General features: G+C 44.5%; 1 protein-coding gene across 1 annotated transcript; it reads left to right on the forward strand.

Annotated features, from left to right (window-relative positions):
• The first annotated feature begins 41,898 nt into the window (after window positions 1-41,898).
• Window positions 41,899-105,936, forward strand: TMEM86A (transmembrane protein 86A). Its single transcript, XM_082269993.1, has 3 exons — window positions 41,899-42,019; window positions 85,604-85,868; window positions 104,912-105,936. The coding sequence occupies exons 1-3, from the start codon at window positions 41,999-42,001 to the stop codon at window positions 105,337-105,339; spliced, it is 714 nt and encodes a 237-aa protein (XP_082126119.1). The 5' UTR covers window positions 41,899-41,998; the 3' UTR covers window positions 105,340-105,936.
• The last annotated feature ends 38,243 nt before the right edge of the window (window positions 105,937-144,179 follow it).

Here is a 144,179-nt window from a genome sequence, read left to right on the forward strand (position 1 = left end):
ATAGGAGATGCTAATCCAAAAGGACAGGGCAACCAACAAAAAGGGGGCACAGGGCATCGGAATACAGGAAGGGGGGGGGGGACCAGAGGTAGGAGGAAACAGCCAGAGGGAGGAATAATAGGGGACTAGAGAAGGGGAAGGGCAGGAGAGCCAGACCAGAGTGGGGGGGGGGGAGAGAAAAAGAGAAAAGGAGCAGCGGTGCAAGGAGAGGGAAGAGAGAATCCAGGTGTCGGTGACCTATTTGCTCACGCAACCGCCTGAGAGCCCGACCAGAGGCCCCAGGCCTTGTCAAATTTCTGAGGGCATCCTCTGCTCATGTACGTGAGTCTATACAGGGGAAAAATTGAATCAACCAGCTTCTTCCAGGTTGACACCAGGGGTGGGTCAGGCAACTTCCACTTAAGCAAGATAACCTTCCTGGCGTAAAAGAGGAGGTAGAACACGAACGACTGCATGTGGACCCTAGGGGAGACCATCTCACAAAGGCCCAGCAACAGGGCCTGGGGATCCCGGACCATCGTGGAGATGCCCAGAGACTGAATTTCGGCTACCACCTCCCCCCAAATGGTCTGGACCACAGGGCAGGGCCACACCATATGTATAAAGGTGCCGACCTGTCCGCAGCCCCTAGGACTGACCTCCGAGATACCCGGGTAAATCCTAGCCACCCTCTGAGGGGTATAAGAAGCCCTGTGGAGGAATTTTAGTTGAATAAACCTGTCCTGAGCAGAGATCATCCTAGACACGTAAAAACCCAGCACCTCCTCCCAGTCCTCCCCCTCCAATGCGGGTACATCCTCCTTCCAGAGAGCCAGGAGCCTATCACTACCACCCCCTACCCTACTAGCTATCCTAAGGTAAATGGAGGAGAGAATACGGTCAGCATTTCTGGTGATCAGGAAGCGTTCCACAGTGTGAGGAGCCAGGGAAACCACCCGAGGGAATTGGGAACGAAGGGTGTGCTGTAACTGCAAATATCTGAAAAACATAAAAGATGGAAGACCGAACTTAGAGCGTAATTCCGGGAAAGAGGGCAAGCGAACGTCGGGCAGAACGTGCTGGAGTTTATCAATACCATATCGGTGCCACAGTCCCAGATCCGGAAGGAACCAGAGGTAAGGCAGCCGAGGGTTGCCCCAGAGAGGGGTGTGAGGGGAAATGGTGTCAGAGTCCGCCACAGGTTTACTAATCTTTAGCTTGAGTTTTAGGAAAAAATGCACAAACAGTACCAATAGAGCAATTAAGACAGAAACATTAATGACAAAGTAGATCCTGAATCCCCAACCTATAACTGAATAGGGTTCAGCACTCAGGATCAGAGAACAATTCTAATATGTATATATGAATATATATACTAAAGGATTAAATGTTTTGTAATCCTGTCAATACACTATTTCTCAAGTGTAATAACTCTACCCTTAATAACTTCTTAGCAGTTCTAATAGGTCTGCACCAAGCTAACTATCAGAGTGCACTCTGTATACTATCGGGAGCCCCCTTTACACTGGATTGCAAGAGTCTCCTGGATGAGTGAAGCCTCACTAGTCTTCTCCGGCAAGGGTGTCCTCAGCCAATCCAAAGAAAGTATTTGTAATCCACAGTAAAGGTGATTGATTAACTGTAATCCCTACAGTAATAAGCAGTAATTGTAATCCAAACAGGAAGGGAGAAAATAGGTTCTGGTACTCCACAGTTGGCAGTCAATCTAGCACTGGGAGGGAGGGGCAAGGCCTTCTGATCCACCACGCACTATGCGGAACTACAGTGTCCTGTGGCGACCGTTAGAATTAATATGGCCTTCTGCTAAAACAGCTCTGCAGTCCCGCCCTGGCTCAGTCTAGAAGCACAGCAGATATTTAAACTGGATTTCTCTCATCCAATGTGATGAACTCTGCTACACAGTCCACTCCAGCAGTGTCCCGCTCTCCTTAGCGACACTCACGGCCTCTCAGGGCATTCTTCCGCTCGGTCGCGCTACCGAGATCCTTCCTCACACCGATCACTTAGACTCCAGTGTCCTCCGCAAGGCCTCCAGCCTACTCTTCTGCATTCTGCAGCAGCTCTATCCCTCCTCACAGCGCGCTGTCCTCGAGGCAAGAGAACGGGAATTGGCCCCACCCCCTTTATATAGACACTTCCAGCAGGCTTTGTGAGTCACATTGCTCCCTGGGAGAAGAGTCCAATCACATAAGCAGTCTATGATCCTTACTCCTCGCAGAACTACATCTCCCATAATTCACAAGTCCATCCTTGGGAAAACTTTAATGACTGAGCAACAGTCTGAACAACACTAGCCTTGCGACCAGGCTACATCGATAAAGGTTTCAAGCAACACATTTTAGACAAAAAAGAGAAAGCATATTTATTGCCACTTGCCCCTAGAATTCCAACAATGTACTACCTACCGAAAGTCCATAAGGACCCAATACATCCACCTGGACGTCCTATCATCAGTGGGATTGACTCCATTACTTCGTGGATAGGACGCTACATGGATTTTTACTTACAACCTTCAGTTAAACGGAATCCCTCTTTCCTCCAAGACACTAAAGATACCATCAAAATGTTAGAAAATGTCAATATTCAAGGTGATTATATACTAGCAATGGCTGATGTGGCCTCCCTTTACACCTGCATTCCTCATAATTTGGGGATTTGAGGCGGTACAACATTTTTTGTCAAGAGAGAATTCAATATCCTATGCTCAATGTAAATTCATCATTTTGAATTGTTGGAGTTTGCCACAGGACATAATTATTTTTGGTTCAGTGACAAATTATAATTACAACAGAAAGGCGTGGCAATGGGGGCAAAATTTGCCCCCAGCCTCGCCAATCTGTTTATGGCTAAGTGGGAGGAGGATGTCGTCTATTCCCAGAACAGATCCCCATGTAGTTCTGTGGGCCCGTTATATAGACGACATCCTCCTCCTATAGGACGGTGACCAAGAATCACTTGATGAATTTTTCAAATTTTTGAATATGAATGATAGAGGTATAGGGTTGAGCGGACACCTAGATGTCCGTGTTCGACGGGTTCGGCCGAACTTTAAAAAAAAGTCCGGGTCCGTGTCCCGGACTTTTACCGAACTTTTCCCGGACACCGAACCCCATTGAAGTCAATGGGGACCCGAACTTTAAGGCACTAAAATGGCTCTAAAACACCAAAGGAAAGGGCTAGAGTGCTGCAAATGGCAGCAAAACGTAATTAAGAGCATGGCAAGTGCTCTGCAAACAAATGTGGATAGGGAAATAACTTAAAACAACAAAAAAAAACAGAAAAATAAAACAATGTTCTTCTTCATCTCTGAAGGACGAGGCCCATATGGAGTAGGAGGGAGGTTGAGGTGGTGGTGGATGTGGCGGTGACATAGGCGTGCGCACAGGGTGTGCTGGGTGTGCCTGGGCACACCCTAATCACCTAGGGCACATAGCATTGCCAGTGAGGAGATGGGAAAGATCTCCCTGGGACCTGCTCTGCTCTATTTCTCCTTGCCTACAGGTACATGGCCCCGATACATTACTCTCCCTGCTGGCAAACACATGCATGTGTATTTCAACTTTGGGGTGCACACCTTAATGCAATAGGCTGCGCACACCTATGGGCGGTGTAGGTGGAAGCGGCGGTGGAGGAGGACCAGGGCCGGATTAACAGCATCATGGGCTTGGTGCTGAGGATTTTGAAGGGCCTTAAGGGCCGTGCCTTGCCATGCACCCAGAGGAGGAAGGGTGCAGCCATGCATGCCTAATTCAACATGGGATGCTGTCTCTGAAGCCCATAAACACATCCATGCATCGCCAACTGTCCCTCCTTGTCCGGCCTTCACGCTGTGTGGGGAGGTTCTGAGGGTGCTGCCTGGGGAAGCGAGCATAGAAGCCAGACTTCTGTGTTTACAAGTGACAGAAGAGCGGTAACAGTGAATATGGCCAACCCGGGGCCTATATAAAAGTTAGGGGCCTGGAGCTGCAGCTCCAATAGCCCCTACATTAATCTGGCCCTGAGGAGGAGGACGAGGTAGCCAACACTGCTTCTTTTCAAAAATTTTAAATGAGGGTACACCCCAAAAGAGTGAGAAAGAGCAAAAATGGAACAATGGGTGGGTAAGGTCGGTATCCATTGCTATTCTGCATAAGGTACGGAAAAGTCCCGTGGGATCCATGCCTGGTTCATTTTAATGAACGTGAGCTTGTCCACATTGTCTCTGGACAGGCGGCTGCGCTTGTCTGTTATAACGCCCCCAGCCGTGCTAAATACCCGTTCAGATAATACACTGGCTGCAGGGCACGCCAGCACCTCCAAGGCGTAAAGGGCAAGCTCAGGCCATGTGCCCAATTTGGAGACCCAGAAGTTGAAGGGGGCAGACCCGTCATTCACTACATGTAGGCGTGTGCACACATACTGCTCCACCATGTTGGTAAAATGCTGCCTCCTGCTAAGACGTTCCATCTGAGCTGCTGGTGCTGCTGTTTGTTGTGGCGTGCTGACAAAGCTTTTCCACATTTCGGCCATGCTAACCCTGCCTTCTGAGGTGCTGGCGGTGCCCTGGTTGCGTTGGCGACCTCCTCCTCCTCCTCCTCTGCCTTGTGCTTCCACTGTGGCCCCGCTGTCAGATGGGAATGCCAGCAGCATGGCGTCTACCAGCGTGCGCTTGTACTCGCGCATCTTGCGATCGCGCTCCAGTGAGTGAATTAAGGACGGTACGTTGTCCTTGTAACGGGGATCCAGCAGCGTGGCCACCCAGTAATCAGCACAAGTTAGAATGTGGGCAACTCGGCGGTCGTTGTGGAGACACTGCAGCATGTAATCGCTCATGTGTGCCAGGCTGCCCAGAGGCGACGAAAGGCTGTCCTCTGTGGGAGGTGTATCGTCCGTGTCCTCTGTATCCCCCCAGCCACGCACCAGTGATGGCCATGAGCTGGCCTGGGTGCCACCCTGCTGTGAACATGGTTCCATCTCCTCCTCCAGCTCCTCCTCATCCTCCTCATCCTCCAGAACTGTGCCCCTGCTGGACAATTGCGTCCCTGGCGTTTGCGTGTGCAGGAACCCACCCTCGGAGCCCCTTGCGAATGACTGCCCTGAAAGCCTTGGAAATGTTACCTCTTCATCCTCCTCCTCCTCCTCATCCTGTGCCACATCCTCTTCCATCATCGCCCGAATTGTTTTTTCAAGGAGGCATAGAAGTGGGATAGTTAAGCTGAGAACGGCGTCATTGCCACTGGCCATGTTGGTGGAGTACTCAAAACAGCGCAACAAGGCACACAGGTCTCGCATGGAGGCCCAGTTATTGGTGGTGAAGTGGTGCTGTTCCGCAGAGCGACTCACGCGTGCGTGCTGCAGCTGAAACTCCACTATGGCCTGCTGCTGCTCGCACAGTCTTTCCAGCATGTGCAAGGTGGAGTTCCACCTTGTGGGCACGTCACATATGAGGCGGTGAGCGGGAAGGCCGAAGTTACGCTGCAGCGCTGCCAGGCGAGCAGCAGCAGGGTGAGAACGCCGAAAGTGCGCACAAACGGCCCGCACTTTCTGCAGCAGCTCTGACATATCGGGGTAGTTTTTAAGGAACCTCTGCACCACCAAATTCAGCACATGCGCCAGGCAAGGGATGTGCGTCAAACCGGCTAGGCCCAGAGCTGCTATGAGATTTCGCCCGTTATCGCACACCACCAGGCCGGGCTTGAGGCTCGCTGGCAGCAACCACTCATTTGTCTGCTGTTCCATGCTCCTCCACAACTCCTGCGCGGTGTGTGGTTTGTCCCCCAAACAGGCAAGTTGTAAAACTGCCTGCTGTCGTTTACCCCTGGCCGTGCTGAAGTTGGTGGTGAAGGTGTTACGCTGTCCGGATGAGGAGGCGGTAGAGGATGAGGAAGCGGAGTAGGAGGAGTTAGGAACAGGAGGCAAACTGAAGCGCCCTGCAATCCTCGGTGGTGGAAGGACATGCGCCAAATTGCTATCCGCCTCAGGCCCATCCGCCACTGCATTTACCCAGTGTGCCGTTAGGGAGATATAACGCCCCTGACCGTGCTTACTGGTCCACGTATCCGTAGTTAGGTGGACCTTGGCACAGATGGCGTTGCGCAGTGCACACCTGATATTTTCCCCCACTTGGTTGTGCAGGGAAGGGATGGCTTGCCTGGAAAAGTAGTGGCGGCTGGGCACGACGTACTGTGGGACAGCCACCGACATAAGGTTTTTAAAACTGTGCGTCTCCACCAGACGGAATGACAGCATTTCAAAGGCCAATAATTTTGAAATGCTGGCATTCAGGGCCAGGGATCGCGGGTGGGTAGGGGGGTACTTCCTCTTCCTCTCAAGTGTTTGGGAGATGGAAAGCTGAACGCTTCCACGGGACATTGTGGAGATGGTTGTTGGTGACCCAGGTGGTGGTGTTGCTGACAGATCGTCTGTTTGCGGGGTGGCAGGTGCCGGTATCACTACAGATGTGGCTGGAGCGGCCGAGACTGCAGCAGAAGAGGAAGCAGGATGAGCCAGAGACGTTTCTTGGTTTTGAAGGTGTGTACTCCACTGCAGCTCGTGCTTTGCACTTAGATGCCTGATCATGCAGGTTGTGCTCAGGTTGAGAAGGTTTATGCCTCGCTTCAAGCTCTGATTGCACAGGGTGCAAACCACTCGTGTCCTGTCATCAGCACATTTTCTAAAGAACTTCCACGCTAGAGAACTCCTTTGAGCTGACTTTGGTGCGCTCGTTCCCTTGCTGCGTTGGGCAGTAGCGGGCGTAGTGTCTAGGGCACGGCCGCTCCGCTTCTGCACCCTGCTCCCTCTTCTGCTGTGCTGGTGGCTCTGTGCGACCACCGCCTCTTCCTCCAAACTACTCAGGTCACCTGCATGACGTTCATTCCATGTGGGGTCGAGGACCTCATCGTCCTCCACATCATCTTCCACCCAGTCTTCACCCCTGCCCTCCTTGTCGGTCTCCACAATGCTGAACGCCGCAGCAGTTGGCACCTGCGTTTCGTCATCATCGGAGACGTGCTGCGATGATCCTTGCATGTACTCATCTTGAGAAATAAGTGGTTGGGCATCGCTGCACTCAATCTCTTCCACTTCTGGGGCAGGGCTAGGTGGATGGCCCTGGGAAACCCTGCTGACAGAGTCCTCAAAAAGAATAAGAGACTGCTGTATGGCTTGGGGCTCAGACTGCTGGCCTGATTTGCAAGGGGGTGAGGTGAAAGACGGTTGGACATTGGCTGCAGGTGCCAACTCTGACCTTTCTGCAGTAGACTGGGTGGGAGACAATGTGAAGGAACTGGAGGCACTGTCAGCAGCAAACCAATCTACTATCGCCTCAACTTGTTCTGGCCTCATCACTTCTAGGGGCGTTTGATGCCCTACCAAATACTGATGCAGGTTCTGTCGCCTACTCACACTTGAGGAAGGTGTTTCACTTGTGCGTGTAGCTGGCACAGATCGACCACGTCCTCTCCTTGCAACAGGAGCTCTACCAGCAGCACCACGACCCAGGCCACGGCCCTTATTTGACGGTCTCCTCATATTTCTGTAATTTAAGATCTTGCCCTAGAAAGGTTTTTATTGAATAGCGGAATAGGAAATATGATCCAAAAAAGTGTATGTATCTCGCACGTACAAAACCACACTAGGCCCCAATTACTATTGTTTCTACCCCTAAAAGGATGGATGAGGAGTAGGAGGAGTATGGAACAGACAGCACCCTCAAATCTTCAGAAGTATGAGATGAACCCCAAAAACTTGGAAAGGTGGATCTCACACGTACCGACACAGACTATCCCGCAATTCAATTGATCCTCAAAGGTTTTTATTGAATAGCGGAATAGGAAATATGATCAAAAAAAGTGTATGTATCTCGCACGTACACAACCACACTAGGCCCCAATTACTATTGTTTGTACCCCTAAAAGGATGGATGAGGAGTAGGAGGAGGAGTATGGAACAGGCAGCACCCTCAAATCTTCAGAAGTATGAGATGAACCCCAAAAACTTGGAAAGGTGGATCTCACACGTACCGACACAGACTATCCCGCAATTCAATTGATCCTCAAAGGTTTTTATTGAATAGCGGAATAGGAAATATGATCAAAAAAAGTGTATGTATCTCGCACGTACACAACCACACTAGGCCCCAATTACTATTGTTTGTACCCCTAAAAGGATGGTTGAGCAGTAGGAGCAGGAGTATGGAACAGGCAGCACCCTCAAATCTTCAGAAGTATGAGATGAACCCCAACAACTTGGAAAGGTGGATCTCACACGTACCGACACAGACTATCTCGCAATTGAATTGATCCCCAAAGGTTTTAATTGAATAGCGGAATAGAAAATATGATCAAAAAGAAAGTGTATGTATCTCGCACGTACACCACCACACTAGGCCCCAACTACTATTGTTTGTACCCCTAAAAGGATGGTTGAGCAGTAGGAGGAGGAGTATGGAACAGGCAGCACCCTCAAATCTTCAGAAGTATGAGATGAACCCCAAAAACTTGGAAAGGTGGATCTCTCTCACACGTACCAACACAGACTATCCCCCAATTTAACTGATCCCCAAAGGTTTTTGATTAAATAGCGGAATAGAAAATATGATCCAAAAAAAGTGTATGTATATCACACGTACACAACCACACTAGGCCCCAATTACTATTGTTTGTACCCCTAAAAGGCTAGATGAGGAGTAGGGGGGGTATGGAACAGGCAGCACCCTCAAACCTTCAGAAGTATGAGATGAACCCCAACAACTTGGAAAGGTGGATCTCTCTCACACGTACCAACACAGACTATCCCCCAATTTAACTGATCCCCAAAGGTTTTTGATTAAATAGCGGAATAGAAAATATGATCCAAAAAAAGTGTATGTATATCACACGTACACAACCACACTGGGCCCCAATTACTATTGTTTGTACCCCTAAAAGGCTAGATGAGGAGTAGGGGGAGTATGGAACAGGCAGCACCCTCAAACCTTCAGAAGTATGAGATGAACCCCAACAACTTGGAAAGGTGGATCTCTCTCACACGTACCAACACAGACTATCCCCCAATTTAACTGATCCCCAAAGGTTTTTGATCAAATAGCGGAATAGAAAATATGATCCAAAAAAAGTGTATGTATATCACACGTACACAACCACACTAGGCCCCAATTACTATTGTTTGTACCCCTAAAAGGCTAGATGAGGAGTAGGGGGGTATGGAACAGGCAGCACCCTCAAACCTTCAGAAGTATGAGATGAACCCCAACAACTTGGAAAGGTGGATCTCTCTCACACGTACCAACACAGACTATCCCCCAATTTAACTGATCCCCAAAGGTTTTTGATTAAATAGCGGAATAGAAAATATGATCCAAAAAAAGTGTATGTATATCCCACGTACACAACCACACTAGGCCCCAATTACTATTGTTTGTACCCCTAAAAGGCTAGGAGTAGGGGGAGTATGGAACAGGCAGCACCCTCAAACCTTCAGAAGTATGAGATGAACCCCAACAACTTGGAAAGGTGGATCTCTCTCACACGTACCAACACAGACTATCCCCCAATTTAACTGATCCCCAAAGGTTTTTGATTAAATAGCGGAATAGAAAATATGATCCAAAAAAAGTGTATGTATATCACACGTACACAACCACACTAGGCCCCAATTACTATTGTTTGTACCCCTAAAAGGCTAGATGAGGAGTAGGGGGAGTATGGAACAGGCAGCACCCTCAAACCTTCAGAAGTATGAGATGAACCCCAACAACTTGGAAAGGTGGATCTCTCTCACACGTACCAACACAGACTATCCCCCAATTTAACTGATCCCCAAAGGTTTTTGATTAAATAGCGGAATAGAAAATATGATCCAAAAAAAGTGTATGTATATCACACGTACACAACCACACTAGGCCCCAATTACTATTGTTTGTACCCCTAAAAGGCTAGATGAGGAGTAGGGGGGGTATGGAACAGGCAGCACCCTCAAATCTTCAGAAGTATGAGATGAACCCCAAAAACTTGGAAAGGTGGATCTCTCTCACACGTACCAACACAGACTATCCCCCAATTTAACTGATCCCCAAAGGTTTTTGATTAAATAGCGGAATAGAAAATATGATCCAAAAAAAGTGTATGTATATCACACGTACACAACCACACTAGGCCCCAATTACTATTGTTTGTACCCCTAAAAGGCTAGATGAGGAGTAGGGGGAGTATGGAACAGGCAGCACCCTCAAACCTTCAGAAGTATGAGATGAACCCCAACAACTTGGAAAGGTGGATCTCTCTCACACGTACCAACACAGACTATCCCCCAATTTAACTGATCCCCAAAGGTTTTTGATTAAATAGCGGAATAGAAAATATGATCCAAAAAAAGTGTATGTATATCACACGTACACAACCACACTAGGCCCCAATTACTATTGTTTGTACCCCTAAAAGGCTAGATGAGGAGTAGGGGGAGTATGGAACAGGCAGCACCCTCAAACCTTCAGAAGTATGAGATGAACCCCAACAACTTGGAAAGGTGGATCTCTCTCACACGTACCAACACAGACTATCCCCCAATTTAACTGATCCCCAAAGGTTTTTGATTAAATAGCGGAATAGAAAATATGATCCAAAAAAAGTGTATGTATATCACACGTACACAACCACACTGGGCCCCAATTACTATTGTTTGTACCCCTAAAAGGCTAGATGAGGAGTAGGGGGAGTATGGAACAGGCAGCACCCTCAAACCTTCAGAAGTATGAGATGAACCCCAACAACTTGGAAAGGTGGATCTCTCTCACACGTACCAACACAGACTATCCCCCAATTTAACTGATCCCCAAAGGTTTTTGATTAAATAGCGGAATAGAAAATATGATCCAAAAAAAGTGTATGTATATCACACGTACACAACCACACTAGGCCCCAATTACTATTGTTTGTACCCCTAAAAGGCTAGATGAGGAGTAGGGGGAGTATGGAACAGGCAGCACCCTCAAACCTTCAGAAGTATGAGATGAACCCCAACAACTTGGAAAGGTGGATCTCTCTCACACGTACCAACACAGACTATCCCCCAATTTAACTGATCCCCAAAGGTTTTTGATTAAATAGCGGAATAGAAAATATGATCCAAAAAAAGTGTATGTATATCACACGTACACAACCACACTAGGCCCCAATTACTATTGTTTGTACCCCTAAAAGGCTAGATGAGGAGTAGGGGGGGGTATGGAACAGGCAGCACCCTCAAACCTTCAGAAGTATGAGATGAACCCCAACAACTTGGAAAGGTGGATCTCTCTCACACGTACCAACACAGACTATCCCCCAATTTAACTGATCCCCAAAGGTTTTTGATTAAATAGCGGAATAGAAAATATGATCCAAAAAAAGTGTATGTATATCACACGTACACAACCACACTAGGCCCCAATTACTATTGTTTGTACCCCTAAAAGGCTAGGAGTAGGGGGAGTATGGAACAGGCAGCACCCTCAAACCTTCAGAAGTATGAGATGAACCCCAACAACTTGGAAAGGTGGATCTCTCTCACACGTACCAACACAGACTATCCCCCAATTTAACTGATCCCCAAAGGTTTTTGATTAAATAGCGGAATAGAAAATATGATCCAAAAAAAGTGTATGTATATCACACGTACACAACCACACTAGGCCCCAATTACTATTGTTTGTACCCCTAAAAGGCTAGGAGTAGGGGGAGTATGGAACAGGCAGCACCCTCAAACCTTCAGAAGTATGAGATGAACCCCAACAACTTGGAAAGGTGGATCTCTCTCACACGTACCAACACAGACTATCCCCCAATTTAACTGATCCCCAAAGGTTTTTGATTAAATAGCGGAATAGAAAATATGATCCAAAAAAAGTGTATGTATATCACACGTACACAACCACACTAGGCCCCAATTACTATTGTTTGTACCCCTAAAAGGCTAGATGAGGAGTAGGGGGGGTATGGAACAGGCAGCACCCTCAAACCTTCAGAAGTATGAGATGAACCCCAACAACTTGGAAAGGTGGATCTCTCTCACACGTACCAACACAGACTATCCCCCAATTTAACTGATCCCCAAAGGTTTTTGATTAAATAGCGGAATAGAAAATATGATCCAAAAAAAGTGTATGTATATCACACGTACACAACCACACTAGGCCCCAATTACTATTGTTTGTACCCCTAAAAGGCTAGGAGTAGGGGGAGTATGGAACAGGCAGCACCCTCAAACCTTCAGAAGTATGAGATGAACCCCAACAACTTGGAAAGGTGGATCTCTCTCACACGTACCAACACAGACTATCCCCCAATTTAACTGATCCCCAAAGGTTTTTGATTAAATAGCGGAATAGAAAATATGATCCAAAAAAAGTGTATGTATATCACACGTACACAACCACACTAGGCCCCAATTACTATTGTTTGTACCCCTAAAAGGCTAGATGAGGAGTAGGGGGAGTATGGAACAGGCAGCACCCTCAAATCTTCAGAAGTATGAGATGAACCCCAACAACTTGGAAAGGTGGATCTCTCTCACACGTACCAACACAGACTATCCCCCAATTTAACTGATCCCCAAAGGTTTTTGATTAAATAGCGGAATAGAAAATATGATCCAAAAAAAGTGTATGTATATCACACGTACACAACCACACTAGGCCCCAATTACTATTGTTTGTACCCCTAAAAGGCTAGATGAGGAGTAGGGGGAGTATGGAACAGGCAGCACCCTCAAACCTTCAGAAGTATGAGATGAACCCCAACAACTTGGAAAGGTGGATCTCTCTCACACGTACCAACACAGACTATCCCCCAATTTAACTGATCCCCAAAGGTTTTTGATTAAATAGCGGAATAGAAAATATGATCCAAAAAAAGTGTATGTATATCACACGTACACAACCACACTAGGCCCCAATTACTATTGTTTGTACCCCTAAAAGGCTAGATGAGGAGTAGGGGGAGTATGGAACAGGCAGCACCCTCAAATCTTCAGAAGTATGAGATGAACCCCAACAACTTGGAAAGGTGGATCTCTCTCACACGTACCAACACAGACTATCCCCCAATTTAACTGATCCCCAAAGGTTTTTGATTAAATAGCGGAATAGAAAATATGATCCAAAAAAAGTGTATGTATATCACACGTACACAACCACACTAGGCCCCAATTACTATTGTTTGTACCCCTAAAAGGCTAGATGAGGAGTAGGGGGAGTATGGAACAGGCAGCACCCTCAAACCTTCAGAAGTATGAGATGAACCCCAACAACTTGGAAAGGTGGATCTCTCTCACACGTACCAACACAGACTATCCCCCAATTTAACTGATCCCCAAAGGTTTTTGATTAAATAGCGGAATAGAAAATATGATCCAAAAAAAGTGTATGTATATCACACGTACACAACCACACTAGGCCCCAATTACTATTGTTTGTACCCCTAAAAGGCTAGATGAGGAGTAGGGGGGGTATGGAACAGGCAGCACCCTCAAACCTTCAGAAGTATGAGATGAACCCCAACAACTTGGAAAGGTGGATCTCTCTCACACGTACCAACACAGACTATCCCCCAATTTAACTGATCCCCAAAGGTTTTTGATTAAATAGCGGAATAGAAAATATGATCCAAAAAAAGTGTATGTATATCACACGTACACAACCACACTAGGCCCCAATTACTATTGTTTGTACCCCTAAAAGGCTAGATGAGGAGTAGGGGGGGTATGGAACAGGCAGCACCCTCAAACCTTCAGAAGTATGAGATGAACCCCAACAACTTGGAAAGGTGGATCTCTCTCACACGTACCAACACAGACTATCCCCCAATTTAACTGATCCCCAAAGGTTTTTGATTAAATAGCGGAATAGAAAATATGATCCAAAAAAAGTGTATGTATATCACACGTACACAACCACACTAGGCCCCAATTACTATTGTTTGTACCCCTAAAAGGCTAGGAGTAGGGGGAGTATGGAACAGGCAGCACCCTCAAACCTTCAGAAGTATGAGATGAACCCCAACAACTTGGAAAGGTGGATCTCTCTCACACGTACCAACACAGACTATCCCCCAATTTAACTGATCCCCAAAGGTTTTTGATTAAATAGCGGAATAGAAAATATGATCCAAAAAAAGTGTATGTATATCACACGTACACAACCACACTAGGCCCCAATTACTATTGTTTGTACCCCTAAAAGGCTAGATGAGGAGTAGGGGGGGTATGGAACAGGCAGCACCCTCAAACCTTCAGAAGTATGAGATGAACCCCAACAACTTGGAAAGGTGGATCTCTCTCACACGTACCAACACAGACTATCCCCCAATTTAACTGATCCCCAAAGGTTTTTGATTAAATAGCGGAATAGAAAATATGATCCAAAAAAAGTGTATGTATATCACACGTACACAACCACACTAGGCCCCAATTACTATTGTTTGTACCCCTAAAAGGCTAGGAGTAGGGGGAGTATGGAACAGGCAGCACCCTCAAACCTTCAGAAGTATGAGATGAACCCCAACAACTTGGAAAGGTGGATCTCTCTCACACGTACCAACACAGACTATCCCCCAATTTAACTGATCCCCAAAGGTTTTTGATTAAATAGCGGAATAGAAAATATGATCCAAAAAAAGTGTATGTATATCACACGTACACAACCACACTAGGCCCCAATTACTATTGTTTGTACCCCTAAAAGGCTAGATGAGGAGTAGGGGGAGTATGGAACAGGCAGCACCCTCAAATCTTCAGAAGTATGAGATTGTGTTCACTGTACCCCACAAAGATTGAGTTCACTGCACCCCACAATGATTGTGTTCACTGCACCCCACAAAGATTGTGTTCACTGCACCTCACAAAGATTGTGTTCACTGTACCCCCCAAAGATTGTGTTCACTGCACCCCACAAAGATTCTGTTCACTGTACCCCACAAAGATTGTGTTCACTGCACCCTAAAAGGATGTTGTTCACTGCACCCCACAAAGATTGTGTTCACTGCACCCTAAAAGGATGTTGTTCACTGCACCCCAAAAAGATTGTGTTCACTGTACCCCCCCAAAGATTGTGTTCACTGCACCCCACAAAGATTGTGTTCACTGCACCCCAAAAAGATTATGTTCACTGTACCCCCCAAAGATTGTGTTCACTGCACCCCAAAAAGATTGTGTTCACTGTACCCCCCAAAGATTGTGTTCACTGCACCCCACAAAGATTCTGTTCACTGTACCCCACAAAGATTGTGTTCACTGCACCCCAAAAAGATTGTGTTCACTGTACCCCCCCAAAGATTGTGTTCACTGCACCCCACAAAGATTCTGTTCACTGCACCCCACAAAGGATTTTGTTCACTGCACCCCAAAAAGATTGTGTTCACTGCACCCCAAAAAGGATTTTGATCACTGCACCCCAAAAAGGATGTTGTTCACTGCACCCCAAAAATGATTTTGTTCACTCCACCCCAAAAAGATTGTGTTCACTGCACCCCACAAAGATTGTGTTCACTGCACCCCAAAAAGATTGTGTTCACTGTACCCCCCAAAGATTGTGTTCACTGCACCCCACAAAGATTCTGTTCACTGTACCCCACAAAGATTGTGTTCACTGCACCCCAAAAAGATTGTGTTCACTGCACCCCAAAAAGGATGTTGTTCACTGCACCCCAAAAAGGATGTTGTTCACTCCACCCCAAAAAGATTGTGTTCACTGCACCCCACAAAGATTGTGTTCACTGCACCCCAAAAAGATTGTGTTCACTGCACCCCAAAAATGATTTTGTTCACTGCACCCCAAAAAGGATTTTGTTCACTGCACCCCAAAAAGGATGTTGTTCACTCCACCCCAAAAAGATTGTGTTCACTGCACCCCAAAAAGATTGTGTTCACTGCACCCCACAAAGGATTTTGTTCACTGCACCCCAAAAAGATTGTGTTCACTGCACCCCACAAAGGATTTTGTTCACTGCACCCCACAAAGATTGTGTTCACTGCACATCAAAAAGGATTGTGTTCACTGCACCCCAAAAAGATTTTGTTCACTGCACCCCAAAAAGATTGTGTTCACTGCAGCCCAAAAAGATTGTGTTCACTGCAGCCCAAAAAGATTGTGTTCACTGCAGCCCAAAAAGATTGTGTTCACTGCAGCCCAAAAAGATTGTGTTCACTGCAGCCCAAAAAGATTGTGTTCACTGCAGCTCACACACAGAAAAATGGATGTGGATCACTGACACCTGCCTATCTCCAATCCCACACCACACAGCAATATCGATTGTAGTTTGTAGAACACAGTTTCCCTAAAATTCAGCAGACTCTGTCCCTAACAGGATTGAGAAGAGATCGTAGATCAGGATTGAGTGCAGATTCACCCCACCCCCCACACAGCAATATCGATTGTAGTTTGTAGAAGACACTGACCCTATAATTCAGCAGACTCTATCCCTAAAATGCCTACAACTCGCCCTGCCTAAACACTCCGACCTGTCCCTCAATTCTATCCGGACACAAATGGTTTTTTCCTGCCTATCTTTCCCTAATCAGCAGCCAGCACATTGATGTGTGCTCTGTCCCTTAGCTAAGCAGCAGAATGACGCTGCTGCGGCGGCTGCCTCGAACTTATAAAGACTTGGTCACATGCTTCAGACGGCCAATCACAGCTACTAAGACATTTGCAGGCATGGCTGGGATGGCTTAAGGCACACCAGTTAAACGATTGTTGATTGGCTGTTGAAAGCCCGCCATGAAAAGAGCGCCAAAGCATGCAAAACCCGGAAATAAAACGACCGAACACGGATTTTTACCCGAACATACAGTAAAGTGTCCGTGTCCGTGTTCGGGTAAAAAAAATCCAATTATTCGGTACGAACACGAATAATACAGTCCGTGTTCGCTCAACACTATAGAGGTATCGTATTGACATACAAATCCAGCAGAGAGAGGATTAATTTCCTTGATCTTGAGATAGAGATATCTAACCGTCGGTTTAAGTTTAAAACACATTTTAAACCCACAGATCGGAATGGTTTTATTCCCACCGATAGTTGTCATCATAAGCATGGTTATAATCCATCCTTCGCAGTCAGTTTTTAAATCTGTGGCGGAACTGTACTGATATACATTACTTTCAACAACAAGCATTGGCTCTAAACCAGAGGTTTTTAGATAAAGGCTATAAACCAAATAGATTGGACAAGGAAATTCAAAAAATGATGGAAGTAGATAGGAATACTTACTTAGTCGATAGATCTAATCCACATAAAGATGACACCTTTAGATGGTCTTTTTTTAAATCTTTCTCTGTTCAGCATAAATCAGTTCATCATTTTTAAAAAAATACTAACCGGTTTTGAAGAATGATCATTTGCTGGGCCCTTTCTTACCAGAGAAAGAAAAAATCATATACAGGGGTGTTCCATCTTTACAGAGTAAAATTGCCCCAAACATTATTAATCCTCCTGTTAAACCTTCTTTCTTTCATAACATGATTGGTTACTACCCATGTAAAAAGTGTAATGTATGCCAACATAACGTTCATGGAAAAGTGAAAACAAAACAATTTAAATCAACTACTACCAACCTCATTTAGAGTATAAAATAATTTTATACTTGTGCCACAAAAAACATAGTTTACTTGTTGACTTGCCCCTGCGGGAAACAATATGTAGGTAGGACCATTCGCCCCTTTTCGGTTCGTATGAAAGAACACATAGCAAACATCAAAAAAAGGCGTTACCAACCATAGTGTACCCAAACATTACCGAAAACATCATAATTGGGATCCGTCAGGTAAAGATTTTACCATTATTGACCAATATGTTGCATCTTGGAGGGGGGGGGGGCATTATAAGGGGAGTCTCACGTCTTAAGAATTTCTGGATATATGAGCCCTGTACCTACTTTCCCTACGGTATGACTGTCGAGTGGGATATCAATGCATTTATCAACAGAGCGTAGATTTATATTTTATAGATATTATAATTCGATTTTATTTGTTGTACTTTATATTTGTTGCCAAGTCCTCGTTGGGACATTTTGCTTGTTGCCAAGTCCTCGTTGGGACATTTCGCTTTTGACACCTATATTTAGCTCTTTATTTACTGGGGGGGCACATTGCAGGGTATCTTTCTTTAAGGTTTCTTTCTCTAAGTAATTCTTTCTACAAGTGATATGCACTTCAAATTCTGCTTCATCTGAACATCTCTTCTCTGTCCCTCCATAGGTATGTGTAAGCTGCTGAAAGATATCCACTCTTCTTAACTGCAACTGGAACCTGTTTACTCTCTCTGTCTATCTGTGCTTTTTGGTATGTGGCCTTTTCCATCTGTTGCCCTGTGTGCATTACCATGATGTTTTTGTTGTTCTGAAGTGTCTTACCATGCTTTATGAGTAGGCCTTACCTTTATAGTCATTCTTGCCTCTTACTAGTCTGAATTTAGAAGTGAAAGGTCCACTCTGTTAGGTATCCTTATACACACTCATGATTAATTAACAAATTCCCACCTTCACCCTTATACCAGTATAAAGTTTGTGCACCCTTAAGGGGTCAGCACGTTGCTAGGGGAGCACGTTGCAGGGCATCTTTACTTAAGGCTTCTTTCTCTAAGTGATTCTTTCTACAAGTTATATGCACTTTAACCACTTTACCACCGGAGGATTTTGCTGTCTTACGTCCAGGCCACTTTTTGCGATTCGGCGCTGTGCGACCTTAACTGACAATTGCGCGGTCGTGCGACGCCGTACCCAAACGAAATTTACGTCCTTTTTATCCCAGAAACAGAGCTTTCTTTTGGTGGTATTTGATCACCTGTGCAATTTTTACTTTTTGCGCTATAAACAAAAAAATAGCGTTTATTTTGAAAAAATAACAATATTTTTAACATTTTTTATATGAAATTCTCCCCCAAAAAAATGTAAAAATCAAAATTTTTTAAATTTTTGGCCAATTTGTTTTCTGCTACCTATGTTTGGTAAAAAAAATCACAATAAGCGTATTTTGATTGGTTTGCGCAAAAGTTATTGCGTTTACTAACTAAGGGAAAGATTTCTGTCATTTTTGGTGTTTTTTTTTTTAACGAGTAATGGCGGCGATCAGCGATTTTTTTTACGGGACTGCGACATTGCGGCGGACAGAACGGACCCTTGACTGACATTTTTGACACTTTTGGGGGTACCAGTGACATTACTACAGTAATCAGTGCTATAAATATGCACTGTTACTGTAAAAAATGACACTGGCAGGGAAGGGGTTAATTTTATTGGAGAGGGAGGGGTTAATGTATGCCTGGTGCTTACTGACATGTGTGGGGGGAGGTGACTGAGTGACACAGGGACAGATCGCATGTTCAGCTATGCTGAACCCTGCAATCTGACCCTGCCTGTCACTTGGGAGATCCGCCCGCTTTGTTTACACAAGCGGGCGGATCTCCAAACTCGATTCCCCGACGATCGGGGAAGAGCAGCGGTGATCGCCGCCGCTCCTCCCCTGGCCCGACTCCCTCTGTGACTGAAAACAGCGGGAGCGCATCTCCAGCGGTGCGCGAGTGCCGCCTACAGGGGGAGGAGTCCAGCGACGTAGGTGTACGTCGCTGGACGGGATCGTGCCACATTGCCGCAGTAGTGTCAATGTGGGCGGTCGTAAAGAGGTTAAGCTCGGCACTTCAGCTATTGCACGCAGCGAGCACACACAGCAAACTACACCAACAAGCACCAAACAGGCTGCAGGTGACCCTGTCTCTCTATTCAGCTCTTTTCCTGCTCTGTACCATGCACTCTCTATCAATCCTGCTGACAGTTGTGTCATCTCTTCTCAAACTCACTCACCTTCACCCTTCTTCTCCACCACACATCTTATTTATATCACCCTGTCTTCTGTCCTCTCCCTATTACTGCTCCTACAAACTCTTGCTAATTTTCCATCCACATATTGAGAAAACCTTCAGGACTCTGGGGCATATCCCTTCATATAAATCACACTTCCACATTATCTCCCTCACCCTTCACCTTCTCCTTGCCTCTAGTGACATATCCCCAAACCCAGGGCCTCCATTTGGCTTTTCACCATGCTCCCACCACCCTACACCCTCTGCCAGCAGCTGCAACCCACAGAACCTAGTCCCCATTCTTCTTCTTCTTCCCAATACCAGCCTCCCCTTCTCCTGTGCCCTCTGGAACGCCCACTCTGTCTGTAACAAACTCACCTCCCTCCACGACCTCTTCATCACAAACTCCATTAACCTACTCGCCATCACCGAAACCTGGCTTTATAATTCCGATACGACTTCTCCTGCTTCCCTCTCCCATGGCGACCTTCTCTGGACTTACTCCCCTAGACCAAGTGGACAGAAGGGAGGTGGAATGGGAATCCTTCTAGCCCCATGTAGCACCTATCAGGTACTTCACCCACCTGCCTCTCTGACATTCTCCTCTTTTGAGGTGCATTGCTTTCCTCTATTTTCTTCTGTTTTTTTTAAGATTCGCTGTCATCTACCGGCCCCCTGGACCAGTATCAGCCTTCCTTGATGAATTCTCTGCCTGGTTACCCTACTTTCTCTCTTCTGAAATCCCCTGAAATCCTCTGAGCTCACTCCATCAGTCTCCTCACGCATCACTAACTTACTAACGGACATATCAGCCTAGATGTCACATCACTTCCTCAAACTCAACCTATCCAAAACCGAGCTCATGATATTACCTCCGCCATGTTCCTCTTCCCCTGATTTCTCTGTCAAAATCAACAGCTCAACTATTAACCCGTCCCCCCATGCCAAGGTCCTAGGTGTAATCCTGGACTCTGAACTATCCTTTCGGCCACACATTCAGTCACTGTCCAAAGCTTGCTGCCTCTACCTCTGCAACATCTCCAAGATACGCCCCTTCCTAACCAACAACACCACACATCTTCTAATCCACTCCCTGGTTATCTCTCATCTCGATTACGGCAACTTCCTTCTCATTGGCTTACCTTTAAAAAGACTATCCCCCCTTCAGTCCATCAAGAACGCTGCTGCCAGGCTCATCCACCTTGCAAACTGCTCTGTGTCTGCTACCCCTCTTTGCCAATCCCTCCATTGGCTGCCACTCAACCAACAATTTAAATTCAAGTTACTAACCATAACTTACAAAGCCATCCATAACTTGGCGCCCAGCTACATCACTAACCTGGTCTCAAAATACCAACCAACTCGTTCTCTTCCTTCCTCCAAGGATCTCCTGCTCTCTAGCTCCCTTGTAACCTCTTCCCATGCTCACCTCCAGGACTTCTCCAGAGTTTCTCCCATCCTCTGGAATGCTCTACCCCCAATCTGTTCGACTATATCCTACTTTGTCCACTTTCAGACGATCCCTGAAAACACATCTCTTCAGGGAAACCTATCTGGCAACCACCTAAAAACTGTACATTCATTTCTCCATCAGCTCATCCCCCACAGTTATTACCTCTTGTATCTCTTGACCCTCCCTCTTAGATTGTAAGCTCTAACAAGCAGGGCCCTCTGATTCCTACTGTATTAAAGTGTATTGTATTTGTACTGTCTACCCTCAAGTTGTAAAGCATTGCGTAAACTGTCGGCGCTATATAAATCCTATATAATAATAATAATAATTTATGCGAGGTGTATATAATATAATATATATATTTAATATATATATATATATATATATATTTATTTAATATAATACGGCCCCAGGGCAGTATTCCAACATAATAACGACTCCAAACACACCTCCAAGACAACCACTGCCTTGCTAAAGAATCACCAGGTAAAGGTGATGGACTGGCCAATCATGTCTCCAGACCTAAACCCTATTGAGCATCTGTGGGGCATCCTCAAATGGAAGGTGGAGGAGCGCAAGGACTCTAACATCCACCAGCTCTGTGATGTCATCATGGAGGAGTGGAAGAGGACTCCAGTGACAACCTGTGAAGCTCTGGTGAACTCCATGCCCAAGAGGGTTAAGGCAGTGCTGGAAAATAATGGTGGCCACACAAAATATTAACACTTTGGGCCCAATTTAGACATTGTCACTTAGGGGTGTACTCAATTTTGTTGCCAGAGTTTAGACATTAATTGCTGTGTGTTGAGTCATTTTGAGAGGACAGCAAATTTACACTTATACAAGCTGTACACTCACTACTTTACATTGTAGCAAAGTGTCATTTCTTCAGTGTTGTCACATGGAAAAATATAATAAAATATTTACAAAAATGTGAGGGGTGTACTCACTTTTGTGAGATACTGTACATATATGTACACCTTTTTGATCATTTGATCAGTCTAGATACTTTCCCCCCTTTTTAGTCTATCATTGTATTTCCTTGGGCTTTATTTTCCATTTAGGCTCATATATTATTTAATTGTTATTCCACTCTAGTTCCTGAATGTTTCCGCTATGTATCTAAACTGAAAGTGAGTCTTGACACTCAGATTCACTATACGGTAGTGAAAATTGCGACGCTGGTCTCGTTCTCATAGCGAGGCTTGACATCCGCTTGTTGATTTCTTTTAGGACGCGAGCCTCGCTTTCATAACGAGCCTTGGCATCCAATTACTCATTGCACTGTGGGAAGCATTGCGATGCAGGCCTCGTTTTTAAAGCAAAGCTTAGCATCCGCCAATTTAATTCTACACTCTAGGTGAAAGCCTCGTTTTCATAACGAGGCTTGACACTCACTGACGTACGCCATCCTGCCTATCATTATGGCGGATACACAGTGTGCTTTCTTTATGCAAATACGATGTCACAGGTTGATTACTGTAATTGAACATACTTTTCTATAAATACGCAATAGTAGAGAGTGGCTGTAAACCCCAGATGATGTCTCATTAGACGAAACGTGTCGGGTCCAGCTCCATCTATGCCATTGCGTTCCATAATGATTTCTATAGGATTTCTATTGTTGAAGGCCTGAATTTATCTGCTACATTGTAAGTGTTTTTAATCCTTTACTAAACACTTTTTGCTTACGGTTTTACACTATGTGGAGGCTCTTTTTGTTTTCTCTCTGGGTTTCCAACAATTGAGATAACTGGAGAAAATATACTCATTGCCTAAATGTGATTTTTGGATCACCTATACTTTTTGATGGTGGAATACTTCATGGTATTTCGAGTACAGCGGAAAGTGAAGTTATACATTGGAATAGCCTTTTCCTTATTATACTAGGTGTGGATACACCACTGCCTGCATTGACCCATTAGGCATGAGCCAAGCTGGGTCCACCATTTCTGGTAAGCCCCCGGAATGTCGGTGGTGGCTGACTTATTCACGTTTTCCTTATACTACTAACAATTATCACCTGGATTTGCACCTTTGAAGAATCACATTTCTTCATTCACTATGGACTTTTCATTCATTATCACCTTTGCTATATTAATTTTAGTTTTTATCATGTATCATGTTTAATATCATGTGTTTCTAATTTCATTCAGACTTTCATAGCGCTGCACTTTTTGGTATTTACGTGTTTTGACTTGTGATGCAAATTTATGTGTGGCTAGTGGCATGATAAGCTGGAGTTTGCATGTTCTCCCTGTGCCTGCGTGGGTTTCCTCCCACACTCCAAAGACATGCTGGTAAGTTAATTGGATCCTGTTCAAAATTGGCCCTACTGTGTATGTATGTGAGTTAGGGACCTTAGATTGTAAGCTCCTTGAGGGCAGGGACTGATGTGACTGTGCAATGTATATGTAAAGCGCTGCGTAATTTGACAGCACTATATAAGTACCTGAAATAATAATAATAATAATAATAATAATAATAATAATGTTGCAGCAGTGTGAACCAGGGCTGATGAAGGTCCTGCAATGGGAGCAAAGGGCTCTGGGATTAGTGGGGTCCAAGCTCTGGAGGGAAGGGCCCCAGGCTCTAAAGGAAGGGCCCAGGGACTGGCGGAAAGGGACTCAAGACCAATAGAAAGGGCCCCCGGCTGTCAGGGGGGCCATTCAGGGGCGTACGTACAGGGGTCTCAACTCACCCCAATGCTCCAGGGGGCCAGTACGCCCCCCCTGTAAACCTGGATAGGAGGGCGGAGGGGATTGCGGCATGTAGAGGAACCGATCCCTCAATGTAGCTGCTGAATGCTGCTTCTCCTCCTCTCCTTCCCTGCAAGAAGGAAATGGAGGGCATCGGTTCCTTCAGATGCTGCCTACCTATCCCTGTCCAGCTGTCCCAGGCTTCTGTGTGCTTTCTACTGGCCCCCCTTGCCCCTCTGCTGGGTTTTCCCCATATCTCGCTGACTGCTGTGGGGGATCTGTCAGGCTGGAGAGTGGGGAAGGGGCCGGTAAATGTGTAATTTACCGTCCCCTTCCTTGTCTTAATGAATAGAGTCAGTAATTCGTACACATCACTGACTCTGTTTTTTTTTTTATTCATTCATAGCTGGTGCATAGTACATGGTGTTTACTATGCTTCAGTTTATGAATGAACGGGAAGCTCTGTACAGCGCTATTCCTGTCCATTCATTCTGTGCAGCTGAGGCTGCAGACAAAGGAACTGTCAAATCTCTCCTCAGTCTCAAAAGTGAGACATCAGGGGTCTGTTTTAGACCGCTGATATTTCACCAAAGCCTCCAACTTGGGTCCTAAAAAACATTAAAAATGTATATAAAATAAAATTAATTTAAATAGAATGGTAAAATATAATAAAAAATGAAAATAACAAAAATAACGACTGGCACGAATGCACCTGTATAAAGAAACTGGTAGACCAGTCACATGGCCGTCAAAATGGGATTGCCCCACGATCTAAGGATTGTTGGAACCTGTGGAGGAGCTCAGTAAACGGACCCTTTTCCCTGGAATTGGGCGCCCCATCCCTAGGATACTCCAGCGCGGAGTAAGACCCACTTTATCTATATCTTGGTAATATACCTGTGTGGGGTTGTTCTTTCTGGTGTATACCATATATATAATATATATATAATATATACCATATATATATATATATACACATATACATATACATATATATATAAATATATATATATATATATATATACACACACACATACTGTATATATATATATATATATACACACACACATATATATATATATATATATATATATATATATATATATATATATATATATATATATAGATACACTTGGTTTTCATATACTTACTTATTTGCACATATCCAAGGACTTTTTAAATTAAATTGGAACACCTTGATGATTCACTATTGTTTTTATTTATTTATTCATCCAATTATGTATCTATTTATTCATTTGTGATTTATTTCATCACTTTATGCACTTGGTCACTTTACCATTGCACTTTAGTGCGTTGTGATATTTTTACTCACCAAATTTAATTTCTTTAATTATTTATCTATTTATTTATTTATTTATCTATTGATGATTGTAATTCACATGACTCAGTCACATGTGATTGCACCTTCATTGATTCACTTAGGCTACGTTCACATGTGGGCGTAGCGGATCAAGGGCAGAATCACCATGATTCTGCCCGCGATCCGGAATCATTGCAAATCGCGGGACGCCTGTGCGATGCCCGTGATTTGCAATGGCACACCAAACGATGTGCGATGTTGCCGCGATTTCCAACTGCCGAATTGCAGTAATATCGCGCAAACAGAATCGTGGGACGCATGACGCACAAAGGAAGCTCTTGTACCTTTTTTGGGCATCATGCGTCCCGTGATTCTGTTTGCTCGATGTTACCGCGATTTAGCAGGCGGAAATCGCGGCAACATCGCACAGCGTTTGGGGTGCCATTGCAAATCGCAGGCGTCCCGCGATTTGCAATGATTCCGTGATCCGCTACGCCCACATGTTAACGTAGCCTTATATTCCATTATTATTTTGATATTCACTGGCTTTTGCTGGCCAATCTACTGATGTGATATTCATATGTATTCGTTTTTGTACTTTTTGGAATATTTATTTAAATTCCAGACACTTTATTTAATTTTTGCTCTATCACAATTTAAAGACTTCCTTTTTATTTTTATCAGTTCATATCTCCCTAGGCAGCGCCACTATCACTCCCATTTTTTTCAAAAACGCACCTGTGTTGCATTTTTGGTGTGTTTCTTGAGTCACATGTCCAAGCTTCACAGGAGAGTACTGAGAATACTGAGAATAAGGTACCCAGAAAATGCACTGGAAATGCATTAATAATGCGCTTTTACTGTGGTTTTTTTTCAACAGAGCAGCGCGAAAGCCGCCTTAAGGTGACACAACTCTGGAAATTCTTTGATAACGCCCAAGTGGGAGGGCGAAACGCGTCGACGTACTTCTGGTGCGGCCTCTTCTGACGTCACTTCCTGGTTCTCCGTGGAATGCACGCGGCCGCGGCGTTCCCGGAACCATCTTTGATACGTTTTATCTGCTTCTTACAAGTACTATTTACTGTGAGTATGCTTCTTTTTGGCGAAAAATAAAGTTTTAAAACGGGCTTCACTATTTTGGATTCCTTAATGTTTTGGAGCTGCCTAGGGCCACTACATTGAAAGGATACTTTCCAGTACACTGCACCTTCCATCAAGGAGAGGATTCGCCATGTTATGGTTTCCAACCAACTAGGGAAACAGTTGGGAGGATCTCTCTGACCACAAGAGTTTTTGACCCCTGACAAGGGTCCATCCATTCTGGTGAGTGGGGCTTCTGAAGGGGATCAAGTCACCTGGCACCAGTGATTATCCTAGGAGCACCTTAGCACTTACACAGGAGCACCTTTATTATTATATTTTGCATAATTATCCAGCACTACCAGCACTTTATTTTATATATGGTCACACCTTGCACTTTGTGCACATGAAATTTGAACTTTCTTAATTTTGAGGACTTTATTATGAATTTGGTTATTTTAGGCACTTTATTATTTTTTTGCAAGCACTGTGTTTTTCTGTTTTACAACTCTGGGAACGCACGGCCGGCCTTCGCTGTGTTGGCCGCAGTTGTGTATCTGCACATCAGAGGGAAAACAGAGTGTTGGGTTTCTGCTGCACTGGGAGGTGAGAGCGACATCTGAACACATAATGGGATCTTGTTCTGCAGTCAGTGCACTTTGATATCACAGCCAAGTCCTATAATCTAGAAGCCCATCCCCCCCTCCAGGGCACATCGGATCATTCGCAGATCTTTTACATTTCCACACCATTCAGAAAAAAAAAAAAATATTAAAAATGATGCATTTAACCAGTTCTGGACCGGAAGGATTTGCCCCCTTAATGACCTGCCCATTTTTTGCGATTCGGCACTGCGTTACTTTAATGGAAAATTGCGCAGTCGTGCGACGCTGTACCCAAATAAAATCAATGTCCTTTTCCTCCCACAAATAGAGCTTTCTTTTGGTGGCATTAGATCACCTGAGCGATTTTTTATTTTTTGCGCATAAACAAAAAAATTGGCTTACAAGGCTTACCTATAGGTACTGTAAATATCTGCTAACCTTGCACCTTTTAGGAGCCATTTACATTGTATGCAGCCGATGACATCATCGGTGCTTGCGCTCTGAAGGATTGGCCGCCCGTGCCGTTTCTTCAGAGTCCTGTGCAGTGACCGGCAGCTCTCACGTGCATGCGCGGGAGTGACATCACGCGGCTCCGCTCAGTAGCACAGCCGGAGTCCGCAGAACCGGAAGGAAGATGCAGCCTCCAGCAGGGACGACGCGGGCTTCATTTGCAGGTAAGTGTCACATAATGTGCTTGTATGCATTGCATGCTAGAATATTATGCATTTACTTGTGGGCGGCACAGTGGTGTAGTGGTTAGCACTTTCACCTAGCAGCAAGAGGGTTGCTGGTTCAAATCCCAACCACGACACTACCTGCCTGGAGTTTGCATGTTCTCCCTGTGCCTGCGTGGGTTTCCTCCGGGCACTCCGGTTTCCTTCCACACTCCAAAGACATGCTGGTAGGTTAAGGATCCTGTATAAGAAAATTGGCCCTACTGTGTATGTATGTGAGTTAGGGGTCTTAGATTGTGAGCTCCTTGAGGGCAGGGACTGATGTGAATGTGCAATGTATATGTAAAATGCTGCGTAAATTGACATAGCTATATAAGTACCTGAAAATAAATAAATAAAATAAATTTACTTTGCAGGTAACCAAAAATATATACAGGTATTTTTTTTTTTTACAAGCTTTACTTCCTCTTTAAGTGGCTAATGGAGTGTACTACCAATTTTGTGTCAGTTAGGGAATAAGAGTAGTTGTTGAATGTACGTTCTTTTCTTGATGTATTTGTACCGAGCCCAGGTATACCCATTAGGGCTCTTTCACATTTCTGTCATCTGCTCCGTGTGCCCGCATATCATCCCATCCGTTTGCGGTTGATATGCGGACATAATGTAAGTCTATTGGCATTGCGGATGACACCGCTGACATCCGATTTTCCTTCCTTTCCGTTTTTTGAACGGATGAAAAAATAGGGTTCTGTTCCGTTCCAAAAAACGGAACAGAACTGAAAGGAAGAAAATCGGATGTCAGCGGATGGTATTCCGCTGACATCCGCAGTGCCATTGACTTACATTATGTCCGTATATCATCCGCAAAAAAATAGGATGATTTGCGGACAAGCGGAGCGCCCGTGTGAAAGAGCCCTTAAGCTCTTTTTTGTATCAAACTTTTTCTTTTCTCAAAATAAAAAAGAATAAAAAAAAAAAAATTGTTACTATTCCAATTTGCGAAAAACAAAAAATTTGTCCGAATATCAATTCGAATTGAAACGAACTGCACATGTCTACTTTGAGAAGGGAATTGTGTACTCGACTGAATTCAACTACAAAATATTTGGTATTTGAACTGGACAGATTCTGGAGTACCAAGTATGTCAGCAGCCGATATAATCTTCCATATCTTTGTTGTCACAAGTCTTCATTAAAAGCTGGTCTTAGCACTTGCCTTTTGTCTCTCCAGGGTCATGTCCTGATGTCTTTGCGGTGACAGAGTGCTGGTGCAACTCTTCCTGAATCGATTAATGCAGCGTGCCATGACCTTCTAAAAAATAGAGGAGCTTGTACATTGCAGGGAGTGTGTCGGGCCATTGACTTTGATCAGACAGTCAACCTCTGCATAGAAAGTCTGGAGGGCTCAGGAGAAGACCCTAGATCAGGGATCCTCAAACCATGGCACTCCAGCTGTTGTGGAACTACACATCCCATGAGGCATTGTAAAACTCTGACATTCACCGACAGAACTAGACATAATGGGAATTGTAGTTCCTGAACAACTGGAGGGCCATAGTTTGAAGACCCCTGCCCTAGATAATCAAATGGTACATTCGTTGGCCAAATGTTGGTGAACACCAGTCAATCACACCTACTATATGGTCAGAATGTAGACACCCCTCTAAAATGATTGAGTTCAGATGTTTCCAGTGAATATCACTGTTAATACTACAACATACAAAGACATTTTAGACAATTTAAGGCAACCTTGTTGTAACGGTTTGGTTAATTCCCTTTTCTTTTCCACCATGACCATGCCCCTGTGCAAAAAGCCAGCTCTCTAAAGACATGGTTTGATGGCAGAACAGTTAAGTCTGACACACAACAGTGATCCTGGCAGAGCAGGGAATGGTACAGCAGGGGTTAAGCCCAGCACCCAGGGCACAGCAGGGTATGGCACAACAGGGGTTAAGTCTACCACCTAGGACAGAGCAGAGTATGGCACAGCAAGGGGTTAAGTCCTGCAACCAGGACAGAGCAGGGTATGGCACAGCAGGGGTTAAGTGCAGCATCCAGGGCACAGCAGAGTATGGCACAGAAGGGGTTACGTGCAGCATCCAAGGCAGAGTAGGGTATTGCACAGCAGGGGTTAGGTCCAGCACCCAGGGCAGAGAAGGGTATGGCACAGCAGGGGTTAAGTGTAGCACTCAGAGCAGAGCAGGGTATGGCACAGCAGGGGTTAGATCCAACACCCAGGGCAGAGCAGGGTATGGCACAGCAGGGGTTAGGTCCAGCTCCCAGAACAGTGATCAGAGCAGAGCAGGGTATGGCACAGCAGGGGTTAGGTCCAGCACCCAGAACAGTGATCGGGGCAGAGCAGGGTATGGCACAGCAGGGGTTAAGTCCAGCACACAACAGTGATTTCAGCAGATCAGGGTATGGCACAGCAGGGGTTAAGTCCAGCACTAAGGGCAGAGCAAGGTATGGCACAGCAGGGGGTTAAGTCCTGCAACCAGGACAGAGCAGGGTATGGCACAGCAGGGGTCAAGTGCAGCATCCAGGGCACAGCAGAGTATGGCACAGAAGGGGTTAAGTGCAGCATCCAAGGCAGAGTAGGGTATTGCACAGCAGGGGTTAGGTCCAGCACCCAGGGCAGAGCAGGGTATGGCACAGCAGGGGTTAAGTGTAGCACTCAGAGCAGAGCAGGGTATGGCACAGCAGGGGTTAGATCCAACACCCCGGGCAGAGCAGGGTATGGCACAGCAGGGGTTAGGTCCAGCTCCCAGAACAGTGATCAGAGCAGAGCAGGGTATGGCACAGCAGGGGTTAGGTCCAGCACCCAGAACAGTGATCGGGGCAGAGTAGGGTATGGCACAGCAGGGGTTAAGTCCAGCACACAACAGTGATTTCAGCAGATCAGGGTATGGCACAGCAGGGGTTAAGTCAAGCACTAAGGGCAGAGCAAGGTATAGCACAGCAGGGGTTAGGTCCAACACCCAGGGCAGAACAAGGTATGGCAAAGCAGGGATCAGGTCCAGCACCCATGACAGAACAGGGTATGGCACACCCGGGGATAGGTCCAGCAACCAGGGCAGAGCAAGGAATGTCACAGCAGGGGTTAGGTCCAGCACCCAGAGCAGAGCAAGGTATGGCAAAGCTGGGGTTAGGTCCAGCACCCTGGACAGAGCAAGGTATGGTAAAGCAGGGATTGTGATACAGGCAGAGCAGGGTATGGAACAGCATGGGGTAATGGACTCACACCAGCCTACAATGGAGGAGGAGGTCCAGAGGGCATAGGGCAGGGGTCCTTCCCAGTCTGATCACTGGTCCTCAGTGGGCTTTGTGCTGTGGCCGCAGCTTCAGGACCACACAGGCAGCAGTTGTGGGGAAAGTGGAGAAAGAGTCCGAGACCCCGCTCCAGTATCCTTCATGTCCAGGCAAACTGGAGGTTGGCATCAGGTTGCCATGGAAACAGGCTCTGCCCCTTTTACACACAGGAGCGCAGCCTTTGTCTCAGGCAAGCTCCTACACAGTAACATGCTGAACATGCATGGTGCTCCACACACGTGGTCCAGCACATCCACAGTTGTGAACCAAGCCTTGGTTCACCATTTCACAAAAACCAAAAAGGTGAACAAACTTCCATTCTTCCGGCCAGCCCTCCAAACTCGCAGCACATAGCACCCGTGATGCCCATGCTGCCGCTGTAGCGGTTTGTACATCATATAATGCAATATCCAATGTGACTGTGCTGACCAATGAGAAGCACATGCTCAGGTAAAAGAAGAAGAAAGAAGCATTTTTCATAGGTCCACCACAGGGTCATGCTGATCAATGAACGCTTGCCATTGTGAGCATTATGATGGATACTCACTTTGGGGCTGTGTAAATCCAGGCCGGTATGTACAGCAGGGTCCGTGGTGGGGTTTTCAGGATGTTTGGAGCTAGTTCACCTTTTTATTTTTCATGAAAAGGTGAGCTTAGCCTTGACGGCTACGTAACTATGTATCTACTGCAGGGCTCAAAATTTCAAGTCCTGAGCTATTAGCCAGGCCTTCAGGGTTACTCACCACTAGTTGCCCCACCCAACCTCTACCCTGCCCTGCCCCTAATTCTGCACCTAAACACGCCCTCATAAATTATCTCATAAAATGACACGGCTAAATGTTTTTGCATGAATGCAAATGTTTCAAAAATAAATATTAATAACAACTTTATCAGTGCCCAACAATGCAGTCTATCAGTGCAGCATCATCAGTGAAGCTTATCAGTCCCGCCTCATCAGTGCCCATTAGTGAAACTTCACCAGTGCCCATCAGTGCAGCCTCATCAGTGCCCATGAATGCACCCTCCCCAGTGCCCTTCAATGCAGCCTCACCTGTGCCCGTCAATGCAGCCTCGTCAGTGCCCATCAATGCCCCTCACCAGTGTTCATGAATGCAGCCTCACCAGTGCCCATCAATGCAACCTCACCTGTGCCCATCAATGCAGCCTCATCTGAGCCCATCAATGCAGACTCCCCTTTGCCCATCAATGCAGCCTCACCTGTGCCCATCAATGCAGCCTCATCTGTGTCCATTAAGCAGCCCTACCAGTGTCCATCAATGCAACCTCACCTGTTCCCAATAATGCAACCTGATCAGTGCCAATCAATGCCCATCAATTCAGCCTAATTTGTGCCCATCAATGCAGCCTCACCTGCGTCCATCAATGCAGCCTCATCTGTGTCCATCGATGCCCCCTCTCCAGTGCCTATGAATGCAGCCTCACCAGTGTCCATCAATGCAACCTCATCTGAGCCCATCAATGTAGGCTGATCAGTGTCCATCAATGCTGCCTCACCTGTGCCAATAAATACAGCCTCACCTGTGCCCGTTAATGCAGCCTAAAGTGTGCCCCTCAATGCAGCCTCACCTGTGCCAATCAATGCAACCTCACCTGTGCCCATCAATGCAGCCTCACCTGTGCCTGTCATTGCAGCCTCACCTGTGCCCATCAATGCAGCCTCACCTGTGCCCATCAATGCAACCTCACCTGTGCCCGTCAATGCAGCCTCACCTGTGCCCATCAATGCAGCCTCACCTGTGCCCATCAATGCAACCTCACTTGTGCCCGACAATGCAGCCTCACCTGTGCCCATCAATGTAGCCTCATCTGTGTCCATCAATGCAGCCTCACCTGTGCCCACCAATGCAGCTTCATCCGTGCCGCCAATGCAGCCTCACCTGTGCCCATGAATACAGCCTGAGTAGTGCAGAGGAAGAGTGAGGAGAGGAAGAGGAAAGCTGGCCAGATAATCACAATCGCCCGCTGTAACAGCTTTCATTTGAATTGCCGGGCGCTCGACATCACACACAGTCCAGCCCCCTGGATCGGCTCCTATGATAGACATTACACATCCTGGCATTGGACCGGTGTTCTGTCTATCAAAGGAGCCGGGCCAGGAGGCGGTGCTCTGTGTGATGGAGAGTGCCCGGCAATTCAAATGATAACTGTTACAGCGGGGCGATCCCTGCTCTGATTATCCGGCCGGCTTTCCTCTTCCTCTTCTCTCTCTTCCCCTGGGCAGTCGCTGGGAGAACGGCTCCTGAGGAAGCCCCACACTCGCCCGCAATCATTTTCCACTCGCAAAATGCCAGCAGGCGAGTGGAAAATTTAAGGGCTGATCTACTGTATTCATTTTTATACCCTCCACAAAAGAACGCTGCATCTGCAGTATGCACAGCCTCAGCAAGGTCACAGCTCTGTGTTCTCCTTCACATACATTGCACTGAACACAGATCTCTGCAGTGGCAGTAAATGTCATGGATTTGATCTATGTACACCATAGCAGCACCGAGATAAAGTGCTGAATCGGAGACTGCAGAATTGTTTACTGATACACTTAAAGGCATTGGTTGCCTGTGCCCCCCTGAGATATGATGGTCCCGGGGTCAGATCGCTGGGAGATGGGCACCGGCAGTTTTTTAATAGGATGGTGTGGGATATGGTAAGAATTAAATGAATACAGCTTTTTAGTTGTTAAATACAAGAAGTGTAAGTACCTGAATGTGACCTAGTATCTGACTCATGCAGTCCCTGTACAGCCGAGCTCACACTGGGAGAGGAAAAAGCAGTACAAGGAGCCAATCTGTCCACGTACTGACAAGAAGCATACTGATAGGAGGAGAGAGCATAGCAACAGACAGATGAGCTCATCACTGTGCTGCTTCTCTTTTCTAAGTCCAGCTACAGGTTGGGGGTGCGTCCGGGATTACCTGGGTTCAGTGGAAGTTGGTTAAATGATGCTGGCCATCACACTGAGGACATCAATTAATACAGCTCTGTATTTGTTAAAAACAAGCAGTGTAAGTCTCTGAATGTGACCTAGTATCTGACTCTTGCATTCCCCGTACAGCCGAGCTCTGACTGGGAGAGGAAGAAGCAGTACAAATCCATCCATATGCTGCCAAGTATCCTGCTGATAGGAGGAGAGAGCATAGCAACGGAGAGATAAGCTCATCACTGTGCTGCTTCTCTTTCCAAAGATGTCCAGTCACAGGTTGGGGGTGCGTCCGGGATGACCAGGGTTCAGAAGAATTGGGTTAAATGATGCTGGCCATCACACTGAGGACATCTGGCAGCAGAAAATATTGCAGTAAAAGCTGGTTTTATCTTTAACTTTATTACTTTTTCTATTTTTAGTAATAGATTATTCTATTAAATATTTATTAGAGTGCACTCATCTGCTATATACAGTCCCCTGCTATATACACTCCTCTGCTGTATACAATTCTCTGCTGTATACACTCCTCTGCTATATACACTCCTCTGCTATATATAGTCATCTGCTATATACACTCCTCTGCTATATACACTCCTCTGCTATATACACTCCTCTGCTATATACACTCCTCTGCTGTATACACTCCTCTGCTATATACACTCCTCTGCTGTATACACTCCTCTGCTATATACACTTCTCTGCTATATACACTCCTCTGCTGTATACACTCCTCTGCTGTATACACTCATCTGCTATATACAGTCCCCTGCTGTATACACTCATCTGCTGTATACACTCCTCTGCTGTATACACTCCTCTGCTATATACACTCCTCTGCTGTATACACTCCTCTGCTATATACACTTCTCTGCTATATACACTCCTCTGCTATATACACTTCTCTGCTATATACACTCCTCTGCTATATACACTCCTCTGCTGTATACACTCCTCTGCTGTATACACTCCTCTGCTATATACACTCCTCTGCTATATACACTCCTCTGCTGTATACACTCCTCTGCTGTATACACTTCTCTGCTATATACACTCCTCTGCTATATACACTCCTCTGCTGTATACACTCCTCTGCTGTATACACTCCTCTGCTATATACACTCCTCTGCTATATACACTCCTCTGCTGTATACACTCCTCTGCTGTATACACTCCTCTGCTATATACACTCCTCTGCTATATACACTCCTCTGCTGTATACACTCCTCTGCTATATACACTTCTCTGCTATATACACTCCTCTGCTGTATACACTCCTCTGCTATATACACTTCTCTGCTATATACACTCCTCTGCTGTATACACTCCTCTGCTGTATACACTCCTCTGCTGTATACACTCCTCTGCTGTATACACTCCTCTGCTGTATACACTCATCTGCTGTATACACTCCTCTGCTATATACACTCCTCTGCTATATACACTTCTCTGCTATATACACTCCTCTGCTATATACACTCCTCTGCTATATACACTCCTCTGCTGTATACACTCCTCTGCTATATACACTCCTCTGCTATAGACACTCCTCTGCTGTATACACTCCTCTGCTATATACACTCCTCTGCTGTATACACTCCTCTGCTATATACTCTCCTCTGCTATATACACTCATCTGCTGTATACACTCATCTGCTGTATACACTCATCTGCTATATACACTCCTCTGCTGTATACACTCTTCTGCTGTATACACTCCTCTATATACACTCCTCTGCTGTATACACTCCTCTGCTATATACACTCATCTGCTATATACACTCCCCTGCTGTATACACTCCTCTGCTATATACTCTCCTCTGCTGCATACACTCCTCTATATACACTCCTCTGCTATATACACTCCTCTATATACACTCCTCTGCTGTATACACTGCTCTGCTATATACACTCCTCTGCTATATACACTCCTCTGCTATATACACTCCTCTGCTGTATACACTCCTCTGCTATAGACACTCCTCTGCTGTATACACTCCTCTGCTGTATACACTCCTCTGCTTTATACACTCCTCTGCTTTATACACTCCTCTGCTATATACAGTCATCTGCTATATACACTCCTCTGCTATATACACTCCTCTGCTATATACACTCCTCTGCTGTATACACTCCTCTGCTATATACACTCCTCTGCTATAGACACTCCTCTGCTGTATACACTCCTCTGCTGTATACACTCCTCTGCTGTATACACTCCTCTGCTTTATACACTCCTCTGCTATATACACTCCTCTGCTATATACAGTCATCTGCTATATACACTCCTCTGCTATATACAGTCATCTGCTATATACACTCCTCTGATGTATACACTCCTCTGCTATATGCAGTCCTCTGCTGTATACACTCCTCTGCTATATACACTCCTCTGCTATATACTCTCCTCTGCTATATACACTCCTCTGCTGTATACACTCCTCTGCTATATAAAGTCATCTGCTATATACACTCCTCTGCTGTATACACTCCTCTGCTATATACAGTCATCTGCTATATACACTCCTCTGCTGTATACACTCCTCTGCTGTATACACTCCTCTGCTATATACACTCCTCTGCTGTATACACTCCTCTGCTGTATACACTCCTCTGCTATATACACTCCTCTGCTATATACACTCCTCTGCTATATACACTCCTCTGCTATATACAGTCATATGCTATATACACTCCTCTGCTGTATACACTCCTCTGCTGTATACACTCCTCTGCTATATAAAGTCATCTGCTATATACTCTCCTCTGCTATATACACTCCTCTGCTGTATACACTCCTCTGCTATATGCAGTCCTCTGCTATATACTCTCCTCTGCTATATACACTCATCTGCTGTATACACTCCTCTGCTATATACACTCCTCTGCTGTATACACTCCTCTGCTATATACTCTCCTCTGCTATATACACTCATCTGCTGTATACACTCATCTGCTGTATACACTCATCTGCTATATACACTCCTCTGCTGTATACACTCTTCTGCTGTATACACTCCTCTATATACACTCCTCTGCTGTATACACTCCTCTGCTATATACACTCATCTGCTATATACACTCCCCTGCTGTATACACTCCTCTGCTATATACTCTCCTCTGCTGCATACACTCCTCTATATACACTCCTCTGCTATATACACTCCTCTATATACACTCCTCTGCTGTATACACTGCTCTGCTATATACACTCCTCTGCTACATACTCTCCTCTGCTATATACACTCCTCTGCTATATACACTCCTCTGCTATATACATCCTCCTCTGTATACACCCCTCTCCTATATACACCTGTCTCCCGAAGGGGGGGGGGGTGCGGGCGGTGTTGGTCTACCGCCCCCCTCAAAATATTGAGCACCAGCTGCCACTGCTATCATGGTTTCTGCAATAAATACATTCTGTATATCAGTATATCTAATAACAGTGATATTAAATAAAAACATTATAGAATCCTCCAAAGAGGCCGATAATTAAACATTTATGTAACTCACATCCAATATTGAACACACAAAAAGCCACGAGGCCTAAATGAGGCTGAATGTCTCCAGGGGGTTCTCCTCTAAGGGTCCCCAAAAAGCACAAGGGATAAAGAAAAGCCTTCAGGGGATGCAATATATCTCTGAAAAAAGTAATATTTGGGCACGGATGGAATTCTTAAAAATAAAAAATGTGGGCTTGGCGTCAAGAAAAAAAAAAAAATTAACAACTTTAACCACTTTAAGACCGGAAGGATTTGCCCCCTTAAGGCCACTTTTTTCAACTTGGCACTGCATGACTTAAACTGAAAATTGCGCGGTCGTGCGACGCTGTACCCAATCAAAAGTTACGTCCTTTTTTTTCCCACAAACAGAGCTTTCTTTTGGTGGTATTTGATCACCTGTGCGATTTTTTTTTTTTTTTTTGCGCTATAAACAAAAAAAGATCAACAATTCTGAAAAAAATCAATATTTATCACATTCTGCTTTATAAAATTCCCAATAAAAAAAAAAAAAAAATCAATCTTTTTTAACATTTTAGGGCAATTTGTTTTCTGCTACATATTTTTGTTAAAAAAAGAAAAAAATCGCAATAAGTGTATTTTGATTGATTTGTGCAAAAGTTATCGCGTTTACTAACTACGGGAAAGATTTATGTCATTTTTATTGTTTTTTTTTTACTAGTAATGGCGGCGATCTGCGATTTTTTGCAGAACTGCGACATTGCGGCGGACAGATCGGACCCCTAAGTGACATTTTTGACACTTTTGGGAGTACCAGTGACATTACTACAGTAATCAGTGCTACAAATATGCACTGTTACTGTAATAAGGACACTGGCAGGGAAGGGGTTAACAGTATAGGTGATCAAGGGGTTAAATGTGAGCCTAGGGGAGTGTCTAACTGTATGTGGGCATGGCTTGTGGAATGACCATAGAGACCATTAATCTTATATAGAAGGATCACAGGAGCTCTGGTAGGTACCCTGATGTTAGGGGGACTCTGGTAGGGACCCTGATGTAAGGGGGGGGGCTCTGGTAGGGACCCTGATGTAAGGGGGGGGGCTCTGGTAGGGACCCTGATGTAAGAGGGGGGGGCTCTGGTAGGGAGCCCGATGTAAGAGGGGCTCTGGTAGGGACCCTGATGTAAGGGGGGGAGGGGGCTCTGATAAGGACCCTGATGTAGGGGGGCTCTGGTAGGGACCCTGATGTAAGGGGAGGGGGCTCTGGTAGGGACCCTGATGTAAGGGGGAGGCTCTGGTAGGGACCCTGATGTAAGGGGGGGGGGCTCTGGTAGGGACCCTGATGTAAGGCAGGGGGCTCTGGTAGGGACCTTGCTGTAAAGGGGAGGGACCCTGATGTAAGGGGGGGGGGGGCTCTGATAGGGACCCTGATGTAAGGGGGGGGGGCTCTGGTAGGGATCCTGATGTATTGGGGGGGGGGGGAGGCTCTGATAGGGACCCTAATGTAAGGGAGTGGGGCTCTGGTAGGGACCCTAATGTAAAGGGGGGGCTCTGGTAGGGACCCAGATGTAAAGAGGGGGCTCGGTAGGGACCCTGATGTAAGGGGGGGGTGGCTCTGGTAGGGACCCTAATGTATTGGGCGGGGGCTCTGGTAGGGACATTGATGCAGGGGGGGGGGGCTCTGATAGGGATCCTGATGTAAGGGGGGGACTCTGGTAGGGACCCAGATGTAAAGAGGGGTCTCGGGTAGGGACACTGATGTAAGGGGGAGGGGGGGGGGCTCTGGTAGGGACCCTGATGTAAGGGGGGGGGGGCTCTGGTAGGGACCCTGATGTAAGGGGGGGGGGCTCTGGTAGGGACCCTGATGTAAGGGGGGGGGCTCTGGTAGGGACCCTAATGTAAAGGGGGGGCTCTGGTAGGGACCCTGATGTAAGGGGGGGGGCTCTGGTAGGGACCCTGATGTAAGGGGGGGGGCTCTGGTAGGGACCCTGATGTAAGGGGGGGGGGCTCTGGTAGGGACCCTGATGTAAGGGGGGGGGGCTCTGGTAGGGACCCTGATGTAAGGGGGGGGGCTCTGGTAGGGACCCTGATGTAAGGGGGGGGGGCTCTGGTAGGGACCCTGATGTAAGGGGGGGGCTCTGGTAGGGACCCTGATGTTAGGGGGGGGGGGCTCTGGTAGGGACCCTGATGTAAGGGGGGGCTCTGGTAGGGACCCTGATGTAAGGGGGGGGGCTCTGGTAGGGACCCTGATGTAAGAGGGGGGGGGCTCTGGTAGGGACCCTGATGTAAGGGGGGGGGGGGGCTCTGGTAGGGACCCTGATGTAAGGGGGGGGGCTCTGGTAGGGACCCTGATGTAAGGGGGGGGGGCTCTGGTAGGGACCCTGATGTAAGGGGGGGGGCTCTGGTAGGGACCCTGATGTAAGGGGGGGGGGCTCTGGTAGGGACCCTGATGTAAGGGGGGGGGGCTCTGGTAGGGACCCTGATGTAAGAGGGGGGGGCTCTGGTAGGGACCCTGATGTAAGGGGGGGAGGGGGCTCTGATAAGGACCCTGATGTAGGGGGGCTCTGGTAGGGACCCTGATGTAAGGGGAGGGGGCTCTGGTAGGGACCCTGATGTAAGGGGAGGGGGCTCTGGTAGGGACCCTGATGTGGGGGGGGGCTCTGGTAGGGACCCTGATGTAAGGGGGAGGCTCTGGTAGGGACCCTGATGTAAGGGGGGGGGGGGGGCTCTGGTAGGGACCCTGATGTAAGGCAGGGGGCTCTGGTAGGGACCTTGCTGTAAAGGGGAGGGACCCTGATGTAAGGGGGGGGGGGGGGCTCTGATAGGGACCCTGATGTAAGGGGGGGGGCTCTGGTAGGGATCCTGATGTATTGGGGGGGGGGAGGCTCTGATAGGGACCCTAATGTAAGGGAGTGGGGCTCTGGTAGGGACCCTAATGTAAAGGGGGGGCTCTGGTAGGGACCCAGATGTAAAGAGGGGGCTCGGTAGGGACCCTGATGTAAGGGGGGGGTGGCTCTGGTAGGGACCCTAATGTATTGGGCGGGGGCTCTGGTAGGGACATTGATGCAGGGGGGGGGGCTCTGATAGGGATCCTGATGTAAGGGGGGGACTCTGGTAGGGACCCAGATGTAAAGAGGGGTCTCGGGTAGGGACACTGATGTAAGGGGGAGGGGGGGGGGGCTCTGGTAGGGACCCTGATGTAAGGGGGGGGGGGCTCTGGTAGGGACCCTGATGTAAGGGGGGGGGGGCTCTGGTAGGGACCCTGATGTAAGGGGGGGGGCTCTGGTAGGGGCCCTAATGTAAAGGGGGGGCTCTGGTAGGGACCCTGATGTAAGGGGGGGGGGCTCTGGTAGGGACCCTGATGTAAGGGGGGGGGGCTCTGGTAGGGACCCTGATGTAAGGGGGGGGGGGCTCTGGTAGGGACCCTGATGTAAGGGGGGGGGGCTCTGATAGGGACCCTGATGTAAGGGGGGGGGGGCTCTGGTAGGGACCCTGATGTAAGGGGGGGGGCTCTGGTAGGGACCCTGATGTAAGGGGGGGGGGCTCTGGTAGGGACCCTGATGTAAGGGGGGGGGGGCTCTGGTAGGGACCCTGATGTAAGGGGGGGCTCTGGTAGGGACCCTGATGTAAGGGGGGGGGGCTCTGGTAGGGACCCTGATGTAAGAGGGGGGGGGCTCTGGTAGGGACCCTGATGTAAGGGGGGGGGGGCTCTGGTAGGGACCCTGATGTAAGGGGGGGGGGCTCTGGTAGGGACCCTGATGTAAGGGGGGGGGCTCTGGTAGGGACCCTGATGTAAGGGGGGGGGGGCTCTGGTAGGGACCCTGATGTAAGAGGGGGGGGGCTCTGGTAGGGACCCTGATGTAAGGGGGGGGGGGCTCTGGTAGGGACCCTGATGTAAGGGGGGGGGGGCTCTGGTAGGGACCCTGATGTAAGAGGGGGGGGGCTCTGGTAGGGACCCTGATGTAAGGGGGGGGGGGCTCTGGTAGGGACCCTGATGTAAGAGGGGGGGGGGCTCTGGTAGGGACCCTGATGTAAGGGGGGGGGCTCTGGTAGGGACCCTGATGTAAGGGGGGGCTCTGGTAGGGACCCTGATGTAAGGGGGGGGGCTCTGGTAGGGACCCTGATGTAAGGGGGGGGGGGGGCTCTGGTAGGGACCCTGATGTAGGATAGGGATTTTTTCACCCTGCAGGTGTCAGTAGAACACACCCTGAGCTCCTCCTACCAGCAGTCTGCAGAGTCCTGGTTGTGACATTTGTTGAGGTCACCCATCAGCAGCAGCTGGGCCAGCACAGGGATGGAAGTCATTGTATCCATATTGTTTCTCCTGAGTGATTGCAGCAATTCCTGGTGTCACTGGTGATCCTCGCTCCTGATTGGTCAGTGAATCCTGTGTGGAGTCCCCCCCCCCCTCTGCACACACAGCTGTGCCAGCTGCCAGCACTGAGCTCCGGTCCCGCAGGAGTTAACTGGCCTGCAGCTGGGGACCGGAGACACAGAACAGGCCCCGCCCACTCACTGACATCTAGCCCCGCCCCGGCCCGACGTCAGAGCATTCTGCAAGAGAAGACAATAACAGACAGCAGTGATCGGACCGTGCACTGACCGGAGGGATCCCAGGCTGGGATCGCATAGGAGGGGATCCCACACCGCAGACATGGTGTCACCCGTCACTGTGGTGAGTGACCCCAGGAGGAAGAGGATGGGGGCAGGGGGACCCAGACAAAGGAGGGGGAGGGGGGATATCAGGTGCCAGGCAGGAGATCCCCCTTCTTCTGATACATTGTAGATAAAATGTGCAAACAGCCAATCCTGTGCTGAAATCATCTGCTGTATATATCAGGATGCTTCATTATACCCTGTATACAGAGAGGAGAGTCAGTGTGATACATTGTATATAGAGAGGAGAGTGCTGGGTACAGTGTGATACATTGTATACAGAGAGGAGAGTCAGTGTGATACATTGTATATAGAGAGGAGAGCGCTGGGTACAGTGTGATACATTGTATATAGAGAGGAGAGCGCTGGGTACAGTGTGATACATTGTATACAGAGAGGAGAGTGCTGGGTACAGTGTGATACATTGTATATAGGGAGGAGAGTGCTGGGTACAGTGTGATACATTGTATACAGAGAGGAGAGCGCTGGATACAGTGTGATACATTGTATACAGAGAGGAGAGCGCTGGGTACAGTGTGATACATTGTATACAGAGAGGAGAGTGCTGGGTACAGTGTGATACATTGTATATAGAGAGGAGAGCGCTGGGTACAGTGTGATACATTGTATATAGAGAGGAGAGTGCTGGGTACAGTGTGATACATTGTATATAGAGAGGAGAGTGCTGGGTACAGTGTGATACATTGTATACAGAGAGGAGAGCGCTGGGTACAGTGTGATACATTGTATACAGAGAGGAGAGCGCTGGGTACAGTGTGATACATTGTATATAGAGAGGAGAGTGCTGGGTACAGTGTGATACATTGTATACAGAGAGGAGAGTGTTGGGTACAGTGTGATACATTGTATACAGAGAGGAGAGTCAGTGTGATACATTGTATATAGAGAGGAGAGTGCTGGGTACAGTGTGATACATTGTATACAGAGAGGAGAGTGCTGGGTACAGTGTGATACATTGTATATAGAGAGGAGAGTGCTGAGTACAGTGTGATACATTGTATATAGAGAGGAGAGCGCTGGGTACAGTGTGATACATTGTATACAGAGAGGAGAGTGCTGGGTACAGTGTGATACATTGTATATAGTGAGGAGAGCGCTGGGTACAGTGTGATACATTGTATATAGAGAGGAGAGCGCTGGGTACAGTGTGATACATTGTATATAGAGAGGAGAGTGCTGGGTACAGTGTGATACATTGTATACAGAGAGGAGAGCGCTGGGTACAGTGTGATACATTGTATACAGAGAGGAGAGCGCTGGGTACAGTGTGATACATTGTATACAGAGAGGAGAGCGCTGGGTACAGTGTGATACATTGTATATAGAGAGGAGAGTGCTGGGTACAGTGTGATACATTGTATACAGAGAGGAGAGTGCTGTATACAGTGTGATACATTGTATACAGAGAGGAGAGCGCTGGGTACAGTGTGATACATTGTATATAGAGAGGAGAGCGCTGGGTACAGTGTGATGCATTGTATATAGAGAGGAGAGTGCTGGGTACAGTGTGATACATTGTATATAGAGAGGAGAGTGCTGGGTACAGTGTGATACATTGTATACAGAGAGGAGAGCGCTGGGTACAGTGTGATACATTGTATACAGAGAGGAGAGCGCTGGGTACAGTGTGATACATTGTATACAGAGAGGAGTGTGCTGGGTACAGTGTGATACATTGTATACAGAGAGGAGAGTGCTGGGTACAGTGTGATACATTGTATACAGAGAGGAGAGTGCTGGGTACAGTGTGATACATTGTATATAGAGAGGAGAGCGCTGGGTACAGTGTGATACATTGTATATAGAGAGGAGAGTGCTGGGTACAGTGTGATACATTGTATACAGAGAGGAGAGTGCTGGGTACAGTGTGATACATTGTATACAGAGAGGAGTGTGCTGGGTACAGTGTGATACATTGTATACAGAGAGGAGAGTGCTGGGTACAGTGTGATACATTGTATACACAGAGGAGAGCGCTGGGTACAGTGTGATACATTGTATACAGAGAGGAGAGTGCTGGGTACAGTGTGATACATTGTATACAGAGAGGAGAGTGCTGGGTACAGTGTGATACATTGTATACAGAGAGGAGAGTGCTGGGTACAGTGTGATACATTGTATATACAGTATTTCACAGAAGTAAGTACACCCCTCACATATTTGTAAATATTTTATTCTATCTTTTCATGTGACAACACTGAAGAAATGACACTTTGCTACAATGTAAAGTAGTGAGTGTACAGCTTGTATAACAGTGTAAATTTGCTGTCCCCTCAAAATAACTCAACACACAGCCATTAATGTCTAAACTGCTGGCAACAAAAGTGAGTACACCCCTAAGTGACAATGTCCAAATTGGACCCAATTAGCCATTTTCCCTCCCCGGTGTCATGTGACTCGTTAGTATTACAAGGTCTCAGGTGTGAATGGGAAGCAGGTGTGTTAAATTTGGTGTTATCGCTCTCACTCTCTCATATTGGTCACTGGAAGCACAACATGGCACAAGAACTCTCTGAGGATCTGAAAAAAGAATTGTTGCTCTACATAAAGTTTGCCTAGGCTATAAGAAGATTGTCAAGACCCTGAAACTGAGCTGCAGCACGGTGGCCAAGACCATACAGAGGTTTAACAGGACAGGTTCCACTCAGAACAGGCCTCACCATGGTCAACCAAAGAAGTTGAGTGCACGGCTCAGCGTCATATCCAGAGGTTGTCTTTGGGAAATAGAGGTATGAGTGCTGCCAGCATTGCTGCAGAGGTTGAAGGGGTGGGGGGTCAGCCTGTCAGTGCTCAGACCATATGCCGCACACTGCATCAAATTGGTCTGCATGGCTGTCATCCCAGAAGGAAGCCTCTTCTAAAGATGATGCACAGGAAAGCCCGCAAACAGTTTGCTGAAGACAAGCAGACTAAGGACATGGATTACTGGAACCATCTCCTGTGGTCTGATGAGACCAAGATAAACTTATTTGGTTCAGATGGTGTCAGGCGTGTGTGGCGGCAACCAGGTGAGGAGTACAAAGACAAGTGTGTATTGCCTACAGTCAACCATGGTGGTGGGAGTGTCATGGTCTGGGGCTGCATGAGTGCTGCCGGCACTGAGGAGCTACAGTTCATTGAGGAACCATGAATGCCAACATGTACTGTGACATACTGAAGCAGAGCATGATCCCCTCCCTTCAGAGACTGGGCAGCAGGGCAGAATTCCAACATGATAACGACCCCAAACACCTCCAAGATGACCACTGCCTTGCTAAAGAAGCTGAGGGTAAAGGTGATGGACTGGCCAATCATGTCTCCAGACCTAAACCCTATTGAGCATCTGTGAAGCATCCTCAAACAGAAGGTGGAGGAGTGCAAGGTCTCTAACATCCACCAGCTCTGTGATGTCATCATGGAGGAGTGGAAGAGGACTCCAGTGACAACCTGTGAAGCTCTGGTGAACTCCATGCCCAAGAGGGTTAAGGCAGTGCTGGAAAATAATGGTGGCCACACAAAATATTGACACTTCGGGCCCAATTTGGACATTTTCACTTAGGGTGTACTCACTTTTGTTGCCAGCGGTTTAGACATTAATGGCTGCGTGTTGAGTTATTTTGAGGGGACAGCAAATTTACACTGTTATACAAGCTGTACACTCACTACTTTACATTGTAGCAAAGTGTCATTTCTTCAGTGTTGTCACATGAAAAGATAGAATAAAATATTTACAAATATGTGAGGGGTGTACTCACTTTTGTGAGATACTGTATATTTATTTTAATGTGGGTTGTATTTGTTATATATTTGATCTCTATGTATGGCGGTAGAATGATACATTGTATGTGTTATGTAAATATATCATTCTGTGTGCTGAACTTCTCATGGATCCATCACTGTGCATAACATTCACCTGTAACTCTATCTATCTATCTATCTATCTATCTATCTATCTATCTATCTATCTATCTATCTATCTATCTATCTATCTATCTATCTATCTATCTATCTATCTATCTATCTATCCTTATTTCCCCCTCCTATGCTTCTAGAAGTCAGCAGAACATAATAGTCACTAATTTAAGCCCCCAACACCTTCTTACTTTCTATGAACTGATTTCTTTCTTTCTTTCCTCCTCCCATCCTTTCTTTCTTTCTTTCTTTCTTTCTTTCTTTCTTTCTTTCTTTCTTTCTTTCTTTCTTTCTTTCTTTCTTTCTTTCTTTCTTTCTTTCTTTCTTTCTTTCTTTCTTTCTTTCTTTCTTTCTTTCTTTCTTTCTTTCTTTCTCTTTCTTTCTTTCTTTCTTTCTTTCTTTCTTTCTTTCTTTCTTTCTTTCTTTCTTTCTTTCTTTCTTTCTTTCTTTCTCCCCCTCCCATCCTTCTTTCTTTCTTTCTTTCTTTCTTTCTTTCTTTCTTTCTTTCTTTCTTTCTTTCTTTCTTTCTTTCTTTCTTTCTTTCTTTCTCCCCCTCCCATCCTTCTTTCTTTCTTTCTTTCTTTCTTTCTCCCCCTCCCATCCTTCTTTCTTTCTTTCTTTCTTTCTCCCCCTCCCATCCTTCTTTCTTTCTTTCTTTCTTTCTTTCTTTCTTTCTTTCTTTCTTTCTTTCTTTCTTTCTTTCTCCCCCTCCCATCCTTCTTTCTTTCTTTCTTTCTTTCTTTTCCCCTCCTTTCTTTCTTTCTTTCTTTCTTTCTTTCTTTCTTTCTTTCTTTCTTTCTTTCTTTCTTTTCCCCTCCTTTCTTTCTTTCTTTCTTTCTTTCTTTCTTTCTTTCTTTCTTTCTTTCCTCCTCCCATCCTTTCTTTCTTTCTTTCTTTCTTTCTTTCTTTCTTTCTTTCTTTCTTTCTTTCTTTCTTTCTTTCTTTCTTTCTTTCTTTCTTTCTTTCTTTCTTTCTTTCTTTCTTTCCCCCTCCCATCTTTCTTTCTTTCTCTTTCTTCCTTCCCCCCACCCATCCTTCTTTCTTTCTTTCTTTCTTTCTTTCTTTCTTTCTTTCTTTCTTTCTTTCTTTCTTTCTTTCTTTCTTTCTTTCTTTCTTTCTTTCTTTCTTTCTTTCTTTCTTTCTTTCTTTCTTTCTTCTGTCTATGTTTATTAGTACCCCATTATTGGTGTGTGTAGTCGCTCTCCCTCCTCCATTCTCTATAATGCTCTCCCATACGGATGACCTGCAGAATTTGGATCAGGATTATCTATAAAAACCGGCCCATTCTAACCTTTTCAATGTATGGAGGAATCTCATTGGCTGTCACGTTTAACCCTTTCTCCGTTCCTCGTTCTCCGGACCCATAGTGGATCTGCGATGCAAATCCCTGTATCTGTTTTTTCTCTTCATCAGCAGTTTTTCCTTCATTGTATTGAACTTCTATAGAATGCACTGTGTGATGTTCTTTGCCGTGTCCATAATGGAAATGTGTCCATCTATCCCCTGGGGGGCTGGGGGGCTGTGGGTTCAATGGATTGGATCTGGATCCTCAAACTACGGCCCTCCAGCTGTTGCGGAACTACACCTCCCATGAGGCATTGTAAAACTCTGAGAGTCACAGACATGACTAGGCATGATGGGAATTGTAGTTGCTGAACAACTGGAGGGCCATAGTTTGAAGACCCCTGGATTGGATTGGGCTGGACCCACTGGAATGGTTCACACTGACGCAGAGTGCTGCAATCATTCCAGCCAATCAAGGTTGAATATTTTAAATTAATTATTATTATTTTTTTTTTCAATAGTGGCTTATTAGTTACTAACTGCCTGTATAATGTTCCTTTTTATATTGGATTCTAAACTGATGGCCCTGGGGCCAATGGCGGCCCACCAAGCCTGCTTCCGCAGCCCTCCAGGGCAGGAGTAAATGGGTTGCTGATGGTGCGGCTCGTGCCATCCTCTTGCTTGGCGTTACATCTTATCCTCATTCATTATTGAGGGGCCTTGGCGCTGAGGATGTATTAATGAGCATTAATGACACCGCCGTTCACCTTCATTTCTGATTCTGCTATTATTATTTACGCCCTTTGGAGGATTTGAGATGGAATTTAAGTCCGCAAAAACCTTTTTATTGCCCGCTGATATAAAATGTATGATTTTAGCAAAAATGACTTTACAGCAAAATTACTAAAAGCGGAAACTCTCAACTTCACTTTTTTCTATATTAGGCAGTTTTTTTCTGGGGGGAGGGACTTGAATTTTTTTGGCATTTTGCTTTTTTTTTGTGTGTATTTGTCATTAGTTTTGCTCTAAATTTTTTTTTTCCTTTTTTTTTTTTTTTTTAAAGAACAAAATAAACAAAGAAATCATTTTATTCAATATTTATTTTGTTCATCTATGTACTGTGATTATTTATGTATTTATCATTATCTGCATTGAGCATTTATCCACTTATTTAGTCTTTTTATTTGTAGAAACTTTCAACTTCACTTTTTTCTTTATTAGGCAGTTTTTCTGGGGGGAGGGACTTGTATTTTTTTTTTTTTTTTTGGGCATTTTGCATTTGTTTTGGTGTGTATTTTTCAATCGTTTTGCTCTAAAAAATGTTTTCCCTTTTTTTTTTTTTTTTTGATGAACAAAATAAATAAATAAAAAAATTATTTTATTCAATATTTATTTATTTTGTTCATCTATGCACTGTGATTATTTATTTTTTTATCATGGTCTGCATTCAGAATTTATCCACTTATATATTCTTTTTATTTGTCAATTTAAAATTGATTTTACAGCAAACTGACTACAAGCAGAAACTCTCAACTTCACTTTCTTCTTTATTAGGCATTTTTTCTGGGGGGAGGGACTTGTATTTTTTTGGCATTTTGCTTTTTTTTTTTGGTGTGTATTTGTCATTAGTTTTGCTCTAAATTTTTTTTTTCCTTTTTTTTTTTTTTTTAAAGAACAAAATAAATAAAGAAATCATTTTATTCAATATTTATTTTGTTCATCTATGCACTGTGATTATTTATGTATTTATCATTATCTGCATTGAACATTTATCCACTTATTTAGTCTTTTTATTTGTAGAAACTTTCAACTTCACTTTTTTCTTTATTAGGCAGTTTTTCTGGGGGGAAGGACTTGTATTTTTTTTTTTTTTTGGCATTTTGCATTTGTTTTGGTGTGTATTTGTCAATCGTTTTGCTCTAAAAAATGTTTTCCCTTTTTTTTTTTGATGAACAAAATAAATAAATAAAATTATTTTATTCAATATTTATTTATTTATTTATTTTGTTCATCTATGCACTGTGATAATTTATTTATTTATCATGATCTGCATTGAGCATTTATCCACTTATATATTCTTTTTATTTGTCAATTTAAAATTGATTTTACAGCAAAATGACTACAAGCAAAAACTCTCAACTCCACTTTTTTCTTTATTAGGCAGTTTTTCTGGGGGGAGGGACTTGTATTTTTTTGGTATTTTGCATTTTTTTTGGTGTGTATTTGTCATTAGTTTTGCACTAATTTTTTTTTCCCCTCTTCTTCTTTTTTTTTTTTTTTTTTTTTGATGAACAAAATAAATAAATAAATAATTGTATTCAATATGTATTTATTTATTTTGTTCATCTACGCATTGTGATTATTTATTTATGTATCATTATCTGCATTGAGCATTTATCCACTTATATATTATTTTTATTTGTCAATTTAAAATAGATTTTACAGCAAACTGACTACAAGCAGAAACTCTCAACTTCACTTTTTTCTTTATTAGGCAGTTTTTCTGGGGGGAGGGACTTGTATTTTTTTGGCATTTTGCTTTTTTTTTTGGTGTGTATTTGTCATTAGTTTTGCACTAAATTTTTTTTCCCCTCCTTTTTTTTTTTTTTGATGAACAAAATAAATAAATAATTATATTCAATATTTATTTATTTATTTTGTTCATCTACGCACTGTGATAATTTATTTATTTATCATGATCTGCATTGAGCATTTATCCACTTATATATTATTTTTATTTGTCAATTTAAAATTGATTTTACAGCAAACTGACTACAAGCAGAAACTCTCAACTTCATTTTTTTCTTTATTAGACATTTTTTCTGGGGGGTATGGACTTTTTTTTTTTTTTTGCCATTTTGCATTTTTTTTGGTGTGTGTGTATTTGTCATTAGTTTTGCTCTAAATTTTTTATTTTACTTTAAAAAAAAAAAACTTAAACGATGAAGCCAATGAGGGTCCAGTTTTTTCAAATTAAAAAAAATAGTAATTCTAGCACATACAATTGCCGGGTGCTGCCGCCGCTATTCATTGTAAGTAAATCCAGTGGTGAAAGCCTTTTGGCTTCCCTACTGCGCATGCGTGAAGCAGGCTGCGCTTTCTAATTGACACGGCGGCAGAGGAAAGAGGAGGGGCTGAACTTCCGAGAGATGGCTCAGTGGCGCTGTCTCATGGAGGTGGGGAAGGGTACCTGTCAAAAACAGGTACCCCTTCCCCCCTGAAAGGTGCCAAATGTGTCACCGGAGGGGGGGAGGAAGCAAATTAGCGGAAGTTCCACTTTTAGTTGGAACTCCGCTTTAATTCATAACATGCGTTTTTATGTGTTTTTGATGCCTTCTGGTGCACTTCTACCCTCTTTTTTTCCTTATCTTAATACATTTAATGTGCGTCTTTTATGTGTTTGTTTCTTAACTCAGGACGTCAGGGCCGTGCAGAGACCTTTGGAGGGGCAGGCCAGGTGCTCAAAGTATAAAAGGGGCGCATGGAACAGGGCTGTGCTCAAAATATCGGCAATGTATGGTGACGCATTCCTTCCTGATACGCGTATCGATACGGATGATTTTGTATTCATAGGGAAGAAAAAATGCTGAGATACAGAAACAGAAAAAACATAACAGAAAAGACTATTTTAGGTTTAAAAGGTAAAACATATTTTGTGTCTTAAGTTGTGCCAACCTGAAGACTTTTTCTTCTCTGGTATACAGAATAATAAAGAAGGTACTGCTGGTTGGTACTGCTGGTGGGTACTCTTGGGTGGTACTGCTGGCGGGAAATGCTGGCTTCTCTGACACACATCAACACCGGAGTGTGAAGAGTGGCGCTGGAGGAAGTATGCAGACCTTATGGTTGGTACTGCTGGCGGGTACTGCTGATGGGTACTGCTGCCTGGTACTGCTGTGGGTACTGCTGGCTGGTACTGCTGGTGGGTACTCCTGCCTGGTACTGCTGTGGGTACTGCTGGCTGGTACTGCTGGTGGATACTGCTGTGGGTACTGCTGGCTAGTACTGCTGGTACTGCTGGTGGGTACTGCTGGCGGTACTGCTGGTGGGTACTGCTGGTTGGTACTGATGCCTGGTACTGCTGGCGGTACTGTTGTGGGTACTGCTGCCGGGTACTGCTGTGAGTACTGCTGGCTGGTACTGCTGATGAGTACTGCGGGTGGGTACTGCTGCCTGGTACTGCTGTGGGTACTGCTGTGGGTACTGCTGATGAGTACTGGTGGTGGGTACTGCTGGCTGGTACTGCTGGCTGAAAATGCTGGCTCCTCTGAGACACATCAATGCCGGAGTGTGAAGAGTGGCGCTGGAGGAAGCATGCAGAGCTGATGCTTCCTGTATCTCTCCTCTCACAGGTGGAGTACATTTGATATCAGGATGGAGCCAGAACTATACAGGAAGCATCGGCTCTGTTCTGACTCGTGGATACGCCGACAGCCGGGCAGCCAGGACATTGCGCAGCACTTGTGGGTGTCAGGGAGCTACAACCCGAATGTGGGTGTCAGGGAGCTACAACCCGAATGTGGGTGTCAGGGAGCTACAACCCGAATGCAGGAGACTCCCGCACCTCGTGGAAGACTTGGGATGTCTGTTTGGCAAAAGGGCACTTTGGGCATCAAGAGGCAAAGGGGCAGGGGCAGGTACTCAAGCACCCTTTTTTTGGGGAGGGGGGGGTGGGGGGATGTTATATAGCAGAAAGTGAGAAATATTGTTTTTTTTTCAGAATTGTCGCTCTTTTTTTGTTTATAGCACAAAAAATAAAATAAAAATCGCACAGGTGATCAAATACCACCAAAAGAAAGCAAAAGAAAAAGGACATTCATTTTATTTGGGTACAGCGTCGCACGACTGCGCAACTGTCAGTTAAAGTAACGCAGTGCCAAATCGCAAAAAACGGGCTGGTCATTAAGGGGGGAAATCCTTCTGGTCCAGAACTGGTTAATGAATACCGTTTTCGTATGAGAAAAATCAGGAATGAAAGACTACGCATAATCAGAAACAATAAGCGACAAAAAAAAAAAAAAAATTAATTTTCTTTCATCCGTTCCGATTTGCTGTGAAACAAGGAAAATTGGACGATCGTTCACCCGATTTTCTTATTGTGTGTACCCCACTTTAAACCTAAGATTGTTTTTATTTTTTCTATGGATACTCGCTCTTCCATCTGCATTGTATGATTCATCTCCACTACCCACTCCCGTATTGTTGGAGATTTCCAATAGTTTGGAATTAAAGTTCTACCTGCCTTCAGCAAAAATCTAAATATAACCTTTTTAAAAGATTTAATAGATCCCAGGATTTTATGAATTTTAATGCAAAAAAAAAAAAAAAAAAAGCACAATATGTAACCCAATTTTTTGGTAAAATATAAAAGCTGATGTTACGCCAAATAAATAGATACCTAACATGTCATGCTTTAAAATTGCGCACGCTCGTGGAATGGCGACAAACTATGGTACTTAAAAAATCTCCATAGGAGACGCTTTAAATTTTTTTACAGGTTACCAGTTTAGAGGTACAGAGGAGGTCTAGGGCTAGAATTATTGCTCTCGCTCTAACGTTCACTGCAATACCTCACATGTGTGGTGCGAACACCTTTTATGCGTGCGCAACCTATGTATGCGTTCGTCTCTGCGCACAAGCATGGTGGGAAAGGAGCACTTACATTTTTTATTATTAAGTTTTTTTTTTTTTTTTTTTTTACACTTTAATAAATATATATATATATATATACTTAAAGTGGTATTATATAATATATAAAAATTATTTTATTATTAATAATTATATATTATGCTGTAATTATTTATCATATATAATACTTACAGCAGTAATAAACCTTATATATTATATATAATAAATATCACATAAAATTATTTTATGTTATTATAATTAATAATAATATATTATACTGTAATTTTTATATATATATATATATATATATATATATATTAAAGTGGTATACATTATATAATATATAAAAATTATTTTATTATTATTAATAATTATATATTATGCTGTAATTATTTATTATATATAATACTTAAAGCAGTAATAAACATTATATATAATAAATAATATATAAAATGTATTTTATTTATTATTATTATCATTAATAATTATATATAATACCTAAAGCAGTATTAAACCCAAAATTAAAAATGTAATATATTGCAACTTATCAATTATAAGATGTGGTGGCTGCATTAGTTTTGTTTTTTTGTTTTTATTTATTTATTTTTTTTTTTCCCTTTTTAGTTTTGTTTTTTTTTTATCACTTTTATTCCTATGACAAGAAATGTAAACATCCCTTGTGATAGAAATAATGACAGGTGCTCTTTATGGAGACATCTGGGGTCCAGGGGCGTAACTACAGGGGTTGCAAGGGTTATAATTGCAACCGGGCCCCATGCTCCAGGGGGCCTGTGTGGCTCCCCTGTACACCTGGATAGGAGGGGCGGCGGGGGCAGCATGTAGAGAAATCACTTTCCTCCTTTTTCCTCCTGTAGCTGTAGGAGGAAAATGGAGGCGATTGGTTCCCCTGTATGCTGCCCCGCCACTCCTCCTATCCAGTTCACTTGTGTTCTGCTGCCTCTGGGACCCTGTGTGCTCCCCTGGTCCCCCCCCTCCTGTGCTGCCCCCCCCCACTGTGCTCCCCTGGACCCCCCCCCCTACTGTGCTGCCGGCTTCCTCCCTCCCCTCCCCTACCGGCTGCTGCAGGAGATGTGTCACAATAGAGAACCAGGAAGGGGGGCGGTAAATATGTAATTTACCAGCTCCTTCCTTTTCTGAATGGACAGAGTCATAGTCAGTGACATTGTAAAAAAATAAAATAAAATGATAAAAAATAATACAATTAAAATACCAAAAAAATAAAAACTACTGACACCAGTGGGGGAACTTCCAGGATGGCAAAGGTCACACTTGCAACCGGGCCCTGACATCCCACCACCGTGGGGAGGCCCCAAGATGGCAGGAAGGGGGCCCACTGCAGAACTTGTGAAAGGGCCCCACTGCGGGACCGTAATAAAGGGCCCCAGGATCAGTGGGAAGAGCCCCAGGCTTGAAGGGAAGGGCCCCGGCCAGGGGTCTGGGGGGTACTTCATGGTTTCTTGCCCCGGGGCCCTGAAGGTTCTAGTTACCCCTCTGCTGGGGTCTATAAGATAAAATCTCTCCTCTACCCTGGAAAGCATAAAATCAAAAAGAAAACCGATTGATTTAAAAAAAAAAAAAAAAAGTCGCATAAGTGTGAAAGGGGCCACAAATGGCGTTTCACGTGCGCAGAGCCCCTACGGCGATAGGCAACCAGAAAATCTCCAGCTGTCATGGAACTACAAATCCCAGCGCCCCCCCCCTTGTGTGCTGTCTGCTTGATGCAGCATGCTGTGACTTGTAGTCCCACGCCACCCGGCAGATAAACACAGCAGAGGTCCTTTGTGCTGGGCTGTGCTCTGATTGGCTGGAGGGGTTGCTGCGTCTGCACAAGTCCCCGGCTGTTGTGCAATCATTGTGTCACAGCCGGATGAAAACACAGAGCACGTGATTTGTTTGTTTTGAGCTGTAGCCACCCCCCCTCCCCACCATCTCCCATGACCCAGTAACCCTTTCCTTCCCAACTCAGGTCACTGTAGCCACCTACCTTCCCCTGCAACCCTCTGATCATTAACCCCTTCCTAGCAGGAGGCGACGCATTGCAGATCCTAGCTAGACATGCCTCCCCCCTCCCATGACCCAGTAACCCTTTCCTTCCCAACTCAGGTCACTGCAGCCACCTATCTACCCTTGCAACCCTCTGATCATTAACCCCTTCCTAGCAGGAGGCGACGCATTGCAGATCCTAGCTAGACATGCCTCCCCCCTCCCATGACCCAGTAACCCTTTCCTTCCCAACTCAGGTCACTGCAGCCACCTATCTACCCTTGCAACCCTCTGATCATTAACCCCTTCCTAGCAGGAGGCGACGCATTGCAGATCCTAGCTAGACATGCCTCCCCCCTCCCATGACCCAGTAACCCTTTCCTTCCCAACTCAGGTCACTGCAGCCACCTATCTACCCCTGCAACCCTCTGATCATTAACCCCTTCCTAGCAGGAGGAGGCGACGCATTGCAGATCCTAGCTAGACATGGCTCCCCCCTCCCCCTCCCATGACCCAGTAACCCTTTCCTTCCCAACTCAGGTCACTGCAGCCACCTATCTACCCCTGCAACCCTCTGATCATTAACCCCTTCCTAGCAGGAGGAGGCGACGCAATGCAGATCCTAGCTAGACATGCCTCCCCCCTCCCATGACCTAGTAACCCTTTCCTTCCCAACCCAGGGCACTGCAGCCACCTACCTGCCCCTACAACCCTCTGATCATTAACCCCTTCCTAGCAGGAGGAGGCGACGCAATGCAGATCCTAGCTAGACATGGCTCCCCCCTCCCATGACCTAATAACCCTTTCCTTCCCAACTCAGGTCACTGCAGCCACCTACCTGCCCCTGCAACCCTCTAATCATTAACCCCTTCCTAGCAGGAGGAGGCAATGCATTGCAGATCCTAGCTAGACATGGCTCCCCCCCCAGGCGGTGACACGGTTAGGGGTCTCAGTGCTCCAGGCTGGATTCAGCGTGCAGAACAAGGTTCATATATGGAGGAATTGCTCACCCCACCCAAACTCCACCCAGCTGCTGGGTTGCACAATGCGTCTACATGACTCACTTGTCTGACGATTGCTGCGATTTATTTTCTATTTATTTCAGTTACTTCTATATAGCCGTCAATGTGCGCAGCGCTTTACATATACATTGTACATTCACATGAGTCCCTGCCCCCAGCCCCGGTTCATATATATGCAATGGCAGAGATCGCATGTGATTCGGAGCGCACTGCTCTGCAAATCACATGCGATGTCTGTGTGATGCCAATTCAGCCATACAGATTGTATGGCTGAATTTGCATCGGATTCCGACACAACACACACAGGACCCCTGTTTTGGGTCCGCAGCAGAATTGGATCGCATGGTGGTTCATACCTATGTGATCCGATTCATGTCCAAACTGACAGTTAGCACTGCGATATGCAAACTGATCTGGGGGTGTCGTTAACTTTGTTTTGACACCCCCAGCGATTCGCGTATGGAAGTGTGAACTTCCTGAGTTTTGAATGCGATGCGGGAACCCGAAGTGGATTTGCAGGGTTCCCGCATCGCATATGTGTGAACCGGGACTCAAGGAGCTTACAATCTAAGATTTGTGAAAGAGGACGCACATCCAGATACTTAGGAACAGAAACCTAATCTGTAGGATGCCGCGGATCGCATGCCACCCACCACGCTGTACCAAGCCATTTACTTCAAAGAGTCGCACACCTTTTACGAAAAATGTAATAAATGCGGCCGCAGGAATCAAATAAAAAAATGTGCAGTCGTTACGTTTTTGCAGCTGAGCCTGCAGATCATTGCAACACGAATGCTGCGCATCAGTGCGATGCACTGCTACCTGCATTGGTTACCTCCACTTAATGCATTTTATTTTGTTTAACCTCCTAAGCCCCGGAAGGTTTACCCCCCAATGACCAAGCCATTTTTTGCAATACGGCACTGCGTTATTTTAACTGACAATTGCGCGGTCGTGCGACTCTGTACCCAAATAAAATTTATGTCCTTTTTTTCCCCACAAATAGAGCTTTCTTTTGGTGGTATATGATCGCCTTTGTTGTTTTTATTTTTTGCGCTATAAACCAAAAAGTAGCAACAATTCGGAAAAAAAAACAATATTTTTTTACTTTCTGCTGTATAACATTCCCAATAAAAAAAAAATGTAAAAATCAAATTTCTTCATCAATTTGTATCCTGCTACATATTTTTGGTAAAAAAAAAAATCCCAATAAGCCTATTTTGATTGGTTTGCACAAAAGTTATCAAATCTACAAATTATGGGATAGATTTATGGAATCTGTCAGTGATGAGCACAGGGATGCTGTGTTCCTCCTATTTAGAAACACAGGTCTCTGTGTTCATTCAGCAAGCCCATCCCCCACACAATTAGAAAACACCCCCTAGGCACACATTTAATCCTTTGATCGCCCCTGGTGTTAACCCCTTCCCTGCCAGTGTCATTATTACAGTAACAGTGCAGATTTTTAGCACTGATTACTGTAGTAATGTCACTGGTCCACCCAAAAGTGTCAAAAGTCTCAGTTAGGTGTCCGAACTGTCCGTCGCAATGTTGCAGTCCTGCTAAAAATCGCAGATTACTAGTAAAAAAAAATAATAAAAACTAAAATTAAAATGACATAAATATTTCCCCTAGTTTGTAGATGCGATAACTTTAGCGCAAACCAATCAATATACACTTATTGGGATTTTCTTTACCAAAAATATGTAGCAGAATACAAATTGGCCTAAATTGATGAAGAAAGTTGATTTTTAAAATTTTTTCCATTGGGAATGTTATAAAGCAGAAAGTAAAAATTTATTTATTTTTTTTTTTTTTTCAGAGTTGTCGGGCTTTTTTTATGTATAATGCAAAAAATAAAAATCACAGAGGTGATCAAATACCACCAAAAGAAAGCTCTATTTGTGGGGAAAAAAAAGGCATCAATTTTATTTGGGTATAAAGTCGCAAGACCACGCAATTGTCCGTTAAATTAACGTAGTGTTGTATCGCAAGAAATGGCCTGGTCATTAAAGGGGGGGGGGGTAAACATTCCGGGGCTTGGGAGGTTAAAAAAAATAAAATGTATTAAGTGGAAGTAACCTATGGGAGGGAGCTGTGCATTGCACCTTGTCAGTTAAAGTAACGCAGTGTCGTATCGCAAAAAAATGGCCTGGTCATTAAGGGGGTAAAACCTTACGGTCCTTAAGTGGCTATACACTGTATGAAAAATTAGACGATAGCGATTCCGAAAAACAAAAATTTTTTTGGAAAGGCTAAAGAGCCTACCATCATGTAGCGGCCAAATTTAAAAAGATAAACGTTCAATGGACATAAATTAGCCAGTTTATCATTCGATTCGGTCTCATTGGAAGGGAAATGACAAAATAAAATTGACCTCTCACCGTCCGTTCCGCGTATGCCCGCTTGGTGTAACGTACGCTCGTTGTGGAAGGATCTTTCTGTCCCTCTTCGTTATCTTCGCTGACTGTAGTTAATGGCAAACTCAAATGTTCTATGTGTCCTGCCAGCTGAATGTGTATTTGAGCTTGTGTAGATGAAAGATCGTTGCGTCTCTATGTTACGTTATCACAAATTTGTTTACTTCCAGGTTAAAGTTTTTTTGCGACCGCGCACAAAAAAAATTGGATGATTTTTCCCCGCGCGAGAAAGCCGCTAACCTTACAAATTTCATTCATTCAATAAAAATATTTCTAAATTTTCAATCACATTTTCCGAGCTGAAAGTTTTAAACCGATTATCGTTCGTCATCCATTATATACACTGAACAAAATTATAAACCCAACGCTTTTGTTTTTGCCCCCATTTTTCATGAGCTGAACTTAAAGATCTAAGACTTTTTCTATGTACACAAAATGCAGATTTCTCTCAAATATTGTTCACAAATCTGTGTAAATCTGTGTTAGTGAGCACTTCTCCTTTGCCGAGATAATCCATCCACCTCACAGGTGTGACATATCAAGATGCTGATTAGACAGCATGATTATTGCTCAGGTGTGCCTTAGGCTGGCCACAATAAAAGGCCGCTCTAAAATGTTAAGTTTTACTGTATTGGGGGGGGGGTCCGAAAACCGGTCAGTATCTGGTGTGACCCCCATTTGCCTCACGCAGTGCAACACATCTCCTTGGCATAGAGTTGATCAGGTTGTTGATTGTGGCCTGTGGAATGTTGGTCCTCTCCTCCTCAATGGCTTTGCGAAGTTGCTGGATATTGGCAGGACCTGGAACACGCTGTCGTATACACCAGTCCGGTGAGTATGCTGGCCATGTAAGAACTGGGATGTTTTCAGCTTCCAAGTATTGTGTACAGATCCTTGCACCATGGGGCCGTGCATTATCATGCTGCAACATGAGGTGATGGTCGTGGATGAATGGCACAACAATGGGCCTCAGGATCTCGTCAGTGCATCTCTGTGCATTCAAAATGGGATCAATAAAATGCACCTGTGTTTGTTGTCCATAACATACGCCTGTCCATACCATAACCCCACCGTCACCATGGGCCACTCCATCCACAACGTACGCCTGCCCATACCATAACCCCACTGCCACCATGGGCCACTCCATCCACAACGTACGCCTGCCCATACCGTAACCCCACCGCCACCATGGGCCACTCCATCCACAACGTACGCCTGCCCATACCGTAACCCCACCGCCACCATGGGCCACTCCATCCACAACATACGCCTGTCCATACCATAACCCCACCGCCACCATGGGCCACTCCATGAACAACATACGCCTGCCCATACCATAACCCCACCGCCACCATGGGCCACTCCATCCACAACGTACGCCTGCCCATACCATAACCCCACCGCCACCATGGACCACTCCATCCACAACGTACGCCTGCCCATATCATAACCCCACCGCCACCATGGGCCACTCCATCCACAACGTACGCCTGCCCATACCCTAACCCCACCGCCATCATGGGCCAATCCATCCACAACGTACGCCTGTCCATATCATAACCCCACCGCCACAATGGGCCACTCCATCCACAACGTACGCCTGTCCATACCATAACCCCACCGCCACCATGGGCCACTCCATCCACAACATACGCCTGTCCATACCATAACCCCACCGCCACCATGGGCCACTCCATGAACAACATACGCCTGCCCATACCATAACCCCACCGCCACCATGGGCCACTCCATCCACAACGTACGCCTGCCCATACCATAACCCCACCGCCACCATGGGCCACTCCATCCACAACGTACGGCTGCCCATACCATAACCCCACCGCCACCATGGGCCACTCCATCCACAACGTACGCCTGCCCATACCATAACCCCACCGCCACCATGGGCCACTCCATCCACAACGCTGACATCAGCAAACCGCTCACCCACACAACGTCATAAACGCTGTCTGCCATCTGCCCTGTACAGTGAAAACCAGGATTCATCCGTGAAGAGAACACTTCTCCAAAGTGCCAGACGCCATCGAATGTGAGCATTTGCCCACTCAAGTCGGTGACGAGGATGAACTGCAGTCAGGTGGAGACCCCGATGAGGATGAGGAGCATGCAGATGAGCTTCCCTGAGACGGTTTCTGACAGTTTGTGCAGAAATTCTTTGGTTATACAAACCGATTGTTGCAGCAGCTGTCCGGGTGGCTGGTCTCAGACGATCTTGTAGGTGATGATGCTGGATGGGGAGGTCCTGGGCTGGGGTGGTTACACGTGGTCTGCGGTTGTTAGGCCGGTTTGGATGTACTGCCAAATTCTCTGAAACGCCTTTGAAGACGGCTTATGGTAGAGAAATGAACATTCAATTCACGGGCAACAGCTCTGGTGGACATTCCTGCAGTCAGCACGCCAATTGCACGCTCCCTCAAAACGTGCGACATCTGTGGCATTGTGCTTTGTGATAAAACTGCACATTTTAGAGTGGCCTTTTATTGTGGGCAGCCTAAGGCACACCTGTGCAATAATCATGCTGTCTAATCAGCATCTTGAATATGTGTTAAAAAATATGTATTAAAACATTAAAAGGTATGTGCCGATGGATGGTAATATTCCCTGATCGGCAATTGATGTATAAATGTCATAAATAATTAAAAAGTCCTCATATGGTCTATTGTTTCCAATGAAAGGGATAAATAAGGGAGTCTGTAGTAGAATGATATAGGACTCAAATATACAGTATCTCACAAAAGTGAGTACACCCCTCACATTTTTGTAAATATTTTATTCTATCTTTTCATGTGACAACACTGAAGAAATGACACTTTGCTACAATGTAAAGTAGTGAGTGTACAGCTTGTATAACAGTGTAAATTTGCTGTCCCCTCAAAATAACTCGACACACAGCCATTAATGTCTAAACCAAACTAACACTGACAACAAAAGTGAGTACACCCCTAAGTGAAAATGTCCAAATTGGGCCCAAAGTGTCAATATTTTGTGTGGCCGCCATTATTTTCCAGCACTGCCTTAACCCTCTCTGGCATGGAGTTTACCAGAGTTTCACAGGTTGTCACTAAAGTTCTCTTCCACTCCTCCATGATGACATCACGGAGCTGGTGGATGTTAGAGACCTTGCGCTCCTCCACCTTCCGTTTGAGGATGCTCGATAAGGTTTAGGTCTGGAGACATACTGGAAGAGATGTGTGAACGAGCTCTACGCTCGTGGATGTATTGCATTTGAATGGTTTAAAAAAGCTGGCCAAGCATGACTCGAGTATAAGCCTAGGGTGGGCAATGCAGCAGCTACTGGACCCAACTGGACCACCATGAGACCCAAAATAGGGCTACTGGCATGGTGCAGGGGCTGCGGACATGGTACAGGAGATGCAGGGCTGTGGGCATGGTACAGAAGATGGTACAGGAGATGGCTCAGGCATGGTATAGGAGATGGTACAGGCATGGCGCAGGAGATGGTACAGGCATGGCACAGATGGTACAGAAGATGCAGTGCTGCGGGCAGGGTACAGGTGAATCTCCTGTACCCTGCCCGCAGCACTGCATCTCCTGAGGAGATGCAGAGGCTGCGGAGGAGTCTCGCTTACCTTTCAAAGAGGCGCCTTACATTTAAAAATGGCGCCGCCCGGCGCCAAAATGCCACCGCGCATGCACCGTCTGCCCGGGAATAGCCGGACGTGTACTGGCTTTCCCAAGGGGAGGCGCATGCGCACTGACCGGGGAAAAGGTAAGTGAGACCGTGACTCGAGTATAAGCCGAGGGGGGCTTTTTCAGCATTAAAAAAACATGCTGAAAAAGTCGGCTTATACTCGAGTATATACAGTACAAAAATGTGAGGGGTATACTAATTTTCGTGAGATACTGCATGTGAAGATGTAAAATGTGGTCATATGCCGACTATATAGATGGGGAATGAATAAAATACAGCTGGGAAGTCTGCTGCTGTAAGATTATATATAATATATATATATATATATATATATATATATATATATATATATATATATATACACAGCTCCTATGTCAACTAGTGAATAATAGGGGTATTGGATAATCGCAGCAGATGAACCTATGGGGTTAGTAGAGATAGTAGGAAGATGCCTAAAAACAGGAACCTAATATAAAAACTGTGAATAAACAGAGAGGTGACTAGATATATAGGACTGAATAGCAAATGGCACCTTAGGGCTAAACCATAGAGATAAGAAATTTAGTGACTAAGCCATATTGAGAAATGGAGTAATACTCTATTTTGGTAAGCATTGGTGAATAATAGTCATAAAGGGTATAGCGCTGGTAGACCAATCCCACTCTTCAGGGATTCAGGTGATATATGAAAAAGCAGATGCGGATGGAAGTCGTGAAATAAATTCAAGAAGAACAACCAACAACACCAAACAGACAGCCTCTTACCCCAAGGTATAGACCCCCTATGACGGAGGGTCAGATGAGCTTGATAATTAATCCCTGGCTGTGGAGCCAACAGACTATCCCTCAGTTCCTCAGACCCGATATAGGTGGTCTGCTTCGGATTTTCTCCAGCGATATACGGTACAAGGCTCATAAATAGAGGACATCCCATGGTAGTAGTACGTTCAAATGAATACATTTATTAAATAAAATAACACTCACATTTGGTTGGATAATAAACAGCAGTAGTGACTTGGAAACTGATTGTTTCCAACCAAAAAGATGGCCGCTACGTCCGGGTGCGCAATGACATCACACGCCTGGTCTCCTCCCTACACGTTTTGTCAGCATTGACGTCATCAGGGGGTGTTTTTTTTTTTTTTTTATTTGGATTTTTGGAATTGGTGAATACTAAACATCAATTAGAAATTACTAAGGAATCAGTTGAGGTCGAATTCCACATTTAACCCTTGTGGAGTGAATGTATCTGTCAAGGCTTACCTTTGTTGGAGTCTGTAACGCAGAGATGTACGCTCACCCTTGTAGATATCCACAGTCCAAGGTGACCAGGTAAGGAAACCACCTGGGCTGTGAATCTGTGCATGGGGGCTTGGCAGGAAAGGTGCTCCAATAAGCAGGACCGGCTGGAATACAATGGAAGGGAAGTCCAGGAATAACTGTAGTCACTAGATGACACGAGTCTGGATAAGGATCAGGAGATGGGAGGAAGATAAGGTTGCAGGATCAAGACGGAGCTAAGGTACGGACAGAAGCCAGAGTCAGTCTGGGACACAGGAATTAAGTCTGTCAAACAGGAACAACCAGGAACAATGATCAATGAACTGACACTGCTCTCAGGGAGAGGCAGTGTTTTATACCTTGCTTAAATGAGCAATTAGCTTCAGGTGGACAATGAGAGACAGGAGTATACACAGGTAAAGTCCAGCCCCCCCTAGTGCTGCAGGCAATGTCAGATAAACAAGACTGGATCCATATGAGCTGAAGTGTGGCTCAGAGGTAGGATAACAGGACAGAACATCAAGGTACACAGGTTCAAATCCTGTGTTAGGTACTTAGCGGTGGCCACGCCTGACCGTCTGAAAGCCATGGCGAGAACCGTGACAGTATCCATAATGAAAATCCATTTTGATTCTCACTGTCCGGGGGTCCTGATTTTGTGACTGCCCCGCCAGTGTTTTTATTGTAGGGGGGCTATGACCCAAAATGTAAGATAGGAGGGGACTCTGTTATGGACGATTGAAAAATGCTTGGAGACAGAATGTTTATTGAATCCCTTCTTGATATTCGGAACGTGTTCTTTTATTCTTACTTTTGTGGTCTTTAAGTGCAACCTACAGTATGTATTGTAACCCACAACTGCATTCCAGGGCAAATACTGCTCTTTCTGTATTGCACCCTATAAAATCACAAATTCTAAAGGTCATACCTGTGCTTGTAGATCTAAAATAAAGTTTCTTTTCATTCGGTTTTTTAGTTTGTGTGCATGCGTAGCATCTTTTGCATGGAAAGAAGCCTTTTCCCGTAAGGAATGTGAACTTTTTCTTTGGGGGGGGGGGTCTGGTATACTATATCAGCTTCAACTCTTCTGGGAAGTTTGTCCACAAGGTTTAGGAGTGTGTCTATGGGAATGTTTGACCATTTTTCCAGGAGCGCATTTGTGAGGTCTTCTATCGGGTTGAGGTCAGGACTCAGCAGGCCAGTCAAGTTCCTCCACCCCAAACTCGCTCATCCATGTCTTTATGGACCTTGCTTTGTGCATGTTGGAAGGGGCCATCCCCAAACTGTTCCCACAAAGTTGGGAGCATGAAATTGTCCAAAATATCTTGGCGTGCTGACGCCTTAAGAGTTCCCTTTACTGGAACTAAGGCGCCAGGACTCTGTGCAGGCCAGTCAAGTTCCTCCACCCCAAACTCACTCATCCATGTCTTTATGGACCTTGCTTTGTGCACTTTTGCGCAGTCATGTTGGAACAGGGAGGGGTCACCCCCAAACTGTTACTACAAAGTTGGGAGCATGAAATTGTCCAAAATGTCTTGGCGTGCTGACGCCTTAAAAGTTCCCTTCACTGGAACTAAGGGGCCAAGCCCAACCCCTGAAAAACAACCCCACGCCATATTCTCCCCCCTCCACCAAATGATTTGGACCAGTGCACAAAATGAGGTCCATAAAGACATGGATGAGCGAGTTTTGGGTGGAGGAACTTGACTGTCCTATACAGAGTCCTGACCTCAACCCGATAGAACGCCTTTTTGGTGCCTGACCTCACAAATGTGCTTCTGGAAGAATGGTCAAACATTCCCATAGACACACTCCTAAACCTTGTGGACAGCCTTCCCAGAAGAGTTGAAGCTGTTATAGCTGCAAAGGGTGGGACAACTCAATATTGAACCCTACAGACTAACACTGGGATGCCATTAAAGTTCGTGTGTGTGTAAAGGCATGCGTCCCAATACTTTTGGTTATATAGTTCCCAATACTTTTGACAATATAGTGTATGTCTGATGCTGGATTTTAGGAATTCAGGACACTGTGGATGCAGAAAAAGCAGGAAATGTTGCAGAATGATGGAGTTCTCCTTTGAACCTTTCTCCCCCGGTGGCCTATATTAGTTGGGATGGTAGACGACAGTAGAGCGGCGAGCGCTTGTGACACACATTCTTGGGAGGGAGTCTTGTGAGTTTGTTCCTTTCCTCTCTTCTCCCTGAAGCTTTTTCTTCCTGCTGCATGGAACGAGGACAAAGGAAGGAGAGAATCGCAGACAAATGGTGGTATTATATGACCCCGCCAAGCCGCCGGCTGTATCCGGATTTCCAAAATAAAACAAACTAATGGAGAAAAAGGTTTAGGGGCAATTCACACTTCCCCTTTGCGGTTTTGCAGGCTTTACCGCGTGCGTCACTGTAACACTAGGAAATGCATTGCTGTGCAGTGCTAACCCCCGCAGGAGCCACTGCTGGTGATTAGATATGTGCGATTTGTTCCATTTCCAATCGAAATTCGGGCAGAATTTTGTTATTCGGATGTATCCAAATTTCATTATCATAATAGTAATGAATTTCAACAAATCTGAAAAAATTAAGACAAACTGAATAATCCGAATTTGAAAATGAGTTTGCATTCGAAATCGAAAATAAATTCAAATTCAAAAATTTAAATTTGAATTGAAAATAGAAACATAAATAAATACGGTAAGGTATAAAAAGGAAATAAGATGATTCCTACTTAGGCTGCTTTATAGAATAGAATTGAGAAGAAAAGTATAGAATTAAAACAGAATGGAATAAAACAAACTAAAATAGAAAATAAAAGAATAGAATACAATGGAATAGAATAGACTAGAAAATATTAGAATAAAGTAGTATACGTATAATAGAAAATAAAAGCATAGACGAAAATAGAAAAAAAGAAAAAAAGATTAAAATACAACAAATATAGCTGTCTTCCGAAATTTTAATTTAGAAATATACGAATTTGAAATCAAAAATAAATTCAAATTCGAAATACAATGGAATAGAATAGAATAGAAAATATTAGAATAAAGTAGTATAGACTAAAATAGAAAAAAACTAAAAAAAGATTAGAATAGAATAAAATAGAAAAAATATAGCTGTCTTCTGAAATTTGAATTTCAAAATATACACATTTGCATTAGAAATTAAAAATAAATTCAAATTGGAAAATAAATTTGAATTGAAAATAGAAACATATTGCAATACATGCAGTAAGGTATAAAAAGGAAAAAAATGGATTCCTACTTAGGCTGCTTTATAGAATAGAATTGAGAGGAATAGAATAGAATAAAACAGGATAGAAAAGAATAAAACAAAATAAAATAGAAAATAAAAGAAATAGAACAGAATAGAATAGAATATGAAAGTATAGAATAAAATGGAATAGAATAGAATAGAAAATATTAGAATAAAGTAGTATAGAATAGAAAATAAAAGAACAGATTAAAATAGAAAACATAAAACGATTTAAAACAAAAATAAAATAGAAAATAAAAGAATAGAATATAATAGAATACAATGGAATATAATAGAATAGAAAATATTAGAATAAAGTAGTATAGAATAGAAAATAAAAGAATAGGCTAAAATAGAAAAAAAAATATTAAAATACAGCAAATATAGCTGTCTTCCGAAATTTGAATTTCGAAATATACTAATTTGCATTCCAAATAAGAAAATAAATTCAAATTTGAAAATAAATTTTAATTGAAAATAGAAACATTTTGCAGTAAATACAGTAAGGTATAAAAAAGAAATACGATGTTTCCTTCTTAGGCTGTTTTATAGAATGTAATTGAAAAGAATAGAATAGAATAAAACAATATAATAGAGTAAAATGAAATAAAATAGAAAATAAAAGAATAGAATAGAAAAGAATAGAATACAATGGCATACAATAAAAAAGAATAGAATAGAAAATAAAAGAATAGACTAAATAAAAAAAAATAAAAAAAAAGATTAGAACAGAATAAAATGAAACAAATATAGCTGTCTTCCGACATTTGAATTTCTAAATATACGAATTTTGAATATTCTATTCTTTTTAATGCAAGGTATAGATCAATGAACAGGCAAATAAAAAGAGTCAAGAATAGTGTATCTGATAACTAAACACCGACCTATAAGCTGGCAATATATTTAACGTTCGCAATGGTAAATTGAACTATAACTGGTGTAAGCAGGGTTAAAGTATTGGCATCAACGAATCCAAGAAAGCAAAGGTCCTCGTGTGCGCACTATACATACAGCCCCAGAAGCGGGTGAGCGTATGTGTTCCTAACTAAAGGGTACCAATGGAAGTAAAGGCAAAGTACCTGGCGCCTAATTGTCATCGTTTGGGGCCTGTCTGTAGGTGGTACACATGTAGCTGTCCCTTTTAAGAGTGTGCAGCGGATGGCTAGTTGGCTGCTTAAGGTCTCTTCAGTATTTTATGCGTGTCAGTGTTGGGATAGGTAGGGTAGGGTAGGGTTGGGGTAGGTATAGATCTTCAGCTCACCCCTCCTAATACAGAGGGATCCTATTCAGACCATTTGGCGAGCTGCAGTCAGGGCTGGCCCAGCAATAGGCAGCTTAGGCAGTCACCTTAGGGTGTCAGGATGGGAGAGGGCTAAAATCTGAATCCGCTGCCCCTTTCTGGGGATTCTATTTATTATTTATTTTTTGTTAGCTGTGGTCCTCCGTGGAGCATACTGGCAAGCTCCTTTACTTGTTGTGCAGGAAGGGAGGGAGAGGGGAAGGAGGCTGGGGCAGACAGCACAGAGAGGGTTGGGGGAAGCATTTGCAAGCTCTTACCCAGCTCTGGCACTTGGCTCCACAAATCCGCATGCAGGGAAATCAACAGTGTGTCTCTGCACCCGGCTTCCCTCACCCCGCTGCCCAAAATTCCACCCTCCTGTGTGCCCCCCCACCACTGCTCCGATCACTCTATGTGCCCCCCCCACCACTGCTCCGATCACTCTGTGTGCCCCCCCACCACTGCTCCGATCACTCTGTGTGCCCCCCCACCACTGCTCCGATCACTCTGGGTGCCCCCCCCCCAGCACTGCTCCGATCACTGTGTGTGCCCCCCCCCCAGCACTGCCAGCCTCCCTCCTCTCCTCTCCTACCAGCTACTGCTGCTGGGCATAGGAGGATCAGGATGTAGAGCGTGGGAGAGGGGGACGTTATGAGCGCAGTGAGTGATCAGTACTGATCACTCACTGTGTTCATAGTTATTAACTGAAGCATAGTAAACTGTTCTGGTTCATGTTACTTATGCATAATTTTTGGCAACACACCACAACACACTACCCTGCTTTGCGTTGTGCTGCAACACAGAAGGCTGCTGTCCAAAGGTGCCCCCTTTGCTCCTTCATCCAGAGTGGGGGCACTCTGAAACAGGAGGTGTGTTACTGGCTAAATCATCGGGTGAAAGCAGAGGGGAAAAAAAGCAAAAAAACAAAACTAATGCAGCCACCACATCTAATAATTGATAAGTTGCAATATATTACATTTTTAATTTTGGGTTTAATACTGCTTTAGGTATTATGTATAATTATTAATAATAATAAATAAAATACATTTTATATATTATTTATTATATATAATGTTTATTACTGCTTTAAGTATTATATATAATAATTACAGCATAATATATAATTATTAAAAATTTTAAAATAAAACAATTTATACAATATTATATATATATATATATATATATATATATATATATATATATATATATATATATATATATATATATATATATATATATATATATTTACAGTATAATATATTATTATTAATAATAATAACATAAAATCATTTTTATATGATATTTATTATATATAATATATAAAGTTTATTACTGCTTTAAGTATTATATATGATAATTAATTACAGCATAATATATAATTATTAATAATAAAGTTAAATAATTTATATATTATTTATTATATATAATATATAATATATAATGTTTAATACCACTTTAAGTATTATATATAATAAATAATTACAGCATAATATATAATTATTAATAATAATAAAGTAATTTTTATATATTATATAATGTTTAATACCACTTTCATATATATATATATATATATATATATATATATATATATATATATATATATATATAAAATTACGTTTTAATAAATTATTATTAAAAATAATATTATTAATAATATAAAATCATTTTTATATAATATTTATTATATATAATGTTTATTACTGCTTTAGGTATTATATATAATAGATAATTACAGCATAATATAGAATTATTAATAATAAAATAAAATAATTTATATATTATTTATTATATATAATATATAATGTTTAATACCACTATAAGTATTATATATAATAAATAATTACAGCATAATATAGAATTATTAATAATAGTAAAATATTTTTTATATATTTTAAATATATATAATTACACAATAATTACAGTATAATACACTGTATAATTATTAATAATCACATAAAAAGATTTTATATATTATTATATAATATTTAATGTTTAATACCACTTTAAATGTTTATATATAATAAATAATCTGCCTTTACAACAACCACGCTTTTTTTTTTTTTTTTTTTTGGTATTACTCCATACCTAGGAAATGCTTTCCAAAGTTTTGATAAATTCTATCTTATCCTACGATGACAGGTACTCTTTGAATGGGTGCAGTGACTTGCTCTGGTTGATGATCTAATTTCCAGGCCGGGGCAACGGATGCCAGGCAAGGAGCTTATCCTGCCCACCACTCTGCTTATCTCCAATACAACTGGCACCAGGAGACAGGAGGGTAAGCCGAGAAGCTGTCTGGACCTTGTGCCAATATTAATTTCCCCGGATCAGGCCGGCTACTGAGCGTACATTAGAGTAAATGAATATCGGTGCTCTCCTGGGCATTAATTCCTGCGCGGTGATTAAAGGACTCTTACATGTTTATAAACCATTGTCATGTTTAAATAACGGATGATCTGTGACTTCCTATAACATGAGCAGAGATTAAACTCCGTGTCCTTGGTGGTATTATGTGGCACAGGTGCATCTGGATGGGGGAATTTTTATTCCACTGCAATTAAAAATTAGATTTTTTTTTTTTTTAAACTGACCTTTATTTATGTAACATCTGCGGAGAGAAAAATAAAAAACTTCCGGCGATTATCAGATTTGTCAGCTGCAAATGAATTAAAAAAAACAAAACACAATAGTTACCCCAATTTTTTTGTTTCATGTGAAAGATAATGTTATGCCGAGTAAATAGATCTAACATGTCATGCTTTAAAATTGCGCATGCTTGTGGAATAGCGACAAACCACGGTAATTAAAAATCTCCATAGGCGACGCTTTAAAATCTTTTAAAGGTTACCTGCTTTAGAGTTACAGAGGCCTGGCACTAGAATTATTGCGCTCACTCTAACGGCAATACCTTACATTTGCACTGCAAATTTTTTTTGACCACTTCTATTCCTATGACATGCGATCACCGTTTATGTGTGCGAAACCTGCATATGCGTTCATCTCTGCGCATGGGCATGGAGGGATAGGGGCACCATTTTTTATTATTTTTAATTTTTTTTTACAATTTCATATTTTTTTTATCTTTTTTTTTTCCTTTAATTTTTTTTTGATCACTTTTATTACTATGACATGATTGTTTTATGATGATTATTTTAATTTTTTTTTATTTTTTTAATTTAATATTTTTTTTATCTTTTTTTTTTTTCCTTTAATTTTTTTTGATCACTTTTTTTTTCTATACAAGAAATGTAAACATCCCTTGTGATAGAAATAAGGGATGACGGGTGCTCTTTATGGAGACATCTGGGGTCTATAAGATAATAGCTCTCCTCTACCCTGAAAAGCATCAAATCAAAAATAAAACCCATCAATTTGACGTGTTGTTTGAACACCGTTTACATATGCGGGCGCGACTTACATATGTGTTCGCTTCTGCACGCAAGCATGGAGGGATGGGAACGCTTTACATTTTTTTTTTTGTTTATTATTTTTTTTTCCTTTTTTTTTTTTTTTAAACTGTCCCTATAATTTTAGTTTTTTATCACTTTTATTCATAGTAAAATATCATTTTTATTCCTATTACAAGGAATGTAAATATCCCATGTAATAGAAATAGGCATGACAGGTCTTCTTTATGGAGAGATCTGGGGTCAAAAAGACCCCAGATATCTCATTTACCTTTAAAAAAAAAAAAATACATTTTGACTTTAAGAAAAAAAAAAAATTTGTTTATGCCCGAGAACCAGAAATGACATACGAGGTCACTCCGGTCCTCCAAGGGCATAGAGCTGAGTGCCCTTGCCCTCACTCGACTTCCTGCCCAGGCATCGGCCGCATCGGATCGCTTCTGGGCATTACAGGCAGCTTCGGTAAGCCCAGGAAGTGGTGGGACGGGAGACCCGGGCGAGCCACGGAAGGCGGCGGGGGGGAGTCCCCTCCCGCTCCTTGTAATGACAGCCGAGCGACTTCTCAGCCACATCGGTTGTTATTTCAAGACAGCTGACCGTCGGCTATGGATGCCGGTACCGGGGTGATGCCTCTAGCTGCAGGCATCACTCCGCTACAAACACTTTCCTGAAATATCGGCAATATCGGTAACCTCAGGGGCCGATTCCGATGTATTGGGGAAATTGCATATCGGCCCCCGATATATCGGCATTGCTGATAATCGGTCGATCCCTAATAAGGATATTATTTTCACTGACTACCAATATAAGGATATTCTTCCCACTGAGCACCAATATTACGAGCTTTCTTCCCACTGATCAGCAATATAAGGATATTCTTCCCACTGGCCACCAATAAAAAGACATTCTTCTCAAAGATCACCAATATAAAGATACTCTTCCTAATGACCACCAATGTAAGGGACATTCTTCATCCTTATCACTAATGTAAGGGTATTCTTCACTATGACCCCAATTATTTAATTTTACCAGAGTTCCCTGAAAATTATTTCAAAGCTTCTTAGGTAACAAGGTTGAGATAGGTTGACCTACTGTATACACTCCATGGGGATTGGATTAGGTTGTAGGTGCTCCTGTGTGGGTATAAATGCTGTGGGTATTTTGCTGACACTCGTTCTTTATCTTGTTATTTTTGTCTGGATTTCTGCTTTGACTTACCCATCCACCCCCATCCTAAAAGTCACATTGATTCACTAAAAATCACCCCTACTTGATAACGTTGCATACTCAGACAGTGTTGGCAGAACCTCAGTCCATGCTGACTTCATATAGCTCATTGGATGTCTAGTAAAAGGAGCTCTGGAGGCCTAAGTTTACCAGTTTAGAACTGTGACGCACCCTGATACATGTCTGCATTGCAGCTATTATAAATACAGACAAGTGGCGGGTATTGGTTTGTGGTTGGTTTCTGTCAGGATTCTTTATGACCTTGCCTGTACGGTACATGGTGTACATGGCTTCTTTGTGTCTATTTACTGAGCTGTACGAAAGGCATAACAGGTCTGATTTATGGCGCTCTGTGTGTTCTGCAGGCTCATAATTAATGTGCTTGGAGCGTTGAGCACATCTGATTCTTAGAAAATATAAAATGGGATGTGAATGCTGAGAAAATGTGTAATTTGTTTTCTGTAGGTTTTCAAACCAGATTATTTTGTTTAACCCCTTGTATACCAAGGTATGGTTAAAAACAACATGGTATACAAAGGGTTAAAGCAAGCTGCTGCAGTGTGAGGACCTGGGTCACCTGCTGGTGACACCGTGCTTCCAAGAGGGGAAGTTTGTAGTTCCAGTGTCCACAAGTGGGTGTCTCCCAGCAGCCAGCAGATCCCAGTTATCAGTTTCCACCTGATGCTGGCTGCTGGGAGAGTATTTAGGTCCTCACCTATTAGTAACTTTTGTTCCAATGTTTTGCTTGCTTACAGATACTGCTTGCCATTATCTTGCTCTTTGATTGTGATTATGCCTAGTACCTTTACCCTGAACCCCACTGCCTTGTTCTTACTCCACCTTATTTCTGATCCCAGTGTTGATTCCCTGCTGCTGGGAGAGTATTTAGGTCCTCACCTATTAGTAACTTTTGCTCCAATGTTTTGCTTGCTTACAGATACTGCTTGCCATTATCTTGCTCTTTGATTGTGATTATGCCTAGTACCTTTACCCCGAACCCCACTGCCTTGTTCTTACTCCACCTTACTTCTGATCCCAGTGTTGATTCCCTGATGCTGGGAGAGTATTTAGGTCCTCACCTATTAGTAACTTTTGCTCCAATGTTTTGCTTGCTTACAAATACTGCTTGCCATTATCTTGCTCTTTGATTGTGATTATGCCTAGTACTTTTACCCCGAACCCTACTGCCTTGTTCTTACTCCACCTTATTTCTGATCCCAGTGTTGATTCCCCCTTTCTATATGTTCCCGACATCTCCAGTTTTACTTTCTTTCCTGTGTTCCCCTTTAGTGTATATTATATATAGTTAGTTCGATAGTTAGGATTTATATCATTCTGTTTTCATTTCGTTAGGTATTTTGTCACCGGGTTTTTGGTTCACTTATATCTTTATGATTGCTGTTTGCTATTTGTAAACATGTTTCACTTACCTGCTCTGTGTAATGGTTTCGCACAGTGCATCCCCGATCCTCTTCTTTTTGTGACCCCCGGCGGTCCAGGCTCCTCCCCCTGTCAATTGCTCCCAAAAGCATGCCTCTTGCTAGGAGGGCAAACGAGCAGGCTTGCTCCCGAGCTGCGCTCAGCCCTGCCACCTGCTCTCTCCTCATTGGCTCACTGGCTGTGATTGCCTGCCGATGGCTCCCTCTGCTGTGTGAGCCAATGATGAGAGTGAAACCCAGGAGAGCTACTGCTCTCATGCACATCACTGGATCAAGATGGGGCTCAGGTAAGTATGGCTGTTGGGAGGAGTTATTCAAATACCAAAATTTCTTGATGGGCGGATGTCAGTCTGGAGGAGTGGGTGTTCCTAGGCAGGCTGGAGGAGTGGGTGTTCCGAGCAGGCTGGAGGAGTGGGCATTTCTAGGCAGGCTGGAGGAGTGGGTGTTCCTAAGCAGGCAGGAAGAGTGGGCGCTCCTAGGCAGGCTGGTAGAGTGGGTTTTCCTAGGCAGGCTGAAGGAGTGGATGTTCCTAGGCAGTCTGGAGGAGTGGGCGTTCCTAGGCAGGCTGGAGGAGTGGGCGTTCCTAAGCAGGTGGGAGAAGTGGGCATTTCTAGGCAGGCTGGAGGAGTGGGCGTTCCTAGGCAGGCTGAAGGAGTCGGTGTTCCTAGGAAGTCTGGGGAAGTGGGCGTTCCTAGGCAGGCTGGAGGAGTGGGCGTTCCTAGGCAGGCTGGAGGAGTGGGCGTTCCTAGGCAGGCTGGAGGAGTGGGCGTTCCTAGGCAGGCTGAAGGAGTGGGTGTTCCTAGGCAGTCTGGGGAATTGGGCGTTCCTAGGCAGCCTGGAGGAGTGGGCGTTCCTAGGCAGGCTAGAGTAGTGGGCGTTCCTGTGCAGGCTGGATTTACATGAGTAATGCCCACATGTGATGCTGAGCCTCCATGACTAAAAGAATCAAAATCCAACAAGTGCAAGGGGCAAGCAAGGGATGGTCAGACTTGGGAGGAAAAGGATAGATGATGTTGAATGTCTTCCAGCCAGCTCCAGCTGCAACTTCTAATGCACATTGTAAAAAGCTCACAGTGAAAGCCAATTCAGTAGAGTAGAGGAGCTGGTACAACTGTGCAATAGCAAATTTTAATGATGGTAAATTAATTTCCCCCCAAATCACTCTGCCCATCCCTATCCTTCGGGGGGAGTCTCCAACCTTTCCAAACAGAGGGACAGTTTGCTGTCCTTCAGACTTTAGGGGGGCTAGACTGTCAATGGGAGTAGAGAATGTCCCAGTGTCAGTGGCAGGAATAGTGCCCCATCATCCATATCAGTGGTAGGAATATTACCCCATTGTTGGTGTCAGTGGGGGGAATAGTGCCCCATCATCTGGTGTCAGTGGGAGGAAAATCACCCCATTGTCGGTGTCAGTGGGAGGAATAGTGCCCCATCATTGATGTTAGTGGGAGGCATAGTGCCCCATCATTGGTGTCAGTGGGAGGAATAGTGCCCCATCATTGGTGTCAGTGGGAGGAATAGTGCCCCATCATTGATGTTAGTGGGAGGCATAGTGCCCCATCATTGGTGTCAGTGGGAGGAATAGTGCTCCATCATTGGTGTCAGTGGGAGGAATAGTGCCCCATCATTGGTGTCAGTGGGAGGCATAGTGCCCCATCATTGGTGTTAGTGGGAGGAATAGTGCCCCATCATTGGTGTTAGTGGGAGGAATAGTGCCCCATCATTGGTGTTAGTGGGAGGAATAGTGCCCCGTTGTCGGTGTCAGTGCGAGGAATAGTACCCCATCATTGGTGTCAGTGGAGGAATAGTACCCCATCATTGGTGTTAGTGAGAGGAATAGTGCCCCATTGTCTGTGTCAGTGCGAGGAATAGTACCCCATCATTGGTGTCAGTGGAGGAATAGTACCCCATCATTGGTGTTAGTGTGAGGAATAGTACCCCATCATTGGTGTCAGTGGAGGAATAGTACCCCATCATTGGTGTCAGTGGAGGAATAGTGCCTCATATCAGTGGGAGGAGAAGCGCTCCAAGGGCCGAATAAAGGTAAGCAAAGGGCCCCATATGGCCTGCGGGCTGCTTTAATCCTTGCAAAAATCACATTTTTATTTCTGCTTTGCTGGCAGGGTGTCCCCATCGCTGCTTTTTATCAAATCTCATTGAGAGAAGAGCAAACTCCCTTTATGATGATAAGCTGAGCCCGGCCGGCCTGATTTTACTACTAGCTCTTTTCACTTGATTACAACTGTCACTGTTCCTTTAAGAAGCCTGGGACAACCTTGTAAATCCATCTGGCGGATGAGATTAGATGTATCAGGCCGGGATAATGTCTGTCACCTGATAATATCACTACTAATGATACGATTGGTACTGTAACTGTTGTCATGGGGGTTGGGTTGTTTCTTTTTTTGGAACACAGTCTGGACAGTTTGACTAATAGATTGTAGCATTCTAGTAAAAAAGAAAAAATGTGCAAATAAAATGTAGCAAATGTAATTATGTGACCTCCTGGCTTCCACCTGTGGCGTCTTTTGGCAGGGAGATGTCTCTTCCCGGCAAGCTCCTGGATTCTCGTTATTCCCCTGGATCTTCCCGGAAGGATTTGGGGGGGTAAGTATATTCACAAACCCTTTTCTCCACAACTTTTAAAGAAGAATTCCAAAGATTCAATTAATTAAAATATTAAATAACCAAAACTAGCTTTTGCTGCAATATTCACCTTTAATCCCCAGAGTTTCCCTGCAGTTCTTTTTTCTACCACTAGATGTCCTCAGTCTAAAGGTTTCCATTCCTGTTCTGAGCCAAGGTTGCCCTAGACCAGTGATGGCGAACCTTGGCACCCCAGATACTTTGAAACTACATTTCCCATGATTCTCTACTGGTAGTTGAGCATCATGGGAAATGTAGATCCAAAACATCTGGGGTTCCTAGGTTCGCCATTACTGGTCTAAACAGACCCCTGATGTCTCACTTTTGAGACAGAGACAGAAACGTAGGACATAGATTCCCCAGTCTCTTTCTCATAGTTTGCTATGCTTCAGTTAGGAATAAAGACCGGAGTGATCAGTACAGATAACTCACTGTGTTCATTCAGGAAGGGAAGGCCAGTTAATGAAATATTTTCCATCCCCTTCCCCACTCCTGAAAGGAGAGGAGGGAAGCTGGCAGCACTGCAGTGGGGAGACAGGAAACAGGGAATCCGCACTACACGGGGTGATTAGGGTGTGCCCAGGCACATCTAGCACACCCTGTGCGCAAGCCAATGCCGGCTGTACAGGGTCTGCAAGAGGCGGATACCAGTTCATATTCTGGCACTTACACTGCTTGTAAAAAATACAATTAATAATGTATTATTAAATAAAGAGGTGCAATAAAGTAGAACTAAAGGCAACATTTTGGAGGGATTTCTTCTCGCTTCCTGTTTAGCTATGGGACAGGAAGTGAAGGGAAATCTCCCCAATGGGACACAGATGGCAAAAAAAATCTGACCGTGGTTATAGCCCTCCATAACTCTATCCAAAATGAAAAAAAAAAAAAAAGTTTCCCTTCCTTGAACTTTGTCCCACTTTTCCGGCTCTGTGGAGATTGCCTTAGTTGGCTGTATTGAAGCAGACTGTTTTGGACAATTGCTGACATGGAATTTCATTCTCCGTACCAACTCCAAAACGAATATGTGAAGAGTGTGAAAGTGTCCGGGAGATTAGAGGAGATGGAATGTTAAGTATTAGAATTCCAGGAGCATAGAATGCAAAAAATAATAAATAAAAGGGTCATTAAACCCGGCTGAGGAGCTAAAAATAGACAAGTCACTGGGATCAGGGATGTTATTTGTTCCAATGAAGGCTCCGAAAAATGAATCATAACTGCATGGAGGTCTGCATGCTTGTATCACTCACTTCTGCTGTACTACCATCATAGATTGTAAGCTCTTCTGCCTTGAGTATCCTCCCTTATATACCATCATAGATTGTAAGCTCTTCTGCCTTCAGTATCCTCCCTTATATACCATCGTAGATTGTAAGCTCTTCTGGCTTCAGTATCCTCCCTTATATACCATCATAGATTGTAAGCTCTTCTGCCTTCAGTATCCTCCCTTATATACCATCGTAGATTGTAAGCTCTTCTGGCTTCAGTATCCTCCCTTATATACCATCATAGATTGTAAGCTCTTCTGCCTTCATTATTCTCCCTTATTTGCCATCATAGCTTGTAAGCTCTTCTGCCTTCAGTATCCTTCCTTACATACCATCATAGATTGTAAGCTCTTCTGCCTTCAGTAGCTGCCTTTTTTTTATACCATTATTATATACCATCATAGATTGTAAGCTCTTCTGCCTTCAGTAGCTGCCTTTTTTTTTTTATACCATCATAGATTGTAAGCTCTTCTGCCTTCATTATCCTCCCTTATATACCATCATAGATTGTAAGCTCTTCTGCCTTCATTATCCTCCCTTATATACCATCATAGATTGTAAGCTCTTCTGCCTTCAGTATCCTTCCTTATATACCATCATAGATTGTAAGCTCTTCTGCCTTCAGTATCCTTCCTTATATACCATCATAGATTGTAAGTTCTTCTGCCTTCAGTATCCTCCTTTATATACCATCATAGATGGTAAGCTCTCCTGCCTTCAGTATCCTCCCTTATATACATAATAAATTGTAAGCTCTTCTGCCTTCACTATCCTCCCTTATATACCATCTTAGATTGTAAGCTCTTCTGCCTTCATTATCCTCCCTTATATACCATCATAGATTGTAAGCTCTTCTGCCTTCAGTATCCTCCTTTATATACCATCATAGATTGTAAGCTCTTCTGCCTTCATTATCCTCCCTTATATACCATCATAGATTGTAAGCTCTTCTGCCTTCAGTATCCTCCTTTATATACCATCATAGATTGTAAGCTCTTCTGCCTTCAGTATCCTCCCTTATATACCATCATAGATTGTAAGCTCTTCTGCCTTCAATATCCTCCCTTATATGCCATCATAGATTGTAAGCTCTTCTGCCTTCAGTATCCTCACTTATATACCATCGTAGATTGTAAGCTCTTCTGCCTTCCGTATCCTTCTTCATATGCCATCATAGATTGTAAGCTCTTCTGCCTTCATTATCCTCCCTTATTTGCCATCATAGATTGTAAGCTCTTCTGCCTTCAGTATCCTCCTTTATATACCATCATAGATTGTAAGCTCTTCTGCCTTCAGTATCCTCCTTTTTATGCCATCATAGATTGTAAGCTCTTCTGCCTTCAATATCCTCCCTTATATACCATCATAGATTGTAAGCTCTTCTGCCTTCAGTATCCTCCCTTATATACCATCATAGATTGTAAGCTCTTCTGCCTTCAATATCCTCCCTTATATGCCATCATAGATTGTAAGCTCTTCTGCCTTCAGTATCCTCCCTTATATACCATCGTAGATTGTAAGCTCTTCTGCCTTCCGTATCCTTCTTCATATGCCATCATAGATTGTAAGCTCTTCTGCCTTCATTATCCTCCCTTATTTGCCATCATAGATTGTAAGCTCTTCTGCCTTCAGTATCCTCCTTTATATACCATCATAGATTGTAAGCTCGTCTGCCTTCAGTATCCTCCCTTATATGCCATCATAGATTGTAAGCTCTTCTGCCTTCAGTATCCTCCTTTATATACCATCATAGATTGTAAGCTCTTCTGCATTCAGTATCCTCCTTTATATACCATCATAGATGGTAAGCTCTCCTGCCTTTAGTATCCTCCCTTATACACCTTCATAGATTGTAAGCTCTTCTGCCTTCAATATCCTCCCTTATATACGATCATAGATTGTAAGCTCTTCTGCCTTCAGTATCCTCCTTTATATGCCATCATAGATTGTAAGTTATTATGCCTTCAGTATCCTCCTTTATATACCATCATAGATTGTAAGCTCTTCTGCCTTCAATATCCTCCCTTATATACCATCATAGATTGTAAGCTCTCCTGCCTTCAGTATCCTCCCTAATATACCATCATAGATTGTAAGCTCTTCTGCCTTCAGTATCCTCCATTATATACCATCATAGATTGTAAGTTCTTCTGCCTTCAGTATCCTCCTTTATATACCATCATAGATTGTAAGCTCTTCTGCCTTCAGTATCCTCCCTAATATACCATCATAGATTGTAAGCTCTTCTGGCTTCAGTATCCTCCCTAATATACCATCATAGATTGTAAGCTCTTCTGCCTTCAGTATCCTCCATTATATACCATCATAGATTGTAAGCTCTTCTGCCTTCAGTATCCTTCCTTGTATACCATCATAGATTGTAAGCTCTTCTGCCTTCAGTATCCTCCCTTATATACCATCATAGATTGTAAGCTCTTCTGCCTTCAGTATCCTTCCTTGTATACCATCATAGATTGTAAGCTCTTCTGGCTTCAGTATCCTCCTTTATATACATCATAGATTGTAAGCTCCTCTGCCTTCAGTATCCTCCCTTATATACCATCATAGATTGTAAGCTCTTCTGCCTTCAGTATCCTTCCTTGTATACCATCATAGATTGTAAGCTCTTCTGCCTTCAGTATCCTCCCTTATATACCATCATAGATTGTAAGCTCTTCTGGCTTCAGTATCCTCCCTTATATACATCATAGATTGTAAGCTCCTCTGCCTTCAGTATCCTCCCTTATATACCATCATAGATTGTAAGCTCCTCTGCCTTCAGTATCCTCCCTTATATACCATCATAGATTGTAAGCTCTTCTGCCTTCAGTATCCTTCCTTGTATACCATCATAGATTGTAAGCTCTTCTGCCTTCAGTATCCTCCCTTATATACCATCATAGATTGTAAGCTCTTCTGCCTTCAGTATCCTCCCTTTTATACCATCATAGATTGTAAGCTCTTCTGCCTTCAGTATCCTTCCTTGTATACCATCATAGATTGTAAGCTCTTCTGCCTTCAGTATCCTTCCTTGTATACCATCATAGATTGTAAGCTCTTCTGCCTTCAGTATCCTCCCTTATATACCATCATAGATTGTAAGCTCTTCTGCCTTCAGTATCCTTCCTTGTATACCATCATAGATTGTAAGCTCTTCTGCCTTCAGTATCCTCCCTTATATACCATCATAGATTGTAAGCTCTTCTGCCTTCAGTATCCTCCCTTTTATACCATCATAGATTGTAAGCTCTTCTGCCTTCAGTATCCTTCCTTGTATACCATCATAGATTGTAAGCTCTTCTGCCTTCAGTATCCTTCCTTGTATACCATCATGGATTGTAAGTTCTTCTGCCTTCAGTATCCTCCTTTATATACCATCATAGATTGTAAGCTCTTCTGCCTTCAGTATCCTCCTTTATATACCATCATAGATTGTAAGCTCTTCTGGCTTCAGTATCCTCCCTAATATACCATCATAGATTGTAAGCTCTTCTGCCTTCAGTATCCTCCATTATATACCATCATAGATTGTAAGCTCCTCTGCCTTCAGTATCCTCCCTTATATACCATCATAGATTGTAAGCTCCTCTGCCTTCAGTGTCCTCCCTTATATACCATCATAGATTGTAAGCTCTTCTGCCTTCAGTATCCTTCCTTGTATACCATCATAGATTGTAAGCTCTTCTGCCTTCAGTATCCTCCCTTATATACCATCATAGATTGTAAGCTCTTCTGCCTTCAGTATCCTTCCTTGTATACCATCATAGATTGTAAGCTCTTCTGGCTTCAGTATCCTCCCTTATATACATCATAGATTGTAAGCTCCTCTGCCTTCAGTATCCTCCCTTATATACCATCATAGATTGTAAGCTCTTCTGCCTTCAGTATCCTTCCTTGTATACCATCATAGATTGTAAGCTCTTCTGCCTTCATTATCCTCCCTAATATACCATCATAGATTGTACACTCTTCTGCCTTCAGTATCCTTCCTTATATACCATCATAGATTGTAAGCTCTTCTGCCTTCAATATCCTCCCTTATATACCATCGTAGATTGTAAGCTCTTCTGGCTTCAGTATCCTCCCTTATATACCATCATAGATTGTAAGCTCTTCTGCCTTCAGTATCCTCCCTTATATACCATCATAGATTGTAAGCTCTTCTGCCTTCATTATTCTCCCTTATTTGCCATCATAGCTTGTAAGCTCTTCTGCCTTCAGTATCCTTCCTTATATACCATCATAGATTGTAAGCTCTTCTGCCTTCAGTAGCTGCCTTTTTTTTATACCATTATTATATACCATCATAGATTGTAAGCTCTTCTGCCTTCAGTAGCTGTCTTTTTTTTTTTTTTTTATACCATCATAGATTGTAAGCTCTTCTGCCTTCATTATCCTCCCTTATATACCATCATAGATTGTAAGCTCTTCTGCCTTCATTATCCTCCCTAATATACCATCATAGATTGTACACTCTTCTGCCTTCAGTATCCTTCCTTATATACCATCATAGATTGTAAGCTCTTCTGCCTTCAGTATCCTCCCTTATATAGGATCATAGATTGTAAGCTCTTCTGCCTTCAGTATCCTTCCTTATATACAATCATAGATTGTAAGCTCTTCTGCCTTCAGTATCCTCCCTTTATATACCACATAATATGCTACATATTTTTGGTAAAAAAAACTCCCAATAAGCGTATTTTGATTGGTTTGAGCAAAGTTATTGCGCCCACAAACTATGGGAAAAATTTGTCACTTTTTTTTTTTTACTAGTAATGGCGGCGATCTGCGATTTTTTGCGGGACTGCGACATTGCGGCGGACAGATCGGACCTCTGACTGACACTTTTGACACTTTTGGGGATACCAGTGACATTACTACAGTAATCCGTGCTATACATATGCACTGTTACTGCAAAAATGACACTGGCAGGGAAGGGGCTAACACTATGGGTGATCAAGGGGTTAAATGTGAGCCTAGGGGAGTGATTCTCACTGTAAAGGGGGTGTGGCTTGTGAAATGATCACAGAGACATGTGTTCCTGTATAGAAGTATCACAGGTGCTCTGTGATCATGCCAGGGAGAAGAATGGTCAGATGTGTTTACAACAGCTAACCGTTCTTCTCTGTCAGCGGGGAGCGATCGTGGGTGTCAGGCGGCAATCGGAGCCGCCTGCCCTGTGCATTGGAGTCTCCGCTGCCGAGTGGGGACGGGAGCGTGCCGCCGCCGGCGCGCGCTCACCCCCTAGCTGCAGGCACGCGACCGATGTTTACCACAGGAGGGGCTGCCTGCCGCAGTATAAATGTGGCGGGCGGTCGCAAATTGGCTAACAGAAGTCAATCTAAGTCGTGTTGAAGTCGCACCAGAAGTAGTGCAGGAACCTTTTTGTCAGTCAGAGTGACTTGGGTCGCACCGATTAGAACGATTCCATTGCCGCTAATGGGACACGACTTGCCAAGAAACTTTGAACTCTCAAGTCGCATGACAAGTCGCAGCAGTGTGAACCGGGGCACAAAGAAGTTCCTAAACTCCAGTCCAGTGACTTTACCTAGGAGAGAAGTTAAACATTTTTTTTTTTTTTAAATAATTCACATTGTCTCTTCTATTTCTGTATGTGGATTAATTAACACTGTAATTATCTTAATAAAAAAATAAAAAAATCTATGTACCTTTTTCCTAATCGATATCCAGCTGTCACATGACCCAGCCTGTAAGCAGGAGGAGCTTCTAGTCCTCTGCTGCCGGTCACATGGTCAAAATAAGAAAAAAAAAAATCTGACTTTGGAATACAGAGTAAAAAGAATTAATATTAATAAACTGTTTTAAATGGTCATACAAATATATATGTGAAATCAAATCTTTATTATTATTATTTTGGTGAGGTAGGCAGATTTCCGCCAGTCACAGGCTGCGTCACTCTCCTCCAGCCCGTGTCTTAGAATAACAGGGAGGCGAAACCTTCATTAATCTACATGTAATATCCCCCCCCCCCAGTGTGTTTAGCTGATTAGTGGATACGAAGGAGGAGGGAGGGAGTGGGCTGTCATTTATCACTGTGTATACGCCCACATGTGTGACTCTACAGTCACATGGGCTGCTCAGATGTGACAGGGAGGAAATGATCAGCATAGAAACTCACTGAAAACTGAGCACGTGCAGAGCTGCCGACACAACTGCGAAATCCCTAGCTGCAGTGAGGATTTGGACAGAAGGGGGAGATAGAGAGCAGCAGGATCAACCAGGTTTTTTGCAGAATACAAAAAACAAATCTTATGGTGAACAGCATGGAATACAGCATTTATTGATTTTTGTGATGTGGGTTTATTGGGACTTTAAACGTTAGGTAAAATATATAATATTTATTTTCATATTTATATTTTCAAATAAAGAGATGTGTGTAAAAAATGAATAATAAAAAAAAAAATATATATTTATATATGTGTGTGTGTGTATGTATATATGTGTCTATGTATATATATATATATTTTTTTTTTTTTTCAATTCATTTTTTTGATTATATATTATGCATTATATAAAATATAATACAAATACAGTTGTTTTGTAACCATATACTGTATGTGTAAAAATAATAAAAATGTACAGTATATAAAAAAAATAATTACAGTATGTAGTAAAGTGTAGATAGAGTGTAGAGGAATTAGAATGAAAATATATATTTTTTTTAATTAAACAAACACTGGTCAAGACAGAAATACAAATATTATTATTAATGTGTGTATATATATATATATATTTTTTTACTTTTCTATAGATTTCACAGAAAATAAATTATTTAGAAAATTATAGAAAATAAAAGAATGTTGCCTATCGTTTCCCAAAAATTGCTTTGGTTCTTAAGGCATATACAGGTGCGAGAACTCAAGTGGTTACATGCTGTATATTTTTTTTTTTTTGTTGTTTTTTTTTTTTTTTTAGGCAGCCATATTTGTGTCCGATGATATGACCATTTCTTTTTCTTTTTTGATATGGTTACATGTTGTATTTTTTTTTTTTTTTGGGTTTTTTTTTTTTTTTTTTAAGCAGACATATTTGTGTCAGATGATATGTCCATTTCTTCTACTTTTTTGATATGGTTACAAGCTGTATTTTTTTTTTTTTGTTGTTTTTTTTTTGTTTTTTTTGTTTTTTTTAGGCAGCCATATTTGTGTCAGACGATATGACCATTTCTTTTTCTTTTTCGATATGGTTACATACTGTATTTTCTTTTTTTTGTTTTTTTTTTAGGCAGCCATATTTGTGTCAGATGATATGACCATTTCTTTTTCTTTTTTGATATGGTTACATGTTGTATTTTTTTTTTTGGGGTTTTTTTTTTTTTTTTAAGCAGACATATTTGTGTCAGATGATATGTCCATTTCTTCTACTTTTTTGATATGGTTACAAGCTGTATTTTTTATTTTTTTGTTGTTTTTTTTGTTTTTTTTAGGCAGCCATATTTGTGTCAGACGATATGACCATTTCTTTTTCTTTTTCGATATGGTTACATACTGTATTTTCTTTTTTTTGTTTTTTTTTTAGGCAGCCATATTTGTGTCAGACTATATGACCTTTTTCTTTTTCGATATGGTTTTCTTTTTCGGTATGTTTTTTTTTGTTGTTTTTTTTTTTTTTTTTTTTTTTAAGCAGACCTATTTGTGTCTGACGATATGACCATTTCATTTTCTTTTTCGATATGGTTACATACTGTATTTTTTTTTTTTTTTTTGTTTTTTTTAGGCAGCCATATTTGTGTCAGACTATATGACCTTTTTCTTTTTGATATGGTTACATGCTGTATTTTTATTTTTTTTAAGCAGCCATATTTTTGTCAGATGAATATGACCATTTTCTTTTTCTCTTCCCCTACAGGTGAAATGTGAGGGCCCAAAGCTGGTGCCATTCTTCAAGGCCACCTGCGTGTATTTTGTGCTGTGGTTGCCAACGTCCAGCCCATCCTGGTTCAGCGCCCTGATCAAGTGTCTTCCCATCTTCTGCCTCTGGGTCTTCCTTTTGGCCCACGGGGTCAATTTCCTGGTCAGCCACCGGAGCGCCAAAAGGATTCTGGCCGGGTTAATCTTCTCGGCGGTCGGCGATGCCTTCCTGATCTGGCAGGATCAGGGATATTTTGTCTATGGTAAGTGAAGCGCAGCGAGGAGCTATTGTGAGGCGGCCTTCTGAATCCGCGTCCTCCTTCACCCGCCGTAAACTAAACCTTCGGAATTATTTTTCACTCCGCAGCCGAATGACCTCCTGCCTGACGGCACAACAATAGCGGAGGGATTATTTAAAAACCTCAGCTCACCATTGTGAAGTTTTACTGCCTCTCCCATACCTGCTCTGCGTTCTTTACTTGCTGGATTTTATGTGACGCCAAACTCCCGCAAAAATGCGTAAACTCACAACGAACATACATGTGCGATAGCAGGTGTTTTTTTTTTTTAATTTTTTTACATTTTTTTTATATATTTTTTTTTATTTTTAAATTTCGAAAGTCACAAGATAAAAAAAAAAAATAAAAAAATGTACACTATATTGTCAAAAGTATTGGGACGCCTGTCTTTACACGCACATGAATTTTAATGTTAATGTAGAAAGAAGCAAAAGCATGAAAATGCATCAAAAATATGCTGTAAAAAAATGCATAATAAATATGCTGCAAAAAATTAATTAAATAAATGCATAATAACAATGTATAATGCATAATAATAATGCTTCAGAAAATGAATAAAAAATGCATAAAAAATATGCTGCAAAAAATGCATTAAAAAATGCTTCAAAAATATGCTGCAAAAATGCATAAAGAAATGCATAAAAAATATGCTGCAAAAAATGCATTAAAAAATGCTTCAAAAATATGCTGCAAAAATGCATAAAGAAATGCATAAAAAATATGCTGCAAAAAAATGCATTAAAAAATGCTTCAAAAATATGCTGCAAAAATGCATAAAGAAATGCATAAAAAATATGCTGCAAAAAATGCATTAAAAAATGCTTCAAAAATATGCTGCAAAAATGCATAAAGAAATGCATAAAAAATATGCTGCAAAAAATGCATAAAAAATATACTGCAAAAAAAATACATTAAAAAATATGCATCACGTGTAAATGTGAACCACCCTGTGTCCCCAGCTCAGCTATGGGAAGACTGCGGTGCTTGACTCACACATGCCACCTGCTGGTTGAAAAATGGCAAATACTAAATATGTATTTTTCAAAATTGCGAGTTAAAAATATGTTTAAAAAAAAAAAGATTTTTCTTATTCAGCAATATAATACATCAACCCACTATCTATCCACTTTAGGTCTCTGCAGCTTGAAAAAAAAAAATAGAAAATTCTGCGTTCCTGAGTGGAATTTTGTGTTGGTGTGAGCACATTTGCGCAAATATGCGCATATGAGCATAAATATTCATAAATTTTACCTAGGAATGTATTGCATGTCCACGGACTAAGACTGGAATGCCATTAAAGTTCATGTGTGTGTAAAGGCAGGCGTCCCAATACTTTTGGTAAAATAGTGTAGGTGAAAACAAGCATTCAATCTTTGCAGTGTGGGGGAGGGGGGCCCCATCCCCAGTCCTACTGCAAGTTTAGTATTGAATTATCCCCAGAGTTCAGCTAGAAGTGTCAGTTTGGAATGTACTGACCCTTTAAATGGCAGTTGGTCTCGGGGATAAATTTACACTTGTGGTAGTAGATAGAATAAATTGAGGGCTTGTCTTCCCCGGCTCGCTGCATCTCTGCACAGCGATGGAGGATTTGCATTGTACATGAGCCCCTTAGTCTGTAACCCACAAAGACTTCATTCACCTCCTCAGACACTCATGTCTTTCCCACGATTTTCTTATTGGGGATGCTGAGAGCCGGCAACTGTAGCTTGCAGCTGTAATCATTGGCAGCCTCCAGCGCTCTGCGAATTCTACATAGAGAATGATTGTAACCCCTCCGGTCACATTGTATACGTCCCAGGATTGCACACTTCATTGGCTCTGTGGCTTCTATCAATGAGGCCAACACAATACTCGGATAAACAGAAAATGAACCTGCTGTATACAATGGAGCCAGTATGCCGGCCGGGCTCGGAAATTGATCTGTTAAAGAAATGCCTAATATTTCTCACTAGAAGCTTCTGAATTAAAGAGTCGGTTCATGAAGAGTCCAACTCCAGTCTAAGGGCTCATTCACAGCAGTGGGTGCACATCAAGGTGTGCAGAACATGCGCCCGCTGCTGTGCATTGTGGTGCTGCTTTAGAAGGTTCATCATATGGTTTGATTTTTTTTTTTTTCAAGCTTTATTCAACCATAGCCAACTTCATGACAGCTGTGATCTTTTTATCTGTCTGTATGTAGGGGACATTCTTACCACTGACCACCAATGTAAGGAGCATTCTTACCACTGACCACCAATGTAAGGAGCATTCTTACCACTGACCACCAATGTAAGGGACATTCTTACCACTGACCACCAATGTAAGGGACATTCTTCCCACTGACCACCAATATAAGGGACATTCTTCTCACTGATCACCAATGTAAGGAGCATTCTTACCACTGACCACCAATGTAAGGGACATTCTTACCACTGACCACCAATGTAAGGGACATTCTTCTCACTGACCACCAATGTAAGGAACATTCTTCCCACTGACCACCAATGTAAGGAGCATTCTTCCCACTGACCACCAATGTAAGGAACATTCTTCTCACTGACCACCAATGTAAGGAACATTCTTCCCACTGACCACCAATGTAAGGAGCATTCTTCCCACTGACCACCAATGTAAGGAACATTCTTCCCACTGACCACCAATGTAAGGAACATTCTTCCCAATTTTTGTTTATTAAAAGTCTTGCAATCAATAATCATAAAATCAATATACATAAATAAATATATACATATTTACATGAAAAGGGAAAAAAAAATACATAGCAAGTTCTGCTCTCAAATAAAGAATGGCTTTACAGCAAAAACAAAACTCACATCATGAAACACATCATTACCGGGAAAAATAATCTTAATAAGACTCACACCACCACACCAGACATCAAACCTGCGAGGTCAAGAAACAAAACCACTCCCATTATGCATGCAGCCCTTCTTCAAAAATGAAGATATTAACTAACAAAAGCTAAGGGCGTGAAAGAAATAGCATAGGAAAAAAGCTTTTCACCCAGAGATGGACAGTTCACCAAAAGCAGGTCTGATATTCCTCCACGCCCTTATCCAGACCGCTCGAGGCTCCCTGCCCTTCTCAAGACCCCGAATCTTCCCAACCTCACCCAGAATATCGTACACCACCACCTCGACAGGGAGGACTTTCTTCCGCAGGGTAATCTGGCACCGTGCATTCCACGTGAAGTAACGGACAACTATACTAACTAGAAAAAGTGTATCCAAATCAAAATCCCAGAGAGTCGGGAATGCCCCGTACACCCACTCCGCATAACTCATGCGATAGAGAAAGGGGATGCCTAGAGCCCTCCCCACCCTTTTATACACCTCTATGTTAAAGGGACACTGGAGCAAAAAGTGGTCCATAGACTCCACTTTACCAACACACTCCGCTCTAGGACAATCCCGATCATCCACAGGGCGATGCTTCAGGTTCCCTCTCACATAGAGCCTTCCATGGAAAGCGAGCCAGGCTTGATCCCTAAACTTCAAAGGGATTCTTCCTAAGTTAATTAAACGCAACCCCTCCCTCATTACGGGGCCTGGGCAATCCCTTAAGGTCAGCGACACACTGAAAGCAGAGCCCAAAATCCTCTTCTCCAGAAGCTTTCTGGGGAGGGACTTGATATCCCCCACTGTCACCTGCCACTGCCTAAGTATTTTCAGACACGGGGCAACATAAGCCGGAAGCTTGCCATGTCGGACTCTCAGACTTTTCACTGGCCCGCCATCTTCCCAGCATCGCAGAAAAGGCCTAAACCAAGATTGAAAAATACCCACCCATCCCGGCGGGGTCTCTGCTAACATATTACCAAGATTATACTTTAAAAAAAGCAGAGAAAAGAAAACTATAGGGTTGACCATTCCTAGACCACCCTCCCGCCTGGACAGGTAAGTTACATTGCGTTTGATCAGGTTCAGCCTATTTCCCCATAACAGTTGGAAAAAGCAGCTGTACACCCTTGCATAGAGAGATTCCGGCAAGATACAGACAAAGCTGACATATAAAAAGATTGGGATCAGGTAAGTTTTAATCAAGTCAACCCTTTCCCTCAAGGAAAGTTTCCATTTCTTCCAGCTTGCCACCTTGGCATTGGCATTCAACAACCTGCTTTCCCAATTTCGATGACCATAGTCACCAGGACCAAATTTGATGCCCAACACTTTAATTTCCTGCTGGGGCTCTGGGAAGGCATCCGGAAGTTCAAAGCTTTCACCCTCCTCACCCATCCAGAAAACTTCACTCTTTTCATGATTGATTTTAGAGCCAGAAGCCTCAGTGTACTGCTCTATCACAGAGACCACCTCCTGCGCCTCCTCCATCCCAGAGATAATAACAGACACATCATCGGCATAGGCCACGACCTTCAAAGGCGGCACACCAGCAATGCCCAAAGGCACCCCACACAACGATCCACTCTCTAACCTTCTTATGAAGGGATCGATTGCGAATACATATAGCAGGGGGCTCAAAGGACACCCCTGGCGCACCCCAGAGCCAACCTCAAAAGGCCGTCCAACCCAACCATTAACAAGTGGGAAGCTCTCAGCCCCTTTATATAATGTTTTCAGCCAATCAATAAACCTCCCCTGCAGGCCGTATCTACCAAGTAGCAAATACAGGTACTCATGATTGACTCGATCAAAAGCCTTCGCCTGATCCAATGCCAGCAAGTACTTTCTCCATCCAGCAGCCCTGCATTGCTCCAAAGCCTCCCGGACAGCTAAAATTGCTGAAAAGGTACTTCTGCCCTGGACCGAGCAGTGCTGATGATTGGACAACAAATCGCCTGCTACTGACGACAAGCGCCAAAAAAGAATCTTCGCCAAGATCTTTCTATCAACATTGAGAAGACTGATGGGGCGCCAGTTCTCAATTATTGAGGGGTCTTTACCTTTTGACAGAAGAATCACAGCGGATTGCCTCATGGAGGGAGGGAGAGAACCCTCATCTAAACAGCTGTTATAAACCTCCGTTAAAAAGGGAGCCAGAATGGACTTAAAACACTTGTAAAATTCAGCTGTCAACCCATCTGGCCCAGGCGACTTTTTGGTAGCCAGCTTCTCTATAGCACGAACTACCTCATCCGCTGAAATTGGTTCTGTCAAATCCATCAAAGGCAATGTATCATTTCCCAATCCTGGAGTAGAATCCAGAAAGCTTTCCATCCTGTCCCGACTAAGGTCCTTTCTTCCCAGAAGGTCTGCGTAATATGACCTGAAGATCTCCAGGATCCCTGATCTGGACTTCACCAGGGAACCCGTACTATCCCTCAGACCTATGACCGTCTTAACTGCTATGCCTTGCTTACAGTTCTGGTAAGGATCAGGCGAGTGATATTTCCCATAATCTCTCTCCAGAACCAAGGAGGCATGCCGGTCGTATTGACACTTCCTAAGAAGAAGCTTTACCTCCGAGATCTCCCCTGGATCTCCTCCATACGAGACAAGACGATCAAGCTTCCTCCGCAAATGCTGGTAGGCAATATACATACCAAGCTGCTTCTTCTTACTTATGGCCTTGAAAAGTCCAATCGCCCTTTGTTTCACAAGCTCCCACCACTCTGACTTACTGCTGCAAAAGTCCAGAATAGAAACCTGTGCCTGAAAAAAATCCTCAAAGGATTGTCTTACCTCTACATCTTCCAGGAGAGCCGAATTCAGTTTCCAGGTACCCCTTCCCCTGGGTGGAGTGTCCGAGGCATTCAGAGTCACAGACAGCATACAGTGGTCAGAGAACTCCACCGCCCTCAACTCAGGAGCCGAGAAAGCAGAGTTCTCCTTTAAAAAAAAACCTATCTATCCTACTCTGACTATTCCCTCTCTGAAACGTGAATCCCGTGCTGCCAGGGCAGTGCTTAATGTGCACATCTACCAGGCCTGCTTGTCTAACCATATCTCTAAGAAAAACGCTATCATAACCCAGCCTGTCTATGGAGACCCTCCTGTCTTCAGGCCTAATTATGGTGTTAAAGTCACCTCCAAAGACAACCTGCTGGGATGTAAAAAGGAAGGGCTTGATCTTTGTGAAGAGGCATTTCCTGTCCCATTTTGACTGCGGTCCATAGATATTGATCAGGCGCAGGTCCTGCCCCCTAACAGAGACGTCTAAGACCATGCATCTCCCCATTTCTACCTCAATTATCCGCCGGCACGTTACCATATCGGTTTTAAAAAGAACCGCAACTCCGCTGCAAGGCTCAGCCGCAAGAGACCAAAAGGAGGGACCGCATCTCCACTCCCTTTTTGCTAGATGGACATCGGCCAAAGTATTGAGCCAGGTCTCTTGCAAAAATAAAATCTCAGCATCAAACTCACTGAGCAAAAATAAGGCAATATCACGAGCTCTTGCAGACTTCACGCTGGCGACATTAATGGTCGCCACCTTTATCAGAGCGGGCACTGCCATCAGGATGATTGGGGTAGTCGTTTCTTAACCTCCACCACACTCTCATCACCCGAAACAGCTCTCTTTACACTATGTGACTCCCCCTCATCCATAGATGATAAAGTAGATAAATCGGATACTAACTCCTCCCCTGATAAAACCGAAAATGTGTTGCCAAGAGGAACCCCTCCTGGCTCTAACTGTAAGGAAGAAGTGACCGCTTTACTGGTCTTCCTCTTCTTCTTTTTCTTCCTCTTTGTCCTCTCCCACCCCTCATCATCCGAATCCTCCACAACAGAGGGTGAGACATGGGACATGGACACCCCTCCCTCAACCCCATCGACCCCACCACCATCCAGCACCCCTGCACCCTCTTGGCCGCGTTTGCGGTGTCGAGAGACAGGGACTGGAGGTGGAGTAGGCCGAGGGGGAAGATCCACTATACCCGCCCCCCCAGCAGCTTCCGCTAGTCTGGAGGATCTACGCACAGTAGATGTAGGAACAACAGGAGGGACAGACTCAGGGACCACATCACTAGGGGAAACAGAATCTGACACAACAGACACAGACTCAGGGACCACATCACTAGGGGAAACAGAATCTGACACAACAGACACAGGAGGGGCAACAACAATTTCCTCTCTAACTTCAGCTGCTCCATCTTCTTTATCAAGCCTCTGCAGCTCAGTCTCCAATCCTGGCAAGTTATGCAGTGCCTCTGGGCACTGGCTATATGGATGACCCAGCTGCTGGCACAAATTGCACCGAATCTGGGTGCATTCTCTGGCCAAATGGCCTAAATCCTGGCACAGTGAGCACTTCTTGTGGGTGCAGGACGATGCAAAGTGGCCTTTATCACCACATTTATTGCACACCTTAGGCTGACCTTGGTAGAAAATGGTCAGCCTATCCCTACCCAGAAAGGCTGAGCAGGGAAGGTGCTGAACTACATCGCCCAGCACCCCCAATTTTAGCGACACTATCCAGGCCCCTGTCCATATCCCATGCTCATCAAGGACCTTCCGCAGTGGAGTGAGGACCTCGCCATATCGGCGTAGCCATACTAATAAATCAGCCTCTGGTATGGATTCGTTACGCACCAAAATGGTCACTGATTTTATCAGAGGCTGTCTTGAAATCACTTTTGGCACCAAACCACTCCACTGCTGAAGGCCCTTGCACCTCCTAAATCTCTCCCAGAAGAGATCCAAACTTTCAGGTTTTACAAACGACAAATCAAATTCATAACTCCCCACCGGGCAAATTAAAGCAAAAATATCACAAGCTTTAAACCCCATTTCCAAAATCAACTCAGCCACCCTCCCCCTTACTGGCGGAGTTCCATCCCCCACCCACCTCAACTGTACCACATTCCTCCTCCTATACCCACCAAACCTCCCTGAATTTTGACTAATAACAGAATTCCCACCACCCACCCTGGTGTGACTCCCCAAAGCTGAAGCATAGCTTCCAACATTCCTCCCAGCAGAAAATCCATCAGTTTTTTTTAAATTATCTGACACACACTTAGCAGATAACGATTGCACAGATTCGGGATTGATCTGTGCAATCGAATCTTTCCTCTGCTGAGCAGGAGGAGAAATGTCATTTTTATTTTTCCCAGCATTACTAACCCCTTCACCACCACCCACCACATTCATTGCTTTAACATTGTCATTTTTTATACTTGCTGGGATACTTATTATTGCTGTTGTCTTCACAGCAGAATCCATAGTTGCTGCTGCATTGGTAAGAACTCCAGCTGTCATCTTCTCTTCCACTAGGACAGGGTTTTCAGCTGTGGAAATAGCATTCTGTTTTAACACAGCAGCAGGTAAAGCATTGCAGGATATTTCCATTGCTACTTCCATTCCACTTCCAGAACTATGTTGATCCCCTCCCCCATCAGCAATCAGCACTGGAAGACTGGGAGGCTCAGGTGAACATGAAGCAGGCTCTTTGGAGCTGGCAGCCATTTTGCTTGCCGTGGGACTACTGGTCTCAGCCAGACCAGCAAAATCCATGCCTGGGGTGTTTAATGCAGGTCCATCCACATTCGTCTGATGGTCCGGGGCTTGCATGTCTGCACTCGGTTTCTCCACAGCGGTAACTCCCATAGGTAGCTGTATGCAGAGCTCCTTCTCACCTGGGACACCATCCACTACAGCAGATGGGGCAGACATGTTGGATGGCAGCATGGTGTACTGGGATTTCTCCACCATTACTGGCTTTGCTGGCCTGTATCTCCTCTGCCCATCCTCAGGGATTTCTGATGGATCATCAGAAAATACAAACCTGTCTGCTTTCAGGGGTGACTCCATCTGCTGGACGAATGTCAGGGATCCATGTCCACTCTCAACCCCCTGGCTGGTTGCCGCTGGTGATTCCCAGTTCTGGCATGGGGGGAGAGGTGCAGAGGCAGATGGAGCCTGGTCATCCATTAACTGAGGCTGCTGATCCACAGAACTTGCTGATGCTTGGCTGGTAAATCGCCTCTCATTGTCAAATTTTTCTTTAAATGCTCCACTTCTGTCTTTCAGCCTTTCCAATAATAAAGTTTGTTCCTTTACCCTTTCTTCCAATTCCTGTAACTCAGGCTTCATGGCTGTGCGATTTTTACTCCAGGCCTGGAAATACTTGGTTTTGAAGGATTTGTGTTCAGCCTTCAAAACTTTAAGTTTTTCTTCCGCTCTCCCAATTGCCCTAAAACGATTGATAATCTTCTGGCTGAAGACATCCGCATTCTCACCAGGGCCTGGACCCACAGACAGGTCCTCCACCTCCTCCTCACTAGGCCCCGTGTCATCAGGGGGATCCCTCCCAGGGCCTCCCCCAGGATCAGGCATTGTTCCTGGGCCAAGCTAGCAAGCAAGGCCCAGGCTTGAAAAGGGCTGGATCTCACAGAGAGCTCTTTGGGTGTGTCCTCCTCCTTCTTCCCACTGACCTCCAATGTAAGGAGCATTCTTCCCACTGACCACCAATGTAAGGAACATTCTTCCCCCTGACCACCAATGTAAGGAGCATTCTTCCCACTGACCACCAGTGTAAGGAACATTCTTCCCCCTGACCACCAATGTAAGGAGCATTCTTGCCACTGACCACCAATGTAAGGAACATTCTTCCCACTGACCACCAATGTAAGGAGCATTCTTCCCACTGACCACCAGTGTAAGGAACATTCTTCCCACTGACCACCAATGTAAGGAACATTCTTCCCACTGATCACCAATGTAAGGAACATTCTTCCCAATTTTGTTTATTAAAAGTCTTGCAATCAATAAGCATAAAATCAATATACATAAATAAATATATACATATTTACATGGAAAGGGGGGAAAAAAAAAAATACATAGCAAATTCTGCTCTCAAATAAAGACTGCCTTTACAGCAAAAACAAAACTCACATCATGAAACACATCATTACCGGGAAAAATAATCTTAATAAGACTCACACCACCACACCAGACATCAAACCTGCGAGGTCAAGAAACAAAACCACTCCCATTATGCATGCAGCCCTTCTTCAAAAATGAAGATATTAACTAACAAAAGCTAAGGGCGTGAAAGAAATAGCATAGGAAAAAAGCTTTTCACCCAGAGATGGACAGTTCACCAAAAGCAGGTCTGATATTCCTCCACGCCCTTATCCAGACCGCTCGAGGCTCCCTGCCCTTCTCAAGACCCCGAATCTTCCCAACCTCACCCAGAATATCGTACACCACCACCTCGACAGGGAGGACTTTCTTCCGCAGGGTAATCTGGCACCGTGCATTCCACGTGAAGTAACGGACAACTATACTAACTAGAAAAAGTGTATCCAAATCAAAATCCCAGCGAGTCGGGAATGCCCCGTACACCCACTCCGCATAACTCATGCGATAGAGAAAGGGGATGCCTAGAGCCCTCCCCACCCTTTTATACACCTCTATGTTAAAGGGACACTGGAGCAAAAAGTGGTCCATAGACTCCACTTTACCAACACACTCCGCTCTAGGACAATCCCGATCATCCACAGGGCGATGCTTCAGGTTCCCTCTCACATAGAGCCTTCCGTGGAAAGCGAGCCAGGCTTGATCCCTAAACTTCAAAGGGATTCTTCCTAAGTTAATTAAACGCAACCCCTCCCTCATTACGGGGCCTGGGCAATCCCTTAAGGTCAGCGACACACTGAAAGCAGAGCCCAAAATCCTCTTCTCCAGAAGCTTTCTGGGGAGGGACTTGATATCCCCCACTGTCACCTGCCACTGCCTAAGTATTTTCAGACACGGGGCAACATAAGCCGGAAGCTTGCCATGTCGGACTCTCAGACTTTTCACTGGCCCGCCATCTTCCCAGCATCGCAGAAAAGGCCTAAACCAAGATTGAAAAATACCCACCCATCCCGGCGGGGTCTCTGCTAACATATTACCAAGATTATACTTTAAAAAAAGCAGAGAAAAGAAAACTATAGGGTTGACCATTCCCAGACCACCCTCCCGCCTGGACAGGTAAGTTACATTGCGTTTGATCAGGTTCAGCCTATTTCCCCATAACAGTTGGAAAAAGCAGCTGTACACCCTTGCATAGAGAGATTCCGGCAAGATACAGACAAAGCTGACATATAAAAAGATTGGGATCAGGTAAGTTTTAATCAAGTCAACCCTTTCCCTCAAGGAAAGTTTCCATTTCTTCCAGCTTGCCACCTTGGCATTGGCATTCAACAACCTGCTTTCCCAATTTCGATGACCATAGTCACCAGGACCAAATTTGATGCCCAACACTTTAATTTCCTGCTGGGGCTCTGGGAAGGCATCCGGAAGTTCGAAGCTTTCACCCTCCTCACCCATCCAGAAAACTTCACTCTTTTCATGATTGATTTTAGAGCCAGAAGCCTCAGTGTACTGCTCTATCACAGAGACCACCTCCTGCGCCTCCTCCATCCCAGAGATAATAACAGACACATCATCGGCATAGGCCACGACCTTCAAAGGCGGCACACCAGCAATGCCCAAAGGCACCCCACACAACGATCCACTCTCTAACCTTCTTATGAAGGGGTCGATTGCGAATACATATAGCAGGGGGCTCAAAGGACACCCCTGGCGCACACCAGAGCCAACCTCAAAAGGCCGTCCAACCCAACCATTAACAAGTGGGAAGCTCTCAGCCCCTTTATATAATGTTTTCAGCCAATCAATAAACCTCCCCTGCAGGCCGTATCTACCAAGTAGCAAATACAGGTACTCATGATTGACTCGATCAAAAGCCTTCGCCTGATCCAATGCCAGCAAGTACTTTCTCCATCCAGCAGCCCTGCATCGCTCCAAAGCCTCCCGGACAGCTAAAATTGCTGAAAAGGTACTTCTGCCCTGGACCGAGCAGTGCTGATGATTGGACAACAAATCGCCTGCTACTGACGACAAGCGCCAAAAAAGAATCTTCGCCAAGATCTTTCTATCAACATTGAGAAGACTGATGGGGCGCCAGTTCTCAATTATTGAGGGGTCTTTACCTTTTGACAGAAGAATCACAGCGGATTGCCTCATGGAGGGAGGGAGAGAACCCTCTTCTAAACAGCTGTTATAAACCTCCGCTAAAAAGGGAGCCAGAATGGACTTAAAACACTTGTAAAATTCAGCTGTCAACCCATCTGGCCCAGGCGACTTTTTGGTAGCCAGCTTCTCTATAGCACGAACTACCTCATCCGCTGAAATTGGTTCTGTCAAATCCATCAAAGGCAATGTATCATTTCCCAATCCTGGAGTAGAATCCAGAAAGCTTTCCATCCTGTCCCGACTAAGGTCCTTTCTTCCCAGAAGGTCTGCGTAATATGACCTGAAGATCTCCAGGATCCCTGATCTGGACTTCACCAGGGAACCCGTACTATCCCTCAGACCTATGACCGTCTTAACTGCTATGCCTTGCTTACAGTTCTGGTAAGGATCAGGCGAGTGATATTTCCCATAATCTCTCTCCAGAACCAAGGAGGCATGCCGGTCGTATTGACACTTCCTAAGAAGAAGCTTTACCTCCGAGATCTCCCCTGGATCTCCTCCATACGAGACAAGACGATCAAGCTTCCTCCGCAAATGCTGGTAGGCAATATACATACCAAGCTGCTTCTTCTTACTTATGGCCTTGAAAAGTCCAATCGCCCTTTGTTTCACAAGCTCCCACCACTCTGACTTACTGCTGCAAAAGTCCAGAATAGAAACCTGTGCCTGAAAAAAATCCTCAAAGGATTGTCTTACCTCTACATCTTCCAGGAGAGCCGAATTCAGTTTCCAGGTACCCCTTCCCCTGGGTGGAGTGTCCGAGGCATTCAGAGTCACAGACAGCATACAGTGGTCAGAGAACTCCACCGCCCTCAACTCAGGAGCCGAGAAAGCAGAGTTCTCCTTTAAAAAAAACCTGTCTATCCTACTCTGACTATTCCCTCTCTGAAACGTGAATCCCGTGCTGCCAGGGCAGTGCTTAATGTGCACATCTACCAGGCCTGCTTGTCTAACCATATCTCTAAGAAAAACGCTATCATAACCCAGCCTGTCTATGGAGACCCCCCTGTCTTCAGGCCTAATTATGGTGTTAAAGTCACCTCCAAAGACAACCTGCTGGGATGTAAAAAGGAAGGGCTTGATCTTTGTGAAGAGGCATTTCCTGTCCCATTTTGACTGCGGTCCATAGATATTGATGAGGCGCAGGTCCTGCCCCCTAACAGAGACGTCTAAGACCATGCATCTCCCCATTTCTACCTCAATTATCCGCCGGCACGTTACCATATCGGTTTTAAAAAGAACCGCAACTCCGCTGCAAGGCTCAGCCGCAAGAGACCAAAAGGAGGGACCACATCTCCACTCCCTTTTTGCTAGATGGACATCGGCCAAAGTATTGAGCCAGGTCTCTTGCAAAAATAAAATCTCAGCATCAAACTCACTGAGCAAAAATAAGGCAATATCACGAGCTCTTGCAGATTTCACGCTGGCGACATTAATGGTCGCCACCTTTATCAGAGCGGGCACTGCCATCAGGATGATTGGGGTAGTCGTTTCTTAACCTCCACCACACTCTCATCACCCGAAACAGCTCTCTTTACACTATGTGACTCCCCCTCATCCATAGATGATAAAGAAGTGGATAAATTGGATACTAACTCCTCCCCTGATAAAACCGAAAATGTGTTGCCAAGAGGAACCCCTCCTGGCTCTAACTGTAAGGAGGAAACGACCGCTTTACTGGTTTTCCTCTTTTTCTTTTTCTTCCTCCTTGTCCTCTCCCACCCCTCCTCATCCGAATCCTCCACAACAGAGGGTGAGACATGGGACATGGACACCCCTCCCTCAACCCCATCGACCCCACCACCATCCAGCACCCCTGCACCCTCTTGGCCGCGTTTGCGGTGTCGAGAGACAGGGACTGGAGGTGGAGTAGGCCGAGGGGGAAGATCCACTATACCCGCCCCCCCAGCAGCTTCCGCTAGTCTGGAGGATCTACGCACAGTAGATGTAGGAACAACAGGAGGGACAGACTCAGGGACCACATCACTAGGGGAAACAAAATCTGACACAATAGACACAGGAAGGACAGACTCAGGGACCACCTCACTAGGGGAAACAGAATCTGACACAACAGACACAGGAGGGGCAACAACAATTTCCTCTCTAACTTCAGCTGCTTCATCTTCTTTATCAAGCCTCTGCAGCTCAGTCTCCAATCCTGGCAAGTTATGCAGTGCCTCTGGGCACTGGCTATATGGATGACCCAGCTGCTGGCACAAATTGCACCGAATCTGGGTGCATTCTCTGGCCAAATGGCCTAAATCCTGGCACAGTGAGCACTTCTTGTGGGTGCAGGACGATGCAAAGTGGCCTTTATCACCACATTTATTACATACCTTAGGCTGACCTTGGTAGAAAATGGTCAGCCTATCCCTACCCAGAAAGGCTGAGCAGGGAAGGTGCTGAACTACATCGCCCAGCACCCCCAATTTTAGTGACACTGTCCAGGCCCCTGTCCATATCCCATGCTCATCAAGTACCTTCCGCAGTGGAGTGAGGACCTCGCCATATCGGCGTAGCCATACTAATAAATCAGCCTCTGGTATGGATTCGTTACGCACCAAGATGGTCACCGACTTTATCAGAGGCTGTCTTGAAATCACCTTTGGCACCAAACCACTCCACTGCTGAAGGCCCTTGCACCTCCTAAATCTCTCCCAAAAGAGATCCAAACTCTCAGGTTTCACAAACGACAAATCAAATTCATAACTTCCCACCGGGCAAATCAAAGCAAAAATGTCACAGGCTTTAAACCCCATTTCCAAGACCAACTCGGCCACTCTCCCCCTTACTGGCGGCGTTCCATCGCCCTCCCACCGCAACTGAACCACATTCCTCCTCCTATACCCACTAACCAACCCCCCAACAAACCTCCTTGAATTGCGATTACTAACCAAATCCCCACCACCCACCCTGGTGCGACTCCCCAAAGCTGAAGCATAGCTTCCAACATTCCTCCCAGCAGAAAATCCATCAGTTTGTTTTGAAACATCCGACACAGACATAACAGATAACGATTGTACAGATCCGGGATTGATCTGTACAATCGATAAATCTTTCCTCTGCTGAGCAGGGGGAGAAATGTCATTTCTATTTTTCCCAGCAATATTATCCCCTTCACCACCACCCACCACATTCATTGCTTTATGATTATTGTCATTTTTAATACTTGCTGGGATATTTGTTGTCTTCACAGCAGAATCCATAGTTGGTGCTGCACTGGTAAGAGTTTCAGCTGTCATCTTCTCTTCCACTGGGACAGGGTTTTCAGCTGTGGAAATGGAATTCAGTTCTAGCACAGCAGCAGGTAAAACACTGCAGGTAACTTCCATGGCTGCTTCCATTCCAAAAACAGCAGCATGCTGATCCCCTCCCCCACCAGCAATCAGCCCTGAAACACTGGGAAGCTCTGGTGAAAGTGAAACAGACTCCTTGGAGCTGGCAGCCATTTTGCTTTCAGAGGGACTACTGGTCTCAGCCAGACCAGCAAAATCCATGTCTGGGGTGTCAGATGCAGGTCCATCCACATTCACCTGATGGTCCGGGGATTTCACGGTCAGGGATTTTCCCTGCATGTCTGTACTGGTTGTGTTCACAGCAGAATCTCCAATAGGTAGCTGTAGGCAAAGCTCCTTCTCACCTGGGACACCATCCACAACAGCAGGTGGGGCAGACATGTTGGATGGCAGCATGGTATACTGGGATTTCTCCACCAGTACTGGCTTTGCTGGTTTGTATCTCCTCTGCCCATCCACAGGGATTTCTGATGGATCATCAGTGAATGCAAACTTATCTGCTCTCAGGGGGGACTCCATCTCCTGGATAAATGTCAGGGATCCATGCCCACTCTCAACCCCCTGGCTGGTTGCCGCTGGCGATTCCCAGTTCTGGCATGGGGGGAGAGGTGCAGAGGCAGATGGAGCCTGGTCATCCATTAACTGAGGCTGCTGATCCACAGAACTTGCTGATGCTTGGCTGGCAAATCTCCTCTCATTATCAAATTTTTCTTTAAACACTCCGCTTCTATCTTTCAACTTTTCCAGTAATAAAGATTGTTTCTTTACCTTATCTTCCAATTCCTGTAGCTCAGGCTTCATGGCTGTGCGATTTTTACTCCAGGCCTGGCAGTATTTGGCTCTGAAGGATTTATGTTCAGCCTTCAAAACTTTAAGTTTTTCTTCAGCTCTCCCAATCGCCCTAAAACGATTGATAACCTTCTGGCTGAAGACATCCGCATTCTCACCAGGGCCTGGACCCACAGACAGGTCCTCCACCTCCTCCTCACTAGGCCCCGTGTCATCAGGGGGATCCCTCCCAGGGCCTCCCCCAGGATCAGGCATTGTTCCTGGGCCAAGCTAGCAAGCAAGGCCCAGGCTTGAAAAGGGCTGGTTCTCTGAGAGAGCTCTTTGGGTGTGTCCTCCTCCTTCTTCCCACTGACCACCAATGTAAGGAGCATTCTTCCCACTGACCACCAGTGTAAGGAACATTCTTCCCCCTGACCACCAATGTAAGGAGCATTCTTGCCACTGACCACCAATGTAAGGAACATTCTTCCCACTGACCACCAATGTAAGGAGCATTCTTCCCACTGACCACCAGTGTAAGGAACATTCTTCCCACTGACCACCAATGTAAGGAACATTCTTCCCACTGATCACCAATGTAAGGAACATTCTTCCCACTGACCACCAATGTAAGGAACATTCTTCCCACTGACCACCAATGTAAGGAACATTCTTCCCCCTAACCACCAATGTAAGGAACATTCTTCCCACTGACCACCAATGTAAGGAACATTCTTATCACTGACCACCAATGTAAAGAGCATTCTTCCCACTGTCCACCAATGTAGGGAGCATTCTTTCTGATGACCACCAATGTATGGGACATTCTTCCCACCGGCCACCACTGTAAGGGCAATTTTTCAAACTGACCGCCATTATTAAGGATAGTCTTCCTACTGGTCATCAATGTAAAAGGACATTTTTCCCATTGACCACCGATGTAAGAGGTGTTTTTCCCACTGACAACCAATATAATGGACATTTATCCAAGTTGATAAGAATAGCATGCCTAATGCACGCTACCAACAGCGCTTGCACCAAAACTAATAAGTGAAAAAAACTGTGTATATACAGTATATATATATAATTCCTAAAGGATACAAATTTACCCTTCATGCATATCCATATGCCCAATCAATATAACAAAAAACACAACCATATGTGAAAATATATATCAACAACAGTGCATTAGTGCCAGTCCAAAATAACCATAGAAAAGATAAAGTGATACGTGAAATTCAAAAAAGTAGGGAGTTGATAAGCTGTCTGCCAGATTTCTTCCCGGTAGATGGTATATAGCAGTTGATATAAGCCTCCCCCCCCCCCCCCCCCCGTGGTCAGAGAAATAGATAGATTGCCAACTCACCAGATGTAGTTGGTCTTACTTGCTTATATATATACTAGCAATAGGATCAAAATAGGCTTGTATGGTCACCTTGACCAGGCAGAGGTATTCCCAAATCGATCCTGCTGCTTCCTTGGCTAGTGGTCCAAAGTGTATATATTATGCAGAGACAAGAAAGGAGATCGGGCTCCACATGGGGAAATACCATATATAATTTTATTGCCCGAACACGGGCTAAACTGCTGAATTACAAGCACAAAGACAAAAATGTTATGAGGCCACTCATAATCCTCATGCGGTTCCCCGCAAGTGTTCCAGAGAACAGGACTATAGGCGGTACGCAGCAGATAGCGGCGTGCGTTCCAACCTCGCCGTGTGACATCAAAGCGTGCGTTTTTAACTTACGTGTTTCGTCATCAAGTGTGACGTCTTCAGAGATTCACATTGATAATCTTTTTGGCGCGAGTGGTTTATTTTTCATTCATTTATCCAAGTTGTCACCAGTGTAAGGAGCATTCTTCCCACTGATCACCAATGTAAGGAACATTCTTCCCACTGATCACCAATGTAAGGAACATTCTTCCCACTGGCTCTCAATGTAAGGGGCATTCTTCCCACTGACCACCTACCAGACCCTTGAGGTCTAGTATAAAAAAAATGTGTGAGAGTCTTTAATGGATATTAAAACCGAATCGCATGAGAAAATTAAGAAAGCATGAGGCCCACCACAAAATCCATACTAGACCCTTATCTGAGCATGCAGCCTGGCATGCCAAGAAAGGTAGTGGTGGAAGGGTGATGGGAGGCCACATGCTCTCAACGTGGTAGGGTACCTTGCCAGAGGAAGGGTCTTGTATAGAGTGTTGGATTGATCTCATACCATTTTCTTTTTTTATTGGTAGGATTCCCCTTAAAGTTCATACTAGACCTGAAAACCCTGCTATGAATTATGGGTCAATTCCCATGCAGTTATATTTTTACATTTTCCTCAGCTCCTTTGTTTACATGGCTACGGAATCTCTTTAACCAATACCAGACCCTTATCCTAGATAATAGATGTTATTGGGTGACCCCTACACTCGCCGACAAAGCACCTTTTGCCATGTTGATGAGGACGAGGGCCTTTTCCCAACAACCTAGCCCGCTGGTTGTAGAGGGTCTGTGGGTGGGGGGCTTATCGGAATCTGGAAGCCTCCTTTGACAATAAGTAAGGGAACCAAGACACCCCCCCCCCCCAATGTGAATAAGTAAGGGATGCTTATTCACAAAAAAAAATTTATAAACACACAGATGCAATTTTTGACAAGTCCCTGAGGTGTCATCGGCAATATAAGGGAAGAGCCAGGAATAGTGGTGACATCATTGCCCAAATATGGCCATGAGTTGTAGATACAGAAGGAGCAATGGCGGCCTCTATAGTTTTTGTGTGCCCCAACTCCTGCTACTGCCTTCTCCATAATACTCTTAGACATTAGACAGGGCACCTGAGCTTGGGAGAACCTAATGGGGAGGTCTCAATATTAGAGCCCCTAGGAGACATCAGAAATCACTGGATGATTAAATATTCTTTATCTTCTAAAAAAAAAATATTATATGGATAACCATCATTTGTGTAGTGTTTCTGAGACATTCATGTAGACTTATAAACTTACCTTTGTTTGTTGTTTTCCGCAGGCTTGCTGATGTTCGCCATCACTCACATCCTTTATTCCTCCGCCTTCGGAATGAAGCCTCTGGACCTCCGCACCGGAGCCGTGATAGCCCTAATATCCAGCTTCTTGTATAGCCTGCTGTACATCTACCTCACTGGCCCCTTCGTATACTTGGTGGCGGCCTACACGGCCCTAATAGCCTTCATGGGCTGGCGAGCCATCGCCGGGGTCCAACTTTGCAATGACCTTTGGACATGGACCAAGCTATCGGGCTGCATCGGCGCAGTTCTTTTCATCGTGTCCGACCTGACCATCGCCGTCAACAAGTTCTGCTTCCCCGTCCCTTGCTCTCGAGCCATCATCATGGCCACGTATTACGCAGCGCAGATGCTGATCTCTCTGTCGGCAGTTGAATGCAGGGACGAAGATGATTATCAAAAGAAAAAGTAAGAAAGAACAGAAAGTACTGAACTATTTTGGAAACATGGATACCCTTTCCCTCTCGCAAAGGGATCTTGTCGTCTCCAGTGCATCGTGATTTTGCTTCTTTGAAGCTTTGCTGGCACCCTTTAAACTTGGTTTTTGTCGGTGACGCAGCGCCATGGCCGCTAAAAGGACAGGGTGGCCTGCTCATTGCATCGCTTCAGGCTGGGTCAATGTTGAAGCTTTTCTGAACTGTTTTGTACATCATGCACAACCTATAAATTGTCATGTCTATTTCGGAGGGCTTGCTACAGCAACCTAAGCACCTGAAGATCCCGTGATGTCCGGATATCATGAAACTGAGCTTTCACCCATCTATCTTTTTTATAGAAAGAAGCTCTTGGCTCGCAAAATAATGGCATGCGCTGGCGCTCCCAAAAATATTTTAATGGTAGATCGCTGGTCCCCTTGCATCCCCGGTTTTGTAGTCTCTGGTGTCTAGAGATGGAGTAGAGTGGTAGGACCTCATATAGAACTCAAGAAAGAGTTTAAGGGAACATACGAGGAAGGAAATAGTGGAAATAATGGAGCTGCAACTTCATCCTGACTTTGCTACCTACTAACTTGGAAGTCTAAAAATTCTAAATTCCCATTTGCCATACTGATTCAGGTCAATGACTCACTTGGTAGTGAACTGAGGAGGTTGACTGACCCTTGGGCCCACCCTTTAAAATCAAGTGAGAACTGGCAGATTCCATCCTTCTGTCAAAGGTTTCCCTTTATTTTTAGCATCTTGTAGTTACATAATATCAGGTTTCGTACACACAATTCATTTTTTATTGATTGCGAACTGCAAAAACACAAGGTCACAAATTGCAAATCAGTTTCATGCACCTGTTAGAAGTGTTGATAGGGGAAGGGATACTGCAGAGTGGAGTTGCATTGTGTGTGATGGCTACAATCAGGGGCTGACTGGCAACTTTCGGCCCAGGGGGCAAGTACAAACCAGAGGCCCATGGTGCAGCAACTCGGCCCCCCTCCCACTCTACTTCTTCCCAGCCTCCTCTTGACCCCTATTCGAGGCTGAAGCTCTGCTCCAGGTACTCTCTATTCACTGGCCGAATCTGGGTTCCCGACCTGGCCAGCAGGGGGCAGTTGGGGGGAGCTGGGCAGCTTGATCGGGGCTGCCTGGGGGAGTAGAGTCTCCAGTGGGGCATGGAACCGGTCTCTGCTCAGACACAGTTTACACCATCCATGCTGGGGGGGAGGCCTACGCTCTGTCCTCGTCTTCATCCCGCACTCAGTAGGTCAGCAGTGGAGACTTTTTACTTCTCTTCACAAGGCATGTCTGTGGCAGAAGTGGTGCAGCCTTTTTGTAGGGCATCAGAGCGGCCTGGGGGGGGGGGGGCAATTGCCCCCCTGCCCCCTGGCCCATTCCTCCCCTGGTTACAATGGTGTCTGGAATTCAAGAAAGGTGAAGTTGCCTGACTTCCTTCCACAGACCTAGAACCTTTGTGGATTAATGTATCTTCCAAATGGGCATCCAAAACCTAGGGCAAGTAAAAAGTTGTTTACTTTATTGGCATTTCCATTCTCCCTGAGCAATCCTTTTAAGCGCAGGTGGTTGCTTAAAATAGATATTTGAATAATTTTGGATGGATGTCTGTGGGTGGTTTTGAGTGGTCACCAGTGGATCAAATCACCTGCTGAGTTCTAATATCTCTAAGTAGTGAGATTCCTTCATAGAAGTTTGTGTTTCTGACCCTCCCGCAAGGCCAAGGTGAAGGTGTCTCTCCTAACCTTACATTTTTAAAGTCATTGAGGACCATGAAAACCCTCATTTTTAATGACCAGTGTGCTTGGCTAGATAGAAGATTCTAGTGAAGATGTACGTATAATGCCAGCAAGTTATTCAGCCATTATTAAATTCATGCATAATTAAAATAAACAATTTAGGTTTTGTTAGCTTTTAAGCAATGCTATAAAAACACTCAAGTAAAGAAGGACCTTCGATCACCCCTTATTGCTACAAATATGGCCTCCTTTCTTGAGGGACCCTATTGTATGACAAACCTTACACAGAGTTGAAGATTACTCAGGTGTTCATTGGAGGACACAGCATTAAATATTCTTCTACCTGTAAAATGTTCTGCCACCTGCAGTATGTTTGGACACTAAGCAAAAGGGGCCTGCCCCCTGCTGGCTATACCCCCAAGGATGCTTAGGGCACAGCTTCCTCCTCTTTTTTAGATTGACCTTTTATTGTTCAAATGAGTAAGAGCCCCACTCCAAGGTCTGCTCTTTCAAGCATTTATTTAGCCATCATACTGTAGCTGCGTCCATGATGTCTCCATCCAAAGGCAACCGCTTCTAAATGCATTTCACCAAAATTGGCTTGATCAAAAGGGGATCCTGGTGATCAAGCCAATGTTGGTGAAACGCATTCAGGAGTGGTGGTCTTTAGATGGGGACATTATGGAAGCAGCTATACAGGGCTTTTTTTCAGCGGGAACGAGGGGGAACGCAGTTCTGGCACCTCCAACACTGACTGTATGTAATGGCAAGGGGTGCTGGGATGTGATGCAGGGTCTATTGATGCTGGCTGCTGGGCAATCTATTCCAGCTGGAGGGGATCTCTTTTTGCATTGATGGTCTATTGCCACCAAGGAGGTCTATTGTTGCTAGTGGGGAACCTACTGTTGCTGGGGGTGGGTCGGTCTTATATTGCTGGGCGGTGAGTTGTTGCTGGGAGAGATCTACTGAGAGGGAGGGCGTCTATTGTTGCTGATTTGGGGGAAATCTGTTGTTGCCACTGAAAGTCTTTTATTGCTGGGGGGAATCATTTTGTTGTGGGTGGTCCATTTTTGTTAGGAGGATCTGATGGGGGGGGGGGGGGGTTGGACTGCAGGGGATCTATTTTACTGGTTTTCTTGTTATCATTACCAGACTCCATACAAATTACTTAGCACCATAAAATGATATGTGATTCTGGGATTCTTGGAGGTGGGTAGGGGGTGGAACCAAGGAATGGTGCTCGGAGGTGGGTAGGGGCGGAGCAAAGGGCTGACTCGGAAAGAAGGAGTTCCTGCACCTATTCTCTGAGAAAAAAAGCCCTGCAGCTATATATTGCTGATGGCTAAATAAATGCTTTGAAGAGCAGACATTGGAGTGTGGCTCTTACTCATTTCAAAGGTGAGTGGAGATTGGCTTCCTGAGCCGCCACCTTGGCTATCTGAAGACAGTGAGAGGCGTAGGTCTGAAGCAGTGCTGTGGGAAGCAGTATAGCAACAGGGAAAGGAAAATTCAGTTCTATGTCCTCCAACTAACTACTGGAGAAAAAGATTTTTTACAGAATGCTGTTTTTCCATCAAATCTCACCTCTGGTAAAATAGTTACCAAATATATCTGGTGCTGTTTCTGGTGCTTTTTCTGTTCCCAAGACTGGGATATGCGATTGATAATTCTTGCTCAGGTGCTTGGACCCATATGTTGTGAATTGCGGGAGTTAGGCTAAGTGTGTAACCATCAGACATATTTAGGACCCGTTATCTAGGCATTTCAGAAGCTTTAGTAGAAATCAACCCAGGAGTCTCCCCAGGACCTGATAAATGCCCACTAAAGCTTCATAGGAAAAAAAAATAACACGTCTTTTGGGTTCAACCACTAAACAAAACTAAATAACCTTAACGTCTGCATTCTAAGAACCCTAAAAAGCAGTTGATCCAGAGCAAGGCAAAAAATAAAAGCCTTTGAAAGCATGGTCCATTTTATTCCAAATGGGGAAAAAAATCCTTCTTGATATCCAAATCAATTGGATAATACTCAAATCAACATCCAGCATCAACAGTGTTATTTCTTATTTTTAGCCAGTTATATTTTGTATATATAGAGCCGGTTCACACTGAGGCGATCCGACTTCGAGGGGCGACCTGTGTGCACCGCGACTTCGGCGCGACTTGCAGGGACTTCACATAATGGAAGTCAATGCAAGTCGCTCCCAGGTCGCCCCAAAGTAGTACAGGACCCTTTTTCTAAGTCGGAGTGACTTGTTTCGCTCCTATTAGAACGGGTCCTGTGCTAATCAATGGCGAGCGACCGAGCGCGACTTGTCAGGTTGACAAGTCGCCTGACAAGTCGTGCTAGTCTGAATGGGGTCTTAGAGACCTATTCAGCCCCTTTTTGGAACAATTTACATCAGTCTTTCTCAAACATTGTACCCTAGAGGAACCTCTAAAATAATTTTCAGCCTTTGGGGAACCCTTACTTAGACCAATTTATTTGGTATCAGTGGCAAAAATACCCCTTACAGGTATGTTGTTGGTCAATGGAAAGATATTTGGGATTTTGTGCTGCTGGCTTTGGTACGATTAAATGGGAGGTCAATCAAAGCTCAAGGAACCCCTAGAAACCTCTGAAAGAACCCTAGGGTTCCACAGAACCCTGGTTGAGAATGGCTGATCTACGGACTTGGCTAAGCCTAGCTCTTGTGAAAGTCTGATCCATGTTAAAGTTCTTAATTACCTTAAAGTGAACAACTTCGTACCAAGCTCACTATTCTAGACTAGGGTTCCATAGAACCCCGGTTGAGAATTCAGCCCCTTTTGGAGCAATATACTGAACATCAGTCTTTCTCAAACATTTTACCCCAGATTAAACCCTAGGCCTCGGGGAACCCATACTAAGACCAATTTATTAGGTATCAATGGCAAAAATGCCTCTTACATTGGTGTTCAATGGAAAGATAATGTGGAACCCCTAGCAACCTCGGGGGAACCCTTGCTAAGTCATATTTATTAGGTATCAATGGGAAAAACGCCTCTTACATTGTTGGTCAATGGAAAGATAATGTGCCTCTGGCTTTGCCAGGTGGCGTGGGTACTATTAAATGGGAGATCAATCAGACAAAGCTCAAGGAACCCCTAACCACCTCCGGAAGAACCCTAGGGTTCCAGAGAACCCTGGTTGAGAATCTCCAGAGTTGGCTAAGGTTCTGGGCTAGTTCCAGCCTTCTTTTAAATGCTGAGGCATAAAACTTACAGATATGCAGTGTTCAACAGCTAAGTTGGGAGAGTTGATCTCTGAAGATGATTCAGTGCTATGATGGGAGTACAGAGCAAGCACAACAATGCATCCATATGCATCCCCTGTGCTTGGTCATGGGACTTCACTGATCAAATGACCAAGTTAAGGGTAAAGAAGCATTCAAGTGAATGGATAAAGAAGTATCTCAGTGTGCTTTGCAGGCCCTGAAAATTTCCACTATGAATCTTACAGCTCTACCAGCCCACTTTTTATGCTTGGGCAGTTAAGGGTGGCTGAAGCCCACTTTCTGATACAAACTCTATGCCTGCCCCTTGCAGGAGGTCCTAGAAAGAGTAGTTTGGACTGAGAAGGAGATAGAAACCCTTTCCCTGATATAAACCCTGTGCTTGCCACTTGGAGATGTCTTAGGAAGGTTAGTAGAGACTAAGGATACAATCTCTTAGCCTGTTCCTTGGGAGAGGTCCTAGGAAAAGTAGTTGAGACTGAAGAGAAGACAGGAGCCCTTTTCCTTATACAATCCCTTTGTTCCTTGGGGGAGGTCCTAGGAAAAGTAGTTGCGACTGAGGAGAAAACAGGAACCACTTTACTGATACAATCCCCTTGCCTGTTCCTTGGGGGAAGTTCTAGAAAAAGTAGTTTAGACTGAGGAGAAGACAGGAACCCTTTGCCTGTTCCTTGGGGGAGTTCCTAGGAAAACTAATTGAGACTGAGGAGAAGACAGGAACCCATTAACTGATACAATCCCCTTGCATGTTCCTTGGGGGAAGTTCTAGAAAAAGTAGTTTAGACTGAGGAGAAGACAGGAACCCTTTGCCTGTTCCTTGGGGGAGTTCCTAGGAAAACTAATTGAGACTGAGGAGAAGACAGGAATCCCTTTCCTGATATAATCCCTTTGCATGTTCCTTGAGGGAGGTCCTAGGAAAAGTAATTAAGGCTGAGGAGAAGACTGGAACCCTTTTCCTGATCCAAACCCTGTGCCTCTTGCTTGGAGCAGGTCTTGGAAAGATGAATAGGGACTGAGCCTGAGATGGGAACCCACTTCTTAATACATTTCCTGATTCTGCTTCTTGGGTAAAGTCCAAAGAGGGATAGTAGGGACTGACCCGTTCTTTTGTCAGTATTGATGCCGTGTTTTATTATGTGTATGACCTATGATGATATAAGTTCATATTGCAACCATTAGCTGGTGGATCTAGGCACACTTAGACAGAGCCAGGCACAACCTTACAAATTATATGTACAAAGCTTGGGTCTGTTCCACCAACAACTGAAATGACTGCAGTATTTTTATTAACCCCATTCCTCAACATAGCAGAAATATTTTTTGTAACTTATCTTGAAACTGTGTAATATTTCAAGCATAAGGTCTTACCTTTACTATTGGTCCAGTGGGGATTATAGAGTTGGGGACCAGGGACTTGTATTTTGTGGAAATTACGGATCCCTCTTCTTTAAATGTCTGCGAGAACAGCTGCCAGTAATTTGAGTAGGTGTCACATTTTACAAAGACTTCTACGTGGGTGACACTTTAAGATGAATAGTGGGAGGAGAAAGCTGTAGGTCCAGAAATTGCTCAGAGTGAGGAGTTTGAAGCAAAAGGAATGGGTGACTCAAGACGTTGAGCTGAAAGCAAGTCTCAGACAATGCTCCACTTTCTTATGGCGCTTTTCCACTGCATGGAACCGAACGGTTCGGCTTGCTTTTGTGCTTTTCCACTACTGGTACTGCATGGTACGGTGTTGGAACGGTTCGGTACAGTACGGTACGGCGGCGCTTTTCCACTGCATGGAACCGAACGGTACGGCTCTCGAAAACAGTACCACCTCGATTGTGGTTCCAAGAGGTACCATACCCGGTACCATATCCCACAATCCTTTGCATGCAGTCACTACTAGCCACTGATTGGTCAGAGAATCGTTGTTATCCCACCCACTTAACTTTAGTACTACTTTAGTGGAAAAGCATACCAAACCGTACCGAACCATTCCAACACCGTACCATGCGGTACCAGCAGTGGAAAAGCAAACCGGGCAAAGCAGGGCCGAGTAGAGCCGAGCCGGTACTTGCAGTGGAAAAGTGCCAATAGGCTCCATACTTCACACATGAGCATTGAGTTGGTCAATTGACTTAAATTTATATAGCCCCGAGTGGATGGTAGAGGCTTGACTCTCCCATTGGATTCTTATACCTGAGGACTCAGGCAAGCCATGTTGTACAGAATGGTTTGGGAAGCTCCTGGGAGCCCTGGCTGACAAGACGCTGAGGCCAAAACAGCCTGAGCCACTTCTTCTAAAAAGTCTAAAAGAGACACTGAGGGCTTGTTCACACCAGTGGCCGTGTGTTGTGGTATTGTGCCCATTACCACATGCTTTAACACAACAGGCAGCAATGCATGGTAAAAGCATTAGCGCAATGCCATTTCATCCTAATGGCACCCCAATGCACTTTGCTGATGGACATGTGTTGCAACACAGGGAAAGGCAAGGCACCACTATGTACGCTAAAACGTTGCCTTACAGTGCACCACAGTGCATATCTGATGGCAAGGTGCATTAGGGTGCCATTGGGGTGTCATTCAAATACCAAAATGCCATAGTGTGAATGGGCCCTTAGAGGTCTATTTATAATATTGTTCACACAACTTGAATGCAATTAGAAAAATGTGTGAAAGTTGTGTGAAAATATAAATAGATTCCTAAGATAGAAGGGGGCAGCTGGGGACACCGGCAGTCAAGCTAAAGGTGCTCATATATAGCAAAAATAGCCATTGGAACCCCCTTTGGTCTCTTTTACCGATAAGCCGTTGGGAACAATAACTGCCAAAAATAACACTGAAATTCGGCACGGGGCATCCGAATTGATGAAATTCATTATCAGTTTTATGTCATCCAAGTATCATGATCAACTCTATTGGCAATATCCACACTATGGCATTGCGGTAATGTGCACGTTACGGCGTGCTTTACTGCAACATATGGCAACACACGTTAAATGCATTGGAGTAATACCGTGCTATTAAATTAGTGCCCCAATGCACCTTGCCGATGTGCTGCCAAAAAAATGGCGCATGCACCATTTTTATGGCAGTGCATGACACTACAACACATGGTATTGTGACTGCAAGGTGCATTGGAGTGCCATTCAAATAAATGCCACTGCATCCCACCAACAAACTTTACATGTCTTACCTCAACACCATGGTGTGAACGGGCCCTATAAAAAGACAATAGTCACAATGGGCCCCTAAGAAGTCATTGGGTGGTTCATCCTCCAGCATCCCTCAAATTCTATTTCGAATGACCAACCAAAACCATTTACAATGCTTTTATTTTCTTCCTGATATTTTATCTTTTTGTTACTTTTTTTATTATGTAACTTTGGTGCAATCATTGATTTGTTTTCTAAACTTTATTGAAATATTTTGATTTTCTTCTTCTTATATTTTATTTAAGATTGGCTTTTCTAGAACCATGTACTGTATAGGAATGTGCGATAACTTCATATTCAATAGTGTTCAACCTTTAGGGTTTTAGGACTATTACTATATGTATGGGAATGAGCTGTATTTACACCTTTCTTTTATGATGAGTTTAATCCAGGGGTCTCCAAACGTTCTAAACAAAGGGCCAGTTTACTTTTCTATAGACTTTAGTTGGGACTCGACTGTGGCCATTGGAAGTAGAAAACTTTCCGGCATCAGTGGGAGTAAAGAAATGCCCCATCTTTGGTGTCAATGAGAGGAATTGTGCCCCATTGTTGGTGTCATTGGGTGAGAAGAATCATGCCCTGCCCTTGGTGTCATTGGGAGGAACTGTGCCCCATTGTTGGTGTCATTGGGTGAGAAGAATCATGCCCTGCCCTTGGTGTCAATGAGAGGAATTGTGCCCCATCGGTGGTGTCATTGGGTGAGAAGAATCATGCCCTGCCCTTGGTGTCATTGGGAGGAACTGTGCCCCATTGTTGGTGTCATTGGGTGAGAAGAATCATGCCCTGCCCTTGGTGTTATGGGAGGAACTGTGCCCCATCGTTGGTGTCATTGGGTGAGGAGAATCATGCCCTGCCCTTGGTGTCATTGGGAGGAACCGTGCCCCATTGTTGGTGTCATTGGGTGAGGAGAATCATGCCCTGCCCTTGGTGTCATTGGGAGGAACTGTGCCCATCATTGGTGTCATTGGGTGAAAAGAATCATGCCCTGCCCTTGGTGTCATTGGGAGGAACTGTGCCCCATTGTTGGTGTCATTGGGTGAGAAGAATCATGCCCTGCCCTCTGTGTCAATAAAAGTAATTGTGCCCCATCATTGGTGTCATTGGGTGAGAAGAATCATGCCCTGCCCTTGGTGTCATTGGGAGGAATTGTGCCCCATCATTGGGGTCATTGGGTGAGAAGAATCATGCCCTGCCCTTGGTGTCATTGGGAGGAACTGTGCCCCATCATTGGGGTCATTGGGTGAGAAGAATCATGCCCTGCCCTTGGTGTCATTGGGAGGAACTGTGCCCCATCATTGGGGTCATTGGGTGAGAAGAATCATGCCCTGCCCTTGGTGTCATTGGGAGGAATTGTGCCCCATCGTTGGTGTCATTGGGTGAGAAGACTCATGCCCTGCCCTTGGTGTCATTGAGAGGAATTGTGCCCCATTGTTGGTGTCATTGGGTGAGAAGACTCATGCCCTGCCCTTGGTGTCATTGGGAGGAACTGTGCACTATTGTTGGTGTCATTGGGAGGAATTGTGCCCCATCATTGGTGTCAGTGGGGGGGGGAATTATACCCCATTGTTGGTGTTGATGAACTTATTGCCCCAAGGGCTGGAAAAAGTAAGCAAAGGTCCTCAATCAGCCTCTGGACCGCAGTTTGGAAACCACTGGTTTATTCTCTGCTGACTGAATTTCCTCGCAGGATAAAGTTGGCAAATTTTCCGCCAGGCCTGTGTATTGCTTTACCTGAATGCCAAAATGATGTACATATTTCTTATTTCCCCTTTTTCAGAGATCTGCAATGTTATAAACTTACATCAAATCAATTGTTACAATGAAACTCAGTGTTGTCAGCAAGTATCATCATTTAGCCTCCGTTCTCACTGGTGCGACTTGTCAGGCAACTTGTGACACGTGAAGTGGCATGACAAGTCTAAAACCATGTATTTCAATGGCCACTGCTCTAATTGCAGCGACTCCAAAAAAAGGTTCCAGCACTAGTTGGATGCGACTTTGAGTGCCATAGTGAAAAGGCTGCATGAAAGTCGCACTGGTGAGAACGGAGCCTTAGGAATGATTGAGTAGCCGTCAATGTTGTTAAGCTGGTCTCAAGCTGATTGTACAATCTTCTTTTTGGGCTTCTTCACAGCAGGCGCGGTGCAGGAACGCGTGCAAAATAATGCACAAAAATGCGTTGCTTTTTTGCAGACATGTAAGGGCCCCATTCGTTCTTAATGACCCCCCCCCCCCCCCGCCCCCCACGCATCTAGTAAACATGCGCATGTTTGATCAGAGAAGGAATTGATAATTTATCTAAGCGTTTATGTCCAACTATAAGGGCTTGTTCACAGCAGGGGGTGCACTTACTTTTGTTGTTCATCTCGACAGATTGTTTTTTAACCACAAATTTACTGCGGCAGGCTGGCTTGGCTATGCGAAACGACGTAACCTTACGTCAGTCGCACGCGTGGTGCTGGGGGCGCGCTCCCACCCCCACTATATAAGATAGGGCCAGGGACTATTCATAGGATTCAGATATATTGGGCAGACTAGATGGGCCAAATGGTTCTTATCTGCCGACACATTCTATGTTTCTAGGCAGTGGGGATGCTGATCCCTGGGACCTGTGGCCGCGATTGCCGCCGAGCACCGCGATCGCTCCCCGCTGAGAGAGAAGGACGGTCTGCTGTTGTAAACACAGCCGACCGTTCTACTAACTGGAATGACCACAGAGTGCCTGTGATCCTTCTATATAGGATCACAGGACTCTATGGTCATTTCACAAGCCCATCCCCCACACAGTTAGTAAACACTCCCCTAGGCTCACACTTAACCTATTGATCACCCCTAGGTTAACCCCTTCCCTGCCAGTGTCATTACTACATTAACAGTGCATATTTTTTTAGCACTGATTACTGTAGTAATGTCACTGGTACCCCCAAAAAGTGTCAAAAATGTCAGTTAGGGGTCCGATCTGTCCGCCGCAATGTCGCAGTCCCGCTAAAAATCGCAGATCGCCGCCATTGCTATTAAACAAAATAAATAAATAAATAAAAATGACATAAATCTTTCCCGTAGTTTGTAGACGCGATAACTTTTGCGCAAACCAATCAAAATACGCTTATTGCGATTTTTTTTACCAAAAACATGTAGCAGAATACAAATTGGCCTAAAAGGATGAAAATTTTTGAATTTTAAATTTTGAATTTTGAATTTTAAAAATTGAATTTTAAAATTTGAATTTTAAATTTTGAATTTTGAATTTTAAAATTTGAATTTTAAATTTAGAATTTAAAATTTTAAATTTAGATTTTGAATTTTAAATTTATAATTTTAAAATTTGAATTTTAAAATTTGAAATTTGAATTTTAAAATTTGAATTTTAAAATTTGAATTTTTAAATTTTGAATTTTGAATTTGAAATTTTAAATTTAGAATTTAGAATTTAGAATTTTGAATTTAGAATTTTAATTTTGAATTTTAATTTTGAATTTTAATTTTGAATTTTAAATTTTACAATGCCAAATGCTCTCTGAAGTACCATCTGAACACAGATAGCTCTTCAGAGTGCACCTCACGTGTGAACGAACCCTGAGGCCTTGTTCAGGCTCGCGGTTGGAAGGCTTTAAAATGAATGGTTGAGTTGCGTTTTTAGCGTCCTCAGCTGCCCCTCCTTTGGCAGTGGAAGGGAGCGTTTACATGCCATGGCCGAAATGCTTAGCTTCACGTCTGCATCAAAAACTATCCGACATATTGCGAGTCAAGCAAAATCAGGAAGAGCCGCAAACGCCCCACAGCAGCCTGCAATGCACACGCGTTTGTTAGCTTAAAAACAGGTAGACACGTCACCTATTCACCTCCTGTCAGTCACCTCTGAAAAGCGATCTGAAGTAGGATTGCTCTTCAGAGTAGCGGAGGGTTTAGAAGCCGGTTTAAACCTGACCGAACACTACATGGCTGTTGATAAATCTCAAGAGGATTGTACAATCAGATTGTACGGTCAACTTAAAGTGGTTGTAAACCCTTACATATACCCAGTGAAGTGTCCGGCCTCAGGTGATACACAGAGACTAAACAAATCCTCCTGCTTAGGTTGTACCTGTTTATCTGCAGTCTTCTATTTTCTACAGCCGTTTAAAGTGCTGAATTATAAAGCTTGTCTGAGAGTTCCTGAAAAAAAGGGGGCAAAGATCTGAAGTCACACTCCGCAGAGCTCAGTGGGGAGAGCTCTGATCGCTGATTGGAGGGAAGGGTTACACCCCCCCCCCCTTCACACAGCACACAGGAACAGAGCTGAGGCTGTCAATCACAGGCTGTGTGCTGGAGATCCCTCCCCTGTCACCTATTTTTCTCTTGGTGTCAGGAAAACGAATCAGAAGCGTCTCATGCTGATAGCAGAGGAAGGAGGCAGCAGACGCAAATGGCATTTAGTGCTTTGGATTGAGGCAAGTACACATTATAGAGCAGTGATGGGGAACCTTGGTACCCCAGATGTTTTGGAACTACATTTCCCATGATGCTTAAATACACTGCAGAGTGCATGAGCATCACGGGAAATGTAGTTCCAAAACATCTGGGGTGCAAAGGTTCTCCATCACTGGAACAATCACCACTACAGCAGGGACCCGGAGCCAGGAAACCCAGAGGAGAACCTATCCCCACCAACCTACTGGCCACTTCCCATAATCCTCCAGGTGGAACATTCCTTTAACTACAGATCTGAACTGATCTATTTTTTTTTTTACTACTTCCTTGCTTTACTTTTCATGTGTTAATTTGTATTATTTTTTATATATGACGATTATTTGAAAGTCATTTATTACGGTTTATGGCATTATCTTTTCTGTCATGTGATCCTTTCAACTTTTTATTTTTTAATTGCATAAAAAAAAAAAAAAACTGTATGGTTGTTGCCACTGAAAAAAGCTTCTACTGGGTTTTGATGGAGGAACTCCAGTGAAAAGAGTAATAAACCTGTCTTGTGGATACCTAGCATTCTGTGTCTGATTTGTGGTTTTTATAGCATAAAATCTGTTTTTACTCATTTCCAGTTGGTAACTTTAGGGTCCAACTGAACTTTCAGTTTAAATCACCCAAATACATTCCAGGTAGAAAGTGTGCAAAGTCTTACCAATCATTTTCTTTATAAAGCAGCCACAGCTTGAATAGAAAAGCCTGTCCTCTGCCAGCCTGCTCTGTGTTCTCTGTGTGGAAGCAGTGGACTCTCTGCAGAGGTCTGACATTCCTCTCTGTTGAGTCAGATCTTTAGCTCTGCAATCAGCAATACTCATACTCCATGCTTAGACAGACTCTGTCCCCTGCCAGCCTGCTCTGTGTTCTCTGTGTGGAAGCAGTGGACTCTCTGCAGAGGTCTGACACTCCTCTCTGTTGAGTCAGATCTTTAGCTCTGCAATCAGCAATACTCATACTCCATGCTTAGACAGACTCTGTCCCCTGCCAGCATGCTCTGTGTTCTCTGTGTGGAAGCAGTGGTCTCTCTGCAGAGGTCTGACACCCTTCCCTGCTGAGCTCTGCAGTCAGCAATACTCATACTCCATGCTTAGACGGACTCTGTCCCCTGCCAGCATGCTCTGTGTTCTCCGTGTGGAAGCAGTGGTCTCTCTGCAGAGGTCTGACACCCTTCCCTGCTGAGCTCTGCAATCAGCAATACTCATGCTCCATGCTTAGACGGACTGTGTCCCCTGCCAACATGCTCTGTGTTCTCTGTATGGAAGCAGTGGTCTTTCTGCAGAGGTCTGACACCCTTCCCTGCTGAGCTCTGCAATCAGCAATACTCATGCTCCATGCTTAGACAGACTCTGTCCCCTGCCAGCATGCTCTGTGTTCTCTGTGTGGAAGCAGTGGTCTCTCTGCAGAGGTCTGACACTCCTCTCTGTTGAGTCAGATCTTTAGCTCTGCAATCAGCAATACTCATGCTCCATGCTTAGACAGACTCTGTCCCCTGCCAGCATGCTCTGTGTTCTCTGTGTGGAAGCAGTGGTCTCTCTGTAGAGGTCTGACACCCTTCCCTGCTGAGCTCTGCAATCAGCAATACTCATGCTCCATGCTTAGACAGACTCTGTTTCCTGCCAGCATGCTCTGTGTTCTCTGTGTGGAAGCAGTGGTCTCTCTGCAGAGGTCTGACACCCTTCCCTACTGAGCTCTGCAATCAGCAATACTCATGCTCCATGCTTAGACAGACTCTGTCCCCTGCCAGCATGCTCTGTGTTCTGTGTGTGGAAGCAGTGGTCTCTCTGCAGAGGTCTGACACCCTTCCCTGCTGAGCTCTGCAATCAGCAATACTCATGCTCCATGCTTAGACAGACTCTGTCCCCTGCCAGCATGCTCTGTGTTCTCTGTATGGAAGCAGTGGTCTCTCTGCAGAGGTCTGACACTCCTCCCTGTTAAAGGGTAACTCCACTTTTGTGGGGGAAAAAATAGCAAATAAAGCAAAATAATATAGCGTATACAATTGTGACACAAATCATATTGTAATTAAATGTTATTAAAAATTACCTTTCCTTTTCAATCTGAAGCTGCTGTAATTTTCTGAAAATGCAATGCAATATGGCCGCCTGGAGCTGTTCTGTACACAGAATGTATACTGACCACACCCCCAGAAAAATCATTTCCTGCTAAGATACAAGTCAGATTTCTGGCATCCCCTGCAACAAAAATGTCATTTTTGGTGAGATACTCCCAATAGGAACACGTCTAAAGGGATGCAGGCCCAGCAGATTTCCTCATTAGTCTTCTGCAGCTGCACAGCTGATTGATAATTATGAAACCAGTCTATTAGATCTCCTCAGCCTAGAGGCACAGAGGTAGAAACATGGATTTCTTCAAAATAACAAAAGGTAGGAATCTGAAACAAAGTTTGTTATAATCCATGCAATGTACAGAGATCATTGTTTGTTCCTCTGTGCTGAGTGGATCTAATGGGAGTGATTTCATAATTATCTATCAGCTGTGGCAGCTGCAGGGCTCTAATGAGGAAATCTGCTGGGCCTGCATCCCTTTAGATGTGTTCCTATTGGGAGTATCTCACCAAAAATGACATTTTTGTTGCAGGGGATGCCAGAAATCAGACTTGTATCTTAGCATCTTAGCTAATCTGACTTGTATCTTAGGCAGACTTCTGGAAAAATTGGTGAGCCAATCACACAAGCAGGAAATGATGTTTCTGGGGGTGTGGTCAGTATACATTCTGTGTACAGAACAGCTCCAGGCGGCCATATTGCATTGCAATTTCAGAAAATTAAAACAGCTGCAGATAGAAAAGGAAAGGTCATTTATAATAACATTCAATTACAATATGATTTGTGTCACAATTGTATACGCTATATTGTTTTTTCTTTATTTGCTGTTCCCCCCCCCCCACAAAAGTGGAGTTACCCTTTATTATGCACAGTTATTTACTTTAGTAATTTATGATGCAAGCGCTGTTGGTAGCATGAATCAGGCATGCTATTCTTATCATTTATTTAGTCTTGTCCAGGGGTGTAACTACAGGGGTTGCAGGGGTTGCAATTGCAACAGGGCCCCATGCTCCAGGGGGCCCATGCAGCTCCCCTGTACACCTGGATAGGAGGGGCGGCGGGGGGGGGGGGGGCAGCATGTAGAGAAATTACTGTCCTCCTTTTTCCTTCTGTAGCCGCAGGAGATTGGTTCCTCTGTATGCTGCCCCCGCCACTCCTCCTACTGTTCTGCTGTCTCTGGGCCCCTGTGTGCTCCCCTGGTCCCCCCCCCCCCCGCCCCACTATGCTCCCTCCCCTCTCCTGACGGCTGCTGCAGGGGATGTGTCACAATAGAGAACCAGGAAGGGGTCGGTAAATATGTAATTTACCAGCTCCTTCCTTTTCTGAATGGACAGAGTCATAGTCAGTGACATTGTAAAAAAAATAAAATAAAATGATAAAAAATAATACAATTAAAATACCAAAAAATAAAAACTACTGACACCAGTGGGTGAACTTCCAGGATCGCAAAGGTCACACTTGCAACAGAGCCCTGGCATTCCACCACCGTGGGGAGACCCCAAGATGGCAGGAAGGGGGCCCATTGCAGAACTTGTGAAAGGGTCCCACTGCAGGACCATGATAAAGGGCCCCATTACAAGAGTAAAGGGCCCCAGGATCAGTGGGAAAAGCCCCAGGCTTGAAGGGAAGGGCCCCGGCCAGGGGTCCGGGGGGCCCTTCATGGTTTCTTGCACCGGGGCCCTGAAGGTTCTAGTTACGCCTCTGGTCTTGTCTTCAGCGGCTGCTCCTTAACATTCATTTTTTCCACAATATTTTTCACATTGGTAATTTTTGGCACGAGGTTTTGGTTTTATTCTCACTTATTGCAGTAATCGAATGAATGAAAGCAGCGACTTCAGATAAAAATGCTGTAATAGGTGGGCATTCCCATACCATATGATAAACCGTGCCATCCGCTGGGGAGCATCTGGAACAAACAGCAGAGGGCAACCTATTCAAATGGAAAAAGAGACCGGGCATATAATAGGATCTGTATAGAAACTTGGTCTGGATAGGATAGCCTTATCCCTAGAGGAGATGACCGTGGGGATTGTAGTGGAAGAATTTCCTTCCAGACCTCCTCCGTAAGTTCTGGTATGTCTGAGCGCCATCTGGATTCAGTGAGACTGAGTCTATCAGTATTAGAGTGAAGTAGGGAAAAGTAATATGAAGAAATAATTTTAGCATGAAAAGGGTCATTTAAGAGGCGTTCTAAAGGGGACGGCTGTATAGAGATATTATGCAGGCATCCCAACCTGCAAAAACTAATTTCAGGGAGGTGGCACCGCCCCCTCCCGCTCCCATGTGGCCACGCCCTCCACCCCCCTGCACTGATTTAACACAACTAGAGGATGATGAAATGAAATGGAATCAGTATACAGAGGTTTACTTCTTCCGGGAGATATTAAAGGAACACTCCAACCAGTGGCGTAGCGTGGGTTGTCAGCGCCCGGGGCAATGCAAGTAATTTGCGCCCCCTACACAAACCTACTAGACCACTACATAGGCCACTACACTGACACCTACACTGACCTAGCTGACCACTACAGAGACCTACCTTATTCCTACACTGACCTACCTGATTACTATACTGACCCCTACACTGACTTACCTGACACCTTCACTGAACCCCCTACACTGACACCTTCACTGACCCCCCCCCCCTACACTGACCACTACACTCACCCCCCCTACACTGACTCCTTCACTGACCCTCCCTACACTGACCCCCCATACACTGACACCTACACTGACCCCCCCATACACTGACACCTACACTGACCCCCCCATACACTGACCCCCCTACACTGACACCTACACTGACCCCCCTACACTGACACCTACACTGACACCCCCATACACTGACACCTATACTGACCCCCCTCTACATTGACCCCCTCATACACTGACACCCCCCTACACTGACACATACACTGACCCCCCTACACTTATCCCCCTATACTGACACTGACCCCCCCATACACTGAGCCCCCCATACATTGACCCCTTTACACTGACACCGACACTGATCCCCCCCGCATTCTCACACTGACCTCCCCTACACTGACCCCCCCCATACACTGACACCTACACTGAGACCTATACTGACACCCCCCATACACTGACACCCCCCATACACTGACATCCCCCCCTACACTGACCCCCCCATACACTGACACCCCCCTACACTGAGACCTATACTGACCCCCCCATACACTGACACCTACACTGACCCCCCCCCATACACTGACATCCCCCCCTACACTGACCCCCCCATACACTGACACCTATACTGACCCCCCCTACACTGACCCCCCCATACACTGACACCTACACTGAGACCTATACTGACCCCCCCCCCATACACTGACACCTACACTGACATCCCCCCTACACTGACACCTACACTGACCCCCCTACACTGACACCCCCCCCATACACTGACACCCCCCTACACTGACACCTATACTGACACCCCCAACACTGACCCACCTCACCTCCTCCCATGTCCACTTTACCGGGCGACTCGAGAAGGCGATCCGGAGTGGAGGGAACAGCATGTGGGCGGCCGGCCCGGATAGCAGGGGGAGACTCCGGAAGCAGTGCTGCACATGCACAAGACTGTCATCTTCACCCACGAGTCCGACCAGCCCCGCCCCCTGGCCGCACGTAACACCTTCAGTGGTCCGCCACTCTTCCTGCACCAAGCAGCAGTCACGGAGCCAAGAAGAGAAGTGCGTGCGGGCGGGCCGCTGGACAGGGCATCATCAAAATAAAGGGACACTATGATACCTGCGGATGGCGGGCTGGGATGCGCCCGGTGCGAGTGGCCCCCTCAGCAACCCCCACGCTACGCCACTGACTCCAACCACCATGACCACGTCAGTGATTTGAAGCGGTGGTGGTGGTAGCAGTCAGAAACACTGCACATGCTGGGATATTTACAGTTATGTGCTGGGGGTTAGTTGCACCCCCTTTTTTGAGTGACAGGCGTTTTGCTTCAGGTGACAGAACACTCAGATGTGAACAGGGGGCCATTGAAATGAATGGGATTTGGCTTTTTAGAGCTTCAAGGTTCAACCAGAAAATCGCTCAGGAGCAGACTTGTATAAAGTACTCGAAATTTCTACTTGAGTAAAAGTACAAGTGCTCGATCAAAAAATTACTTGAGTAGAAGTGGAAGTGCTCGCAGAAAAAGTTACTTAAGTAGAAGTACTAAAGTATTCAACATTTTTTTTACTTAAGTATTGCAAGTAGTTTTTTCAAAAAATTTGCTACTTAAGTACTAAAAGTAAAAAGTACCAGTAGTTTTGAAAAAAAATTTCTACTCAAGTACTGAAAGTAGAAGTACAAGTACTGTGTTATGTAGTTATTAAAGAAATAAGTCAAAAGTTTGAACATCATATTGTTTTTATTATTTCAAATGATTTATTCAAATGATTAACCTGTGTTTGTTAGTAGTTTCTTGATGCACTTTAAGCGCTGTAGCACCATTTATTTGTTTGTTTCATATTTTCTTTTTATTGGAAAGATTTGGTATAGCAGCTTTTATTATACACAGCCTTTATTTTCGTATGCGCTGATTTACAAATGACATTATACACATTTTTTTGAGCTTTATGCAACCTGCCATCTACTGTTCTGGCAGTGGTAATTTTTTTAAAAGTAACGAGTAACTATGCAGCACAAAAAAAAAATACTTGAGTAGAAGTATCGAAATCATCGAAAAAATGTAGTGAAGTAAAAGTAGAAGTAGGAGAAAAAAATTCTACTCTAGGAAAGTACAGATACCGCATTTCGGTACTTAAGTACAGTACTTAAGTAGTTCTACTTCGTTACTATACATCTCTGCTCAGGAGTGAACCGGACCCAAGAGGGAGATTGGCCCAAACTTTTAGAGTTTACTAATAAGTGGGTCCAAATTGTTCTTCGGATATAAGGAAATGGGTTGCTGTATAAGGCACCATTCACACTTGTGCGACCTGAAAGTCATGCGAATTTGACGCGACTTTGACGCAACTTGACGCAATGCCTGTGTAATCTTGAGTCTATGGACCTCAAGCCGTATCAAAATCAGACCGAAGTAATGCAGGGGCTACTTTGAAGTCGCACAGATATGAATGTTACTCGTTGGAAATCATGGGGTACTACTTGCAGTCCCAAGTTGCAGGACAAGTCGCACAAGTGTGAAAGGGGCCTTATAATGCCTTAGTATTTGGAAGCTAGAAACAACTTTTAGTGCCGGTTCACACTATAGCGTGTGCGGCGATCGCATGTAATATCGGAGCGCACTGCTCCTTCATTACATGCGATCGGATGTGCAGTGCGAATTCAGCCATACACTTTGTATGGCTAAATTCGCACTGCACCCGCACAAAAGTCGAACATGACCCTTTTTTTCAGCCGCATCAGGATCGGATCGCACAGTGGTTCACACTTGTACGATCCGATCCTGTGCGAACTGTCAAATCGCACTGCGATATGCGATCAAACTGGGGGTGTCGTTAACATTTCATTGACACCCCCCTGCGTATCGCATATGGCAGTGTGAACTGCCAGATGTGCGTTTGCGATGCGGGAACAGGCTGCGAATTCGCAGCCTTCCCGCATCGCACAAGTGTGACTCGGCACTAAAGGGGCAAGAAGGCGGAAGGGAAAATATTGCATCCTGATCTGGTGAAAAAAGGAGAGACTTTTCCCAGTTTACTCGAAAGCCTAAAAAAATTGCAAAAGCCTTGAATAATGTGTAATTAAGTAGATAACCACTTGCAGGCCGCCCGCCGCAGATATACTGCGGCAGGCTTGGCTCGGCTATGCGAACCGCCGTTTCTGTATGGCGGTTCGTGGTAGCGCTCCTGGGGGCACTTGCACACCCCCATTAGGCATAGGGGAAGCTGATCCACGGGCCAGTGGCAGCGATTGCCGCCGGGCACCTGCGATCCCTCCCCGTGGAGAGAGAAGGACGATCTGCTGTTGTACACACAGCAGACCATTGTTCTCTATGGAATGAACACAGAGCGCCTGTGATTAGGGTTGCCACCTCATCCCTTTAAAACAGAACACATATTTATTACACAGGTTCTGGAGCAAATTTAACGCAGAAAAGGCACTAAGTGAATTTAATTACCTCAATACTGGGCACTTAAACCCCCTTCCTTCCCAGACCAATTTTCAGCTTTTAGCGCTGTTGCATTTTGAATGACAATTGCGCGGTCATGCAACACTGTACCTAAACCAAATTTGTGTCATTTTTTCCCCACAAATAGAGCTTTCTTTTGGTGGTATTTGATCACCGCCAGGTTTTTTCTTTTTTGGTGCACAAATAAAAAAAGTCCAAAAAGTTTGAAAAAGTTTTTTTGTTTAGGTTATAAAATTTTGTAAATAGATATGTTTTTTCCTGCACTGATGAGCACTGATGAGGAGACACTGATGGGGTGGCACTGATATGCAGCACTGATGGGCACTGATAGGTAGCACTGATATGCAGCACTGATGGGCACTGATATGTGGCACTGATAGATAGCACTGATATGCAGCATTGGTGGGCACTGATAGGCAGCGCTGATGGGCACTGATAGGCAGCACTGATGGGCACTGATGGATGGCACTGATGGGCACTGATGGGCACTGATAGGCGGCACTGATGGGCACTGATGGGTGGCACTGATGGGCGGCACTGATCAGCACTGATGGGGGGCACTGATGGGCACTGATAGGCAGCATGGGTGGGCAATAATGGGCACTGGTGGGCGGCACTGATAGATGGCAATAACGGGCACTGGTGGGCAGCACTGGTAGATGGCATTGGTGGGCAGCACTGATAGGGGGGCACCACTGGCAGGCTCTCTGAGCCCTGTTTGCCATCCCTGGTGGCCATGGTGGGCATCCCTGGTGGTCATGGGTGGGCATCCCTGGTGGCTCTAGTGGCATCCCCTCCCCCCAGGGCTGCACTGGTAATCAATCATCTGATTACCAGCACAGACCCCCCCTGTGATCAGTGAGTAATTAGAAATACTCACTGATCACCCCGGCTGCAGAATCGATCCTCTCCTTTTCCTCACACTGACAGGATCTGTCAGGAGGAGAAGAGATCGAAGCCGTTACAACGGCTGTATTGACATTACATGACGGCTGTGATTGGTCACAGCCGTCATGTGATTGGGAGGGCCAATCACAGGGCCCTCCTGCCGAGTCTTGTTGCTCTGTGTCCTAGGGACACAGGCACATCGAGATCGCGCCGCTGCGCGTGCCCGCGGCGGCGCGATCTCTCTCCTTCTGAAGGACGTTCCGGAACGTCCATTCAGAAGGACGAGACTCCCACCCGGCCGTATATGTACTATGGCCCGGGTGGGAGGTGGTTAATTACCACCTTAACCACTTGCCAACCGCCGCACGACTATCTACGTCGGCGGTCAGCCCCTCACAGGCAAACTAACGTAGGGCTACGTTGCTTGCTTGTGAAGGGTCTAGGGAGCGAGCGCGCGCCGCCGGAGGCGCGCTCCCGCGTGGTCACGGACCCCCCCGCGCGTGTGACCAGCGGACCCGATGTCCGCCGGTCACTCGGCGATCGGCGGGGGAGAGGGAGAATGTCAGGCAGCTTGTGTAAACAAGCCACCTGTCATTCTCCTCGCTGTAAAGACACTGATCAAACGGATCTAGTATGTAGATCCGTTGATCAGTGTCCTTACAGCTCAAGCCACAGCCAATCACAGTAGAAAGCACGCCCCTAGGGACACACACAGCCCCTCCCTCCCAAATAAAGTTAACCCCTTCACTACCAGTGTATTTTTACAGTAACAGTGCATATGTATAGCACTGATTACTGTAGAAATGTCACTGGTAACCCCAAAAGTGTCACAAATGTCAGTCAAGGGTCCGATCTGTCCGCCGCAATGTCGCAGTACCGCAAAAAAAATCGCAGATCGCCGCCATTACGCGTTAAAAAAAAACAACAAAAATGACAAAAATCTTTCCCTTTGTTAGTAAATGCGATAACTTTTGCGCAAACCAATCAAAATACGCTTTTTGCGATTTTTTTTACCAAACATAGGTAGCATAAAACAAATTGGCCGAAAATTTTAAAAAATTTTGATTTTTACATTTTTTTTGGGGGGAATTTCATATAAAAAAATGTGAAAAATATTGCTATTTTTGCAAAATTGACGCTCTTTTTTTGTTTATAGCGCATGATCAAAAAATCGCACAGGTGATCAAATACCACCAAAAGAAAGCTCTGTTTGTGGGAAAAAAAGGACGCCAAATTCGTTTAGGTACGGCGTCGCACGACCGCGCAATTGTCCGTTAAAGTCACGCAGTGCCGAATCGCAAAATACCCCCTGGTCGGAATGGGGGTAAAATCTTCCGGGGCTTAAGTGGTTAATCAGCCACAGAACCTGTGTAATTAATATGTGTTCAGTTTTAAAGGGATGAGGTGGAAACCCTACCTGTGATCCTTCTATATAGGAACACAGATCTCTGTGTTGATTCAACAAGTCCCTCCCCCTCACAGTTAGTAAACACTCCCCTAGGCTCACCCTTTCATCACCCCCAGGGTTAACCCCTGTCCTGCCAGTGTCATTAATACAGTAACAGTGCATATTTTTAGCACTGATTACTGTAGTAATGTCACTGGTACCCCCCAAAAGTGTCAAAAATGTCAGTTAGGGGTCCGATCTGTCCGCCGCAATGTTGCAGTCCTGCTAAAAATCATTGATTGCCGCCATTACTAGTAAAAAAAATAAAATAAATAAAAATGACATAAATCTTTCCCCCAGTTAGTAGATGCGACAACTTTTGCACAAACCAATCAAAATATGCTTTTTGGGATTTTTTCCACCAAAAATATGTAGCAGAAAACAAATTGGCCTAAAATGATGAAAAAATTTGATTTTTTAATTTATTTATTTATTTTGGGAAAGTTATATAGCAGAATATGAAAAATATTGTTTTTTTTTTTTTTTTCCAGAATTGTCGATTTTTTTTGTTTAACCACTTTACCGCTAAGTACTGTAATAGTACTGCGGCAAAGTGACTCGTTCCCGTCTGACGACGTAGACCTACGTCGTCAGACTCCTCCCCTGTAGGCGGCGCTCGCGCGCCGCCGGAGGCGCGCTCCCGCTGTTTTCATTCACAGCGGGAGTCGGGCCAGGGTAGGAGCAGCGGCGATTGCCGCTGCTCTGCCCCGATCGTCGGGGATCTAGTGTGGAGATCCGCCCGCCTGTGTAAACAAAGCGGGCGGATCTCCTCAGTGACAGGGAGTGACAGATCGGACTGTTCAGCATAGCTGGACATCCGATCTGTCCCTGTCTCACAAAGTCACCTCCCCCCCCACACGTCAGTAAGCACCAGGCATACATTAACCCCTCCCTCTCCAATAAAGTTAACCCCTTCCCTGCCAGTGTCATTTTTACAGTAACAGTGCATATTTATAGCACTGATTACTGTAGTAATGTCACTGGTACCCCCAAAAGTGTCAAAAATGTCAGTTAGGGGTCCGCTCTGTCCGCCGCAATGTTGCAGTCCCACAAAAAAAATCGCAGATCGCCGCCATTACGCGTTAAAAAAAAAAAACACCAAAAATGACAAAAATCTTTCCCTTTGTTAGTAAACGCAATAACTTTTGCGCAAACCAATCAAAATACGCTTATTGCGATTTTTTTTACCAAACATAGGTAGCAGAAAACAAATTGGCCAAAAATTGTAAAAAAAATTGGTTTTTACATCTTTTTTGGGGGGAATTTCATATAAAAAAATGTGAAAAATATTGTTATTTTCTCAAAATAAACGCTCTTTTTTTGTTTATAGCGCAAAAAGTAAAAATCGCACAGGTGATCAAATACCACCAAAAGAAAGCTCTGTTTGTGGGAAAAAAAGGACGTCTATTTCGTTTGGGTACGGCGTCGCACGACCGCGCAATTGTCAGTTAAATTCGCACAGCGCCGAATCGCAAAAAGTGGCCCAGACGTAAGACAGCAAAATGCTCTAGTGGTTAAAGCGCAAAAAATAGAAATCACACAGGTGATCAAATAACCAAAAATATATAGCAGAGTAAAAATTGTCCTAAAATTATGAAAAAAATTAGATTTTTTTAATTTTTTTTATTGGGAATGTTAAATAGCAGAAAGTAAAAAATATTGTTGTTTTTTTTTTTTTTTAGAATTGTTGCTCTTTTTTTTGTTTATAGTGCAAAAAATAAAAATCGCAGAGGTGATCAAATACCACCATAAGAAATCTCTATATGTGGGAATAAAAGGACATCAATTTTATTTGGGTACATCGTCGCACGACCGCACAATTGTCAGTTAAAGTAACGCAGTGCCGAATCACAAACAATGGCCTGGTCATTAAAGGGGAAAACCTTCCGGTCCAGAAGTGGATAAAGAAGATTGGCAATCGGCTAAATAAATGAGCATTTCGTCTGCAGGGAGACCTTTTCCTGCAACCCATTAATTACTAGACCATTAGGGTTCATTATTAGCCATTAGGGTTCTATGGCCAAGGCAAACCACAATGGCGAGATATAATTATTCACCCTTAGTCTAGCCCATGGTTTATAATATAACAGTCAAACCCATCGAAGAAATGTACAGTGCCTTGAATAAGTATTCATACCCCAGTCATAGTTGCCAACATTTGAAAAAAAAAATCCAAGAATACTTTGCAGCACAGCTATTACATACCAAACCCCCTTCCCCGAAGGTCCGCCCACTCCACATAATTAACCACTTTAGCCCCAGCCGCCGCAGGCTGGCTCTCCCAGGCAAAGTGCTGTACATGTACGGCGCTCGCCTGTACGGCGCTCGCCTGGGTGGAGCTAGAGGGCGATCGCGCGCCGCCAGAGGCGCGCTCCCACCCCCGCTAGTCAGCTGGGGAGCCAGTGCATATGACCGTTGGCTCCGATGGCCGCCGGCCACTCGCGATCTCCCGCAGCTGAGAGAGAAGGACGGACGGCTGATGTAAACACAGCCGTCTACCATTCTCCCTGAAGTGATCACAGAGGCTATGTGATCCTACTATATAGGATCGCATGTCTCTGTGATTGCTTCACAAGCCACGCCCCCTGACAGTTAGAATCACGCCCCTAGGGACACATTTAACCCCTTGATCACCAGTACAGTTAACCCCCTTCCCTGCCAGTGTCGTTATTACATATTTTTAGCACTGATTACTGTAGTAATGTCACTGATACCCCCAAAAGTGTCAAAAATGTCAGTTAGGGGTCCGATCCGTCCGCCGCAATGTCGCGGTCCGCACTGATTACTGTAGTAATGTCACTGATACCCCCAAAAGTGTCAAAAATGTCAATTAGGGGTCCGATCCGTCCGCCGCAATGTCGCGTTCCGGCAAAAAAAAAAAAAAATCGCAGATTGCCGCCATTACTAGTAAGAAAAAAAAACACAATAAAACTGACATAAATCTTTCCCGTAGTTAGTAAATGCAATAACTTTTGCGCAAACCAATCACAATACGCTTATTGCGGTTTTTTTTTACCAAAAATATGTAGTAGAAAACAAATTGGCCTAAAATGTTAAAAAATTTTGATTTTTACATTTTTTTTGAGAATTTCATATAAAAAAATGTGAAAAATATTGTTATTTTTTCAAAATTGCTGCTCTTTTTTTGTTTATAGCTCAAAAAATAAAAATCGCTCAGGTGATCAAATACCACCAAAAGAAAGCTCTATGTGTGGAGGGAAAAAGAAGTCAATTTTGTTTGGGTACAGCGTCACATGACCGCGCAATTGTCCGTTAAAGTCACGCAGTGCCGAATCGCGAAATAGGGCCTGGTGATTGAGCAGCCAAATCCTCCAGTCTGAAAGTGGTTAATCTCCGCCTACTTATCCTCAGATTATATGGTCTACTCAATAAAGAGAGAATTACAGGAAATTGAAAAGGGAATTTTAAACTTGAGGCCACAGTAGCAGAGTTGGAATAATTCTCCCATTCAGCTGCACTACTTCTGCCTTAGGCACCTTTCACACAGGTGGACCGTTCAGATCCGCCTGTCCCCATGCATCCCTATGGGGCATCGGATGGCAGCGGAGACATGTCTGCTGACATCCGATCCGTCAAATCTGGACGGATGGAAACCCTATTTTCAATCCGTCCAGCGGATCGGATGGGATCGGATGAGAACGGACCGACGGTCCGTTCTCATCCGATTCCCCCATAGAGATGTATGGGGCTCTGACAGCTGTGTCTCCGCACACAGTGCGGAGAACAGCTGTCTTTCTCCTGCTCAGTGGGGGATCAGCGGATCGATCCCCCGCTGAGAAAAACGGAGTCTGTCTGACGGACATCCTGTGTGAAAGAACCCTAAAGTTTAAAATTCTCATCACAATTCCCTGCAATTCTAAAGTGTCAAATGTGCTCAGGTGCGACCATACAAAAAATGGAATATGGAAATATAAATAAAGTGCAAAGTGTAAATAAGTACATTGCCGGGACAATGTAAATTACCCGAGACAGGCTCCTTTTTTGCCGTGACTGTCCCGGCAAAAAACGGGACAGTCCCGGCAAAAACGGGACAGTTGGCAAGTATAACCCCTTTGTGATGCTGTTTGTTTACTAAGGTTCTCTAACAAATCTCGGAGGGCTTCACAGAACAGCTGTATTTATACTGAGATTAAATTACACACAGGTAGACTCTATTTACTAATTAGGTGACTTCTGAAGGCAATTGGTTCCACTAGATTTTAGTTAGGGGTATCAGAGTAAAGGGGGGTTGAATACAAATGCAGCCACACTTTCCACATATTCATTTGTATATAAATGTTGAAAACCATTTATAATTTTCCTTCCACTTCACAATTATGTGCCACTTTGTGTTGACCTATCACATAAAATCCCAAACAAAATACATTTACGTTTTTGGTTGTACCATGAGAAAATGTGGACAATTTTAAGGGGTATGAATACTTTTTCAAAGGTACTGTATCGCCGAAGCCAAATTTTGTCAGTGCCTCCTTGTAAGAAAGGCCAGGATCTGCTACTGATGGCTTATTGCTAGATACCACCGCATACCTTCAGAGGTGAAGTGGAGTCCATGCCTCAACGGGTTATGGTGGGTGGTCGCAGTGTTATGGCTGATTGGTGTAAATCTGATGTTAGGTCCCCTTTAAGATAGAGCGCGGAGGGCAGGATTCGGAGTTGAGAGATCATCATCTGCTTCCAAACACTCCGCACATTCCGCATTCTACTGCTGTCAGTTTTGCTGGAAAAATGAGTCACAATTCAAACACCATCTGCCCATCTCCTGCGTTCGCCGGCGTGTGACAGCGACACACAACAAGCCCCCCCCCCCTCCCTCTACTCAACAGTTTCTCGCTCACTGAATTTAAGCGTCTTATTAATTATGGATTGGATGTCATTTTATAACAGGTGGGGAATAAAAAAAGAGGATTAAAGGTGGTCCGCGGAAAATGGAGGACGGCCAGCGCCAAAATGTTATTATTTGAATGAGGAGAGGTCACAAAGTTCAGTGCTATTTCTGGGCTTAAAGGGTAACTTCATTTTCATAGAAAAAAAAAACCCATAAAATATATATATATATATACACAGTATATCTATCTATCTAGATAGATAGATAGATAGATAGATAGATAGATAGATAGATAGATAGATAGATAGATAGATAGATAGATAGATAGATAGATAGATAGATAGATAGATAGATAGATAGATAGATAGATAGATAGATAGATAGATAGATAGATAGATAGATAGATAGATAGATAGATAGATAGATAGATAGATATAGATATGTATATAGATAGATAGATAGACAGACAGACAGACAGACAGACAGACAGACAGACAGACAGACAGATAGATAGATAGATAGATAGATAGATAGATATGTAATGTTTGGGGGTTTTAAGCAATTTTCTAGCAAAAGTTAAAATCTGATATTTTTTTTTTTGCTGGAAAATTGCTTAAAACCCCCAAACATATCTATCTATCTATCTATCTATCTATCTATCTATCTATCTATCTATCTATCTATCTATCTATCTATCTATCTATCTATCTATCTATCTATCTATCTATCTATCTATCTATCTATCTATCTATCTATCTATCTATCTATCTATCTATCTATCTATCTATCTATCTATCTATCTATCTATCTATCTATCTATCTAGGGTTATATACCAACTGATCTCTCCAACTGAACTAATTCAGGGCCCCTTAACACCTGAGTGTAGCAAATTGTACAAAAACTCAAGGAATATGCTATATATACAGTATCTCACAAAAGTGAGTACACCCCTCACATTTTTGTAAATATTTTATTCTATCTTTTCATGTGACAACACTGAAGAAATGACACTTTGCTACAATGTAAAGTAGTGAGTGTACAGCTTGTATAACAGTGTAAATTTGCTGTCCCCTCAAAATAACTCAACACACAACCATTAATGTCTAAACCGCTGGCAACAAAAGTGAGTACACCCCTAAAGCCCTGTACACACGTACCGATCGTCGGCCGAACGATCGGCCGTCTTTTGTCCAGGGCTGTCGTGTCTGTTGAAAACTGCAAAAGACTGCACACGAATTTTGTCGGCCAACAACAGCCGACTGCAGAAGTGATGTCATGTGATGGTCAGGGGAGGGCTGGCAGCCTGAGGTCTGGGGGGCAAGTCCAGTCAAGTGGCCCACTGAACCACCAAATCAGCTCACCATCCATGCCCACCTGGTTTTATAATAGATATTGGTGTTATGATGCAAGATAAATATGATACATTGGGGTAACATAATTTAATGTTAATGGCAAACAAGGAGGTTTAACAAAAATAATGCATCATTGCAGGCTCACCAGTGCCCATCAGTGCAACCTCATCAGTGCCCATCAATGTAGCCTCACCGGTGCCCATCAATGCAGCCTCACCAGTGTCCACCAATGCAGCCTCACCAGTGTCCACCAATGCAGCCTGATAAGTGCCCATCAATGAAGCCTCACTAGTGCTCATCAGCTCAGCATGATCAGTGCCCATCAATGCAGCCTCACCAGTGTCCATCAATACATCCTGATCAGTGCCCATCAATGCATCCTCACCAGTGCCCATCAATGCATCCTCACCAGTGCCCATCAGCTCAGCCTCATCAGTGCCCATCAATGCAGCCTCACCAGTGTCCACCAATGCAGCCTGATAAGTGCCCATCAATGAAGCCTCACTAGTGCTCATCAGCTCAGCATGATCAGTGCCCATCAATGCAGCCTCACCAGTGTCCATCAATGCATCCTGATCAGTGCCCATCAATGCATCCTCACCAGTGCCCATCAATGCATCCTCACCAGTGCCCATCAGCTCAGCCTCATCAGTGCCCATCAATGCAGCCTCACCAGTGTCCACCAATGCAGCCTGATCATTGTCCATCAATGCAGTGTCACCAGTGTCCATCAGTGCAGCCTGATCAGTGCCCATCAATGCAGCCTGATCAGTGCCTATCAGCTTAGCCTCACCAGTGCCCATCAGCTTAGCCTCACCAGTGCCCATCAGTGCAGCCTCATCATTGCCCATCAGTTTAGCCTCACCAGTGCCCATAAATGCAGCTGCACCAGTGGCCATCAATGCAACCTGATTGGTGACCCCCATGAATCAGTTGCCACCGTCAGAGTACCCTCTTATATAAGGTTTCCCCATCAGATTGCCCCCTTACATCAGGTATTCCCATCAAAGTGCCCACTTGCATCAGGTTTCTTCATCAGAAGGCCCCCTTACATCTGGTGTCTCCCATCAGTGTGCCCCCTTACATCATGTGTCCCCATCAGAGTGCCCCCTTACATTAGGTGCCATCATCAGAGTGCCCCTTTAAATCAGGTGTCCCCATCAAATCAGGTGTGCCCCATCACAGTGCCCCTTTACATCAGGTGTCCCCCATCACATCAGATGTGCCCATCAGAGTGCCCCCTTAACATAATATGTGCCCATCAGTGTGCCCCCTTAACAAATTTGCCCTTTTACCATAAAATGTGTCCATTGGCATGCCCCTTATTTTATATTAAGGGGCACTCTGATGGGTACATTTATATTAAGGGGCACTCTGATGGGTACATTTATATTAAGGGGCACTCTGATGGGTACATTTATATTAGGAGTACTCTGATGAGCACATTGTGTTATGCCCATCAGAGAGAACCTTACAATAAATGTGCCCATCAGTGTGCCCTTTAACATAAAATGTGGCCATCAGAGTGCCCCTTAACATTAATGAAGAGTGAACATTAACAAAATAAGGGGCACTCTGATGAGCACATTTTCTCCTAAGAGGCACACTGGTGGGCACATTTAATGTAAGGTGCACACTGGTGGGCACATTTAATGTAAGGTTCACTCTGGTGGGCACATTTAATGAAAGGTTCACTCTGATGGGCACATTTAATGTAAGGTTCACTCTGATGGGCACATTTAATGTAAGGTTCACTCTGGTGGGCACATTTAATGAAAGGTTCACTCTGATGGGCACATTTAATGTAAGGTTCACTCTGATGGGCACATTTAATGTAAGGTTCACTCTGGTGGGCACATTTAATGAAAGGTTCACTCTGGTGGGCACATTTAATGAAAGGTTCACTCTGATGGGCACATTTAATGTAAGGTTCACTCTGATGGGCACATTTAATGTAAGGTTCACTCTGGTGGGCACATTTAATGAAAGGTTCACTCTGATGGGCACATTTAATGTAAGGTTCACTCTGATGGGCACATTTAATGTAAGGTTCACTCTGGTGGGCACATTTAATGAAAGGTTCACTCTGGTGGGCACATTTAATGAAAGGTTCACTCTGATGGGCACATTTAATGTAAGGTTCACTCTGATGGGCACATTTAATGTAAGGTTCACTCTGGTGGGCACATTTAATGAAAGGTTCACTCTGATGGGCACATTTAATGTAAGGTTCACTCTGATGGGCACATTTAATGTAAGGTTCACTCTGGTGGGCACATTTAATGAAAGGTTCACTCTGGTGGGCACATTTAATGAAAGGTTCACTCTGGTGGGCACATTTAATGTAAGGTGCACACTGGTGGGCACATTTAATGTAAGGTGCACACTGGTGGGCACATTTAATGTAAGGTTCACTCTGATGGGCACATTTAATGTAAGGTTCACTCTGATGGGCACAACAAAATGTGCCCATCAGAGTGCCCCTTAACATAAAATTTGCCCATCAGAGAGCCCCTTAACAAAAAAAATTCCATTAGAGCGCCCTTTGTTTGATGTAAATGTTCACACTAATGGGCATATTTTATGTTAAGAGACACACTGATGGGCACATTTTGTTGTGCCCATCAGAGTGAACCTTACATTAAATGTGCCCATCAGTGTGCACCTTAAGAGTAAATGTGCTGATCATCGTGCCTCTGTAAACACCCCACATACCTTGAGACAGGCAGGGAGCGGGAGCCAGCAGAGGTAACAAGCTACACGAGGCTCCGAGAGCTGTGTCGGGAGTCCTGAAGGAGGCGGGGCACCCATATCACATTCTACCTCGCGCCTGGCTGAGTGAGTGAGGAAGAGATGACAAGCAGCAGGGGGCGGGGACATCACGTCACGTCTCACCTCAGGACCGGCCGGGAGTCGTGAGAGTAAACAGCAGGGGGCGGGGCGCACACGCAATGTCATTGTTTGCAGGGATGATCGTGGTCCGGGCAACCAATGACTGTGGAGTGGGGATCATGTGGCACTGTACTGACGGCTGTAGTGTATACTCGTACCGCTCCGCTGCGCTGCAGCTCTGCAAGTACAACACACAGTGTAGCGGCGGCCGGCGGGTGTGATGCCATGCCTGTCTGCAGTGCGGAGCAAGCGGCCCTTTTTGGGAGTCATCAGAGCGGCCAGGAGGGCAATTGCCTCCCGGCCCCCCGGCCCAGTCCGCCCCTGATGATGGTTAACTTTCCTTGTCTTTTTTCTTTTCTGAGCATGCCCAGTCTTGCTAATCGACTGTCTGTCGGCTGAAATCTGTACTGACTGGCGAACAATCGGCCGTTCTGGTGTCGGCATACAAAAATTTTAATGCCTGCACGACAGATTCTGTTCGGCCGAAAATGCGCTGTCGGCTGTCGGAAGCATCATACTAACAAGCCTACAATCGAATATTTACGGCCGACAATCGGTACGTGTGTACAGGGCTTAAGTGAAAATGCCCAAATCGGGCCCAATTATCCATTTTCCCTCCCCTGTGTCATGTGACTCGTTAATATTACAAGGTCTCAGGTGTGAATGGGGAGCAGGTGTGTTAAATTTGGTGTTATCGCTCTCACTCTCTCATACTGGTCATTGGAAGTTCAACATGGCACCTCATGGCAAATAACTCTCTGAAGATCTGAAAAAATAATTCTTGCTCTACATAAAGATGGCCTAGGCTATAAGAAGATTGCCAAGACCCTGAAACTGAGCTGCAGCACGGTGGCCAAGACCATACAGCGGTATAACACGACAGGTTCCACACAGAACAGGCCTCACCATGGTCGACCAAAGAAGTTGAGTGCACGTGCTCAGCGTCATATCCAGAAGGTGTCTTTGGGAAATAGACGTATGAGTGCTGCCAGCATTGCTGCAGAGGTTGAAGGGGTGGGGGGTCAGCCTGTCAGTGCTCAGACCATACATTGCACTCTGCATCAAATCAGTCTGCATGGCTGTCGTCCCAGAAGGAAGTCTCTTCTAAAGATGATGCACAAGAAATCCCGCAAACAGTTTGCTGAAGACAAGCAGACTAAAGCCCCGTACACACGTACCGATCGTCGGCCGACCGATCGGCCGTCTTTTGTCCCCGGGCTGTCGTGTCCGCTGAAAATTGCAAAAGACTGCACACGAATTTTGTCTGCCGACTGCAGAAGTGATGTCATGTGATGGTTAACTTTCCGTGTGTTTTTTCTTTTCTGAGCATGCCCAGTCTTGCAAATCTGCTGTCTGTCGGCCGAATTCTGTACTGACTGGCGAACAATCGGCCGTTCTGGTGTCGGCATACAAAAATTTTAATGCTTGCAAGACAGATTCTGTTCGGCTGAAAGTGCGCTGTCGGCTGTCGGAAGCATCATATTAACAAGCCTACAATCGGCCGATCAGTCGTCGGCCGAATCTTTTGTGTGTGTACGGGCCTTAAGGACATGGATTACTTTAGCCAATTTTCCCAGAAGTCTGCACTAAGATATAAGTCAGATTTCTGGCATCCCCTGCATCAAAAATATCATTTTTGGTGAGATACTCCCAATAGGAACACATCTAAAGGGATGAAGATTTCCTCATTAGAGCCCTGCAGCGGCCACAGCTGATAGATAATTAGAAACCACTCCCATTTGACCCACTCAGCACAGGGGAACAAACAATGATTTCTTCTGAATAACAAAAGGTAGGAATCTGCAACAAAGTATGTTAAAATCGTTGTAATGTACAGAGAGCACCCGGAGGGGAATGGTTTTTTCTCAACAAAAGTGGAGTCACGCTTTAAAATTGCACACGCCCACGCAGTGGCGACAAACAACGTAAAATGTTACTATCCATCGGCGACGCTTTAAAAGCCTTTACAGGTTACTACTTTATATCTACAGAGGAGGTCAACAAGACCCCAAATCCCTCCTTTGTACTTGAAAGCATTCAAAACGCCAAGATCTGCAATCTTGAATACTTTTGATTTTCAAAAAATGCCGCCGATGACAGCCAGGTAAACCTGAAGTGGTGTTACCATAGCGAAGACCCGATCAAAGCCAATTCTGGCATTGTATGGGTCTACGGCCAGCCAGGGGGGGTTTCGCCTGGTAGCTTGGGTCTCCCGGTGGGACGGGATGCTTGAGAGAGCTGCGGAAAGGCGACGGTAGAGAGGACATCCCCTCCTACTGCTTGTAATAGCAATCAAGTGGCTAGTTAGCCGCTCCGATTGCTATAACTAGAGAGCTGACCGCCAGCTCTAAAAAATGGTACCGGGTTTGATGCCTGCGGCTGCACATCATCCCGGTACAACCCCTTGAAGTCAAATATTGTACCAGGTAAGTGACTTGACAGCAAGTGGTTAATCTCCATTCTCCTTCTGTGTATGGCCTGTAGAGCAAATCTGGCCTCCATCCTTCCCTTCAGTCTTGCACAGTTGTAGCGGCTCCTCTTCTGAAACAGCCTACTCTGATTTCACCGCACACTGTGAGCACCTCAGAATGTGCATTCAAAGCTGCAGGAAGTCAGATAGAACCCGGCCTCGTATTCTCCAGCTCTTTACTCATCAACCTGTCTGTCCCTGGTCCATGCCTTCTAATCATTGGACTTTGGTTCTTATTATTATAGAGGTTAAGCATTGCATGTGGGTGTTGATGAGGATGTTCTGTATGCAAATGCAGCCTGCCTAGGAACGCCCACTCCTCCAGATTGACACCCACCCATCAAGTATTTTGATATTTGCATAACTCCTCCCACCCATGAGTCAGCCCGCTGTTTGCATCAGGACTGAGGGCTCTAGAGAGAAGTGTTAATTTCGTCAAGGAAAAGGTTTTCGTCAAAATTTTTGTCAGCGGCCTTTTTAAGGTGACAAAAACTAAACGAAAAGTACACCACACATTCGCCCACTGACGAAAACTATGACGAAAATCAATTGAAATTGTGAGGCAGGGACGTTTACCGGCATGAACTTCCGGTTGCCGCAGAGCTCCGTCTGCAAGCAAGCGACTCGAGTACGTAGTGTGCTTCACTTAGCAGCAGTTAGCAGGCAGTGCAGCCAGCATTACTGTGACGACCGTCCAGAGCAGCACTGTGCATTACAGGCCTCCCGACGATGACCGTCCAAAGCAGAGAGCACTGTGAGTGTGTCCATTACAATTACAGGCCTCCCCTGAGACCACCGTCCATCCAGAGCACTGTGCGTGAATTAAAGGCCTCCTCTGACCACTGGCATCCAGAGCACTGTGCATTGCAGGCCTCCCCTCAGACCACCGTCCATCCAGAACACTGTGCGTGAATTACAGGCCTCCTCTGACCACTGACATCCAGAGCACTGTGCATTGCAGGCCTCCCCTCAGACCACCGTCCATCCAGAGCACTGTGCGTGAATTAAAGGCCTCCTCTGACCACTGGCATCCAGAGCACTGTGCATTGCAGGCCTCCCCTCAGACCACCGTCCATCCAGAGCACTGTGCGTGAATTAAAGGCCTCCTCTGACCACTGGCATCCAGAGCACTGTGCATTGCAGGCCTCCCTTCAGACCACCGTCCATCCAGAACACTGTGCATGAATTACAGGCCTCCTCTGACCACTAACATCCAGAGCACTGTGCATTGCAGGCCTCCCCTCAGACCACCGTCCATCCAGAGCACTGTGCGTGAATTAAAGGCCTCCTCTGACCACTGGCATCCAGAGCACTGTGCATTGCAGGCCTCCCCTCAGACCACCGTCCATCCAGAGCACTGTGCGTGAATTACAGGCCTCCTCTGACTACCGACATCCAGAGCACTGTGCATTACAGGCCTCCCCTCAGACCACCGTCCATCCAGAGCACTGTGCATGAATTACAGGCCTCCTCTGACCACTGGCATCCAGAGCACTGTGCATTGCAGGCCTCCCCTCAGACCACCGTCCATCCAGAGCACTGTGCGTGAATTACAGGCCTCCTTTGACCACTGCCATTTAGAGCACTGTGCATTACAGGCCTCCCCTCAGACCACCATCCAGAGCATTGTGCAGCATTACAGGCTTCTTATACCACCATTCAGCACACGGTGCAGCATTACAGGCCTCCTCAGACCCCCATCCAGATCACTGTGCATTACAGGCCATCCCTCAGACCTGAGACCACAATCCAGCACTATGCAGCAATACAGGCCTCTCAGATTTAGACCACCATCCCAGAGCACTGTGCAATACAGGCCTCCCCTTAGATCACCATCCAGAGCACTGTGCAGTATTACAGGCCTCCTCAGTCCACCGTGCAGAGCACTGTGTAGCATTAAAGGCATCCTCACACCACCGCCCAAAGCACTGTGCAGCTTTACAGCCACTGTCCAGAGCACTATGTAGCATTCCGGGCCTCCTCAGACCACCATTCGGAGCAGAATATAGCAGAATACAAATTGGCCTAAAAGGATGATAAAATATTATATAGCAGGAAGTGAAAAATATTGTTTTTTTATTTTTTATTTTTTTTTAAGAATTTTTGCTCTTTTTTTGTTTATAGCGCAAAAAAAAAATCACACAAGTGATAAAATACCTCCAAACGAAAGCTCTATTTGTGGGAAAAAAATCACGGAAGGAAGATGGGCGCAGGCTTCGTTTGCACATAATGAGTTAGTATGCGATGCATACTAGCACATTATGCATTTACTTTGAAGGGTAGAAAAAAAAAAAGAAAAAACGGTAGACTTTACTTCCTCTTTAAAAAGAGATCTGCATTTCTTATCTTAGATGCCTACAGATGTAGACTGACATGGATGGTGCCCTAAAAATAATGGATGTGTATGATGAGATAGCTCAGTGTGCAAGCGCCATCTAGTGGTCAAAAGACCGTCTGTGCAGCAACTAAAGTGTATTCATAACCATTGTTAGAAGAATAGGAAATGGTAACATTTGGCATTTTTTTTTTCTCGCTGTCTGGGTCCCATTGAGGACATTCCCTGACCCTTTTCTTGTCCCAGAAACAGAAAGAGGAAGAGAAATGCTGAAAACACTTGAATCTGACTTCACAGCCTGGTGACATGGCACAATATACAGCAACAATTTATATATTTTTTCAGTAAACCTTCATCTTTTAATATTAAAAAGCTGTCCTTGAGCTCCAGCTAGACAGAGATGATGCCATCAGTCTGCTGCAAGCAGGAGGAAGCATTTTCTCAGTCTCCGCTCCCCCCAGTGACTGGACAATGTTGTACCTTAAGCCCCGTAAACACGCACAGATTGTTGGCCGTAAATTGTCGGCCAACGTCCGATCTGCCGATTGTAGGCTTGTTAGTATGATGCTTCCGACAACCGACTACGACTTTTCGGCCGAAAAAAATCTGGTGTGCATGCTATAAAATTTTTGTTGGCCAACAACAGAACGGCCGATTGTTCCTCAGTCAGTACAGATTTCGGCAGACAAAAATCAGGACTGGGCATGCTCAGAGAAGAAAAAACACACGGAAAGTAAACCAGCACATGACATCACTTCTGAAGTTGGTTTTTGTTGGCCAACAAAAGTCCAGTGCAAGTCTAGAGCACATTTCAACCAACAAACAACACTGGACAAAAGACGGCCGATCGGTCGGCCAACAATCTGTGCGTGTGTGCGAGGCATTAGTAACAAGTCAGAAGGTGAAGGGCTGCAGCAGGGGCTGATCTGTGTCAGACATTTGTGAACACAGCCAATAACTGCACAGGTACCAGGATTTAGAACAGAACACAGAACAAACAAAAACAAAAAGACCAAGATCGAAAAACATTGTAACCTATATTGATCTCTATCTACATATAGGACAATTGATTAGATATCAGGCCATTCAATATCTATCGGTTATTTCATTGTACCCTATATTGATCTCTATCTACATATAGGACAATTGATTAGATATCAGGCCATTCATTATCTATCGGTCAGTTCAGTGTACCCTATATTGATCTCTATCTACATATAGGACAATTGATTAGATATCAGGCCATTCAATATCTATCGGTCAGTTCAGTGTACCCTATATTGATCTCTATCTACATATAGGACAATTGATTAGATATCAGGCCATTCAATATCTATCGGTCAGTTCAGTGTACCTTATATTGATCTCTATCTACATATAGGACAATTGATTAGATATCAGGCCATTCATTATCTATCGGTCAGTTCAGTGTACCTTATATTGATCTCTATCTACATATAGGACAATTGATTAGATATCAGGCCATTCAATATCTATCGGTCAGTTCAGTGTACCTTATATTGATCTCTATCTACATGTAGGACAATTGATTAGATATCAGGCCATTCATTATCTATTGGTCAGTTCAGTGTACCTTATATTGATCTCTATCTACATATAGGACAATTGATTAGATATCAGGCCATTCAATATCTATCGGTCAGTTCAGTGTACCCTATATTGATCTCTATCTACATATAGGACAATTAAATAGATATCAGGCCATTCATTATCTATTCACAAA

The sequence above is a fragment of the Pelophylax lessonae genome (genome assembly GCF_965119305.1).
Source record: "Pelophylax lessonae genome assembly, chromosome: 10".
Lineage (NCBI taxonomy): Eukaryota > Metazoa > Chordata > Amphibia > Anura > Ranidae > Pelophylax > Pelophylax lessonae.

Excerpts from the sequence above, each read along its gene's own strand:
- TMEM86A (XM_082269993.1), top strand. The coding sequence starts at position 41,999 with ATGGTGTCACCCGTCACTGTG. Across the intron at positions 42,020-85,603 it reads TGGTGTCACCCGTCACTGTG|GTGAAATGTGAGGGCCCAAA; the intron begins GTGAGTGACCCC and ends CTTCCCCTACAG. Across the intron at positions 85,869-104,911 it reads TCAGGGATATTTTGTCTATG|GCTTGCTGATGTTCGCCATC; the intron begins GTAAGTGAAGCG and ends TGTTTTCCGCAG.